The sequence below is a fragment of the Schistocerca gregaria genome, chromosome 2 (assembly GCF_023897955.1).
Source record: "Schistocerca gregaria isolate iqSchGreg1 chromosome 2, iqSchGreg1.2, whole genome shotgun sequence".
NCBI lineage: Eukaryota > Metazoa > Arthropoda > Insecta > Orthoptera > Acrididae > Schistocerca > Schistocerca gregaria.
Window position 1 is genome coordinate 603,891,947 of NC_064921.1, and position 121,807 is coordinate 604,013,753.

General features: G+C 39.4%; 2 protein-coding genes across 4 annotated transcripts; both read left to right on the forward strand.

Annotated features, from left to right (window-relative positions):
- Positions 1–3,284: 3,284 nt before the first annotated feature.
- Positions 3,285–61,318, forward strand: LOC126334549 (probable enoyl-CoA hydratase, mitochondrial). Of its 2 annotated transcripts, none has more exons than XM_049996921.1 (8): positions 3,285–3,583; positions 6,068–6,268; positions 23,056–23,180; positions 25,953–26,157; positions 40,216–40,335; positions 54,513–54,580; positions 55,741–55,819; positions 61,174–61,318. In XM_049996921.1, exons 1-7 carry the CDS (start codon positions 3,568–3,570, stop codon positions 55,804–55,806), a joined length of 801 nt encoding a protein of 266 aa, XP_049852878.1. In that variant the 5' UTR covers positions 3,285–3,567; the 3' UTR covers positions 55,807–55,819; positions 61,174–61,318. The 2 variants fall into 2 exon arrangements, with proteins under 2 accessions (XP_049852878.1, XP_049852876.1); XM_049996919.1 differs by having other exon boundaries at positions 3,303–4,000.
- Positions 61,319–75,691: 14,373 nt separating this feature from the next.
- Positions 75,692–118,538, forward strand: LOC126336251 (enoyl-CoA hydratase, mitochondrial-like). 2 transcript variants are annotated; one of them, XM_049999746.1, is made up of 8 exons: positions 75,692–75,874; positions 87,138–87,338; positions 89,099–89,223; positions 91,824–92,028; positions 97,971–98,090; positions 98,385–98,452; positions 110,165–110,264; positions 118,156–118,538. In XM_049999746.1, exons 1-7 carry the CDS (start codon positions 75,781–75,783, stop codon positions 110,228–110,230), a joined length of 879 nt encoding a protein of 292 aa, XP_049855703.1. In that variant the 5' UTR covers positions 75,692–75,780; the 3' UTR covers positions 110,231–110,264; positions 118,156–118,538. The 2 variants fall into 2 exon arrangements, with proteins under 2 accessions (XP_049855703.1, XP_049855702.1); XM_049999745.1 differs by lacking the exon at positions 75,692–75,874 and adding an exon at positions 76,567–76,612.
- The last annotated feature ends 3,269 nt before the right edge of the window (positions 118,539–121,807 follow it).

Here is a 121,807-nt window from a genome sequence, read left to right on the forward strand (position 1 = left end):
GCAATATTATATTACTTATTTTGGGTAAATAAAAATTACACACTGAAGAGCCAGAAAAACTGGCACACCTGCCTAATATTGTGGAGGGCCCCTGTGAGCATGCAGGAGTGCTGCAACACGAAATAGCATGGACTAGACTAATGTCTAAAGTAATGCTGGAGGGAATTGATTAGTTGGATCCTCCAGGGCTGTCCATCAATCTGTAAGCAGACAAGGGAATGGAGATCTCTTCTGAACAGGATGTTGCTAGGCATCCCAGATACGCTCAATCATTTTCATGTCTGGGTAATTTGGTGGGCAGCGGAAGTGTTTAAACTCAGAAGAGTATTCCTGGAGCCACTCTGTAGCAATTCTTGACCTGTGGAGTGTTGCATTGTTTTGGTGGAAGTGCCCAAGTCTGTTGGAATGCACAATGGACACAAAAAGATACAGGTGGTCAGAAAGGATGATTACATACATGTCACTTGTCGGAGTCGTATCTAGACTTATAATGGGTCCCATATCACTCCAATTGTACACTCCCTACACCATTACAGAACCTCCACCAGCTTGAACAATCCCCTGCTGACATGCAGCGGCCATGGATTCATGAGGTTGTCTCCATACCCATACACTTCCATCCGCTCATTACAATTTGAAATGAGACTCAGTCGACCAGGCAATTTGTTTCCCGTCATCAACAGTCCAATGTCGGCGTTGGCAGGCCCAGGTTAGGCATAATTGATGATGTTTTGTTGAATGGTCTGCATGCTGACATCTGTTGATTGCCCAACATTGAAATCTGCAGCAATTTGTGGAAGGGCTGCACTTCTGTCGCACAGAATAATTCCCTTCAGTCGTCGTTGGTCCTATTTTTGCAGGACCTTTTTTTTTTGGCTGCAGTGATGGCAGAGATTTGGTGTCTTACCTGATTCCTGATATTCATGGTACACTCATGAAATGGTCATATGGGAAAATCACCACTTCATCCTTACCTCGGAGATGCTGTGTTCTATCGCTCATGTGCCAACTATAACAGCATGTTCAAATTCACTTACATCTTGATAACCTGCTATTGTAGCAGCAGAAACTGATCTAAGAACTGCGCCACACACGTGTCATCTTATATAAGGGTTTCTGGCTGCAGCACCATATCCTGCCTATTTACATATCTCTCTATTTGAACATGCTTACCGATACCAGTTTCTTTGGCACTTCAGTGCATATACAGCCTCTGGTTATCTAGTTATGAGTTCCCCCATTTTTACTATTCTTTCTGCAGAAGATATGTTTTACACTGTAATTTATTAGCTTTATGTGGCTTTTGGCATTTCATTGTAATCTGTTACCTTCAGCTTACTGTACTTTGTAAGTTATAGATGTGAGTCCTGCCTTACCCCACATATCATAGGCTTTTGATAACCTGTAGGTGTTGAGGCAAAGTTTTCAAGAACCAGTTATATATTCAGTCATATAAAATAATAAATGAAGCGCCTTCAAACTACAAGATGATTTGTATTTTGCTAAATTCCAGTGCATAATGTTTAACCAGACACCTAGTGACTTGCCATTAATCAAGAACTTAGCACAAGTTGAAACTTCCTGGCAGATTAAAACTATGTGCCCGACTGAGACTCGAACTCGGGACCTTTGCCTTTCGCGGGCAAGTGCTCTACCATCTGAGCTACCGAAGCACGACTCACGCCCGGTACTCACAGCTTTACTTCTGCCAGTACCTCGTCTCCTACCTTCCAAACTTTACAGAAGCTCTTGTGGGAACCCTGCAGAACTAGCACTCCTGAAAGAAAGGATATTGCGCAGCCTGGGGGATGTTTCCAGAATGAGATTTTCACTCTGTAGAGGAGAGTGCGCTGATATGAAACTTCCTGGCAGATTAAAACTGTGTGCCCGACCGAGACTCGAACTTGGGACCTTTGCCTTTCGCGGGCAAGTGCTCTACCATCTGAGCTACCGAAGCATGACTCAGCGCACACTCCACTGCAGAGTGAAAATCTTATTCTTAGCACAAGTTGTTAGAACTCCCTGATTTTTACGCAAGTTGATAACAGACCTAATACTACCACAAATGAAACATTTTTGACGCGTAATACATGAGCCACAATATACACCTAAATGGACGTCATTTGTCTGCTTCTAGTTATAAAGTCATTGTTGCTATCAGTTTCAGCATAACATTTTCAAGTGTTATTTTGCTAGCTTGTTCGCTTGAAAATGACTTCTTGTGGGCTATGAAATCGGCATCTAGCCTGGATTTCTGTTTTTCTCATTCATATTACAGCACCATCAAAAACAGCATTGTGTTCAGTGTTCATGGGAAATGCGTTTGACAATGTCAAATGGTGCAAAGTGTTTGAAATTATGTGAAAAAGGGGGGTAAGCTGTAGGGAAAGATGAGAAATGTACAGTATTTACAAGAACCAAGAGGGAATAATTATTATTATCGTTAATTCCCCATTAAGGAGACCATTAAAACACAATCAATATTCACAATGACAATATGGTACAGAGGGAATAATAAAAGTAGAAAACCAAAAATGAAGTGCTTGGATTAAAAAAGCTGTAGTCTTTCGTCCCTGCTGTTCAATATATATGTTGAAGAAGTAGTGACAGAAATAAAAGTAAGATCTAAGGCTGGGATTAAACTTCAGACTGAAAGGTTATCAACCCTAAGCTTCGCTGGTGACATTGCTGTAGTCAGTGAAAGCGAGGAAGAATTACAGGATCTGATGTGTGGAATAAACTTTTAATGAGTACAGAATATGGATTGAGTGTAAATTGAAGAAAGATGAGAGTAATGAGAAGTGGCAGAAATGAAAACTGCGAGGAACTTAACATTAGGAAGTGGAAGAAATTAAGGAATTCTGCGATCTAGGGGGAGCAATGAGGACATCAAACCAAACTAGCACAGGCAAAATGGGCATTCCTGGCGAAGAGAAGTCAACAAGTTTCAAACATAGGACTTAGTCTGAAGAAGAAATTTCTGAAAATGTACGATTAGAACACGGCCTGTGGGAAAACCGGAACAAATGTGGTGTACTACAGAAAACTGCCAAAAATGTGTGGACTGCTATGGTATGGAATGAGGAGGTTCTCCGCAGAATCGGCGAGGAAAGGATAATATGGAAAACGCTGAAAAGAAGAAGGAACAATATGGTAGGTCATCTGTTGAAACATCACGCAATAACTACCAAGGTACTAGAGGTAAAAACGGTAGAGGAAAACAGAAACTGGAATACATTCAACAATTACTTTGGGACTTAGGTTGCAAGTGTTACTCTGCGATTATGAGGTTAGTACAGAAAGCAATTCATGGCGGGCCGCTCCAAACCGATCAGAAGACTGATGTCTCAAAAAAAGTGTTAAGAGTATACTCTTCTGGACACTTAGTGAATGACTGACGAGAACAAATGTGGCATGGCTCAACTGAAACAATCAGAAAGAAAATGGCCTCGCGAAATTCTGCCGTGTTAATTCACTTTCGTTAATCCATACATTACTGTATCCACAACATTTATACAACTGAAGTAATGATAAGAGTATTTTTGTTATATCCTTTTAAGAGATGGAATGCAAGTGTTAAAAGGTATATCGCAAAGGTCAATTGTGAACATCTGCCATGTAAAGTAGTTGTAAACAGAAGTGTTAACATATTACCAGTAAACAGGCAAGACGAAAATATATTTGGTATGTTTTTAATCTGCAATGGCATGATATTTCACATGATTGAAATGTCCTGCGCGATGGACTTTCTTCTGTTTATCTTTACAAGTGGGTTGGTAATGGCCTTGGACTTCGAGCAAGCGGCATATCGACGTGGTGCATTAAACAAATAGCCGGCTGTGCCGTAGTACCACTTGGTCAGAAGCGATCTCGCCGAATAAATATTTGTGCTGGTCTGGATCAAAAATGGCACTAACTTTCAACATTACTCGTGTATTAACCGGGCGAGTGTCTGGTATCTCCAGGTGGTCGTACGTTGCTTCGAAAAAATATGCAACAAGTATGTACTGTAGTGTTTCACATGACGATTCAGCCGCCTTAGCTTAAAGCCTTGTGGCATTTAGTAAATAATGTTATTCGACTGGCCGGTGTTGTGTTGTTTGATGTTATGGCAGAAATACTGTCATTTCAATGTTGCTGCCTATTCGGAATATGCTATTTTAGACACCTGTTAATTTCCCACGGATCGTGTGTAGGATGTAAGAACGTAGTGACGTGGAACGAAACTTGCACGATTTAACCCCTAACAGTGCTATACATACCTAGTCTGAATGGATTTTTCTATATTAATCGATTCGCGATTCAGGTAAAATCTTTATAGAGATGGCAATTATGCTGCAGAAAGCAATATTAATATTACTGTGCTGTGTGCGTAGTTCCTCGTAATATAAGTCTATTAAACCCAAAAATAATTGTACACAACTATTCCATATGTATGGAGCATGTTATTTATGAAAAACGTACATAATGCATATTTCTCTGAAACAATCTCCCACCCAAAGATGTGGAATGTTAGTAATAAAATATATCTAACATTGTTAAAGTTGTAAAGTTCTTGGTCTAGAAATTTCGCTATAGTTTTCTTGCAGTTCAGCTACATTGATCTCTAGTGAGAGTGACTAATTTCAGATCGGAAGTTACTGCTCATTAAAACCATGTGTAGAATAATTTTATTTGAACTTTGAATACTCTATTCTTCACTTGAGGTTACAAGATTTCATTTTTGTTGTTATAATCATCTTGAGATATAGGCTCATTTGTATGTGTTTCCTAACAAGTAAATTTGTTTTTTGAGGGGGGGGGGGGGGGGGGGGTCCGCTCTGTGCAAAACATAATTTTATGGGTAATAGGAGCGAAGATAAAATTTTGTTTTTGCTGAAGTCAGAACACCTGCAAACAACAAATCTTTGTGTGTGTGTGTGTGTGTGTGTGTGTGTGTGTGTGTGTGTGTGTGTGGGTGGAGGGGGAGGGGGTCGGCGGCGGTGGCTTTTATTTTCGTAGTCAGATTGTAAATACAATTAGTCTTAGTTTTTGTAACTGTTAAAAGTTGAACTTGATAGACTGTGCTTATTTCCTTCTTGCTTTGGAGAAAAAGGAACCAAAATTAAATTAGTCATGTGAACATAAAAGGATAGTGCATGATGATGAGGAAGCTTGTTTTGATACCACCAGGGTTAAGAAGCAAGTGGACAAAACTTGATAAGAGTGTCTATTAGTGTGGTAAGACTGAAGTTGTGTGCAAAATAAGTGCGTACACTTGACTTGGGATGGGAACATTGTTTGTGTGGTAACTGAATTTAGATTCCCTGAAAACACTAAAGAAAAATTTAAACCAGTTCTTTTTGGTTGAAAGTTACACATATTGGACCCCCAGTGCATTTTTAAATATGTCACAGACGTAAACATTGGTTTCTTTGCCATCCAGTTTACCACAACCAGATTTTCTTTCATATTCATTGACTTCACCAACTCAGAACTAAATAGCACCATCCAGCCTAACCTAGAATATGGGCTGTAGCCTACTACAGATTAGTCTCACTACAACCAAGGTACCAAAAGGGGGAAGGGGCCCAACACATCTTTAGTCCACTTTTGTAATTAAGAATGTGTCCACAGTTGCTGAATTATTCTCTTGTTGAGTGTTGAAGCAGAATCTAAATGTTTTAAAATAGTTATCTTTACGTCTTGGTTATTAGTGGCTTGCTCAGTGTATGCCACCAGTGAAGAAGCAAGCTGTAAAGATACAGTGAACTGAAATTCTTCAGTTTTGGCTATTAAAGATCTTTTTTAGTAGTGTAATAAAACAATGTATTAACCACTATTGAGAAATAAAGCTGATAGACATTAATCTCAAGGGAGTGCTCAAAAATTACTGTGTGCCCTGGCCCCAGTCTTGCATTATTATTACATAATGTGCTTTAAAATTAACTTTTCTATTATTAATGTTGGTATTCTGAATTTAGGTGCTTCGAAGTTTTTATTTTTATAATGAGAAGTGTGTACATGGTTTTTTCCATAAGTATGTTGTGATTTCCATGCTCTGTATATTATTCATATATCATTCCAGGTGGTGCATACACACACATTCTAACTGAGACAGCTGGAGAGAAAAAAAATGTTGGTATCATAAAATTAAACCGACCCAAAGCTTTGAATGCCCTGTGCAATGATTTGATGCATGAAGTTGGAAGTGCTCTTGATGCATTTGAGAAAGATGACAATATTGGTGCTGTTATCATTACTGGAAGTGAGAAAGCATTTGCAGCAGGTAAGTTGGTATGCAAAGAGTGTAATCCAGGTAGATTAGCAAATAAATTTAATAGATTTTATTTTCATTGCAATATGGCTTCCGCTGGAACTACCTACTCAGCTGCACTCAATTGTAAGAGTATACTCAAAAAAGTCAGATTATAAAAGTGTGTGTGGAGGGGGTCATTAGAAAAAGCTGTTATTGGTGGTTTTAGTCTCCTAAACACCTGCCTAGCTGATCCATATAATCAAATCACATCTACATGCTTTCCAGAACATTGTAGTAATGTCTCCACCCTCCTGTATAGAATTTCACTGCCCAGAAATTAAACCAGTCGACAACAGTTCAAAAGTTCCCAACAGAAATGCTGAAGTGTCCTTGGTACAGACAGCAGTGGGTGAATGTGCATTTTCATGGAGGACTATCCCAGATGATAGTTACTCGTACCACTGGTTTTTCGTGACGCGTTTCAGTTCCAAAGTTCAGGTCAGTGGCAATTGTTGACACTTGTTCCATGCAATCCAAAACAATTTCATCAATGAGAGCAATAGTCTTTATTTTTTGAATAAGGGAGATCCTTCTAATTTTATTTAAGTGAAGAATGGCACCACTGAATCAACTGTTGGTTTGATTCTGCCGTGGCATAGTATATCTGCATCTGTGACAACATGGGAAAATTATTCATCTCCACTCTTGTCAGTAGTGGCCTAAAAACACTTGCCTACTTAACATTTTGTGCATTTAGTGTTGTTCAGTTACCGTCTTTACTAACTGACCTTACACAATTGGAAATATCTGAGCTTTTCCAAGACAGCTGTGTAAGGAACGGTGTATCTGACATGAAAAAATTCATTAGTTGGAACAACTATTGTTGCTTTATTTGCAGTGTATGCTACACCTGTTGGACAAATTGATAAGTCTGGATACTGAGTGCCACTTGGCTGTTAATTGTGTATGTTTCTTCAGCTTTTAGTGTCTAGACACCGTTCATCTAACCATTCCTTTGCTCATTTCTGTAGATCCATGAACCAGGTGTAACATATAATGAATTTGATCAGCTGTAAATCCTTGTGCACGTAAAAATTGAATTACAGCACACTTTGCAAATAACAGGAACAATAATTTTATAAGCCATTGTTGTTCTCACCTGTAACCAAGATTGCCAAATCAAAAATAATGACTTGTGATTTCATAGACAATCCGTTGACGGTTCTGTCTTAGTGAAATTTGTGAAACTTTGTTCTGAGCAGCTGATGATGTTAAGCCTATTCAAAAGGACATTAATTATCAAACATACTTCACATGATGATATTTGTGCAGTGTCAAATGCAATGTGAGGTCTTTCTTTTGGTATTTTGGACTGAGTGATGTGCTCTCAGGCATCTACTCATGATGCTTACTGCTACCACTTAGGACAAAGTGATTAGGTTTAAATGCATCAGTTTGATAATTTCCTTAGTTGGTTAATAGCCACTTCAGCTGTTAATATGGCCTTCATTGAAGAACATGACCATTCACATTGAGGCCAGTTTCAAGTGGGTCTGAAATTGCTATTGTAATACAATGGATGTATGAAGGTTTTACACAGTAGGACACAAAAACTAAGTTCATGTATTTACAATATTAGTGGCGAAATAATATATAGAATCTTATTTTATGGTCTGATGAAGCCATGGTAAATGATCAAGAAAGTAAAGTCTGTCGCTTTAAGTGATAAACTTCATATCAGGAAAAGTGTGTATGTGAATGATTATAAAACTGATAGATTAAAAAAAAATTGGCATGCTTGAGGAGGAGTAGGAGTTGTATTTTAAGGTGTTCAGAATTTTAAATACTTGCTTTGCCAGCGGAAAAACTGCAAGTATAATATATTTATGACTCATTTTTTGTTGAAATTTCATGTCTCCAAGTCATTTTTTGAGGTATGGAGACCAAACATATATACAGGGTCTCTCAGCTAACTCTGCCACCTTAAATATCTCTGGAACAACAATAGTTATTCCAAAGGCTGGTTTTCACCAGCATGAACATACGCCAGGGACTTTGGAAACCAAATACTATGCGAAATTTTTAAACGTAAACCAATACTATTTTCCATAAAAACTTGTATTTTTAAATGGCACCCCCTATTATTTTGTATGCAATTAATAGCATGAAAAATCACAAAAATAATGGTGTTGATTGCATCACAATACGTCAATTACATCCCGAGAAGTTACAAAGCGAAGGTGACGCTTGAAATAAATGAAGCGCACAGCTTACACACATCCTGAGACTCAAGCGTGCACCTTATACTGCCTCTGTCAGGGGCTCACACGATGGGAAGGTATGCGCAATCCACAGAAATAAACAAGTAACTTGTCCAATGCAAAGTTATGTTTTTCAGATTGTAAATGTATGTTTATTGTAGCGAAATGACAACTAGAGCTACAATTAGAGATAACGCACTTGAATTCACTTTGCTATACACATTTACTAGTGCCCTGTTGCCCACAGAAACTGTTTTGTTCTGCATTACATCCAGCATAGAAAATACACCCACATCTTGACCAATGAAACTGTGTCATGTCAACATATGTTCGAAGTGCCCTCCATTTGCATCAATACACGATTGCAGACGGGTAACAAGAGTTTTGCACAGATTGTAGAGTTTCTACAGATATTGCCGCACAAGCTGCATTAATATAATGTTGCATGTTCTCTACTGTCATTGAGAGTTCTTGATGCACTCTGTCACTCACTGCATCCTAGAGGAAGAAGTCTAATGGCATCAAGTCAGGGGATTGTGCTGGCCATTGCACAGTACTTCCCCGTCCCAACTACCTATTTGGAAATGTCACACCTAGAATATATCTGAGGCAACATTTGCATTGTGTGTGGGACATTCATCATGTTGGAACTACATTGATAGATGAGTTTCCAACCCTAGATCCCCCATGAGGAGTGCTATTGTGTGTTGAAGAAATAATGCATATCACTGTTCATTTAATGTTCCACGGTAAAAATATGGATGTACAGTACAGTTAGCAATGATACCGCACCAAACATTGACACTCCACTGTCGTTGATGAGCAACTTTGCGAATCCAGTGGGAATTTTGTGTGGGCCAGTAGTACATGGTCCGCAGATCACATTACCATGATATTTATAAATGAGGCCTCGTCCGTAAACATTGTATTGCTTAGGAATACTGGATTACCTTGCAACTGCTGAAATGCAAAGTGACGTAATGCAATCTGGGATTCAAAGTCATTCCTGTTCAGTTCTTGGTGCAGTGAGACATATAACTGATGAAACCAATGCCAGTGCTAGATTCTGCACACACTACTGTGGCTTATTCCTACACCTCATGCAATTTCTTGTACACCCACCTGAGGATTGTGTGCTACGGGAGGCAGAACAGCAATTTAGTTTCCATTGCCAGTCGCTGGCATTGTACATAGACATATTGTGGAAGCCCAGCTTCCTGTTTCTGTGAGTGTCTTGCAGATATTGCCAATGGTTCGACGTGAAGGACACGGCCGATCTGGGTAGTATTCAGCATACAGTGTCACAGATGTGGTTGCATTTCTGTGACATTCACCGTAAATTCAAAAATTGTCTAGTTGTTCTTCATTACTGAAGGCCGGCATATCGACTGTATGATGGCAAATGAAACAAGCCACAAGAAAACAGATTTTAATGTGGCAATGTATGCGAATTACATTACAATATGAGAGCAGTTCAGGAGACCAGATTAGGAGATACTTGTAACACTGAAGGTAGTGTGTGCTGTGGTGATATTGGTATGTTTACGGCAGGATACAGGTGCCAGTGCAGTACTACATGCCATGCATTATGTCAGAAACTGTGACTCCATTGCTATCCTTTACAAGCCACATATTTCAGAACTGATGTTCGGAAAGGTGAAACCAAGTGTGTTACCACTAATTGTACCTCTAGTTGTACCTCTAGTTGTCATTTCGCAACGATAAACATTATAAGCAGGACATGCATCATTCTGATACCACATTATTTGACACATTATAAGAGATGGACCAGTTCAAATAAGGTACAGCTCAAGAAGGGCCTAAGCTATCCCCCTTTAGGAGTGCCATCAATGAAATGGGCCAGTGATGTGTTGTCATACAATACCACACAATACATTAATGCACTGACGTAGTACGTCAATGACATCACTATTACTGGCAGCATGAGATGCGCACTTGATTCTCAGGATGTGCACTTCATTTATTTAAAGTGTCAACATTGCTTCGCAATTTCTTGGGATGTAGTTGACGTATTGTGAGGCAACCAATGCCATTATTCTTGAGATTTTTCATGCTATTGATTGCATACGAAATAAGGGGTGTCCATTTAAAATGCACTAGTTTGTGTTAAAACCGTGTTTGTTTGTTTTAAAATTTTGCATAGTATTTGGTTTCCTAAGCCCCTGATGTATGTTCATGCTGGTGAAAATCATTTTCGGAATATCTGTTGTTGTTCAAGAGATACTTGAGGTGGCAGAGTTAAGTGAGACACCCTGTATACAAAGTTCAGTAAGATTTTAAAATAGTTGCATAAGGGATATGATTTTTATATCTACTCTACTTTTACTTTTTTAACCATCTGTTACTGCTTCACTGTAGGTGTAGACTGTGATATTCTACTGTACTGATACTGTATATCTGCATACTTTTTTTTTCTCTCCATTCTATTATGTGAAATGTTTGAGTATCCATTGTATCACACATTTGCAATGATAGTTTCAGATCCACATGAAAATAGTCTCTGGGTGAGAAGATTGAAACCATTTGTGGACTTAAGTAAAGACAATATTAGCGACTGGAGTGGCTATTAATTAACTCGGTACATGCTCTCTAAACAAGGGGAAGCAAATGGTTCCCAAATTCCTCAACTTAACAACCAGTGCTGGAACTGTGAAGGTTTTGCCTGATGATCTTCAGCACATCACCAATTTTGATGCAATTAAAATGTCTTTTCTGAAACATTGAGTTTTTATGGCCAATATGTTTGTATTCATGATACCTCCAATGCGAGATGACAATTATCAAAAAGGAAAAAAAAAAAAAAAAACACATTAGACATCTGATAACCACATGAATACCATCTCTTTGTTATTACTGACAAATTAAGTGGAAGAGTTTGTTTTGTATTATTAAAATCCTCACCTTCTTGTAACAAGTTACTCTATTTGTCGTGACATCTTCATCGATTTGTTTTACTAACCAGTAGGATAGTTTGCAGTAATCAGCAATACACAGATTTTTTTTTTTTTTTTATTGAAACTGAAAGTTTATGATAATACTTACAATGTGTTCCATCCACTCACTCTATCATTCTTTGGGATATATGGTGCAGTGCTGCCCGGGAATCGTATTAGGAAATGTTTTCTTAGTTTACTTTGCCACCAGTACAGCTTGTTTTTTGCAGTTGTTTGTAGCTGCAACAGGTTGCTGAATGCTTATCAAATCCTGTGATTGTATTGTGATTGAGGCAAGAGAGATTAGCTCCAATTCATAGCTAAGAGATGTCATACACTTATTGATTACTTAATATCATGCTGACAGTTTAAATAACTTATGGGCTTGCAGATGGGGCAAATGTCCTTAATAACCATCAATGTTTCAGCAGGCAAAGACCATGTCTTTTTTTTTATTTTCTCCACATATGATAGTTTTTATATTGTTTTTGCTTCATTTTTTATTGAAATTTGTTACCTCAAATTCATTTGAGATATGGAGACCAAACAATGCCATAAGGCAAAATTTAGAGAATGGAATGAGTAGCTATCTGTTGTGATCACAACTTCTGTATCTCAACATTCAATATATGGGAAGGTAAGGTCATGTTGTGATAACCCTCCCCTCTCTTGTTTTGTACCTAGAAATGTTGGTCATTTCTACTTTAACTCTTTGCATCAATCAACTAGCATTGTGTGATAAGAGTGTCACTGTTTTATCATATCCCAAATAATGTAATGATGATACTGAGTTCAAAAAAGTTGCCATCACTATTCCCCCTACAAAATGTAAAACTTGGTTGTGGCTGTTTTGCCTTATCAGCCGATTATTTTGTCCCCAGAGCATGATAGTGAATCAATGTTCTGTCTACAGTCACTTGGCAGCTGTAAATATTCTTGATTATTTTTGTTTTTATTAGTAAAGTATTAGAAATTTGAAATTTCAAGTATTTTGATCAGTGTTAAACATGATGCATTTTGAGCTCTTCAGAAAATGTGCCCATTCATACAAGAGTACTGGTTTTGTGTGTGTGTGTGTGTGTGTGTGTGTGTGTGTGTGTGTGTGTGTTATATGATCTTAATACAATGGCTTATCACTGTACCACGAATTTGATCAATCATTTTTTCTAAACTAATGTAGGGTCAGTTGAACCCTTTGATACCACTCTGCCAACACACTACTAAATTGTAACCTTTCAACCAAACTGAGACTTCAGGCTATACTACAGATCAGCCTATCGCCACAGTATGTATAAAAACAAAGAAAAGAAAGTGCTGGCAGGTCGATACACACACACACACACACACACACACACACACACACACACACACACACACACACACACGCGCAGACATTTGTGAAGGCAAATAGTTTGGGCAGAGATGTCAGTCGAGGCAGAAGTACAGAGGCAAAGATATTGTTGAGATACAGGTGAGGTTTGAGCGGTGGCAATTTGAAATTAGCGGAGGTTGAGGCCTGGCGGATAATGAGAAGAGAGGATATATTGAAGGGCAAGTTCCCATCTCCGGAGTTCTGACAGGTTGGTGTTAGTGGGAAGTATCCAGATAACCCGGACAGTGTAACACTGTGCCAAGATGTGCTGGCCGTGCACTGCACCAAGGCATATTTAGCCACAGGGTGATCCTCATTACCAACAAAGACGGTCTGCCTGTGTCCATTCATGCGAATAGACAGTTTGTTGCTGGTCATTCCCACATAGAAAGCTTCACAGTGTAGGCAGGTCAGTTGGTAAATCACGTGGGTGCTTTCACACGTGGCTCGGGTTACAGGACTGGAGTAGGTGGTGGTGGTGAGAGGGTGCATGGGACAGGTTTTACACCGGGGGCTGTTAAAAGGGTAGGAGCCAGAGGGTAGGGAAGGTGGTTTGGGGATTTCATAGGGATGAACCAAGAGGTTACGAAGGTTATGTGGACATAGGAAAGACACTTTTGGTGGAGTGGGGAGGATTTCATGAAGGATGGATTTCATTTCGGGGGCAGGATTTTAGGAAGTCGTATCCCTGCTGGAGGGCCACATTCAGTCTGATCCAGTCCCGGAAAATATCCTGTCACAAGTGGGGCACTTTTTGGGTTCTTCTGTGGGAGGTTCTGGGTTTGAGGGGATGAGGAAGTCGCTCTGGTTATTTGCTTCTGTACCAGGTCGGTAGGGTAGTTGTGGGATGCGAAAGCTGTTTTCAGGTTGTTGGTGTAATGGTTCAGGGATTCCGGACTGGAGCAGATTCGCTTGCCACGAAGGCCTAGGCTGTAGGGAAGAGACCGTTCGATATGGAATGGGTGGCAGCTGTCATAATGGAGGTACTGTTGCTTGTTGGTGGGTTTGATGTGGACAGACGTGTGAAGCTGGCCATTGGGCAGATGGAGGTAAACGTCAAGGAAAGTGGCATGGGGTTTGGAGTAGGACCAGGAGTTGAGGTTGGAGGGGAAATTCTGGAGTTCTTCTTCACTGATAATCCAGATCATAAAGATATCATCAATAAATCTGTACCAAATTTTGGGTTGGCAGGCCTGCGTAACCAAGTAGGCTTCCTCTAGGTGACCCATGAATAGGTTGGCGTACGAGGGGGGCATCCTGATACCCATGGCTGTTCCCTTTAATTGTTGGTATGTCTGGCCTTCGAAAGTGAAGTTGTGGGTCAGGATGAAGCTGGCTAAGGTGATGAGGAAAGAGGTTTTAGGTAGGGTGGCAGGTGATCGGCGTGAAAGGAAGTGCTCCATCGCAGCGAGGCCCTGGAGATGCGGAGCAAAGATTCCAAGACTTACCAAGCAGGAAAGCGCCGGTAGACAGGCACAATAAAATAACACACACACACAAATTTTCTAGCTTTCGCAACCAACGGTTGCTTCTTCAGGAAAGAGGGAAGGAGAGGGAAAGACGAAAGGATGTGGGTTTTAAGGGAGGGGGTAAGGAGTCATTCCAATCCCGGGAGTGGAAAGACTTACCGTGTGTGTGTGTGTGTGTGTGTGTGTGTGTGTGTGTGTGTGTGTGTGTGTGTGTGCGCGCGGCGGCCCCGTTGGTGCGCCGCCAACATTGCGCAACATCACGCTACTACAGCGCTCAATGTTTTCGAATCATAGGCGGCCGCATTCCAAAAAAAAAATCTCTCAACCTAACCTCAAGTGGGCTACGCTACAGATCAATTGGTCTTGTAGATCAATTTATTTATGAAAATACAAAGTACAGTCAAGTAAGTCTTGCAATGTATGCAAGGTCATGACGTCAGCGCTGTGCATATAAGCGAGCGAACGGCGCTAAGCCTCTCATTCGCGCTGCTGCTGCACAGGCAACTGCATTGAACGCCGCCAACATGCCACGAAGGAGATATATTCGTCGTAAGCGGTCGACAGTGTATAAAAAGATTGAAAACATTGAGTTCGCTACAACATCTGGTGATAAGAAGAACCGCATACCAGTAAAATCTGTTGCCGCAACTGCTCTTGTTGATGGACCTTGTGTATTTGTTGGATGTAGACTTAATTTTAGCGTTGATATTAATGACACTTTCGATCATGGTAATGGTTGGCTTACAGTAGCTATTGTACGAGGTGGGTCTGGTACGCCATCTGTACCAGGACTAGAAAGTTTTGTGGACAGAGACATAATTGCCTATTGTACTTATCATATGGCTGAACTTGCTAATAAAGACTTCGGTAAATCCACATATATGTCGCCCTGTGCACTTCTGTTGTATACTCGTAATAAGAGGAAAGTGTCTGTAAATGAATCAGTGTTTATTTGGGTTAAGGGCAAAGGTGTATGTGAGTATGTTAAATTTGTTGGTGACTGTACTTAGTATTTTCATATCGAAATTGATTTACAAGACCAATTGATCTGTAGCGTAGCCCACTTGAGGTTAGGTTGAGAGGTTTTTTTTTCTCGCGCGCGCCCGAGTGTACACCTGTACGTTTTTCCCCCTACGGTAAGTCTTTCCGCTCCCGGGATTGGAATGACTCCTTACCCTCTCCCTTAAAACCCACATCCTTTCGTCTTTCCCTCTCCTTCCCTCTTTCCTGAAGAAGCAACCGTTGGTTGCGAAAGCTAGAAATTTTGTGTGTATGTGTGTGTGTGTTGTTTTATTGTGCCTGTCTACCGGCGCTTTCCCGCTTGGTAAGTCTTGGAATCTTTGTTTTTAATTTTCCCATGTGGAAGTTTCTTTCTATTTTATTTACATCATTAATTTGAACCCAACAATTACATTTGTTATTGTCTGTTGCATTTCGAAATCTTTTCTATCATCTTTCTTTCTCTTTTTCTTTGTACAAGTAGTTTCACTTTTTTCCATTTTTCCGTAATCTACCATACATTTTATCCTGCCTAATTATGCTCAATAATACGTAATTTACTTCCAAACCATAACCTAAAAACTTTAAAGCTTTCAACATTACCACTGCTATAAAATCCACTGTTCCAAGTTTACAAACATTTCGTGTAAACTCGTGAATACTATTTCACAGCTTCAGTTCCTTTCACCCATTAAACAACCATCTCAGCTATTTCCAACAACTTTCGTTTTATTTCCATTCCTGTTTTTCCCACATAACCAATCATTTTTTAGCAGCTTCCCACAGGTTTAAACGTTATTATTTCTTTGTCAAACAATTGTTATCCCCATTTTCATAATCTGCCAGTACATAACCAGTCCTTTGAATACATTTACACACAGTTTTTTTGAAATTTTCCTGAATTTCCCCACCCTTTAATGTGTTTTGGAGACAACACAACTACCTAACCTTTGCACCCATTGTTGTTCACCAACCTAAGTTCAGCACAGGATCAACATAGCTCATCTCAAACCAACACTTTTTCGACTTTTTTTCACACCTTCATCTCTCCCTATATATACATCTATTTATTTTCACTTTAACCTCATGTTACCCTTTCCACCTACTAATACCATGTCAACCTCACAACATCCCTACAACGACCCCATTAAATTTTATTTACATTCCCTCCGCAAACATGCCTTCATTCTAGCCAGATTACGCTCCCATATTTTATTTACTCAGGCTTGTATGACATTTGGCATTACTCCCAAAGGCCTCACACTTAAAGTTCCCATCTCTGGCTGCAATCCTTCTTTCCATCAGTCCTTATACCAGTTCCAAACAGCACAATCCATAGCCCTCACCCGCCTAATCCTTCACCTATACATCGACTCGGCCAATGAACACACCCGTCAACTCCTATCCCAAATCAAAGTCCTCAATCTTTCCTCTCCCACATCCATACCGGCTGTACATAGCATCCTCCTACAGGCCAACCGCAAAATAGAACAACATGCCACCCTCCACCTCAAAAAACTATCCAATCTCCTGGTTTCCCACCTCCGGAAAGGCAACTCACTCACCCTCCACAACCTTTCCAACAAACCTCAACCTCCTCTCATTGCACACAGACCCAGTCCCTCCCATCTACTCAATCTCCCACTTCCAGCTCCACTCCCCCCAACACCTCAAAATTCTAGTCAACACAATCTGGAACCACAACACCCCAATTCAGTAGTTAACCTTTCCTCCAAACCCCTCTCCCAATCCGAAACCTCTGTCCTATCCAAAGGCCTCACCTTCAGCCCCACTCCCAGGTTCAACCAAACTGCCCTTGTCAAAGATTTACTGTCCCACACTCGTAGTCTCTGCTGGAAATATCACTTTGCCATGAAGAAAAATAATCCTGATCCCACTCCTAATGATCCAACTCCCCAAGACACTATCCAAATTGAACCCTGCCTGGAACAGTTCCGTCCTCCATCACAGCGGGACCCACCTCCTCTTCCTCAAAATCACCCTCTCCAAACCTTCCAGGAATTTCTCACTTCCACCCTTGCCTCTCTATCTTTCTTGGAAAAACCTTAATCCTACTCCCAACATCACCACAGCCGAAGCCCAGGCTATCCGTGATCTGAAAGCTGACCGATCCATCATCATTCTTCCGGCTGACAAGGGTTCCACAACGTGCTACTAGAACGTCGGGAGTATGTGGCTGAGGGACTGCGTCAGCTTTCAGACAACTCTACATACAAAGTTTGCCAAGGCAATTCCATTCCTGATATCCAGGTGGAGCTTCAAGGAATCCCCTACAAAACCTTTCACCTGACTCCATCAAACTCCTGATCCCACAGACACCTCGCACTCCTACCTTTTACCTACATCCTAAAATTCACAAATCCAAACATCCCGCCTGCCCCATTGTAGCTGGTTACCAAGCCCCCCACAGAACGTATCTCTGCCTACGTAGATCAACACCTTCAACCCATTACATGCAGTCTCCCATCCTTCATCAAAGACACCAACCACTTTCTCGAACACCTGGAATCCTTACCCAGTCTGTTACCCCTGGAAACCATCCTTGCAACCATTGATGCCACTTCCCTATACATAAATATCCCACAGGTCCAGGGCCTCGCTGCAATGGAGCACTTCCTTTCACGCCGATCACCTGCCACCCTACCTAAAACCTCTTTCCCCATCACGTTAGCCAGCTTCATCCTGACCCACAACTTCTTCACTTTTGAAGGCCAGACACACCAACAATTAAAGGGAACAGCCATGGTACCAGGATGGCCCCCTCATATGCCAACCTAAAGTTAGGTACAGATTTATTGATGACATCTTCATGATCTGGACTCACAGTGAAGAACAACTCCAGAATTTCCTCTCCAACCTCAACTCCTTTGGTTCCATCAGATTCACCTGGTCCTACTCCAAATCCCATGCCACTATCCTTGACGTTGACCTCCATCTGTCCAATGGCCAGCTTCACACATCCGTCAATACAAACACACCAACAAGCAACAGCACCTCCATTATGACAGCTGCCACCCATTCCATATCAAACGGTCCCTTTCCTACAGCCTAGGCCTTCGTGGCAAACGAATCTGCTCCAGTCCTGAATCCCTGAACCATTACACCAAAAACCTGAAAACAGCTTTCGCATCCCGCAACTACCCTCCCGACCTGGTACAGAAGCAAATAACCAGAGCCACTTCCTCATCCCCTCAAACCCAGAACCTCTCACAGAAGAACCCCAAAAGTGCCCCACTTGTGACAGGATACTTCCCGGGACTGGATCAGACTCTGAATGTGGCTCTCCAGCAGGGATACGACTTCCTAAAATCCTGCCCCGAAATGAGATCCATCCTTCATGAAATCCTCCCCACTCCACCAAGAGTGTCTTTCCTATGTCCACCTAACCTTCGTAACCTCTTGGTTCATCCCTATGAAATCCCCAAACCACCTTCCCTACCCTCTGGCTCCTACCCTTGTAACCGCCCCCGGTGTAAAACCTGTCCTATGCACCCTCCCACCACCACCTACTCCAGTCCTGTAACCAGGAAGTTGTACACAATCAAAGGCAGAGCCACATGTGAAAGCACCCACGTGATTTACCAACTGACCTGCCTGCACTGTGACGCTTTCTATGTGGGAATGACCAGCAACAAACTGTCCATTCGCATGAATGGACACAGGCAGACAGTGTTTGTTGGTAATGAGGATCACCCTGTGGCTAAACATGCCTTGATGCACGGCCAGCACATCTTGGCACAGTGTTACACCGTCCGAGTTATCTGGATACTTCCCACTAACACCAACCTGTCAGAACTCCGGAGATGGGAACTTGCCCTTCAGTATATCCTCTCTTCTCGATATCCGCCAGGCCTCAACCTCTAATTTCAAGTTGCCGCCACTCATACGTCACCCGTCTTTCAACTACTTCTTTGCCTCTGTACTTCTGCCTCGACTGACATCTCTGCCTGAAGTCTTTGCCTTTACAAATGTCTGCTTGTGTGTGTGTTTGTGTGGGGGGGGGGGGGGGCGGCACAAGTGTACACCTGTCCTTTTTCCCCCTAGGGTAAGTCTTCTGCTCCCGGGATTGGAATGACTCCTTACCCTCTCCCTTAAAACCCACATCCTTTCGTCTTTCCGTCTCTTTCCTGAAGAAGCAATCGTTGGTTGCGAAAGCTAGAAATTTTGTGTGTGTGTGTGTGTGTGTGTGTGTGTGTGTGTGTGTGTGTGTGTGTGTGTGTGTGATTTTATTGTGCCTGTCTACTGGCGCTTTCTTGCTTGGTAAGTCTTGGAATCTTTGTTTTTAATATGCTACGGCCAAACTTTCAGGAAACATTCCTCACACACAAATAAAGAAAATATGTGGACATGTGTCTGGAAATGCTTAATTTCCATGTTAGAGCTCATTTTAGTTTAGTCACCTATGCTTCCACTTACGCTCAGTGGAGCGTGTTATCATGATTTCATACGGGATACTCTACCTGTGCTGCTAGAACATGTGCCTTTACAAGTATGACGCAACATGTGGTTCATGCACGATGGAGCTGCTGCACATTTCAGTCGAAGTGTTCGTGCCCTTCTCAACAACAGATTCGGTGATCGATCGATTGGTAGAGGCGGACCAATTCCATGGCCTCCACGCTCTCCTAACCTCAACCCTCTTGACTTTCATTTATAGGGGCATTTGAAAGCTCTTGACTACGCAACCCCAGTACCAAATGTAGAGACTCTTCGTGCTTATATTGTGGACGGCTGTGGTACAATAAGCCATACTCCAGGGCTGTATCAGCGCATCAGGGATTCCATGCGATGGAGGGTGGATGCATGTATCCTCGCTAACGGAGGACATTTTGAACATTTCTTGTAACAAAGTGTTTGATGTCACGATGGTACCTTCTGTTGCTGTGTGTTTCCATTCCATGATTAATGTGATTTGAAGAGAAGTAATAAAATGAGCTCTAACATGGAAAGTAATTGTTTCCGGACACATGTCCACATAACATATTTTCTTTCTTTGTGTATGAGGAATGTTTCCTGAAAGTTTGGCCGTACCTTTTTGTAACACCCTGTATGTTACATGGAAGTGACTTGGTAGACGGTAGATTTCAGATTGACTATACAATGTTAAGGCAGCAATTTCAGAAACATGTTTTAAATTGCAAGACATTTCCCAGATGTGAACTCGGACCACAATTTATTGGCTATGAACTGTGAATTAAAACTAAAGAAGTTCCAAAAAGATAGGAAATCTAGGAGATTGGACCTGGATAAGTTGGGAAAAAAAGCAAAGGTTGTCAAGAGTTTGAGGGAACATTAGGCAACAGTTGACCACAACAAGAAAAAGAAGTGGAAGATGAACAGATAGCTTTAATAGATTAAACAGTGAATGCAGCAGAGGACCAAATAGGTAAAAAGATAAGGCCTTGAAGAAATCCTTGGATAACACAGGAGATATTGAAATTAATTGATTAAACAAGACTATATAAAAATGCAACAAATGAAGCTAGTGAAAGGGAATACAAATGTCCCAAAATGAGATTGAGGGGAAGAGGAAAATGACTTGGCAGAAATGACTTTAGCTCAAATGTAAGAACTTAGAAACATATCCTAGAGGAAAGATAGATACTGGCTACAGGAAAATTAGAGGCCTTTAGAGAAAAGAGAAGCAGTGGCCTGAATATCTAGAGCTCAGTTGAAAACCAGTCATAAGCAAAGAACAAGAAGCTGAAAGGTGGAAGGAGTATATATAGGGCTTGTAAAAGGTAGATGAACTTTCAGGCAATATTACAGAAATGGAAGAGGACGTAATCAAGATGACATCAGAGAGAGACATGGTACTTTGAGAAGAATTTGACAGAACACTGAAAGACCTATGTCAAAACGAGGCCCCAGGAGTAGATGACATTTTATCAGACCTTCTGATAGCTTTGGGAGAGTCTGCAATGACAATAACTCTTCCATATGGTGTGCAAGATGAATGAGACAGTTGAGACACCCTCAGACTTCAAGAAGAGTATAATCATTCCAATTCCAAAGAAAGGTGGTGGTGACAGATGTGAATATTACCAAACTGTCAGTATAATGAGTCATAGTTGCAAAATACTAACACCAATTGCTTAGAGGAATAGAACAAACTGGTAGAAGTTGTCAGGGAAGATCAGTTTGGATTCTGGAGAAATGTAGGAACACACAAGGCAGTACTGATTTTACAACATATCTTAGAGGATAAGTTAAGCAAAGGTAACCTAAATTTATAACATTAATTTAAAGAAAGCATTTAATAACTTTGACTAGAATACTCTCTTTGAAATTCTGAGGGTAGCTGGGGTAAAATGCAGTGAACAAAAGGCTATTCTAGACTTGTATAGGAACCAGATGGCAGTTACAAGAATCGAGGGGTATGAAAAGGAAGCCGTGATAGGGAGGGGTAGGGAGGGGAATGCGACAGGGTTGTAGCGTATCCCTGATTTATTCAGTCTGTATATTAAGCAGGCATTAAAAGAAACCAAAGAAAAATTCGGAAAAGGAATTAAGATTCAGGGAGAAGAAATAAAAACTGATATTTGTCGATGATGTTGTAATTCTGTCACAGACAGCAAAGGACTGTGAAGAGCAGATGAATGGAATGGACAGTGTCTTGGAAAGAGACTACAAGATGAAAATCAAAAAAAGCAAAACAAGGATAATGGAATGTAGTCAAATTAAATCAGGCGAAGCTGAGGGAATTAAATTAGGAAGCGAGACATATAAAGTTGTAGAGGAGTTTTGTCATTCTGGCAGTGAAATAGTGGACTATGCCGAAGTAGAGGATATAAAATGTAGACTGGCATTGGCAAGAAAAGCATTTCTAAAGAAGAGAAATTTGTTAACATTGAACATAGATCTAAGTGTGAGGAAATATTTTCTGAAAGTATTTGTACGTGTAGCTATGTACGGAAGTGAAACATGGATGATGAAACAGTTTAAATCAGAAGGAAAAAAAAGCTTTTGAAATGTGGTGCTACAGAAGAATACTGAAAATTAGACGTGTCAATCCCGTGACTATTGAAGAGAGTACTGAATATAATTGGGGTGAAAAGAAATTTGTGGCACTACCTGAGTAGAAGAAGGGATCAATTGTTGGGACACTTTCTGATATTTGAAGGGATCACCAACTTAGTGTTGGCGAGAGGTGTGGGGGTAAAAAGTGTGTTGCTCAGAGGTGAAGGGGTTTGTGCAGGACAGAGGTGCATGTAGAACAGCATCAAACCAGTCCTCAGACTGTGAGGAGCACAACACATGTGGTTGCATATGAAGTCACACAGCACAAAAGCCGGTGACCGCCATTGTAGGTTCAAATGACCCTTGTCCACCATGCATCCAGAACATGTCAATCTACTCGTAGTCAAAAAAGATATTCTGGTGCAAAGTACTCCTTGAACTTTAGTCAACTCAGTTTGAATTTGGGGTGGAGCTCACTTTCTCAAATAACAATGTTTCAGCACTGGAAGCTGCTCATCTATCATTCTTATAAAAAATGTGAAACCTACAATTTAACAAATAAGTGTACATTGCATTTGTTATGAAGTTCAAGAAAAAAACATTCACCCTTACTAACAGACATGTTGCTTAGCAAAAATCCAACTGTTCTGTAGAAATTTACCAGGTTTATCAACCCATCCTTACACATTTGTGCTGTGTGATTGTTAATCATCAGATGATTTAATATTGTTTGAATCATAAGACATTGTAAATTTTTCTGATTTATCTTTGTATTGTATAGGTGCTGATATTAAGGAAATGAAGGATTACACATATTCAGATACAGTGAAGGGCAACTTCTTGGGTCACTGGACTAGGGTGTCTCACTGTAAAAAACCTGTGATTGCCGCAGTGCATGGATATGCAGTAAGTTTATCTTCTTTTTGTTTATTTGTTTATGCTGCAATTCTGTTTCCCTTTCTGCATGATTCACTAGCTGAATATTGTTCATGCCACCTAATGTCTAATGGCTCACTAATCATGTGCATACTAACAGAAATTGTAAATTAAAGGAAGAAAATTTTAATAATTGGAGAACTGTTTTATTGTAAAGATATGATAATCTTAATGTGTTGTTTGAAAAAAGATAAATTCTAACCTGAGGTAAGACACAAGCATACAAATATGAAGAGGTAATTTTTCCTTGCGAGTGTAAGTTGACTTGAGTAGCCCATTAAAATGTGATACAGGCTTACGTAACATGGTTCATGTGCCACGTCATGGTACTGCTTCTGAAGCAAAGTAGAAGCTGTTAAAGCTGAAAGTGGTCGTATATGCTTGCTTATGTTGCATATGTTGTAGTATTTATCCCATAAGATTTATTTTATTCATACCAAGGGCAATGAGAATTTGTTGAAAAGAACTGTCTTATAACATTTGAGTGTAATCACATGTCTACCACCAAGAAAAAGGTGATGACCTTTCAGTAAATGGAGACATGTAACTTGTCAAATAGTATCTACGTAAGAATAGACTACCACTTAACAGTTCACAGATACATGCACAAGGACTGTTAGAAATGCTAGCTTGTTAATAACCATTAGCTACTAGCAGACTTTTTAAAATATTGTGTTACTATATAGATAATGTGTGTTTTCTGCAATCGATGCTCTTTAGACTTTGTGACTGGATGCACTACATGCATGTAACATTGTTCATGAAATTGAGAATCCCTTCATGTAACATGAAATGAGAAAAAATTCTATCTATTTGGATTCTGTAATAGTTTACTTTACCATTGTGCAACAGTTGTACAACCTAAAGCAAATCTTAACAGCGAAGGACCATCAAAGCACAAACATCCCCTGGAAATGTAACAGGCAAATGGAAGGTTGATGGTTGTAGCAGGGCACAAGTGTCAGGATACTTTCATTGCTGAATACGCTGCACAATACAGTGTGCTTCACTTCAGTGACTGCTTTACAACCTGCACTATTTGGATCCTTCCTACTTACACTGTTTTTGAATTGCGCGGGTGGGAACTCGCACTACCACACATTCCACGTTTATGTAACCCCACTGGCCCAATCTTCACTATTATCTACCTTCAGCTTCCTGACCCCTTCCCTATTCCCATTCCAGCATTACACAGCCTTCTATTCTGCTAATACAACCAATAGTATTCTTCGCCATCTGTATTTCTCTCCCTTTTTCACTACTTTACCCCCCTCCCCCTCCCCAACTGCACTTAGCAGTCCTATCTGTCCCTGCCCACTGTCGTAAGCATCCAACACGTCCCTCACCAATACCCTACTATCCTCCTTCCCCACCCAGCTCCCCATCCTTGTCACCGCCCATGCCAAGCAGCTGTTTCCATTGGGGGGCAATTGCTGTCTGCAGTCCAGGCTACAGCAGCTAGAGACAGTAATTGATTTTTGTGTGTGTGTGTGTGTGTGTGTGTGTGTGTGTGTGTGTGTGTGTGTGTTCTACTTCTGAAGCAGGCATTTTGGCGAAAAGCATAAATGTATAGAAGTCTTTTTGTGGTACCTGTTTGTGATTTGATGTCATTCCCACATGGTGAGTAGCAATCTTATCCCTTCATAGTATTTTTCAGTTTTTGGTAGATATTGTTGTGGAGGGCAGCCCTACAATGCCAAAAAGTTGCCATGGTCATTAGTTATTTGCCCACTGTCTCCAATATAGGGTACTTAATGTATGAGGATAAGTTTACATTTTTCTTGTTCTGTTGGTGTATGCTACCATGGAAGAAAAAAATGTGGTACCTTTCTGCATTATTTGAAGTTACATGACTGAGAAGAAGAAAAAATAGTGTTTGTTCATGGGTTATAATTACTGGCACTGTTACAGAAAAGGGAAAGAGCAAGAAAAGTGCAGAAAATGGTGGTAGTAAAGCATCAACAAAAACAGTGTGCATGAGAAAATAACATATATGTATTCATTCTTTTATCTTTTTTAACTCCGTATTTAGTATGAATTATTGGCTGTTAGAGATGGAAAAAGCTTATTACAACCTAACCACTGAAAAGTTCTGCATTTTAGTGAGATTCAGTGGCAAAGATAGATGTGCTGCAGGGGAATACTGTAAATACTAGTAGATCCCTTTTAGATTACAAATAGGTTGTGTTGTCTGATTTTCTTTTTTTTTTTTGCTACATTAATATTATGGTATACATAAGTCTTTCTCTTTATAAATAGTCATAGTACATTTTTTACACCTTTTGTATAGTGACATGCAGCTCACAACACACTAAACTAGCTTATTAGCCCAGGCCCTAATAATTTGTTGGAATGAAATCGCTAAATATCATTATAAGAGCTGGTGCAATCTTCGGCTTTGTAAATAAAAAGCATTCTGTGTTTCAACTGGGAAAGAGAGTAGCATATTGCATCAGAAGTGCCAAGGTTATAGCAGACATGATTGCTGACTGGTTAAATTTAAGATCCACTTGTGCTCCACAATAGTTGAACTTTTTAAATGTTAGTGTAAACATCATAAAAGTTCTGTTATCACAATTTTTCTTTTATTCAGAAATTTCATTTTAATATTTGAGATTCAATTTTCCTTAAAATTATTAGGGTATTTATGGCGAGAATTCTCTGGCAAGTAAATTAGACTTAATTACATGTACCAATCAAGTAAATTGAATTTTACAATTGAAAGATACTTTTATATTTTAGTTGGGAGGTGGCTGTGAACTTGCCATGATGTGTGACATCATATATGCTGGTGAGAAAGCAAAATTTGGGCAGCCTGAAATAGCTATTGGAACTATTCCTGGTGCTGGTGGTACTCAAAGACTTCCACGAATGGTTGGAAAATCGAAGGCAATGGAAATATGTCTTACCGGGAACCAAGTCACTGCCCAAGAGGCTGAAAAAATGGGTCAGTATATAATTTTAAAGTAGTGGAATAGACAGAAACATGGCTGAAGTACATTGTCCCGAATGAATGAGTTTAGTAGATTGGCGAATTGGAAAGAGATCATATTCCAGAAAGTAAATTTTTCAGGGGACAAAACAGTTTTAAGCATAATGTCGTAGTTGCCATATAGCAATTGGCCCCGTGGTGAAACAGTACATAAGATTACAACATACTGTATTTACCGAAGTGTAAAATAACCTGGAATATAAGACAACTGCAACTCCCCTCCCCCGTTAAGCAAAAACACCTTGAGAAAAATTTTTGTTTAACATATTCTAACTAATCAAAATTATAAATCGTTTTATTGATATAAAGTACCTGCCCAAAACATAAACATTATACCTATTCTAAACTGAGGCCATTTATTGATAGGATACATTTTGATAATATGAGTGAAATAAAATAAACAAAAAGAAATGGTTTATAGTAATTTTTATCATCATTACCTTTTTTTTCTTTACTAAACCTGTTATTTGGGGGTATCACTATTTGTAATCACAGACATAATTGTAGCAGCACAGTTGTAAGAAATATGTTCATTGTCACAAATATTTGGCTCTTCTTTCAGAATATGTTGTGAATTCTGAGGTTGTGGTTGCAGCGGAACATGAGATCAGTTTTTTATAATCAGCCTGGTGCTGTTTCTTTGGCTTCATAGAACCAGCAGCCGACATGCCCTGTTTTGTTCCCACTGTAGCTTACAGTGTGAGCAACATTGACACAGGAAACACATTAAGTACATAATTGCCCCCTGTCTGGACTTCTACCATCTCCTGCAGAAATGTATACTGTTGTTATGTATTTGTACGATTTTAAAAGTTGATTCTAACATGGTAGATATTCATAAAAATCCAAATTACATGGTGTAGATTCTCTTGGTTGACAGCACAACAAAATTCACTGCCCATTCCACTCCCTGCACCTACCGCCCTTCCGTAGTGCTGTGCTTGAGCAATTGTGAAACACAGACTGCAATATCTTCTATAGTGCAGGTCATATGTAACAGCAGCAACTAATACATTAAAAAATATCACAATGATGATTCCGTGCAATTCTCAAACTTTTGCTTGTCCCGTGATCTACTGACGTCTGTTAGTACTATGCCACAACCTGTCTTGCTACTATAATTTGTTCTTGTGACAGCAGTTACAGTCAGTTTTATGTGTTTTATTTCATTTGGATTAATTTTCTTTCTGCTTCATCTGAATGTCACCATCTCACTCTAAAGCTGATCAAAAGGTGGTAATGTTTTTACCCAGTATTCTAATATACAAACAGTGACCGAATTTTTCATTTGCAACCCAACTGGTAAATCATTACAGTTTCCCATAATCAAATAAAATACTGAATTGCATTCAGAATGAAGTGCTGGTTTTTGGAGGACAATGTTTTTTACTTTCAGTGTTATCTTTACTTGAAAGCACCAGACATATTTTTATTGCAAACCTGTTCACATAAAGCAAGAGTTAAGATGCTATAATTTAATGCTGTTCATGTTCAACAAAATATTCAAATTTTAAGCAAAGCAATAGACTGTAGTGATGGTTAGTTCATAATTTCTTGTATAACCCTTGCGCTAGCACCTTGAGAGTCAAATGTCATGGGGCCGTTTGAACATGGTAGATACTGTATTGAGTGAGTGCTACAGTGTATCAGGAAATCTAGAGTATGTTAAAGTGCGAGTATAATTTGCCTGATTTAGAGTTCTTCAAAATAAATCTGCATGTAACCTCAATAGCCAAAGCTTCATCTTTAAGCATAAAATAACCCATATATCAATCTATTAAACTACATAAAAATATAATAGAGGGAATAGGTGTGTCTATCGACCTGCCAGTGCTTTTGTTTGGTAAGTCACATCATCTTTGTTTTTAGATAAACTACATAAAAATGTTGACCTTGGCAACAGTAGTTTAATCTGCAAATATAAAAGAACCCTGTATTTTTTGGCTGAGGCTTTTTCAACTGTAGTCAGTAATGGAGTTTGAATGCAATGGAGATAACCGCTTTTCGAACCTGGTGATGTTGGAGACAGCTATTGTTCTGTTGCAGTGGTAGAATTGTGTTACACACATTCATATTATTCATATCCATTATTGACATAAAGAGTATGTTAGCGTACAGGTTAATTCATAATGTACCCAGAATACAGCCACAAGCAAAATATAGCAAAGCAGACTATGGGGCATATGCTTCATCCTTATGTTGTCCACCATTCACTGGCCACTGGAAGATACTGTTAAGTGGTTCCTGCTCATTAGTTATGTATTGTAGAATTTTCTATCATCTAGTTTCTTTTTTCCATTGGAACAGGTCCACTATATGCTTGTGTGTACGGAACAGCCCCTTCTGTGACTCAGTATCCTTCTAATGAGCACTTATGTCAAAGGTACATGACCTCCTGTTATACCAAATGATGCATACAGATATAGACGTCAGTTATTCCCCAGTGAACATAATTTGGAAGAAAAGAAAAGGAAAAAAGTGGATGTGATTACTTTTCCAACTCGCTGTTAAATCAACAATACAAGATTTTTGAAAGAAGCCAATTCCAAAATTTGATCATAGGTTACACAGAAGTACAATATAATTTTTTTTTTATTTTCTGCATGTTGCAGAATTATTTTATTTGTATTTTTCATTCTATTTATTTATTTTTACTCTCACCAATTGTGTTTGGATATGGTTTGTGATTTTAGACACTCGTTTTCTTCTGTTCTGGCATTCTGCAACTTTTAATTTTTAAGTATTTCATTCCCTTGGGTTTGACTTGGAATTCCTTTTCTGAATTTTACAGAAGTGCGGATCGTGCAAGGAAGCTCACCCAGCATGGCATATATTCTTCATTTTGCGTTTTTCTCTCTTTGCACCCAAAATCTGGTGCTGTAGCCATTCTGTTGTGTGTGTGGGAAGGAGGAGGGGGGGGGGGGGGGGGAAATCTTAAAGTACCTGCTGTGCGGTACCTCATAACCAAGCTGGGATCACACTCTTGGTGGCTGAGCTGGCAATTCTCCATGCAAGCCAAGGAGTATGTGGCCATTATGGCTGGGGCAGGGGACTCAGGGCATGGGTGGTACCATAGTAGAAGATTTGCACATGAGATGTATTAAACTAACTCCTGCTGGTGGCTGCAAGGCCCCAGCAGTCTCTTCAGGTGGGAAAGATTATGATGATACAGAGATGCGACCCACGATGTCACCTCCCCTGGCTGCACTGTGGGAAGCAGGAGGGACAAACCAGATGTCTGGGAGCTAAAAGCTTGACCCAATATGTGGTATGTACTCAAACTGGTGAGGATACTTATACAGCAACAAAACCATTATTTATTGTCCAATACATTGAAGACAAATTTTGGGGAGTGGAGTCTCTCGGGAAAATGTGAAATGAGTTGTTGTTAATTAAAACTTCCTCTGGTGCCCAATCTAAGCTCTTCTGCAATTGTCTAGGTGACACAGAGCTTGTAACATGGTCCAAGGAATCATGTCCCACAGAGATTGTATGCTCCAAGGAGATGAGGAGCTCCAAACTAATCTCCAGCAGCAAGCCGTGCATTTTATCAGTTGTGAAGATAAAAGGTCTGATACAGGTCCCTATATCTTAGCCTTCAAAGGAAATGACCTCTCAGAGAAAGTCAAGGTCATGCTGCACAGGTTTGATAACCATTTGTTCCACTGCCTATTTGGTGCTTCACATGTTTATTCTCTGGGCATATGTCATCCTGCTGCATGATGGACCCAAAATCCAGCAACTGTGGATGAGCATTACTTAAAAGATAGCTTTTGTGAACATGCTTGTGTGTCAGCTATGCAGAACATCTGACACACACCTCTACCTTCCCTAAACCAAATCTCTCTCCCATGGTATATTCTTTGGAGCCTTTCCACATTTTCCCCCCATGCCCAGCTGGAGAAGCTTTCTCCTCCTTTGGTGTCTACTGGTGACAAAGCTCCCTCTCAGCATCCATCTCCTGTGAAACCTCCAGATTGGAGATCTGACACCGAACTTCAGCTGAATGACCCACGGCCTGTGTGTCCCACGGCTGTCTGCTCTTTAATCTGTCCTCACGCACAATGCGGATAGCTCCTTGAACAAACATTGCTCAACAAAGGTTACAAAGGAGGAAGAGGAGGAGGAAGACAAGAAGAATAATGCTCCTCTTGTGTGCTGCTTAAGTGTCAGATCCCCCCTCCCCTGCAGTCAGATTATGAACTAATGTTTGTTGATGTGGTTTCATTCCCATACATAATAAACAATGATTCTGTGGCATGACCTGTCCTTCAGGCCCCTTTGCCTAACCTGGCACAAGTCACGTGATCATTCAACGGAATTGTAAGGTGTGTACTGTCACCTGCTGGAACTACATTTCATTTCTTCTTCTTCTGCACTTTGCATTGCTTTCCAAAAAACACACTTCACTGATGACTATTCTCCAGTGCTTCATGGTTATTGAGCACTTTGTCAGAACCTTGATGGTACCTATAGGGCATATGAAGGGGTCTGATCTTGAATTCGTACTTGCCATCAGTGAATGAATGGATTCCCCTTTGTACCTCATTGGAACCAGTAGTGATGTAGGTGCAAACAACTTCAGCAACCACCCTTAATGTTGAGTTGACCAAATTAATCAAACAACACTTCTCTACAATGGTCACTAAACAACCACCTCTGTGACAGCGACCACTTTCCAGCGATCTTATGTTTTCCTTGTCATTGTCAGACTGACTGACTACTTCACAGAGCCAACTGGCCTTTGTATGCCTCCCTTGTTACATTCACCACCTCTGTCGAATTGTATTGATCGGTTGTGCAAAAACATCTTGGACACAGTAACTCACATTGCTGAACTGTTGTTCTCCTTTCTGCAGGCTTCCCTCCAACCATTGGCCAGCGCCATGGTGGACCAACGACATTGCAGTAGCTATTCAGCACTGCCAAAGAGCCTTGCAACAATACAAATGACATCCTTCATATACCGACCTTATCACGCTTAACTGACTACATTCTAAGGACCTCTGTCTAATCAAATGCAATGTGAAAGAATGATAGGAGTTCTATGTCTCATTCCTAGGACGTATACATCTTCATCTCAGGTGTGCGCCAAACTCTGTAATGTAGTGGGCCTCCAGTAGTCAACAACTATGCCAGGTCATGTCCTACAAGGTGGTCTTTGTACCAATTTATTGGTTCTTGCAAAACATCTCATGACCCACTTTGCGTCAGCACTGCTGTTCTCTTCCTATCTGGCTACCTTTCTTCTACAGAAGCAACAAGTTGAAGACGTCCCCTTATGTTTCACTCCCCACCAAGATGAATCTTATAATGAAACCTTCACTGACTAGGAACTACCTCAGGCTCTTGCCTCATTCCATGACACTGCCCCAGGCCCTGATTCAATTCACAATCAGATGATCCGGCACCAGAATGTTCCACGAAGGCAGCATCTCCATAGGATATTCACATGTATTTGGCTCAAAGTTGCCTTCTCCTCACAGTGTTTAGATAGCATATGTTTTCCAATCCTTAAGTGAGGTAAGAACCCAATGTCTCTTGACAGTTGCCAGCTGATTAGCCTGGCCTACATACTCTGTAAGCTGCTTGAAAGAATGGTTGCTTGTTGAATATGTTGGGTTCTCAAATCTTAGGGCCTTTTGTCCCTCTTATCAGTGTGGTTTCTAGGATGGACAAGCCACAACAAACCATCTGCTTAGGTTGAAAGCAGCATATGACCTTTTTCTTTTATGCCAACATAGTATTGCAATGTTTTTGACCTGCATAAGGCACATGACACAGCTTGGTATTTTCACATTTTACTTACCCTCCATGACTGGGGCTTTCAGGGTCCCCTGCAGTTTTTAATTAGTCAGTTTTTCTCCCACCAGTTGTTATTGATTAGAGTTGGCACTTGACTTTGCTACCCATGAGTCCAAGGGAATGGCATCCCATATGGTTCTGTATGTCACTCTCTCATCATAATCCATGGCCTAGTGACCTGTGGTGGGTAGCTGGCCACCCTTGCATTATATGTTGACAATTTTTGCATTTGGTACTGCTCCCTCTTGGGAGCCTCGGCTGAATGCCTGCTCCAAGTTGTCATTGTGCGGGCCTCTGTATAGCTCTTTCCTCTAGTTTTCTGTTCTCTACTACAAAAACGTAGGTCATGCGTTGTTTCCCTTGTACCACAGTCTGTCCTGACACACAGCTCTACTTAGATACTCAGCACCTGAACATTATAGCACAGTCCCATTTCTTGGGCCTCCTTTTTATTAAAAAGCTGACTTGGCTGCCGTGTATTTGTCACTTGAAGGCTAGCTACATTCAGAAGCAAAACACTCTCTGCTGCTTTGACCACACATCATGGGGTGTGGATCATGCTACTCTTATCACTATTTACTGGGTCCTTGTTTTATCCAGACTGGATTATGGTTGCCAGGTTTATGACTTTGTGGTCCCATCAGCTTTGAAACTGTTACTCAGTCCACCATCTGACAAGTGTCTGTCCGCTAGTGTCTTTTGGATTAGTCCTACATACAGTCTTCTTGCCAAAGCAGGGGATCTTCCCTTTCAGATTCAACACTACCAGCTCTTGGTCTCCTATGCAATAATTCCCTGATGATTACATGTGTTCCATTCTCTTTGCACGTGAAGGAGGTCGTTGTCTGTTGGTTTGGAATACCAGTTAGAAAACTCCATACTTCCTTCTACCAAGAGCTCCAGCTCTTCTTCCTGGGCTCTGCTTCACATATTCTCTAAAGCATTGCCTCTTGTATGGTGCCCAGGCCATGGATTAGGAACGATCTCCTCCAAGGGGCTAAAGTCTATCCAGTCCATCTTCTTTCGCTGTCTGTCACATACAGTTCCAGATAGCTACCATTTTTACACAATGGTTCTAAAACTGGATCAGACAGGATATGCTTATATATCTCATGTTGGTATGGAATGCCATTCACTGGCAGTAACTAGTAGTATGCTTACAGCAGAGCCTACAGTCATTAGCTTAGCCCACCATTTTAATAATCGGGCCTCCATTGAGCATGTTTTAATAAATACAGACTCAGTGACCAGCATTGAAACTATTTACTGGTGCTATTCTTGCCACCTTTTGATCTCTGATTCATGATCTTCTTACTGATGTTCATCATGCTGCTTGCACAGTTCTCTCTCTGTGGGTCCCCTACTCGTGCGTATCCCGGGGAGAGAATTGGCCAAACATCGGGCTAGAGGAGAACTTACTCGCTCCCTGTTTACATTGCTGATCCCAGATGCGGATTTGCAGGTGCGGATGGGCTCTGTTCCCTTGGAAATGGAACGATATCTGGTGGGCTATTACCCCATCTAATAAACTCGGCACAATCAAGGAGGCTGCAGCAGCATGGTGCTTCTTCCTCTGCTTCTCCCAGAAGGAATCCAAAGTCCTATGTCATTTCCACATTGCTCATACCAGGTTAACCCACAGCTTTATTGTGGCTGTGGAGCCTTTACAGGCCGTAGCTTGTATCTTTGTGGAATGCCCCCTCCTTTTGACTCTCCATGCTAAATATGGACTTCTTGACTCATTGGCCCTAACATTGCCAAATGATTCACATATGGCTGACATGGTTCAGTTTTCTCAGTGAAAGTGGTTCTTATTTTCTGTTCTAAAGTTTTAATCTATCTCTGGAGCAGAGGCAGGGTGATTGAGGATGAGGAATCTCTCACTGTGTTAGGTCTCAGGGGTTCTCCAACCCTTTTCTGTGGCCAGGCTACTCTTTCATCCCTCTTTTACTCTATTTTAATAACTTTTAAGTTTTATTTGCCTCCTTTCTGCAGCACCTTATTTTCTATTCCAGGTGTCGCATTCTGTTGAATAGTGGGCACTCTTGGCTGTGATGGATCACGGGTGGTACAGATGTTTCCTGTAGCATACAGAGCCCCAGGGATGCCCACTTAATGATTTCTATATTTCCTTCATCTTGCTTTTATTATTGACAGTACCAAAGATGTCCATTAAATTTTTAGCCTTCTCACTTTTACTGTTAAGTCTCCTAACTGGATCAGTGAACATTCTTGGTGGATGTCTCTACTTTTGGACACACCTCTCTTGGATCTACAGACTGATGACTTGTTGTTTGGTCCCTTACCCTTTGACCCCCCCCCCCCCCCCCCACCTCCACCCCACCATAAAAAAAGAATCAACCAACCAGTATGCCTATGTTCAAACTTCATGGTTTTCTTCTTGTAGGTAACGTGTTTTTCCATATGATAAATAGATTGAGGAGGAAGATGGTATGTGGACACTACAAAAAAATATCCCTTGTGTTTGAAACATAGCACTGACCATGCAGATTTAGGTTTTTCATGATTTCCCGAAACAGCTTATAATAAATGGTAGGATGGTGTCTTCAAAAGGGAAATGGCTTATTTTCTTCCTCTCAGTTGAGCTTGTGCTTCATCTCAAATGACATCATCATTAGGACATTAATCTTGCTTTCGTCATTCTATCTGGTATCACTCCTCCAGTAAATAAATCCTTTTTTTTCCCTAAGCTGCAACATAGTTGCATTTTACTTTAGATCAGTGGCTTGGTAAACTGGCTATGTTTCCTAAATTTGTATTATTTGTTTATCTGATAACTATTGTATAGTTAGTTTTATAAATGAATTTTTAGTTTACAGGAAAACTTTGTCTAAAGATTCGTAGTGCCATATGACCTAAAAATTTTGACCCCCATAGTAAATGTTTTCCAAAACATTGACCAATAGTGATTTAAAGTAAGTTTTCTGTATAATAAAAATGTGTTTGGGCATATTAAATATGCTGGTAGCAGGTAAAGGGGAAAGGGAAGAAGAGAGAAGTAGAGAATGGGAAAGGACTACGGAAATAGAAGGAATAGAAGGAATTTGTAATTCTGAAGTGTGAGCAGGGAAGGGGATAGGCAGGTGGAGTTTAGAACTGGGGAGGTTGAGGCCAGCAAGGTTATGGGAACAAAGGATATGTTGCAGGGAGTGTTCCAAACTGCACAGTTCAGAAAAGCTGGTGTTGCTGCAAAAAACACAGGCTCCAACTTTGCCTCACAGCCCACTACTGTGTGGTTCTTCACACCAGCACCAGCTTTACCGAATTTTGCATATGGAAACTTCCATTGCAACATATCCTTTCTTCTCCTAACCCTTGTGGGCTCATTCACTGCTAACCAGTGTACCGCCCCTGCTTATACCTTTCCCTGCTCCTACTCCAGTACTACACATACCTTCTATTCAGCCAATACATCTATACAGTACCTTCCAATTCTGTACATTCCTCCTTTCCCCCTCCTCCCAAGCACAGTGTCCTGATTGTGTCCTTAGCAGCCATATCTTGTCCCCACCAAAGCTCTGCACGCACCCACATGCAGCACTAGCATCTTCCCGCACCCCTAACAAACTACCCCCATCCCAATTTCCTGTCTCATATCTATTCTTACCCCCAACTACCCACCAAAGCAAAGATTGCTGTTTACCCCAAACACAGTTGCGATCGGGCCCTAGTGCCGAGGTATAATAGTGTTCATGTATGTTTGAGTTGTGCTTGGTTGGTTGTGTGGGGTTTCCTACGTCTGATGGAGGATGTGGCCCAACAGCTCATTATGTAGCACTCTTTTTTTTAAATTGTGCCTGTGTGAGACTCAAGGTCTCGTCTATGTGACGAGCAGCAATCTACCATTTCCAATTCGTTGTTACTTCACCCTGGATTTTCCACTGTTTGAAACAGTGGTACGAGGCAGTAGAGTTGAATGTGGATGTTGTTAGAGCTGTACAGCCCAGTCAACAAAGGAAAATTAGGGGAAAAAATTTGTGTAGTTAGAAATTATTGTACAGTGGTAGGGGAAGTGTAATTAACAGCACACACAAATCCTAAGGGTGCAGGATTTCTAGGTCACTACTTGGTTTCTCTTGGCTGTCTCGAGAACTGTGGCTTCTAGTGAAAATATTTCCCATTTCAAAATATAAACTAGATAAAATTACCTATTAAAAGAGGTTCTAATCCTTTTTTCTGTAGAGCTAGTTGTTTCAATATTGCATGGGATCGGGAAGTCGTAGATTGCTAAATATATTGTTGCAGTGGTATAAAATTAATGTATTTCCTTTAATAATGTGGGTTAAGAATAAAATGTTCATACCACATGTACGTGCAGTAGAACTGTATTGAGTGATAAAATGTGTTCTGGGGATGTAACAGAGTGTTGGGTATGGGAGTGTGGAGGGAAGCATCTTTAGGAAGGTAGTTCACGAGATTGTTACCATGGAGTTGCCTCCTGCCAAGGTCTGCAAAATTAAGATCAAGCAGGTGATTTCCCATTCTCTCTACTGTACAACAACACAAAAGCAACTACAGGATGTTTCACAAAATTAAACTGTCCCTTATGCAGCTCACCTTATGTATCACTGGTGATGCAGTCTGCAGACATGCAGTGCATTAACACAGTATGTAATGATACATAAGGCAAGCTGCAGAAGGGTTGTATAACTTCATGAAACACATTGTAGTTGATTTCGGTGGCATAGTGGTGTAGAGAGTGAGGAATAGCCTGGCCGCTCTTTGTTTTGCAGACTTATGGAAGAGAAAATGCATGACCACAACCCAGCAGTGTATCTACCCTCAATCTTATTACCTGCAATCTCACCTTTCCACTCTTTTATACCCCAAGAACACAATGTATTTCTTAATATGGTTTGATTGCACTTTGATGTGGTACACACTTTTAACATTTGCTATTAATAAACAACATTTAACAATAAATGTTAGTTTATACGCCAACTAGCTCTGCAGATGATGAAGAAATTGAAGAAATGTATGATGAGGTAAAAGAAATTATTCAGGTAGTGAAGGGCGACGAAAATTTAATAGTTATGGGTGACTGGAATTCGACAAGTAGGAAAAGGGAGAGAGGGAAACATAGTAGGTGAATATGGATTGGGGCTAAGAAATGAAAGAGGAAGCCGTCTGGTAGATTTTTGCACAGAGCATAACTTAATCACAGCTAACACTTCGTTCAAGAATCATAAAAGAAGGTTGTATACATGGAAGAATTCTGGAGATACTAAAATGTATCAGATAGATTATATAATTGTAAGACATTTCCAGGGGCAGATGTGGACTCTGACCACAAGCCATTAGTTATGAACTGTAGATTAAAACTGCAAAAAAGATGGGAATTTAAGAAGATGGGACCTTGATAAACTGACTAACCCAGAGGTTGTACAGAGTTTCAGGGAGAGGATAAGGGAACAATTGATAGGAATGGGGGAAAGAAATACAGTAGAAAAAGAGTGGGTAGGTCTGAGGGATGAAGTTGTGAAGGCAGCAGAGGATCAAATAGGTAAAAAGATGAGGGCTAGTAGAAATCCTTGGGTAACAGAAGAAATATTGAATTTAATTGATGAAATGAGAAAATATGACAATGCAGTAAATGAAGCAGGCAAAAAGGAATACAAACGTCTGAAAAATGAGATTGACGGGAAGTGCAAAATGGCTAAGCAGGCATTGCTAGAGGACAAATGCAAGGATGTAGAGGCTCATCTCACTAGGGGTAAGATAGATACTGCTTACAGGAAATGTTGGAACACGTGAGGCAATATTGACCTTACGACTTATCTTAGAAGAAAGATTAAGAAAAGGCAAACCTACGTTTCTAGCATTTGTAGACTTAGAGAAAGCTTTTGACAATGTTGACTGGAATACTCTCTTTCAAATTCTAAAGGTGCCAGGGGTAAAATACAGGGAGCGAAAGCTATTTACAATTTGTACAGAAACTAGTTGGCAATTATGAGTTGAGGGACATGAAAGAGAAGCAGTGGTTGGGAAGGGAGTGAGACAGGGTTGTAGCCTCTCCCTGATGTTATTCAATCTGTATATTAAGCAAGTAGTAAAGGAAACAAAAGAAAAATTTGGAGTAGGTATTAAAATCCAGGGAGAAGAAATAAAAACTTTGAGGTTCGCCGATGACATTGTAATTCTGTCAGAGACAGCAAAGGACTTGGAAGAGCAGTTGAACGGAATGGACAGTGTCTTGAAATGACGATATAAGATGAGCATCAACAAAAGCTAAACGAGGATAATGGAATGTTGTCAAAGTAAATCGGGTGATGCTGAGGGAATTAGATTAGGAAATGAGACACTTAAAGTAGTAAGAGTTTTGCTATTTGGGGAGCAAAATAACTGATGATGGTTGAAGTAGACAGGATATAAAATGTAGACTGGCAATGGCAAGGAAAGCGTTTCTGAAGAAGAGAAATTTGTTGACATAGAGTATAGATTTAAGTGTTAGGAGGACATTTCTGATAGTATTTGTATGGAGTGTAGCCATGTATGGAAGTGAAACATGGATGATAAATAGTTTGGACAAGAAGAGAATAGAAGCTTTCGAAATGTGGTGCTACAGAAGAATGCTGAAGATTAGATGGGTAGATCACATAACTAATGAGGAGGTATTGAATAGGACTGGGGAGAAAAGGAGTTTGTGGCACAACTTGACTAGAAGAAGGGATCGGTTGGTAGGACATGTCTTGAGGCATCAAGGGATCACAAATTTAGCATTGGAGGGCAGCGTGGAGGGTAAAAATCGTAGAGGGAGACAAAGAGATAAATACGCTAAGCGGATTCAGAAGGATGTAGGTTGCAGTAGGTACTGGGAGAGGAAGGAGCTTGCACAGGATAGATTAGCATGGAGAACTCCATCAAACCAGTCTCAGGACCAACTCTTCTTATGTGGAAACAATTATTCTTTGAGAAAAAATGAATAGAACCTTTTTTGTACGCATTGTAAAGTTAACTTTTTTACTGAGAGACTTTTTTTCTAGAGGCTACAGTTTTTGGCATATACAAGAAAACTGTAAAAATGCGACCTGTTCATGCCCATCTAACACCATGCTCAAGCTCCACCAGTTTGGATATTTGAGTGTGTGCTGAAAAGTAATGCCACTAAATTTATGTTAAAACTCGTAAACCTTTTTACATAAAACAAATGTTAACTTTCTACACTTTTTATTCTTCATGTCTACATATATATTTCTCATGATATTTACCTGGTAACAAAAACATTTCTGCCAATGAGAGATACTGTCACTGTAGAATGTTTGACTTTGTTGATGCAGCCGAAACTTCACCTCTGCTTGCACCACTTCATCAATATCAAGGTGAGGCCCTTGAAAGTGTTGGAAAAATCAGATGTGACCAAGTTGTGATTGTATGGAGGTTGATAGATTACAGTGAACCACAGGCGTCAGATTGTTGCAGACGTTGCAGCACTAGTGTGTGTCGTCTGGTATTGACATGCAGAAGGAGAGTATGCTCCATGTGTGGCTGAACTGTTCCAATTCGAAACATGACCACTGCGAATATTTATTGGCTGGAGCATGACCTATTGTTAAGTGAAGGCAAACTATGCCATATTGCAGAAGAATATTCTTAATATTTTTATTGTTTAACCGTCTGTAGGTTATAAATGATCAAAAATAATAATCACTCGAGCGTGACTGTGTAAATCAGCAAAATTGCAACTGTTATTAGACACTAAATCTGTACACTGTACTAACAATAAACTGTCATTACACTTATTAATTATGCTTACATATCTCAGTTCAGCAGGAAATCTGCTGTCTGGAAAGTACTACTACTTCCTCAGTTATATTGCCTCGAGATCTGCTGTGTGCAAGGTGGAGTAGTGGTTAGCATCACTGGCTTTATTTATTTATTTATTTAAAAATAGCAGCGCACTCAAACCATGAGGAAGTTCTGTTCTGGCTGTATGTTGGTACCCGTAATAAAAGTGCTTTTAGTTCCTAATGTTTTACTTTGTTGATGACACTGCTTTCAGATTGGACTTGATTGTGGTTGCAACATGGCCATGTGAAATGGCAGCTGCTTATCTTGTACTGCTAACTCATGACCAATTGCTACAACACGTTAATATTTGATTATGGACTGCCAATGACTGAATTCTTCATGATGTCATTCAGTCTATATGTGGTTCACAAATTGACTTTCAAAACCTTTCTATTTTAGGGTTGGTCAGTAAAGTGTTTCCTACTGATCAGTTGCTACCTGAAGCCATCAAGTTAGCAGAGAAAATATCATCTCACTCACCATTGATAGTGGCTCTGTGCAAAGAGGCTGTCAACAGAGGTACAGTAAATAAATAGTTCTTTGAGTTCTACTAGTTATCTGTTAACATTTAGTGGAAAATCACAGCAAGAGTTGTTACTTTTGTACAGCAATGGTGCAGATGCAATGCAACATTTGATTTTTCAGGACTATGTTGAGAAATACAGAAGTAGAATTATTGCCCGAAATATTATGCAGGAGTATTGCTCACTTAGACCAAGGAGAGACAAAAACATTCAGCAAATAAAATGTACTCTTAACTATAGATACCCTCCATGAACCATGGACCTTGCAGAGTTTGGGTAGCTTGCATGCCTCAATGCTACTGGTAGCCATACCATAGGTTCCAACAATAATGGAGGTGTATCTGTGGAAAGGCTAGAAAACCAGCGGTTTCTGAAGAGGGATGACATTATTTTCAGTCATTACCATGGCAACAGTCTGGATGGTTGGTTGATCTAGTTTTGTAACTCACAGCCAACATGACCTTTGTATGTTGGTGTTGTGAACAGCAAACGAAAGGGAAACTACTACCATATTTACCGAGCGAGGTGGCGCAGTGGTTAGCACACTGGACTCGCATTCGGGAGGACGACGGTTCAATCCCGTCTCCGGCCATCCAGATTTAGGTTTTCCGTGATTTCCCTAAATCATTTCAGGCAAATGCCGGGATGGTTCCTTTGAAAGGGCACGGCCGATTTCCTTCCCCTCCTTCCCTAACCCGAGCTTGCGCTCCGTCTGTAATGACCTCGTTGTCGACGGGACGTTAAACAACACTAACCTAACCTAACCTAACTACCATATTTTTCCTGAGGGCATGCTGCTGGACTGTATGGCTTAATGATGGTGGCATCCTCTTTGGTAAAACTGATGTTCTACAGATAGTAGCATAGAACAATATATGCCATAATAGTGTTGGTAGGTTAGAAATTAGAAAGGGAAACACACAGGTTGAAGATAGATTTAGTGGTAAACAGTGAAATATGCTTGCAGGAGGAACAGGATTACAGGTCATGTGAGTATGGAGTTAAAAACATAAAATCAAATGAGGGTAATGCAGGAGTACCAGTAATAATAAACAAACAAGAAAAATTGGAATGTGGGTAAGTTATGGGCAAAATAGTGAACACATTCTCATAGTAAAGGTTGACACAGAGCCATCACCCACCTTATTTGGTTAAGTTTATACGCCTAAATGATAGACCCAAACAATTTATGATGAAATGAAAGAAATTATTCTGACAGTTTAGGGAAATGGAAGTTTTTAATTGCAGCCTTAAAATAGGCAGTAGGAAAAGGGAGATAAGAAAAAAATAGTAGAACATGGACTATGGAAAAGGAATGAATAGGGAAGTTGCCTAGTATCACCAGTTATATTTCTTTACTATATGCTTAGACATATGTTGTACCATATTATATGCCCTTGGCATCTAGTGGCAGTTTGCTGCACCAGCTGTAGTTTGTTGCCAAATATAGCTTTTAATTGCCATGAAATATTTTTTTCCCACCTTTCAGGGGCCATGGGAAGTATAAATACCAACAAATAACTTTCATTTAAGACCAGTTGGAAGATGCTTGCCACCAAAGTAATTTTTCTTTGAGATGTAGGAAGATACTTATCAATTTTTTATATTTCTTTTTGTGGATTGTGGGAAGCATACTTAGCACTGACTTAATTGCTTTACTATACTCGTAGAAATATGTCTTACCACCTCTGTATGTGCCTGTCATATTGTGTTAGTATGCTGTACCAGTAGTATTAAAATTGTTACAACAACCAGTTTTTATTTGTCATGAGATTGCTACTGTTGTCATCTGTGAAATTGGAAAACATTGCTTGATTTATAGTGACTTGATGTACATCAGTACACTGGCAGAATGACCAGATATTTCCAGATTGTCAAATCCTGTGTACAGGGAGCCAGCTTCTATGGATGTTAAGCATCACCAAGGGAATTGCAAAGCTTTTGTAATGCCAATCCCTAAAAGCTCACAAAAGGACAGTGGGCAAAATGTCTACCACCATAGTTTTGGCTCTAAATTGCAAACATAAAATTATCAAAAATCGGAATACAGGCAGTAGAGGAAGAAGTTCTTGGATAAAGCAGGAGAATTGAATTTAATGGAAGCAGAAGTACAAAAATGCTTCAATGAAGTAGACAAAAGCAAATACAAATGTCTAAAAAATGAGTCTAGCCCAGGCAGGCAGAGACAGCAGTGTGTGTGTGTGTGTGTGTGTGTGTGTGTGTGTGTGTGTGTGTATCAGAAACTTTGATTGGCATAAATTAATTTATCTGATTTAATCAGGGAGAAAAAAAAACACTTGGCTTTGCCCCATTTCCCACAAAGAAACTGATATCTCGCTTATCCATTGTAGCAAAGGCGGCTAGTACCCTTGAGTAATAGTAGAAGACCTTTTGTTAGACACAATCTCTCTAGGACTTTACAACACAAATATTTTGTGCCTTTTGGCATCTAGTGCTTTGCATTGGAAAATTGAATGTAGTGCAGTTTCATCCACCCTACCACATAGTTTGCATTTGGGGGGTTTCTTTCTCTCTACCCATCATGCACAGTCATTACCTGAAGTTTCCAAGGGCAGTTATCGGTCCTACTAAGAGTTTAATCTGCCTCCTGTTCAAGCCCAGGATTGCTGAGCTTCTCTTAAAACATGATTTTGTCATTATTGTTTTTGGATTTTAGTCCAACATTCTTTGTGCTGCCTCATAGTGGAGCTTCATAGTTTAGATTTTACCGTTACCTTAATGTTGATTGAGACAGGTGCCAGTACAATAAATGAAGTCATTTGCTCTTCACTGGTCAGCCTATCAGCTTCTTCATTACCACTTACTCCTGAGTGATCAGGGTCCCACTCCATGTCTACTCTGTTGCTTTCTCCTAGCCTCAAGAGAGTTTCATGGCATTCTGCAATGATCTTTGATCTCATTCAGACGCTGATAGATTTCAGAGCTGTTAAGCTGTCTGAATGAATGTAGGTGCTATACACCTTATAATGCCTAAGCAGATTATCCTCTGTTCCCAATGTGATAGTGAATATCTCTTTAGTCAGTTCTCCATGCCTTCAGATTGAAAACAAACTTCAACATCCTCCAAGCAGTAGGTACGACTCCTGCTGCTGGCCTGTCTCTAAACAAGCAACATAGGAGTATGATCAATCTCTGTACTGCTTGTTAAGGTAGAGATGGCAGAATTTCATCTGGATCTTGTGATTTGAAACATTCGCACCACTGACTGGATTTTCTTGAAGTCAAAACATTATTTGGGTGATTAACAGTTCTCTTGTTGGTTATTTGTGAACTAATAAATCAGTGCAACAATCTTGGTCTGTATCACCCGCAATAGTGCATTGAGGGAAGTGAGTCTTGAAGAGCACATTCAGTGTCTCATATGCTGTGCTTGTACGTGTTTGGCATGGGCTTCCTGATATTTTACCCATTGTCCTTTCCTTCTTGCAAAGTTGAACACAATTCTTACCTGCTTCCTTGGCAATTTAAATTATTGTTCCATCAAGGTGCATTCCTGTTTGTGCACTTCTTGGTAACTGGACAGTTTTCCTAAGTCCAAGATCAAGATGACAGACATCACTTCATCTGCCACTTCCTCTTAATCTACTGGCTTTGCTATTGATAGCTCCAGGCTAACATGAGTTTAGGTCTTTCCTATATCAGGGTGTATACAAACCGGGACAACCGGGAAAAAACCTGGGAATTTTTTGGAATTCCATGAATATTTCATTGTTTTAGCTTTCAGTTAAATTTTTGCAATTTTGACTGGTAAGAATTGATTCTCTAGCAAAGAATGCTACTGTATCCTGCTACTGGAGAATGATACTGCAGAAATAAAATATAAACTAGAGAGAGAAAAAAATAAAACTTCAGTGGCAAAGGAAATGCGCCATTTACAACAACAAAATGCTGTGCACGCACAAGCGTCTGCAAACAGTAGTAGTATGTCAAAGACCTTAGGACAAAGACTTTGTAATGCTTCATAACGATAAACTGTTCTCTGTGAGTGTGACATCACAACTGTTTACATTAGGTTCTGTTTGACCAGTTGCCAGCAGGCACATTCTCATGCGCAGTTGACTCGCATATGAGCAGTACCTTCTCCCGAATGAGATTTTCACTCTGCAGCGGAGTGTGCGCTGATATGAAACTTCCTGGCAGATTAAAACTGTGTGCCCGACCGAGACTCGAACTCGGGACCTTTGCCTTTCGCGGGCAAGAGCTCTACCAACTGAGCTACCGAAGCACGACTCACGCCCGGTACTCACAGCTTTACTTCTGCCAGTACCTCGTCTCCTACCTTCCAAACTTTTCGCAGGAGAGCTTCTGTAAAGGCAAAGGTCCCACGTTCGAGTCTCGGTCGGGCACACAGTTTTAATCTGCCAGGAAGTTTCATATCAGCGCACACTCCTCTACAGAGTGAAAATCTCATTCTGGAAACATCCCCCAGGCTGTGGCTAAGCCATGTCTGCACAATATCCTTTCTTTCAGGAGTGCTAGTTCTGCAGGGTTCCCACAAGAGCTTCTGTAAAGTTTGGAAGGTAGGAGACGAGGTACTGGCGGAATTAAAGCTGTGAGTACCGGGCGTGAGTCGTGCTTCGGTAGCTCGGATGGTAGAGCACTTGCCCGCGAAAGGCAAAGGTCCCGAGTTCGAGTCTCGGTCGGGCACACAGTTTTAATCTGCCAGGAAGTTTCAGTACCTTCTCCCGTTTCCCGCAACTTGAAGTGTGGCTGTTAAGTTATATCAGGAGTAAGCAGCAAGCTGCCAGATGCTAATGAGAATTTTTTTTCTCGCACACCCTAGGTGTCAGATTTGTGCATGTGCAGAGTTCTCTGAGTTGTAGTGGGGATTGGGTTAGTCTCCACTTGACCCCTGTTTGCGTTTGGTGATTTCGCTGTTTCTTCATCGTTTACAGCTCTCACGTCAAATGATAACAAAATTGATTTCTGCGGCCGGGACCTATCAATTGAATTTTAATACATTCTCATAGTTACGGAGGCCAAAAATATTATTAGTTTCAGTTTTCTGATTTTATTTCATTTCCAAATTAGTAGCAGTCAAGCATTAACCACCTTGCAGAACAATGAAGTTATTTTTATCATTCTCCTAAAGAAATTTGGCTTTATTAACCTTTTTGCTGGGGCAATCAAATTATTTGAAACGAAGTGTTTCTTTCCACAGTATTGGCAACGTCTGCTGAATTTAAAGTGCATATTTTCATCTTCTGCTGTGTATGGCATTATGCCTTAATAAAGAACCGAATATGAGGTAATACAGTACTGGTACTCCAAGAAAATTTACATCCCAAAAAAACAAACTGAAAAGCTTAATATTAGATGGGACCTACTTCATTGTGAATTTGGAAAAAACTAATGTGCACTTAAAGCCTAATTATGCATTTTAGTGTGGTTTACGAAATCCCGATGCTTTCTGAGTATCCTCTGATGTCCTGTTCCTTGTATGGCGTAATGCAAGCTCTCTTAGTGCTTTATACATGCGGGCATCTGACACCACTGCAGCTGCGCACATGCAATAATGCCTGTTTTCTGGCACTCCCTGGCAACTGCTCAATCGAATCTATTTCTAACAGTCTCGGGATAGTATTGTGAACGGTGGTTCGAAAAGCGTTACTTCCAAAGTAAATGTCTTTTTAAGCAAAATGAATTACGTTAAGTGTGAAAAAGTGGGATGAATTTCTTGAGTAACAGTGTTTAAAACTGAACACTTTGAGGACCAGCCACTTACAAGGATTTTGAGCCTAGAAGACCAGACATTTGTCATTATTTTAAATTTACTGGAACGTTTGTGTGATGTATCTTAAAGGGGGTATAACACATGCAAAATAGACCAATATTGTATGTGAAAGCTTAGCTTTTCTTGTAGCAATATTGTGTACATTAATGTAAACCATTGACTTATCCTCTTTGTGTGTTCGCACTACGTAACAGTGATCTTGCTATTGGCCGACTATAACACGTGCTCTACGCTCTGAATATCTGCCGCTGTTGTCGGATTGTGAGATCACGTGGCATGGGATATGACTGGTTTACAAAAGGACATCACAATCTCAATTTCATCGCTCCAGAAAACTAATGTGCTGTGTTTGGTGCAATTCGTAATACGAAAATATGCAGCGTATATGTTGCTGCACATCAAAGGTATTTCCAAAACTCCGCCCCCCCCCCCCCCCCCCCCCCCCCCGGGAAGTTCTAAGCCAGTGTATAAAATGTTAACCATTCAAAGGAGAGAGAAATTTTACAGTTCCAAAGGAAAAATCTACAGAAAACCTACTGTCACTTGGCACGGAAAAAGTGTATTTTCGCCCGGGAAAAGTATATTTTTTAAATAGGATACCCAGGAAAAATCCAGAATTTTTTTCTTGTTCATGTATACACCCTGTATATGAGTGTGTCTGTTGATAAGGATGGCTCCATCGCAACACGCCGTTGTTTGACTTTACTACCCATTAAGATGGACCCTAAAGTTATGTGAGTTCTTTTGTTTTTCTGCTCCTGAAGGTGGGTTTCTTACCAATATTCAGCATCTCTAAATTGTTCTCCAGTATGTATTCAAGTGGGTTCTCACCTCTGCTGCTGGTGTCGTTGCTTCCCACCACCAGGTTGTGGTCATAGTCATCATAGCCATCCAGCAGTTTTTTATTCAGCTGCAAGCAACTGTATACCACTCTTCACTTTCTGGGAAGGAAGCACACTGTCCTTGTAAGAAAGGTAAGGCGAGGGCAATACAAATTCTTTTTTGCTCACACTTTTCATCTTGATGGTCACTAAGACTGTGTAATGTAAGTTCACCATTGGCATGAATGAAATTCCGTTTTTAGCATAAATGCGTGTATTGTGTGCTTTTTAGATTTCTAGCATAAATCAGTTAATCTCCAGTTCCTCCAAGGCCTGATACATTCCCTTTATATAAACAGGGTTCTTAGACATGGACCATATCCACCTCCTGTCTTTCCAGGAGGCAACTCAAGGCTGCAATACTGAGTTGCAGGTTTATCTGCAATACTTTGTTGCCAGCTTTTCACAGCTGTTGTTCATATCCTTAATCCTGCTAATAGTACCCTGTGAGAACCCTAAGTATAATTTTAGGTCCTGCTCTTGCATTTCCTTCAGAGATTTTTCACCAACTTCCACCACAAGGATTTGGCTGTCATATCCAACCTTCTGGTAAATTATCCTCTAGTCATCTGTTGAAACTTTCTGGTTTTGCACCTACACTTACTCAGTCTGCGGGAACATCCTTAAGTAGTTAGATTGATAATTTAGCTGTCTTGAAGAGCTCTTGTGCTGTCTTCATGAGCCGCTTCATCTCCTCCCACAGAGGTATTTTGGGTATGGTTTCCTTCAGCCAGTCTACTGTTTGTATCCCCTCACATACAAAGATTAGAGGACATTTCTCCAAATAAACCATCCTGAAATTGAGGCCCTTACTTGTCTCTTCTCCAGTTGTTTCTGAGAGAGCCTTTTGAACTATCTTCCGGCTTTGAGGTGATGTTAACAAGAGGAAATTCTTGTTTGATTACTGCCACCCAAAAGCAGACACAGTGGTTCTACCTGTATAGCTTTGTTTCCCTGTTTCCTACCTCAGCTTTCTCTGGGATTAGTTATCCTGGTAGCTGGGAGTAAAGGCTCTTCTACTGTTCTCTTATTTTGTGTCTTGGAAGTGAGAGGGGTCTGTTGATCCCCTTTGGTCAGATGTAGTCTTTTCTTTGGAAGCCATTCTTTACCTTCATTTTCTGTGTGTTTTTTATTAGAAGTTTCCTCCTCTGTGCCCTAGATAAGACTTTGATCTCAATCTTGTCCAACTTCTCTCAGCAACATTTTCCACTTCTTGGACTGTTTCATCTCCATTCCAGTGGGGGAAACAGTTTCCATTGGTTCAGCACCTCATGTTTTGGTATCTGATGTTTCATCAAATCCCTCATGCTTTAAATTAGTTTCTGTGTTCTGCATTTTGTCCTATGAGAATTGGGGATATATAAGGTTGATGCCACCAAAGCCCCATGCCACTGCAAGTCTTATGACTCAGGGAGGTTGTCCGGTATCCCTGTGGCTTCATTCACAACACATCTCCCCTAGTGCCATTCAGCCCCTTGGAATGGATCGTATCACACCTTGGACGGGGTGAGTGCTCTCGTTTTGCCCTACTTGTGTCTACTGACACAGAGGACAGACTGCAAGTAACTGTGCATAATGGGAGCAGTCTGGCTGATGGGGCTGAGACTGAGACGGGGGGGAATGGGTAGGAGTTGGGGATTGTAAAATCTTGCTTGTGGGAGCATGCAGGAACATGATAGGGACAGGGTAGTGCAGTTAAGAAGTTACAGGAGGGGGAGGGGGAGCAGAAAAGGAGAAGAGGGGACAGAGAAGTAGAGGGGGTGGGGAGATAGGGAGGAGTGTGTGTGTGTGTGTGTGTGTGTGTGTGTGTGTGTGTGTGTGTGTGTGTGTGTGTGTGTGTGTTGCGGGGTGCATTTATTAAATAGAAGCCTGAGATATATAGTCGTCAGATGTATTTTCTGTGATGTTTCAGTAGGTACTTGAGATTTCATTTTTGCATAGTGTACATGGATTCAGTCGAAAAAAAAATATTGCTCATCATGTTTTTCATGCAACGCTCAGTGTTGACAGAAAGCATAGGTTCGTTCCCCATTATGTGCCCGTTTATTAGTGGTCCCAGATTAGTCTACCGCAATATTAATTTTATCAGTACGTATTAATAACAACACTAAAACATGAAGAATATACAGTAACTCGGTAGCCCTAGATGCTGGGCAGTAGCAGTCAGTGCAAGCCAGGCATGTGCTGTCACTGCTGGTTATTCTTGGATTTATGTCCCTGTTAATATATGTCAATAAGACAAATATTGCACTAATCTGGGATTGTTGTGTTGAATGCAGACATTAAATTGTGCTTTAAACATAATTTTGTTTTAAACTGAAGCTTTCCATTGACACTGGGGTCACATGAAAGATGTGATGAGCCCTATGTGTTCGCACTGCCTCCAGCTACACAATGCAAAAACTAAGTTGTAAATACCTGCTGAAACACCACCTCGTGTGTTTCTGCAGTTGGCCAGGGATGCACCTCTGTCAGGAGCTCATACAATGGACGAGATTGCATAATCTATAAAGGTCAGTGAACATCACTTTCAACACAGTTAGGTTTTTTAAATGGCACATGTAATGTTCCTTCTACGGAGACGAAAACTAGAGGTACAATTTAGTGATAAAACTTGGTTCTAGTGTGCTAAACACAATTATTAGTAGACTATAGCCCACAAACTTGAGTTTGTGCAAGACATTCTGCATGGAAAATGCACTCGCAAATAACCAGTAACATCACATCTGATTAACCTATGTCACCCCCATAGGTGTTAAAAGTGCCCACAATTTTCATAAGGACATTACCGTGTTGCACACATAGTAGTGTTTCCACAGATATTGCCACAGCAGTAATATGTTGTTACTTGTCCTTAGTGTTGTTTGTGGTTCATGGCGCACACACATACACACACTTTCACTCTCACCCCCAAGAAAGAAGTCTGGTGGTATCATGTCAGGGGACTGGGCTGGACAACTCATGGGACCTCCCCGTACTAACCACCTATTTGGAAACATTACATGCACACCGTTCCTGGAAACAAGTAAGTAGCGTGTGGTGCATGTCACTCTGGAACCACATTGATGTGTTTCCAATCCACTCTATGAGAAGGGGTAATGTGTCTTGCAGAAATGATGCATATCACTGTCCTGTTAATGCTCCCTGATAAAAATAGGGACCTACAATAGGGGTACCAGTGATGTTGTACCAAATGTTGCTACCCCACTGTCACTAATGAGCACCACTCCATGTAATAGATTCAAAATTTGTTTCTGTGTACCCTCCCTCAATAGTCCCATTGATTAGTACCAACTATTATTCTTGCTGAGTTCAGGTCCATTACATTTCGTTAGGGCCTTACATCCTGTTAGGGCTAGCAACATGAATGGCAAATAATTTTCAAACTCTCTTATTTTTTGTAGAATGAAGGCTTTCACGACTAGGTGACATGGCTGTTGATATACTTTTCGGGATGTGAGGGCATGGTCCAAGGACTTTTCTGCTCCTTACGTTTCGTCCAGGACTGCGCTGGACTTCCTCAGAGGCGCTGCTCCGCTGAGTCTTGCCGACAGACTGGTCGGGTGTCTGAGAGAGACTTATATATTGTGAGAAAGGGAGCATGGTTCAGGTGACACGTGACGAGCAGTGATAATCCATAGCAAAGATAAGGTTGACTATTGATTACCACCTTGTCAAAGATAAAAATTGTTAGCAATTTTGTATAGCCACTGTCCATATATCGCTAAGTTTCATAGCCTCCTCTTTCCTATTAAAATTATCGTGATGTTTATAAATTTCAATAGCTTCTCTATATAGCCGTGGATAGTAATTTAATGTTGTAGATAAAACTTCGGTATCAGAAAACTTCACTTGGTGGTAGCCTGGTTGAAGAGCATATTCCGCTACAGCTGATTTTTCTATTTTTCCAAGTCGACAAAGACTTGTATGCTCTTTCATTCGCTTATTTACGCTTCTTTTGGTAGTACCAATATAAACTTTACTACCTTCATATGACAGAGATTGTTTTTTTGGCCTTGTCGTGCCCCATCTACTGAGGAAGCTATTCTGTAGGTCATACGCCAAGAACCCCAACAAAATAACCATAGTGTAGCAACAGAGCTGTATGACTCGCATCGCATGGTCATTGATGTGTGCACAGACATGGGCTGCACCCCCCAATCATAATTCTTTAACACAACAACTGGATCCTGTAGACTGCCATCTCTGGTTGCAATTCTGTGAATGGTTCCAACAACAGGAACCCACCGAAAACTTCATATAAATTGTGATATGGTCAAATGAAGCACTATTCATTCGTGAGGGTGTCTTCAGTATGCTCAATGTACACCATTGGTGTGACATCAACCCGCGTGTTACCCATGACCATGGATATCAAGTTAATTTTGGCGTCAGTACCTGGGCCAGAATATTGGGAGGTGGTAGTTTTGGTCCCTGCTTGTTGCCTGACTGGGCAACTGCACAAAGGTATTCTTCTCTGCACAAAGGTATTCTTCTCAAGCTATTTGCCTGACACTTTGAAAGATGTTCCACTTCAGGTTTGGCAGAGATAATGGTTCCAACATCATGGTGCATCTCTAAAATTTGGAATTTGTGCGCGTTGGTATTTAGACAGAACATTTCCAGGGAAATGGCATGAATGATGAGGTCCAGTTGATGGCCTCTGCGTTCACCTGATCTAAATCCCATGGATTTCTTCCTGTGGGTATACTTTAAGGAGCATGTGTATTTTACTCCACCACCGTGTGGAAGAATTAATAGTGCATGTTCATGCTGCTCTTGTATCTGTGGATGCAGCAATGTTGCAAAAGGTACGGAGCTGTATGACCCAGTTGGTCACACAGTGTTTAGTCATGCAGCGTGTCGCACTATTTCGGACCTGCAGGAGGTCACTTTGAACATCTGCTCAAAGGACAATGTATTCTTTTGTAAAGTCATGAAGTAATTAATATTGACATTATTATTGTCACTGGTTGCTAATGCGTTACATCTGAGCAGATGTACCAAAAAGTGGAGGCCCACTGGTGCCGACCAGCTGCTGCGTTATCCTCAGCCCTCCAACATCATCGGATGTGAATACGGAGGGACTTGTGGTCAGCACACAACTCTTGGCCATTGTCAGTTTTCATGACCGGTGCCACTACGTCTCAGTGAAATAGCTCCTCAGTTGGTCTCACAATGGCCAAGTGCACCCCACTTGCCCACACCACTAGACAGACCTGGGCGGTGGCCCATCCAAGTGCTAGTCAAACCTGACAGTTAACTTCAGTGATATGACGGGAACTGGTGTTACCACTGCAGCAAGGCCATTGGCTGAGCGGATGTACTGTATCTAGTATAAGTGACTAGATGTTGATTTATTTAACTGTGCAGTCATCATTAGCATTTTGAAATAGATATTGTTTTTGTAGTTACTCTGTCCTATGACAGTTCATTTGTTTCAACTGTCTATTTCTGACTTGTCTGACCATGGTTTTCTTATGTTCACCGTTACAAAAGACTGTTCTATGTAAATGTTGGATAAGTGTGGCTTAAGAATTGGTGTATAATGAAATTAGCAAATAAAAACAAATACACCTCAACCCAGAATCAAGCTCTCGACTTCCTGCATGCTAACCCAAAATGCTATCCACTGCACTAACTGCACAGTGCACAGATGTAGTTACCATTCATGTGATTACAGTGTTGTCAGATTTCCAATCTTTAACAGGCATTTACTACCAGAAATATGCACTGGACAAAATTTTGTGACACAAAGTTTTGTATTGCTGGTATGTGAGGAATTGCGCTCCAAAGTCAGTGTGTGTGAATTTTTCTTTGCCGTGTGTGTGCGTGTGCGTGGTTTATTTCCTGTTTCACTGCTAATTTGCTTCTTTAACACAACACCATAATGTTAGTTTCTTTTCAAATTAACATGCATTATAGGTTTATATACAAATGTTTATCTATTGAATACAGTCATTGAAGTTGTCTCAGTAGTGTCTCTGGCTTCATTGACCACCTCCTGTCACTTCTAACTATATTATACGTTGAGCAGTACCTCTCTGCATCCACAATATTGACAGATGCCAAAAAAGTTTTAGCTGGGTCTTGTGCTATGTGTTTACATAGCTTTTGTAAATTTTTCATAGCAGCAGGTGCTTTCTGTGCCTCATGTTGGAATGTGTCAAAACAAGTTATAGTACCTGTTGAAAAACAACCTTCAGAATTCCTTTTTAATTGTAATTTGATACTCTGAAGCCCCTCTCCCCCTCCCCCCTCCAACAAATGTACAAATAGGTAAATCATTCCTTCTAGTGTTGTAATGAAACTGACAATGCTAGCACATGTCACTTACAAATTTTACACTGTACGAAGTCTAAATCTGATGCAGCTTCATTTTTTAAAATGATCAAAAATTAGCCTAAAACAGCAGTTAGGTTTTCCAATGATCTGAAAAATTTAATGATTACCGCTTTTAATGTGTTTTTCCAAATGGTCCTCCTGCAATTTGAGTTTCACTTTACATAATTAACACACAAAATAATTTTTGTTGGAACAGAAAAGCCTTCTTCATTCAGATAGCCATCGCAAATTGAATTTATGCCTACCTGTTTTTTAGCATACTACAACCACTTAACAATGTTCACGAATTAACAAAACATTACACTGTTACAGTTAATTAAGAGTGTGTTACCATATCCATCTGAAAATTTTCACAAAGGAATAGATAGAAGAAAAGGGAAAAGCGAGAAAAAATTGTAGTGTTGCTCATATTTTAGAAACTCTTATTCCATAATTACAAAAAGGAAAGAGTAATGAATATAGCAGCAGATAGAGGAAAACAGCCTTTCCAGACCTGTAGCAACAGATGTATGTTTGCTACTTTCTTAACAAACATTTCTGTGTTTAATGCTGAAATATACCAATTTCGCATATTATTGCACTTTGAAATTGACCAAAAACATGACACACCATATCCAGGTAGTGTTGGAGTAATCATTTTTTACACTTGCATTTATATCTTGTGCAAATTTCACATAGCTCTAGTTACTACATTATACGTAATTTCCTCCAACATCATTATATTATGACATAATGTTAGCTGATTGCAAGTTGAATAATTGTGATAGGAGAATGCAGATACAGTTTTGATAGTCATTTTCTTCCTGTCTTAATGATTATCACTGAGTAACTCTTTGAAACCAGCTGATTTTTATATATGTTCAAAGCAGTTTTGTGTAGATGACTGTTTTATGACAAAGATGACGAGATCAATAAAAGTAGCCAATTAGAGAAACTTAGTTGATTACATTTGTCTGGACTAATTAATTTTATGATACCAGTAATGCTGGCATTGTAAAAGTCATCGCTACCTTTCATCATTGTACTATCTGTTTTGAGCTATTACTTCAAACATCATCTCTTATTTGTCAGTTTGATAGTGTGTGTGTGTGTGTGTGTGTGTGTGTGTGTGTGTGTGTTGGTCATGTATTATGCATCATGTAATTCACAAAGGAGTCTATTAGTGTTTAATAAGTTTCCTTTTCCTTCTAGCTTACGAAACTACCCTCCAGGAAGGGCTTCATTTTGAGAAAAGGACATTCCATGCAACATTTGCAACTGTAAGTATCAAATATGTTTAACAGAAACTATACTCTGCATGTTCTATCATGCTGCAGCTTACAGAACAGCTTCTAAGTAGAAACTAATGTTCTGAGCTAAAGGTCAGCTCTCGAGAATGAAAGATGTCGCGAACTTCTGTAGTGTCCTTTGAAAGAATAGTAGTCAAAATGATAAACTACGGAAGTAAGTTGTAATAGGAAAACGGAAATAAAAAAGTTAAAGGACTTTATTTTTAGATATAACATTACAGAAAGTGAAGGTAAGGAAAATAGGAGCCACAAGGTAAAAGATTATACAATTTTGTGTCACTCATAACCTTAAAAGGTACAGTTGTGGCTGTCAAGAGTGCTACAGCACATTTCACAAATGCATTGCTAGTTTGAAATGAAGTTACATGGGAAAGATAAAGTGCACATTGTCAATAGAGTTAATTGTTTGAGGACTGGTGTGGAAGATTGTGTTCTTAATCAGTCCCCATGAAATCGCATGGAGGTGGATGGAGGATAATTAGTTGGCTCAAGGTCAGCATAAGTCAATTTCAGTTTTTGAGAATATTGTAAAACAACTTGACTGTTAAACCATTAATCAACAACCACGCAATACTTGCAAAGTGAGTGTGATTGGCTTCATTCATTTTTAACTGATACTCATGTATTTTAGCTTTTAGCTAAAACAATCTTAATGGAAATTATTTAACTCAGATGGGCAAAGGACGCATCTCTAATGACTCAAGTAGAGATATTCTAAAAATGTTCCTTTTGCTGCTCCTGAAGTTAACCAGAAATATTAAACATCAAAGCCCTGTGACTGTTAATATCTGTTTTACATTTTTGGTAAGTTAAGAAATTCCTGACAGCATTCTACTTATGGACACCCTTTCTGTAATATATGTTGAAACTATAATTGAGACATACAGTAGGAACCAGATACTACACGAGGTTTGTATGGAAGAATATGAACGTAATTAGCTACACACTTAAAAGGAGCAGGCCAAAATAGATTTGCATTGTTCACAATTATATACTGAGACTTGTTAAATTCACTATATTACACTTTGGTTTTGTGTGGATCTTTCAGAGATAAGAGTAAATGTTGTTCTGCAACAGCACAAAAGATTGCTGAATTCATAAATAAATAACTTGTTTTTCTTTCATTGCAGGCTGACCGTAAAGAAGGAATGACAGCTTTTGTTGAAAAGCGCCCTCCAAAGTTCACAAATAACTAAGCTGATATAAAAGGTGTGTAAATTAAGATTTCTTTTCATATCTATATTGTAGTATAGGTGGAACACAGTGGAAAACTGTTGGTGTCGTCCGTTAACAAACACACGCCAAATTATACAGACTGCAGTTTATTCATAATATTCTTGCCTAGAATTAAGTGGATATACTGACCACTAAATTAATGTGGTTGATCTTGATCACCTGAAAGCATGAGAAACCATAAGTAGGTACACAGATAGTCTGAACATCATTTCAAAGTCTTTACAGAAGGTACAACTCTCCAAACCTTGTCCACAAACAGATTTCCAATACCCCCCTCCCCAGAGGGCCCACAGCTCTTTCGTGGTACATGTGGTGCATGCATAGGGCCCAAGCTATTGCAGCCTCTCTTCTCTTCCAGGCTGCATTCCCTTCACCATATCCACTCCTTTTCATTCTAGATCCAACTCCCTCCTGTCCCCCCACTCCCCTTTCTCGACCTGGCTATTCCCTTAGTTCTGCTATTTCTTTACTGTCTTGTCACACTCTTCCACTCTCCCACCCCCCTTTTTCTCACTTCTTGGGGCTGTTGTACTACTATCCTCCAATGGAACTGTAATAGTTACTATTGTCACCTATTGTCTCCTGTTTTTCTCTACTCTGTAGCTTCTGTCGTATTGCAGAAATTTCATTTTCAGGATACTCATTCACCATCTCTTCATGGCTTCCTAGCCTTCAGACAAAACTGGGTCGTCTTCAAACCATACAGGAAGCAGTGGCTGGATCAGTTTAGACTCTGTGGTAATGATATAGAATCTTTACCTTCCCCCACACTGGCTTCCAGTCCTTCTTTACCGCTTTTGACAGATCCCTTCCCCCTTTCCATGTCCTTGTAGATTTTAACACCCATAATGCTCTATGGGGTAGTAATGCGACCACTGACTGGGGCGGGATTGTTGTGGACCTGCTGTCAAGGCTTCATCTCTGCCTCCTCAACCTGTAGCTCCCACATCCTTTAGTGCAGTGCGCGGTACTTTCTCAGCCATCTGAAGCCCTGGATTTCTCCCCTCCATTCAATGGGGAGTTCATGAAGATTTGTGTGTTGTCTTACCTTTTCTTCAGCGTCACTCACCTGAATGTCCTTCCAGGTAGGTCTTTACTAATGCAGTTTGGGATGCCTTTTCCTTGACTGCCATCCCAACTGCTTCACCACACAGCAACGTTAAGTCCGTACAATGATTGATCAGTGCCATCCTGTTGGCATCTGTCTGAGCGAGTCCCTCTTCCTCAGATTCTCCTCGATGGAAGACTGTCCCTTGGTCAAACCCCGAAATTGCTGTGGCTATTAAAGACATTCATCATGCTCTCCAGCACCCATCTCTCGACCACCTCCTGACCTGTAAACAGCTTTGTGTCCAGGCCCGTTATCTTGTTACATGCCAGAAACAGATTTGTCGGGAACAATGTCACTGCCATAGTAATATACGCCATCTTTGCAGGTGTGGGCAAAGGTCAGGTGCATTTTTGGCTACCATCATCGTGCAGGCATCCTGGGAATTTCCCTGAATGGTGTTATCCTCACCAGCCCAGACTCTGTGACTGAGCATTTTGCTTGGCATTTCGTCAAAGACTCGGCATTGGTCCACATCCACCGGCATTCTGTCTCCTCAGACACCGTCAGAAAAGACTTCCTGTATGTTACGTTCCCTGTCACCTGGTGGCTTATAACACCCTGTTTAGTGAGTGGGAATTCACCAACACCTTTGCTTCCTGCCCCGACATGGCTCATGGACTGGACTAGGTGCACAACCAAATGCTTCAGTACTTATTAGTGGCTAACAAACCTCATAAACTTGCCCTTATGAACCATCTCTGAAGCAAGGTTAATTCCCTTCCCAGTGGTGAGAAAGTGTCATTATTCCTGTTTTGCAGTCGGGTAAACTGTCTCTTCAGATGGAGTGCTATCATCTGATCAGTTTAAAACCAGTGGCCTCTGCAAGTTACTAGACTGTATGGCAAGTCGAAGGCTGTACTGGATCCTTGAATGCCAGGACCTGTTGGCTCAGACCGAGGGTGGTTTTTGCAGAGGCCACTCTACTGCAGGTAATTTGGACCACCTGGAGTCCGCTATACTGACAGGTTTTGTCCAGCATCAACACCTTGTAGCAGTCTCCTTTGATTTGCATAAAGCCTATGATTCTACATGGCACCACCACACCCTTGCATGAGTGGGACATCCATGGCCCACTCCAGATTTTTATCCAGCACTTTCTTTCTTGTCACACTTTGCAGCTATAGCCTCCCATAGCACTTCTCCTTTGCCGGAAAATGGGGCTCTGCGCATTTTTGTTTTGAATGTCCTGTTCTTTTTAGTGGCTGTCAGTGGTCTGGTGGCACCTGTGGGACCAATGGTATCCTCCTCTTTGTATGCTGATGATTTTTTGCATTTCTTGTTGTTCGTCTGCAATGGGCATTGCTAAACGCAGACCGCAGGGGGTAGTACACCAAACGCAACCATAGGCTGTCACTCATGGCTTCAATGTTTGGCTGCTAAGACATGTTACGCATTTCTGTCATCACTGTACACTGCATCTGCTCCTTCCCCATCTTCAACTAAATAAAACATGTTGGTCATACTTCAGTGCTCTTCGCTTTCTCAGCATTACCAACTGGGATGCAAACTACTCTACTCTGTTACAGCTCTGCAAACCAATGGTCCAGTTCCATCTTGATTATGGGAGTCTCGCATATGGTTCAGCATCACCTTCGACGTTACAGATGCTGAAGGCAATACACCGTTGTGGGGTATGACTGGCACCTTTCAGACTTTCCCTGTGATCAGCCTCCTAGTGGAGGCAGATGTTTTGCTACAGAGGGTTCCGTGCCAACAACAGTTCATCTTTTATACATTACATAATGCATCCACTGCTCCCTAGAGCTCCCTAACTACTGTTCCCTTTTTCCAGATACAGAGATCTGCCTTCAGCAATGGTAGCCCAGCTCTGGAGTTAGTTTCCATCCACAGCTGGACCCTTTTTCCAAAATTTCAGCTTTCTGCTGTACCACATCTTCTCTGGGCCTGCTCACATACACCTCCTTGGTGTACCCTTCGTCCACAGCTCTGTCTTGACCTATAACAAGGTTGAAAGACTCAGTTTCACCTGAGGCCCTCCACTGCCAATTCACCTCTAATCCTATATGTATGGCTTGATGGTTGCTGGTCGCACTGGCTTTGCATATGTTCATGCAGTATGTAATGAATTCTGCTCCTTGCCGGATGGCTGCAATGGTTTCACTGTGAAGTTGGTAACCATATCTCAAATTCTTCAGCGTATCTTTCCTTGCTCTGATGAGTCCTTTCTAACCTGTAGCGACTCATTGAACAGTTTACAAGCTCTTGACCAATATCACCCTTCCCGCCCCTTGATTCTGACTATCCAGGATTGCCTTTTTGCTCTCAAACAACATCAACACTGGATGGTCTTTGTCTGGACTGTTGGTCATGTTGGGATCCTGAGGATGAACTCGCTGATAGGCTGGCAAAATTGGATACTGGCAAGTTGCCTTTTGAGATTGGTGTTTTGCCACTGGTATTCAATTGATATTATGCTGTCAAGTTCTAAGTATGTGGAATACAGAATGGCATACTCTGTTGTCACTGAACAAACTATAGGTCATAAAGGGGGCCATGAATTTGTGGAGGTCTTCCATGCAGGTATCTAACAAGGATCTGCCCCATGGTCATTGTGCTGCTTGTTTGTTCCATATTTTGGTGGAATGTCCTAACATACTGGCCCTACAGTGGACTCTTCCTCTTTGTGACACTCTACCCCTGGTGTTAGATGATGCCTCAGTGACTACTGACCTGGTTATACAGTTTATTTGTGAAGGGGATTTTTATCTGTCTGTCTAAGGGAGGGCGCCTCTGCCTTGTCTGCCCATTTAGACATTGGCAGGCTGCCCTGTTGTCTCCTCTGCCCAGACTAGGCAGTGGCTGTCTGGGCTTTGGAGGCTTGCCCCAGCCCTCATCCTGCCTGTTCTTTTACTTATCTGACTTGGTGTTACGCCTCTGTTTTCCTGCCCTTCTCTCACCCTGTCCATGTTGTCGCTGTATCCATGTCACTTGTTTTTACTGTGTATCGTTGGGTGGGGCACCTCTGGTAAGTGGCGGGGTTGTGTCCCCCATTGCATTGTCTGCTTTTGAGGGCCTCCAGCTGCCCTCTGGATGGGGCACCTCACCCACCTTTCTTCCTTTCCCCCTTTTCTTCTTTCTTGTTGTTTTCTTTAGGCAATGTTCACCTTCAGCAGACCCTGGCATGTTCTTTCCTTTGGCTTTGCACACTACGACCTTCTTTGATGTACAGTTTCAATGACTTGCCTGTTCCAGGTAGGAGGGACTGAAACCCTCATAGTTCAGTTCCTTTAAACCTTAAGCCAACCAACCAACCAGATCTCTGATACCATATCCTTTCAAAGTTGTATCATGAGCACCACACTTACTAACCAGTTGCCAAGAGTTGTCTGTTGCATTACCCAGTGGCACTCTGGTTTAAATAACTGAACCTCATCCATTGCCAGAGTGAATTCTCTCTCTCATTGTGCACCGAAATGTGGAATACCTTCCTCAGAGGTCATCCCACCTCTCACAAAGTGGTATTGTATCACGTAGCCAATCAGCAAAATTGTTTTGTCTCTCATGTTGCCTCTGGGTCATGTCTGTTTGAAAGGCCTGGGTCCAAACCCTGTTTCATGCCCACAGTTCCCACATGTTGTTTAGATCATATCACTGGTAGATCATATCCAATCAGAAGAAAAGATACCAATGAAAACAGACAAATAACATAATACCTGCCACATGTGCATCCATATTAGTGTTCATTGTTAAACAGCTGTCCAACTGAGATTGTCCACCCAGTGCAACAAAATTGTTCAAAGCACAGTGTGGTTGACATAGATGACCTATGGCCTCTGTAACCTCTCTGCAACACTAGGTATCCTTCAGTCCTCCCTTGTTCACTTATCTCCACACCAACCTCAGGCCCTGTTTCCACCTATCAACAATCTCCTTGACAGACTGTTTCATCCTGCCCTACTTCCTACCGCCTCCTATCTCCTTTTGTTTCAGTTTATAGTCATATGCATCTATAGATTTTCATGTATACTATTCTCTGTGGTCTTACACTATTATATACTTCTCCTTTAATTGCCACCATCTGCCTGCACAAGGACAGCCTTCCTGTGGTGTGCCTTATTTCTATTCCTCCCTCATTTTCCCTTCGTGTTCTAGCCCTTGCCCTCTGTTACGTTACTGCGCTCTTGTTCATTTCACTACTCCACCACATTTTTATGTGCTTCATTTAATTAAAATAACCTTTTTTGTATTGTTTCAGAGCTTTTTGATGTCACCTGACTGCTGAAGACTGTTGAGAATGGTTATGAGGATCTTTATGCAAGAAATATATTTTTTATACTTTTGTAAATGATTAATCAACTGTCAGTTACGAAATAAAATCCTTTCAACATTGTCTTTTATAATTCAAATACGTACCTTCAGTCGTGAATTTAATTCATTTTTCTTATGTTATACCAATTCCTTAATTTTGAATGAATTTGGAATATGCTTTTTAACATTGAAGAACATGGTTCACAGAAAATAGAGTATACAACTGATATCTTTCTCCACAATTATAGAAATTTTACCTTTTAATTGTTGAATTTAATTTATTGTTCTCTTTAAAACTCTTTGAATAGTGTACAGATTTTTGTGATTTATGGAGTAATTTTGTAACATAATTTTAGAAACTGAAACGCAAGACTTCAGAAAAATAATAATCAGAGGTATGGGTCGATACACATTCTGATGACACATTCAGCATTTGACTAAAAAATTTGCTCTAATGAACTGTAACAAATTGACTGCTGTGAACACTCGAGTTAAAGAATATGTAGGTGTGGCCAATGTTCCACATGACAAAATGTTGTGGATTACAGTGCACATTTTGTCTTCAGAAGACCAGCACTATGTTCTGTAAGGCCTATACTGCCCTTACATACAATTACAAATGTTAGCAGCTATCAATCAATTATAAATAGGCAGCCTATCAGATGATGTAATATGACAGTTAAAAAATGCCTGGTGTCAGCATGTCTGGCCAGTACTTAAATTCACGAGGTGAATTCCCAGTTCTGCCAGTACCCACAGAACAGTGCAAAAAACTATTCTAGGTTTCGAAAATATTAGTTTCTTTCTCAGAGAAAAGAGGGACACATTGGTTAAGGATATACATTATGAGAGGGGCTCACCTGTTTGAGGATGAAGGGACACACATCTGAAGGCAACTATTGGTCAGTCTTTCTGTTTCCTTGTAATTTTATTGTTTTGTCTAATGAGTTTTGCTTCTGATGCAACTAACATTATGATTCAAGAGATATTTCTGAAAATCCAAGTGTGTTCCAAGCAATGGTGTCAGAATCATGAAATACCTCTCTTCAGTTAATCTCTCTAATATTTTTAGTACAGCCAATATTAGCTAGTTAGTTCGTCTAAGCACTTCTGTTGTAATGATTGACAAAGAAAATGTACAACAATTAAAAAATTTTCCTACAGGAATTAGTTGAACATGTACCACTGTAGTTCAGTGTCACAGTCTTTAGTTACTTGCACGTGGAAATAGACAGTGAACATAGAGCTTAAATATCACTTGCAGTTGTGAAGTCTGATATATAATGTCCTTTTCTGGGCCTTTGTAGAATGAGCAAGTGTGTCATGCTGTCATGCGGTTTTTTAATTTTGAACTAAATCTAGTTCACAAAAAACTTGATGCATTACTGACTTGATATTAGTCCTATAAAGTGCCACAGAATTGTAGCTGAGTAAAATTTTGAAGTCTTGAATTGGTAACTGAAGACGCTAGCAAAGCAGATCAATACAAAACTACTGCCTGGAATGTAAGCATGTAATATGATACTGCTTATAATACAGCCACAAGACAACGTTAATTGCTACACACTGTAAAAGCTTTGTGTCCAGAGTACCAACACAGCAGAATATCATAGACACAGGAGGATGCTGTTTCGTGTTGATCGTGCAGAGTGGAGTAATGAAGAATAACTCGAACATAGGAATAATTGTACAGTATATTACTGCAAAATACGCCTGCCATTACTTTGGAAAGCTGAAGTTCAGACACCTTTCAGCTGCAGCTAGATTGACCAGAGAAGCTGACCAGTCAAGAAAAACTGCCCAGGTGATGTCATAGCTGCCTCAGAGTGCCAAAGCACCTGGGACCACTGTGTACAAAAATTACTCCTGTTCCAGTGAAAGTATGCTAGTCTGCAGGTGAAGAACCCAGAGTAGGGACCTGTTCAGTTTGGCTTCTAGTAAGTACGCATTCGTCCGTCCTGGAAGTTAGACCTATGTTGGTCTAACTCTTGCTTGTCTAACCATCTACCATCTTTGATGGAACAATGTGTCCCATTGAGGGACATAGCTGCCATGAACTGCAGTTAGGGGCTGTAGGTGCTGTATTCCTGTGGAGTTTCCAGTGATCTAGCCAGTGGGCAGTGGGTTCCATGGTGCAGATCATTGTCCATGGGGGCATACCATTGCCTGCTTCTCTCTCTCTCTCTCTCTCTCTCTCTCTCTCTCTCTCTCTCTCTCTCTCTCTCTCTCTGTTCTTCAGACTTCGATGTTGCAGGCCTTTCTCCTATTGGAAGGCCACAGCATAACTCAGTGCGATGTCCTGCACTTACAGTAGAGTTGGTAGGTTCCAGCTGCGGCACCGTCCATGGTGTGATCAAGTGCGCCTTGCTTACCCTCTTTCTGTAGCTGCCAGCAACTGTAGGGAGCAGAGACGACAACACCAATAAAGCCTGACCAATGACCCCGTGATACTGCTGGACACTGACTCTGCAACTCCCTCTGCTGCCATGGCCGATGCAGCATCGACCAAGGCATCGACACATTTCGGCATGGCTTGTGCCATCTCCACCCTGAGCATAACACGATCAAGACAGTTGTGTGTATTTTAATAGTAAATGCTAGTTTTGCCAATGATGTTTCATTGGCACAAGTAGCTGCCTTTAACTCGTGCCCAGAGTGGTGGTCCCTCAAGATCCTGAGCTCAACGACCTATCACCACCACCCAGCATAGTCTCTGGTATCACAAGAATTACAGCCGGTGTCAGCAGTATGAGGTTGCAAGTGACTGTTGTTTGTGTTGGCCTTTTTTTTAATTTGTCCTTGGAGGGGAGTCATGAGTGTCTTACAAAATTGATAGTATCATTTATTAAGCCATAGGAGCCTGCGGACCTGTCTCAATTTAGAGACAAGTATAGAGTAGTTTACTCGCAGTGGTTGAGGTGTGCATATTGTAACTTGGCTGGAGACAAGTTGCCGTGTGTGTGTGCGGCGAGCATGTAATTTTTGCTGTATTGTTGGATGGAAGTTACATATCTGTGACACTCTTTTTCCTGTGTTTCACAATAACACAAAACAAGCTGCCGTTCTTTGAAATTTTTTGATGTCTTCTGTCAATCCTATCTGAAGCGGATCCCACACCATGCAAAAATACTCCAGAAGAGGATGGACAAATGTAGATAAACTATAGAGTGTAGAGGGTGCGAAATACAGCACACACAGCCGCCACCTCTGGCAGCAGTGATGACTTGATTTGGCTGGGCATTGAGTTGAACCGAACTTGGGTGACAGGTGTGGTTATGTCATTCTACGCTGCTTGAACATTACCTCAGAATCCATCAACTGCAAGGTTGATGACTGAACATGTCAGTCTATTGGCAACCTATGACAAGATGTCTTCAGTGGGTGAAATATCTGGAGAACATGGCTACAGGAACAACAGTCGAAAACCGCCTGTCTTGAGGTAGGTTAGCACAGTGTGGACAACATGCAGTCTAGTGTTCTCATTGAAAGATAACATCACGGAGACCTCAAAGATAGGACACAGCCACTGCCTTTAACATACAAGATATTTAATAACTGTCATTCAAACTACTTGCTTAGCAAACCACATGTGATTGTGATGTGTAGCAAATGGCATCCCATACCATCGTACAAGATGCCATGCCCATATGATTCACTCGCTCATGACATCCTGAAACTTTGGCTGTCTGTGTACCTCTCTCTGGTGTCCCTTCGCTGAAATTCACAACAGTGACCAGTTTGTTGAGAGTCAGTGGTGCTCCAGGCCTGATCACTCAGTGAGCTGATGTAGTGATTGGCATACTGAACATGGATTTGGGAGGACAACAGTTCCAATCCCCTTCTGGCCATCCAGATTTCTGTATTCCGTGATTACCCTAAATCGCTTAAGGCTAGTGCCAGGAGGAATACTTGGTGGTTGATTTCCATCCACGTCATTTCCTAATTGGAGCTTATGACCTCATTGTCAATGGGATATTATAATCTAATCTTCCTTCCTTCCTTCCTTCCTTCCTTCCTTCCTCCAGACATCGTTGCACTGTCCTTGTGGGTACTTTTGTTGCTATATACAAGCTCACTTCCTGACTCAAGGTGTGTGACGTGACTGTATGAACCAGCACAGCACTATGAACAATGACTGTCATCCTGAGAGCTAGCCACATGGGACCATTGAAATCCTGCATGACATCGCGTATGGTATAGCCACATCAGTTTTATGTTCGCATGACAGTCATGAGATATTGACCAACATGAGCGGTCATATCACAGAACGATAATCTAGTCTTGATAGGCCACGAACCTGCCACTGTTCAGTACTGAACCATGTTGGTAGACTTTTCTTCTTCTCCAAGGCATCGCCTGGTCTTCTCACAGATGCCCAACATTCACATCGGGGTCCTGACTGAAAACCCATTGTGTAATTGTTTCCTTATACACAGAATGAAAACATTACTTCCACTTAGTTTGTGGTTGCACTGAAATGCTAATCACTTAGACCAATCAGCCAGAACATTGTGACCACCGACCTATTATTGATATAAACCAATCCAGGCAATAACAGCGCCACCTGACGAGGAATGACTGCTAGTCACACACGTGCACGGTACAGGTAGTACCAGTAGCATGCTGTCTTTGTGTAGAATCAGGAAGGTGCACAATCTGAGTTTGGCTGGGTGAATTGTGATGGCCCAGAGGCTCAGCATGAGCATTTTGGAAACTGCTCCATATTTGCACGCTCAGGAGGTGATGTCGGTGACATTGGTGGGGTGGCAGCTGCCCAGCACGAAGGGGTTCTCACACTGGCTGCGGAGTACTCAGCCTCACTCTGAATTCTATGATGACCTTTGATGACCCAACCACTGTACTTTGTGCTGGCAGTCGTGTGGTCTGTTGATCTCTCTGCCACTGAGCATTGAACAGGAACATCCCAAGACGCACTGTTGCAGCGAGCAGCATGAAGTCCATCAGGTGAAGAGCATCATCTTGAGTACATCTTCGGCTAGTTCATAGACTGTGCTGGAGCATCTAGGACATAGATTACTGCAGTATCGTAATCATGGAATTGAGTGCTATTGCTGTGAATGCTATCGATCCCAATGACCAACTTACGACAAGAGTTGGAGAGCTGGATTGTTTAAAGGGAGCTAGTGTGAGGCTATGACACAGAGCTTGGTTTGTTATGACCAAATGTGCCCTCTTTATACTGCTACATCTCTTTAGCAGGTTGACCTCAGCCAATAAAAATATTTAAAATTTCACCATTCCTTCCTGCCAAGGTATCCAAGGCTGTTACGAAATACAAAGTATATTGTATTTCAAGACATGTCATAATATTTTCTAGGTAATCCTATGGAGGAAAAAAAATTGATGAAGACTGCCTTAGTGCAGTTGAAAACATGGTCAATTTGACAATTTTGTGCAACTGAGTTGGCTATACATACATCCTGTAATTGTTTAAGGAACCATCTTATGTTGTGTAGGAACTTAAGACAATTCCTGTAACAGTTATTGGGAAGTCCTGTTTGACAGATTCTTGGCAACAAATTAGATCACACTTTAATCACCGTATTATAGTAGACCTGCTATTGAAAAATCTCTGAATTTTAATATATCGACTTTGATGAACGTATTTGAGAGAATATATTGAGGGATGTATTTTGTCCAAATGAAATACTGCTCTCAAATCACACTTCGGGACAGATATTACCCACTGTATTTATGTTGGATTTCTCATGCAATTAATCTCTTGTTTTCTGTCCTCTTCATTTTTCAAGTCTGGGAAAAAGCATTGAACCCACCTGTTTGAAGTGACAAATTACAGTGAGCAGTCTTTCTCAGTTCCTTTACTTGGTTGTGTTTTCATTCTAATTTTTCTTCATTCCTCAGCGATAATTTAAAACCAGATGGTCCAGTTGCTGATATGCAATACACAGTATTTAAATCTGGCATTTTAGTTACTCTCCTCCTAACCCACCCCCCTTTCAACTCAATTGTAGCTTCTTCATGATAACTGCACTGTGATGAGTTTCTAGAAGGATATTCAGTTTAGAAGTGGGTAAGTATGTAGGAAATAAAAATATTTTTAATATAGGCCTATTATGGTGTATGTTGATTCAGTGAATAGCAGATTCTCCTTTTGAATCTCAGAAGTAACAAATATAAGCAATAAAATCTAACAAAAACTATGAGATCAATATTAACTATTAGGTCTAGCTTTTACATGTAATGCACACCCCCATTCTTCACACCATATTACATGCCTTGCCATTTTTCTCTCGAATTAGGCTTCTTTTTCAGCAGATGGAACTGAGCGAGATAATTGCACAAGCTATGGCAATTTTTGAAAAGGTAAAGAGAAACCCCCCCAAGTGAACACCAACTTCGGTTGGTATATGAATTTGAAATATACACTGACATTAAAAGAAATCGCAACACCAAGAAGGAGTTGTGTGACACAAATGAAAGATGGTAGATGTGTTTCTACATCTGAAAGATTTTTTGATCAGTTTTCACGCCATTCATATAAGAGTGGCGGTGGTAGTGCCAATATGAGGATGTGAATCAGGTTTGATTTAAATACACACTGTAATGGACATGATCATTAGTTTTGAGACTGGACATGATGAGTTGATGTTAGTCAAGAATGCCTCTAAGGCTGAGGTTGCGTAATAGGGCTAGGACAAGCTGGATGTTCAGTCTTGGCAGACATATAGCCACTGTACATGATTGCTGGCAGCGGTTGTCATGGGAATGTATGCTGGCAAGAATACCGGGCTCCAGGAAGCTCCATAACTGTACTGAGATGGAAGACAGTCGTGTTCAGTTTATGGCTGTGGCTCATTGTACTGCATCTGCAGCGGCAATTTGAACACCAGTTGGAACCACAGTGACACAATGAACTGTTACAAATCGATTACTTAAAGGACAGATCCGAGCCAGGTGCTCTATAGCTTGCATTCCACTGACATCAGACCACCGACATTTGTGGCTTAAGTGATGTCAAGTGAGCTTTCATGAGAGGGCAAACTGTAGGTCTGTTGTGTTTTCTGATGAAAGCTGGTTCTACCTCAGTGCCAATGATGGCTGTGTGTCAGTTAGAGATAAGCCAGATTAGGGCAGGCAACCATTCCATCTGTCTGCTACACACACTGGACCTACACCTGGAGCTACGAACTGGGTTGTGATTTTGTATGACAGCAGGGGCAGTTTCGGGTGATACCACACACCTTGTGTGCAAATTTGGGAGTCAATCTGATTCGACATGTTGTGCTGCCATTCATGAATAGCATTCTGGGAAAGGGGGGGGGGGGGGGGGGTGTTTACAACAGGATAATGCTCGCCCACATATGACTATCGTAATCCAACATGCTCTACAGAGTGTCAACATGTTGTCTTGGTCTGCTCAGTCACAAGATCCGTCTCCAGTCAAGCACATATGAGATATCATCTGATAACAGTTCCAGCATCATTCACAACCAGCATTAATCATCCCTGTATTGACTGACCAAGTGCAACAGGCATGAAACTCCATACCACAAACTGTCATCTGGCAGCTGTACAACACAATGCATGCATGCTTACATTTAACATTCTGGTGTTTGCACCATTTATTAATGTAACAGTATTTCACATTTGTAATAGCTTAAATCACACTTACATTAACACATGATCTTGCAGTGTTAATCACTTAAACATGTTACCCAAACAAAAGCATTTCTGAAATTTCATTACTCTACATTAATAATTATTTCGTGTTGAGGTTTTTTTTTGTGTCAATGTATTTTGCGTGCAGGAGGCTTCATTGTGTTTGAATAATAGCGCATCTCTTGGACAAACTAAGCCCAGATTTAAAAAACCTGTGTCTGGAGGGAGACTGCTTACTTTGCTTACTTATTAGTCTATGTAAAGTTCTGAAAGTTGCCAACTGAGCAAGTTTCCAGAAAGCATCTCATACCAACTCACGATGTCAGCACGTAAAGGAAATACTCGGCTACAAAATACCTGACAACTAAAGTATACTAAGAAAACTGTGTAAGAAATTTGTCGTAACAAAGTGTAATTCATAAAAGATTTGTGGAATTATTGTGCCTAGTCAGATCTAACCATAACTCTACACATAATATATGTGGAATTGAAGCAAAGGGAACTAATAGCTGCAAATTCTTAGGTCTATACTAATATGAAAACTTGCAGTGGTCAAATCATATTAACTCTATGTATGTGGGAAGATTAGTGGTAGATTATACCTGATCAGTCACCTAGCAAAAATTTGTACAAATCCTATCATAAAAACTCTGCTATGGAAAAATACATCCTTTACTAAATTATGGAACTGAACTATGGGACTGTGCTGGAGATACTTTAATCGATTAATGTTGTTGCAGAAGAAGGCAATTAGAATAATGCATTGTTTAGGTCATCATGATTTTTTGTAGAAAGGTTTTTGCACAACATAAGTACTTTACAGTATATTCCTTGTATTTATATAAGGTAATTTTATTTTTTGGTACGTTGTCTAGAAAATAATTGACACACATGACCACAATACTAAAAATAAAAATAACTACTTTAGGCAAAGAGAAAATAACAACCCATAGCTCATACATCAGTGGTAAAATCAAAAGACCTACATGCGCACAATCGAAATATCTTCAAAAGCAAACTTAAATTGTTCCTGACAAAGAAATGTTTATCTGACTTTCTGGACTTTCAAATGAAAACATGTGATCTTACAGTTTTTATTGGAAATTAGACATATTTGTATACCTACTTATCGGGCGTTACAGTCTCTTTTGTGTACTTTGATTGCACTTTTGTTAATTTGTATCAACTACCTGTTTTGTTTGCATTTTTAAAGAAATTCTCAAAATGATGTAAAACAGCACTGACGTTTGCAAAAGTCACTATCTTTGTTGACTCTATGCAGAGAAAGCAATAAATAAATAATTCATAGGTCTTTGGTAATAACGCTCTTTCTGATTCTGAGATTATACACAATTAGTGCTGTGCATGTTTTCCTCTCTTTCACTTCCTCCTACATTTGTATACGTACTGCAATCAATATCCTCTATACCAGTGATCGTCTTTTGCCGAAAGGCCAATGCTGACGTGTGGTGGTAATCGGGCCGCGTATATACCGGTCTTTATTATTATTAATTGGTGAACTACATAAATTGATATGCTACGTGAACCCAATAGCTTAGTGAGGGCATCTCAAGTTGGTCGTAACACTTTGCGTCGACTGTTCTGTTTCAGATTGCTGCCGCCCTCAGCAAACCCAAAGTTGGGTAATTGCCTGACGAAGTGTTCTTGTGTCGTCTGTCGTGAGGGGAGGGGGGGTGGGGGGGCGGGGGGTAATTGCACGATGAATTGGGTAATAACAGTACTGGCACTTACATTTAAACGCATTCAGTAATTTGAGACACGATCGCAAATATTTGCACTATGCGGGCACTATATCGTCGCAGTTTTAGGTGGGGAGCGTTTTGAGCTATGTTTGGGTAAGATACCGGTAGAGGTCGGGCCTGAACTACGATTCCCAACAACAGCAAACAATTATGCCGTAGCCACTACCAAGTGCTTTGTGTGCTCCAATTTCCTTTGCCTTTTTCTAATTTTGAAATGAGAGAAGAGACTAATCCTGGTGCATAAAGGGATTCGACTGAGACTCTCGCCACAAGAAAAAGAATCAGCGATCCCACCGGCGGTTATGCGAGTTCTGCTTTCGTTAAAGCCTAGAACAAGGACGTAGTATGGCACCCCTTCGAGAGAGAGGCGGGGCGTATTCCCCCGCACCAATCCTCTCTCCTTGGACAAGATGATTTCTCGTTTGTTTAAGGACGCGGCCGCCTTCCACAGTGTATAGTCCACAAAATGTTTTCAGGTCATTTCGCTTCTACTCATTGCGCTTTATTACAATAGCCTTAATTTATTTTCATATTCCTTGCTACAAGCAAGTAAGCACTTCAAAATGATCGTATCTGTAGCGTGCAATCACGAATACATGTCCTTAACGTGTCTAAATTTATACCATAGCAGCTGATCTCTACGAATCGCGCACACCCGTGAGTTGTCAGTACTAGAAGACAAATAATAAAACATTCCCCCTCTCTCATCCTCTGACCGAGCGAGGTGGCGTCGTGGTTAATACACCGGACTCGCATTGATTGATTGGTTGGTTGGTTTGGGGAAGGGTCAAACAGCGAGACCATCGGATTAGGGGAGTATGGGAAAGAAAGTCGGCCGTGCTCTTTCAAATGGACAGACGTGGGTTTGAACCGTCGTCCTCCCGAATGCGAGTCCAGTGTGGTAAGCATTGCGCCACCTCGCTCTGTGGGACTCACATTCGGGAGGACGACGGTTCAAACCCGCGTCTCTCCATCCTGAAATAGGTTTTCCGTGATTTCCCCAAATCGCTTCAGGCAAATGACAGGTTGGTTCCTTTGAAAGGGCGTGGCCGATTTCCTTCCCCATACTTCCCTAATCCGATGATCTCGCTGTTTGGTCTCCTCCCCCAAATCAACCAACCAATTTGGCAGTGGCATCACTACTTTCTGCCCCTGAGGTAAGCGGACAACTTTCCTTAGCTCAGAGCCAAATTCACCAACATCAATTAAAACTGAGCACATCTTAAAGTATTACTGTCTCTTCAAGTATTTTTGTTTCTTATTGAGCAGATATAGCTGTTAGTTTCTGCATGTAAATTGATATAAAATACGGTTGAGAATCGCAGGCCGCACGAATACTTTATTTGGCCCACAAGCGGCCCGCAGTTTGATGACTTAAATGTTCTTACATTTCTCTGCTCGCGCAATTTCGAATTTTCCCTGCGGTATCTGGCACCCCTTTCACGTCTAATTAACTATTCCTTAACACCTTAAGTCATACTAGTAACTCTACACCTGACACTGTAAAGAATCGAATACCTGTGTATAAAACAGTTTCAAACTTCCGATTACTTTGCAAATGAATTAATGTTTAAATATTTGACATCAAACACGTAAGCTAGGAAAAGTTTAGAAAAGGTCTGAAATTACGTGTAAACTTTGTTAGAAGTTGCTAAGTGCTGTCCTTATCAAACACTGTATGAGTGTGTAGTCTGGGTAATTTTGCGCTCTGATTTAAGCAAAATCTAGTTTTTCACGCATTTAAATATTTATAACGTAAGTATCTCCTTAACTAGGTGTCATACAATGATATAATTTTGCGCGTACATTTAGTGGTTTATGTTGACATTGGCTGCAAAAAGTGTTGCGAAGAGTTACTAGTAAAGAAACAATAAATTAAAATGTCATGCCTGATTCTGAAGTTTTACTACGTGAACGGTTAAAATGTAGTAAGCGTTTTTCTTTTATCATTTTGTGGGAGATGTCAACGAGAAAATTTCATAAAGATAATAGACTTGAAATTATGTGTCAAGTTTGTTGGAAGTCGCTAAGTGCTCTCATCATCAAGTATTGTACAAATACAGTCTGAGTATTTGTACGTGGTGAACTACGCAGCCTCAACACAAATGCATAGTTTTGAATGGTAATACTTGTCTTAATGTGTTCAACCTTTAACATAAGATTATATCTCTGAATGAGTAGATTATAACAAAATTTTAAATTTTTGAATTCGGTCAATAATTATATGAAATGTCGAAAATCAAAGTTTTGTTGCCCTGGCAGCCATCATATAAGCAACCTGCAACTGTTACCGCGCTAGCCATGTAGTAATATACAGGGTGTGACAATGAATAGTAGGATATATAAAGGACAGAACTTCCAAACAAATTTATTGAAACACACACTAAAAATCAAGAAAAATATATGCCATTACATATCTTATACGGCCTTTACTTGGTTTTGAATATAACACCATACACATGGTCACTCTGACGCTCTGAGTGATCCTCCAGGTGGCGAACGGTAACTTCTCTCACCCAATTCAATATTTTCAATGGGATCTTCTTCGAGAGCTGTACATATCCTTTCATCGAGTCCAGGCATGGTATGAAGATGTGTAGCTTACAATGGACTCCTCAAGCATCCCCATAAGAAAAAGTCAGGGGTTGTCAACCGTGCCGGCCAATGAACGTCTTTCCAGTCGACCAGGAAAATGATGCCTGATGCCGCAAGACATTCCTGGATTGCTGGGCCGTATGGGCTGTTGCAACCACATGTCGTCGTTCAATCTTGGAAGGAGGAAATTTTGTAACATTTTAACACAGCAATCGTTACTGCGCGGTCATGACGATCCTCAATCAAAAGGAAAAGGGGGTGGGGGGAAGGGAGGGTTGACCAATGATGCCAAATAAAGCCACACCGCACCACGCAGTCACACATTCACAGTGCAAGGATGTCTTACGCAGCCGACGAGGGTTATGTTATTCGCACCACCGCCAAGACAAAAACGGGCCTCATCCAACATCAGTAGGCTGTTTCGCATCTTCGCGTCGGCTGCTAAAAGTTTCAGGGACGTACGACATGTAATTGGAAATTTGGATTATCAGGGATGATGCCCTGCAGGGAGCGGTCTGACATTGTTAAAGCCAAGGCATATCTGGCAGCAGAACGGTGAAGACTTCCGATTAGTGCTGGCAGACTCATTATTTTTCAAAGACGCCTCGAAAGCGAATGCTCGAAGAACTCCAGAAGGCCATAACTACAAATGCCGTCCTTTCTCAATCATCAATGCCGCGGGAGCATACTATTTCGCGCATGCGCAGCAACGACGCCGTCCTACGTGACCCAGATCCTACTACTGATTCTGCTGGACCCTGTACATGTCATTATGCTGTCTCTTCTTCTGTTTAAGGCACTGCAGTGATTTATTTTCTCATCTAATGCTTCTGGTACCTCTTCATTATACACTTTACATGTGTTCTTCCTTTTTAAAATCGTCCTGTAACATACGGAGATTTGAGAGATCAAATGAAGAGTATGCAGTGTGTTTGCTTATGTATGTGTGTAGGGGTGGAGATATTGGCATGATGTAGGGACAGACGGAGGACGCAGTCAAACCAGGCAAAATAAATAAATAAAAATAAAATAAAACTGTGGCACATTTTTTTTTAAAAATGTCACATGAACCCGAAGTCAGCACTTCCTGTAACTCCATAGATGAGCAGGCTGCTCTATAGTATAGTATACCATTTTATTTTAATGCTTCTCTTTCATCTTTTTATGAACGCAGGAGTAGTAAGATATATTACAAATCAAGTGATAATGATACTGTGGGTACTTATTTCCTGACGACTTTATGAATACATGTTCGCAATAGTGAATTGCGAAAATCAAACTTTTTTAAAAATATACGGTATATCTTAGCAATTTTTGAACTAAAATGTCACTACTTTAAACGTAAACACAAAGTGAGTACAAAGTGCTGTATTTAAAATTTCGGGATCAATAACAATTGGACAGACTGTAGCACACCACAATGTACGCCATTAAAAATTCATTTACTGTGTAAGAGCACTTGTTTAGAAAATACACTTTAAGAGATGTGGTAGAGTGATTAATATTTTGTATTGCTTTAATATGGCTAGGTGATTTATTTTAAGCTTTATCCCTGCTGCAGTGGTCTTTCTATGTTACTCTTGTGCCTGAATGTTCTGTATGCTGTTGCAACCTCTGTCTATTTTTGTGGAAGCATCCTGATTTTTACCAACAAGCTAATCTCTGTTCCCTGGTATGTTCTTCACAAATGATGTGGTCTTTCGAGCCGACTCTAGTGAGTCTAGCTGACATTGGGGATCACAGTTCGGAATAATAATACGTTGTCTCACGCCACATTATTTTTCAACTTGTGGTCCTTTCATAGTCACAGTGAGCGGTTTGCGGACTACAATACTTGCAAGTCTGTACACCCCTGTTGTATAACTTTCAAATAGCGTCTCTCATCCGTGTAAGTCAGCTGATTAAGTTCCTGGTTGTCATTCAGTAAAAAGAGTGTCCGTTTTTTTGCTTTTCCTTTTTCTCCTCGGCGTACAGTCGGCAACAAGATCATTACTCATAGATAATAAGTGCTTGGAAAAAAATGTAAATAGCAACAAACCTTATCTTATGTTAATGTTCAGAAGAACGCATTATGTCTCGCGAATTGTAACGTTTCCTGTTTTTGTACATATGCAGTGCATCATTCGATGTTCAATAAAGTATTATTATTATTTATTGTTTATTATTATTATGTGGACCGGGCACCACAGTATATTACCATTTGCTAAACCACGCCCTTGCCTTTTATCTGTAATCTTTTTCCGCTCGTAATTAACTTATTCTAATAAGTTATTTCTAACTTGCATGTGATTCACGGTACCGTCGTTTTCACCAATGATATTCACGGAAATTAGCAGACGTAGGCCTACTTCTAGTCGGGGGAGCGTTAAGACCAGATTTTGACCTCCTTTCACAGCCATGACTGGATCTTCTGCAAAACGTGCGAGAATATGGACTTTGTCCGAAGAACGTGCGGAGCAACCTGTTAGTGATAACGCTACTAGGTATCTTTACGGAGTGAAGGCAGCGGAACACAGATTTCACTTTGCAGTGGTCACAAGCGGACTTAGCCGAAAATGGTCCTCGCACTTAAAATATCTCGGCTTTTGTTCCAGGCAGGACATGTCAGCAGCAGAGGATCCTTACTGACGGCGCAGAAATGTATGAGCAGTAAGTATCAGACATGTGTGCCCAAGCAACACTGTTTTGTCATCGTCTTGCGCAATCACACGTAGGCCCGTCTGCTGTTACAGGCGATTACGTTGCGGAGTGCTCTTAAAGCAAGCGTCGCTAGGAAGTTGCGTAACCAATCAGAGAAAAACTCGCTATGTCAGCCTACACGTGATAAGAATAGGGGCCTACTCACTTATGTAACTTCATTATATGTATTTCCAATTATTTGAAGCAGAAAATGTTACAGAAGCGATTCTACAGAGACACGTGCGGTAGAACAGTCAGATGTGACTGTTAAACAAATTTTCAAAATGTGCTTTCTAATTTACAATATATGTACCATTATCATCAATTTGACGAGTACATGGTCTAGAAACATTAACATATGAATTTAAAACTGTTTCTATTCTCTAGCTATATTCCCGTGCATTTTGGTGACATCCCTATCTCTGAATGAAAGAAATCCAATATTTTAAAGAAACCAAAGCATTGCTGTTATTCTTCAATATTTATCCACGATTTTTTTTTTTTTAATTTTCAGAACAATCGCACTTCTTTAATCTCAGATCTGTATAATTTGTATAATATAAACGCTAATGTTAAAAAATCTCTCTCTCGATAAGTTTGCGTTTATGTGGGTTTGGGGAAAAGAAAAAACTATTTTTTTACGGCGGTCATTACGATGTACCGGTACCTTGATTAAGATGACGAAAATAAGTGTTGCATTTCTAGCAGGTAAGGCTTCTTGCACGTTTGGCAGAATTAGTTGTTCATATTATAGAGTTAGCTGTTCATATTCCGTTGGTTTAGCAGTTCTTTTCATCTAGCAAATGCCGCATGGACAGTTCCGCAAATCAACTGTAAACTTATTCCGCCCCGCCGTAGTCATAAATATAAACGTACGTTTTCTGTCGATGGAAGAGAGACTGTGTATTCATGTCTGGCTGAAGTTCCATAAACACGTTTGATTAACAATCATTCGACACACTATTGCATATTTCTTCGCACTGTCATTACTCTGCTTTTATGAAATAATTGTAATTGTCACCGATTCAGCGTAATATATAAAACATTTAAAGCAGGAGTGCAAAATCTTTTAGTGCACTTGGACCACATTGGAAGAAGGCGAGTCTATAATAAACACTAATAAACGTTGACCAACAAAGTACGGAATGGACCAATGAGAGAATAGCTTCGTGGGACAGGAGGAAAATTTTGTTTATCGTGACTTTACATAAATGGAATTCTATGATTTTTTAAAATTTGTTTTACGGATCGTGTGATAGATGCTCCTTTCTTCGGGCTCAATGACGCTTGATATCGGCCGCTATGCAGCTTATGGGTTAGACACCTCTGATTTAAACCCAGCAGTTCAGTTGTTTCATTGTTGATAACGTTGCTTGTATTATCTAACACGCTTTGCGTTTTGCGACAAATTGCCTTACAAAATTCCCATAGTTACTGAATAAAATGTTGAGTGAGACATTTAACCTGAGACGTCAAAATACCTCCAGAGCTCACGACACAGACTGAATTCAGATGAATGATGAGGCTAACAAATTGGTAGATAAAGTTCCTACTCAGTATCCAAACTTATCAATTTGTACAACACGTGAGGAAAAAAAAGGGCACATCTATTTTAACTTCGTTTCTACGTTCTATGAGGAATTTATTAGCTCTCCTACCATACTATCAAGATAAATATTCTCTTGCAGACAATTGGCTACCTGCAGCACTGTGGCTACGTCTTGTGGATTATCCATTCTCACTATTTGAGAAAATTCTGAAGAAACCCTTTTAGGAACACATCCAGAACACTATCCTCAGCCTCTCTCAATAAACTACATCAGCCTCTGGTTCGTCAGTCAACTCATAAGTTTTGGCATTTGTCTTGTGTATCCTGTCCAAAAATGCTTTGATAGTCTCATTTGGCAATTCTCTCAAATTACTTAACTTTTCCTGAAGGAAACAAGCACTATTTTGTTTTCTGAAGCAATGCTTTAAGCCATTTAGTAACTCTGTAAATGTTGGCACTTTTCTCAAAACCTCATGGTATGTGATGTAGGGCCTACATCTTAACCTCACCCGACAAGTGCAATTTGGCCATCTGCAGTGATGTTTGTTCGGATCAGTTGCACAAGCTGGCTGCAGATAACATGTTCTGGATAAAAATAATGACATCCTCTGATGTTTTTCCAGAAGAAGGGAAATAAGACTAGCTTCTACAGGATACGTTGATGGGGAAGGTACTGCCAGTATTGATTTAACTTCACTAGGACCTGATTGTATAGAATCTTCCATTTGATTACATAGCTGTTGCGCTGTTTGCTCATTCTCTCCTTTTAATGATTTAACCTGTTCTGCCAGAGCTGGTACCATGTCTGCTGTAGTAGGTGCTTCCATTTGTGCCATATCTGTGCATTTTCCTTTTCTATCCCAGTAAGCCTTATACACAACAAACAATATACACTATAATGAATATCAAAATTTACTTATTCATTTCATCACCACCAAATGACACTTAATAAAGCTCTCTTTTGCATGGCCATACTGTTAGTGGACTGTATTACAGGAATATGCCTATCTCAAGGTGCTCTGTATCTAGACAAATTACAAATTTTGCAATCTACCTGTAAAAAATACACTTTACTATAATTCCTCTTAAACTGAGATATTAGGTTCTGCAACCAGTAACTCTGAACTCACTGTGTCTTATTCTGGACATGATCATCTCCACAACATACTTGTGTGAGAAACAAAGCTTTTCGGTGACTCGCTCCACAATTGTTGTAACTGCTGGTGCGGCTCCGTACAAAATGCATTGCAGGGCCTTCTGATGTAGATACTGAAAGTGTCAGAAGCATGGGCACTTCTGACACCACTTTTGCAAGAGGTAACTATTGGGAGGGCATAATCCTCGGAAGGATGGTAGTGACCTGTGGTCTTTCGTAGGTGCAGTGAAAGAAGGTTCAGAATGTTGTTTATTTCGATAAAAATACAGGTAGAATCTTGACTCATGGTTAGCATCACCTGTCAATGCCAGCAGAGGAATTGTTCCATAAGTGGCCTTCAGCCCACTCAAGACAGCTGACACCACACAAATTTCATTCCAAGCAGCTGCTCCACCGGTGGTATGTTGCTTGCGGTGACCCTGGCACCAGCTGTACCTTGACGCCGTGGCAGAGAGTGGCAGTGGCACATGTATTGAACTTACACATGGTGACTTGGGACATGCTCTGTACCCTCCCACTCACCACCCTTTTTTGTAATCTATCATACTGTGATGAGGGTTGCCGTGTAGCCATGGAGATCAACGATATTGGCGTGCCATCCACACAGACTCTATCCAGTTCATCAGAATGTCAGGAATACTTGTGTCCTGATCCTGGTGGGCACAAAAAACCTCTAGGTCCTCCCATTTGTGACAGAGGCAGACTGTGGTGTTGAACTGTGCGACTGATGATTATGGTGAGGTATCCATTTCTCCCATTAGCAGTTGTTGTCTGTAGCATGCTGAAATCTGCAACAGACTTGTGCCAAACATCACTTCATTGCAGTCATGGAATTGAGTGCAGATGTCATGTATGCCTTTGATACGTCTGACCAATTGCCTTATGAGCTAAACTGCAGGGGTATTCATGGAGCCAATTAGTGGCTGATATTTTTTACCAACAACATTTGTCTTGACTGTGTAGGGCTTGCTATTATGAAGGTGTCAGTAGTTTTACTTCTTTCATGCTCACCTTAGCCTTTCTTTTATCACATAATGAAGGTAACCCTGTTTCACTGCTCTGACCCACAATATTCTGCTGAAGTCTGCTACCTAGTTCACCAGAAATGCCAATGTTGTGTTTTGCCCTGACCTAGTCTTGGTGGTGAAACATTTTCATCATGACTGCCTCGTGTCAACATTGCCATAATGTAGTGAGATAGCATCACTCTTGGACTTCGAAAATTTTATCTGTTTTACTGACCTACAAGGCTGGCATGCAGCATTCCAATTCAAAGCAGTAGTTCAGCACCTGCACTTATGAAGGCTCCATCATTGTGGTTCATGAGTCCAAAGGCTACTTGTTAATCCATGATGGCTTCATGAAATCAGTCATTCTTACTCAGTCATCAATACATGCTTGTCAACATGTCGAGAAAAGTTACCTGACAGGTAGTCTTTGTTTTTCAAAGACAGACCTTACAGAAGTAAATTTTCCAATTACTATTGACAAATCCCAAAAATCAGTCGTGATGAAGACCCCATTTAGATCATACCAACATTATAGACTCTCATTTAAACTGGCTTGTGAGGAAATTGTTTTTCAGTCATCTCTGCTATAGCTTCTATATGCCTTTCCCATTGTATGAGGTTCCTCTTGATAAAATGCCCACAGTTGGTACATTATGTCTTTCTTTATTAAGTGTTAATGGAATTTCAACATAAATGTCAGTCTTATGCACCATCAATTTGTGTTGTAGGACAATATAAATTCACTTTTTAATTGATGGGAACCATGGTATATGATATCATACTTTGCAAATCCAAGGGAAATTACAACTGAAACCATGCATGTAAACAACTGTGATTGATCTGATTATGTCTATTATGATGGTGGTTTCAGTAGTTACTTCCTCTGGGTTTTTAAAATAGGGCTGAGGTGGTGGGTGGAGGGGGACATATACAATCATTTAAATCATCTGTAACATGAATTTATGTGATACAGTGGCACAAATTGACAGTACTTGCAACAGACAGGCCTATGTTGCAAGCCTGTATAAGTGTCAGCTCATTCAATCAGAAACTGAGTATATGTGAAATTTACTCAGTGAGAAGAAGGCATGACCAGCAGCTTCTTACCTGAAAGCCATCCAGTATCTCCTGATAGTTTGCAACATCATTAGATTACAATCTGTGCTCAGAAAGATGTATTGTTACCTGAAAACGCTCCTGGATGACATCACAAACACAGAGCTTCTCAATGAGTTCTGTAAAGTCAGTGCATCATTTGTTTGTACTGTATAGTGTGAAAAGTACTTGAGTCAGCTGAAACATTGCCTCAAAGACTTCACACAGGGTTCCCCAAACAGATGTATCAGCATATGGCCACTGTGCAGTGACATTGCATTATGCAGCACATGGATCAAAACAAAGCTCATATCTGAAGGTCAAAATAATAGTTCCTAAGCAGAGTAAGAATCATCATAACAACTTATTTGTACTGTCCATAATTTTCCAGACTACCTCTAAGTGTTTTCCTTACATCTTGTTACAGAGCACTAATACATTTTGTTTACTTTTATAGATGTCTACATAAACAGTGACAACAGTGTCAGGTGTTGGCACTAAGTTACTGTAATGTTCCATAATGGGTTTTGACTCCACATCCCATGTTGATGCCTAATCTCACCTTCCAATGAGATTTATGACAATTTTCACTCCTCATTAAACCTCTGTTGTGAATCAGAGAATCAGCCTCCTGCAACTCTCGTTAACATTCCATTAAATGACTAAAACCTGACAGACAAAACAGCATGAGACTACAGCCTATAGTCTATTTATAACTTTATGAGAGGTGACTGACCTTACAAGCTCTACCCATGGCATCCAAGCCCCAAGAACTTCTTCTCCTTCTGTCATCTTTCAAAGATTTATCAAGGCAAGCTCATCAAGCAAAAGTGATCAGGTCATCATTCCCATAATTTACTGGTCTGGGCTTTTACTAATCTCCTAAGGGGTGATAGAGAAAGTCACAGATCAAAAGACTTGTAAATAATTAATAAAAACCCGCTACATCTGCTTTTTAGAAATTTATGAAGGTCACATGACCAGTTTCAGCTTTTATATTAGGCCATTATCAAGTCCAACTGAAACTGTTTGGGATACACATGATAATGTGTCATATGAACTTGATAAAGCTCTAAAAAAAGCATCTCGAATGGATTTTCATTAATTGAACAACAGTTGTGGAACAAGCATCATCTTGACACGGAGAAACTAATAACTTGCTAATAACTGCAAATAAATAAGTCCATTTAGCAGTAATGAATAAGACCATTGTAAGAACAGTCACTTGTCAAATGTCCAACACATCGTACTCAAAACCCACACACACATTGGGTAAAAGATTCTGACTGATGGCCAGATTTACAGGTTTGTGCATTCACATACTTTTATTGATTTGAGGACATTAATTTTGTTCCATCCATTGTCAAATGGCACAGCCTGATTTTCAAGATGCAGATGTGCGAAGTATTTATAATATGTCAGACTAGTGTACAATACTGTCCCTTAGATTAATGAACAACCGGATACATAGGTCACAGGAATGGCAATATTTCAAATTACTGATAACTATTTATCATTCATAATTTCAATGTTTTGTCAGCTTACAAATGTTATTATGCTTAAAAGGTATACTGCTGGATGCAATTAATATTATTATTTTACACAAAGTTACTGTTTGGAGCAATTGAGAACACAACAACGTAACCTATAACGTGCTTAGAAAAATGTATGAAGCATTTATCAAATATCTCAGTGTAATAACCTGCTCAGCATTTGTCTGAGATTTAGTGATAATATTAGTACCTTACCAAAACTAATAATGCAATTAAAATCTAAATTAAAATTAATTTGGCCTGACTGTTTACAAAATCAATTTCAGTAATTTTCATATTTGAAATGTATTTTTACCAAATTTCCAATAATGTAAAAACTATTATTTAATTTTTTAAAACCTAACTCTGTATTAAGACTTGTGAATATTTATAACATGTAATTAAAAGTTGAATTATGGATTTGTTATCATAATACTATGAAATTTGTAATTTTTGTATGTTATTTATAGTTCGTTGGCAATTACTAAAAATTCTGAGTGTGAGTAGCACCAGTTGCTGTAACTCCATGTAACTCTATATTAGTCATTATCAGTTGTACTGATCTCTTTTCATAAACTGCATTTAATAAACATAAGAATGTGCAAAATTTTTTCTGTTTACTACAATACACACAAAGTACCTAGATAAATATTGCAGTTACACCTCCCACAGAAAAATATTAATCAGTTAAAAAATTATCTTAATTGTACTTTACAATATGATGTCTTTGTCTCTTGATGTGCACTAGCAATTTCTAGCAATTAAATCACCTGTTGTTTTCAAAATTCGGTTTATGTTAAAGATTATCATTAAGAGTTTTCAAAAATTATTGAATGCTAGCATTACCCACTCCAGGAGATGAAACAGGATTCTGAACTCTTGAGACTGGCTCACATAACCTACATTGATGTACACTGAGTCCTCTACATTGACAGCCAATATCTGCATTCTTGACGGTTGCAACCATTATGCTCACAGGGCGCAATGACTGCCGATGTTACCATCAGATCATATGGATGGCTGACACTGTGCTAAAGCTACAAGATGCAATATAAGTGCTCATCGTCAAGGAACTGTGTGAGCCAGATGTCACACTGTTCTTTCTGTATTCAGGATTGGCCGCCCAGAATGTAAGTAGCCAGGTCACCACAAACAAACTTCAGCTGAAGAGCCCAAGACAAAAGCCAACAGGCATTACACTGAGGTGACAAAAGTCATGGTATAGTGAAATGCATATATACAGATGGTGGTAGTATTGCGCACACCAAGTATAAAAGGACAGTGCACTGGTGGACCTTTTGTACTCAGGTGATTCATGTGAAAAGGTTCTGGGCATGATTAAGGACACACAATGGGAATTAACAGACTTAAGTCATGGAATGGTAGTTGGAACTAGATGCATATGACATTCCATTTTGGAAATTGTTGGGGAATTCAATATTCCAAGATCCACAGTGTCAAGAGTGTTCTGAGAATACCAAGTTTCAGGAATTACCTATCACCACAAACAATGCAGCAGTTGATGGCCTTCACTTAATGACCAACAGCAGCAACATTTGCATAGAGTTGTCAGCGCTAACAGTCAAGCAACACTGCCTGAAATAACCAGAGAAATCAATGTGGGACATACGATGAACATACCTGTTAGGACAGTGTGGCAAAATTTGGCATTAATAGCCTATGGCAGCAGATGATTGACATGGGTGCATTTGTTAACAGTACATCATCACCTGCAGCACCTCTTCTGAGCTCATGACCATATTGACTGGACCCTAGATGACTGAAAAATGGTGGCCTGGTCACATGAGTCCTGATTTTAGTTGATTAGAGCTGATGGTAAGGTTCAAATGCGGCACAAGGCACTGTGAAAGCTGGTGTTGGCTTCACAATGATGTGGGCTGTGTTTACATGGAACAGACTTAGTCCTCTGGTGCAACTGAACTAATCACTGACCAGAAATGGTTATGTTTGGCTACTTGTAGACCATTTGCATTTAAAGACGTCATGTTCCCAAGTAAGGATGTCACAAATCTGCAATTGGTTTGAAGAACATTCTAGATGATTTGACAGAATGATTTTTTCAACCAGATCACATGAAATGAATCCCATTAAACATCTATCAGGCAAATTCAATAGGAAATTCCAGGATGTAATGTAATGATATTATTAGGAGAGATGCTGAGTCGCAGATAGGAACAATAAAAAGAATCTCACAATTGAAGCTTTCAGCCATTAACACACACACACACACACACACACACACACACACACACACACACACACACACACACAAATACAGTCTCAGGCAACTGAAACCACTGTGGTTTCAGTGGGGTGTGAGTTGCATTTGCATGAGAGAGAGTGTATGTTTGTGTGTGTGTGTGTGTGTGTGTGTGTGTGTGTGTGTGTGTCTATTGTTGATGAAGGCCTTAATGGCCAAAAGCATTGTTGTGCTTATCTGCAACTCAGCATCTCCGCTATATGGTGAGTAGCAACTTTCCTTCTTATAATATTGGTACACTCGGTAGGTCAATTCATGCGCAAAATCCTGCACTGGCAACTCTCTTTGTAATTATGGATGGCTATAGAGGCAGTATGTTTCAACATTTCTGATGGAGCTACTAATGACTAGCTGAGTACAAGCCACATCAAGTTGCTGCATTACGACAAAAGTGGCCTGACGCAATATTAAGAGGGATCCCATGACTTTTGTTACCTCAATTCATGTCACTAGAACATGCATCTGGAAATGAAATGAACAGATCATATCCCACAATGGATTCGTTATAGCCACCAGACCGAGCGAGGGGGCACAGTGGCTAGCACACTGGACTCGCATTCAGGAGGATGACGGCTCAATCTCGCGTCCAGCCATCCTGATTTAGGTTTTCCGTGATTTCCCTAAATCGCTTGAGGCAAATGCCAGGATGGTTCCTTCAAAAGGGCATGGACGACTTCCTTTCCGTCCTTCCCCTATCTGATGAGACCAGTGACCTCGCTGTCGGGTCTCCTTCCCCAAACAACCCAACCCAACGCATAGCTACCTGCTGATGATATCACATCATCTCTACCGCTCACAGATGAGCCACAATGATCCAGCGTCATGAGCTTAACACGAGCAGTAGCACACCCTGAGCGATTGGGAGATGAATTGTAAATACACATTAAAATAACCATATACACACATAAAAAAAGTTTTACATCATCTCAGTTCCGAGATTTCCAGAACCTGTACTGAAAATTGGAATAGTGATCAACATTAACATAATATCTACCCTTTTTATTGCTCATGAAAACCACACATTGCATGTTGTACCACCATACAGCAAGATCTTCAGAGATGGTGGCCCAGATTGCTGTACACACTGCTATCTCTAATACCCATTAGCACGTCCTCTTGCATTGATGCATTCCTATATTCATTGTCGCATACTATACACAAGTTCAGCAAGGCAGTGTTGGTCCAGATTGTCCACTCCTCAGTGGTGTTTCAGTATAGATCCCTCAGAGTGCTCGGTGGGTCTTGTCATCCATAAACCGCTTTTCAATCTATTCCATGCATTTTCAATATCGTTTGTGTCTGGAGAACAGGCTGGCCGCTCAAGTCAAGCGATGTCATTATACTGAAGGAAGTCATTCACAAGATGTGCATGATGGGGGTGCGAATTGTCATCCATGAAGATGAATGCCTCGCCAATATGTTGCCAATACGGTTGCACTATCAGTCAGAGGATGGCATTCATGTATCATACATCCGGTAGGGCACCTTCCATGACCATCAGTGGCGTACATCAGCCCCACATAATGCCACCACAAAACAGCAGGCAACCTCCATCTTGCTGCACTTGGTGGACAGTGTGTCTATGGTGTTCAGCCTGAGCAGGTTGCCTCCAAATACGTCTCCAACAATTGTCTGGCTGAAGGCATATGCGACACTCACCGTTGAAGAGAATTTGATGCCAATCCTGAGCGGACCATTTGGCACGTTGTTGGGCCCATCTGTACTGCACTGCATGGTGTCATGGTTGCAAAGATGGACCTCACCATGGACATTGGGAGTGAAGCTGCACATCATGCAGCCTATTACATGCAGTTTGAGTCATAACATGACATCGTGTGGCTGCATGAAAAGCATTATTCAACATGATGGTGTTGCTGTCAGAGTTCTTTTGAGTCATAATCTGTAGGTGGCAGTCATCCACTGCACTAATAGCCCTTGCGTGGCCTGAGCGAGGCATGCCATTGACAGTTCTCGTCTCTCTGTATCTCCTCCATGTCCGAACACCATTGCTTTGGTTCACTCCAAGATGCAAGATACCTGAACACTTCCCTTGGTGAGAGCCCTTCCTGCACAAAGTAACAATGCAGATGCAATTGAACCACGGTACTGACCGTCTCGACATGGTTGAATTAGAGACAACACAACCTGTGTACCTCCTTCCTGGTGGAATGATGAACTGATTGCCTGTCAGCCCCCCTCCATCTAATAGGTTCATGCATGGTTGTTTACATCATTGGGTGGGTTTAGTGATAGCTCTGAACAGTCAAAGGGACTGTGTCTTTGATACAATATCCACAGTCAATGTCTATCTTCAGGAGTTCAGGGAACCGGTGTGGTGCAAAATTTTTTTTATGTGTGTATATGTTACATACTAAAGTAGCTTCTCTCTCTCTCTCTCTCTCTCTCTCTCTCTCTCTCTCTCTCTCTCTCATATTTACATGTGAAGAAAATTATTTCATAGCTCCTTTGGCTACCATAGAATTTTGAAAATGTTATGTACATTTCATAGAATATGTTCTTTTCTGTTGTATTAAACAAGAGATTACATCAGCTTGAAATATGCAAATGAAATCAAATGTGGAACATTTACATTCTTCTCATTTGTTTCAGGTGCATCATACCAGTACATATTAACTGACACTTTAGGTGAAAAGAAAAATGTTGGTCTAGTCCAGCTGAATAGGCCAAAAGCACTGAATGCTTTATGTACTGATTTAATACTGGAAATGGATAAAGCTATTGCTGAATTTGAGAAGGACGATAAAATTGGGGCTATTATCATCACAGGGAATGAAAAAGCATTTGCTGCTGGTTAGTAACTGTGAAGCAATTTGAAGCACAATAGCTATCTCTGTTGTTAATGAATATAAATGAAATACAAATAATTTATTCTTATTTACAATGAACAAGGTTTGCTTCATTAATGCTAATCACAAAAAGTAATTTGCCTATTTCATATCAAAAACAGCAAAATGGAAAATATGATGCTACTTTTTATTCATCCTTAAATTTAGGGTACTCCTCTAACAAATATCTACTGTGCTGTAAGAGGTTAGTGAACTGATTACATAATATCAGTTTAGAATCTTGTATAAATTTACCAATTATAAATGTACCAAATTGGCTTCTAGGCAAAAAAATCTTACATGACAATAGAAACAGATTCCCTAAAAATACTTATGTCATAGTAAGAGACTAGTCTATTCTCACTGCAGTTTTAGCTGCCAGAGACTGGCCACATTTGTGTGAGTTGCGTTTGCATGAGTGTGTGTGTTTGTTGTCTATTTTCAACAAAGGCCATGTTGGGCGAAAGCTCATTTTCAGACTGTCTGTTTGTTGTGCCTGTGTGCAACTTGGCATTTTCACTGTATGGTGAGTAGCAACTATTCTTTTCATAATATTGTTACATGCCATTCTGGTTTACGATTTCGATAATTTTTATATTTTCCTTTGTTGTTTGATTTTGGTACATATTAATATATGTTTTCATAATTTTGCCTTTTTTGGTTAAAATACTGATGTTTTTTGCTCACCTTTGACTCCCTTCCATTGTTTAATAGTAAAGACAATTGTTCATTATATAATGAGCAGCTGATGAAGATGTAAAAAGGAAGTGAAATAATGTAGTTCTTTTGAATTTGTGTTCCTCAGAGGGCATACATATCCACACATCTCCCATTCTCTTACTTGTCACCCACTCCCTCTCCCATTCTCACTCACATATGTGCACATTATTATTAGCTATAATTAATTCCCTATTACTACTAAAGAGCATGAGCTGATCTGACACATTTAAGAAAGAGGGAAAATAGTTTTCCTTCTTCATTCATTTACATGTCATGTTTCATAAATCCCAAATGAAGGGGAGCCTCCAGGGATGAGGAACAACTAAAATTATGCATTAAAAGACAGAGGCAGCGATCATAGACAATTTCTCTAAATCATAGTAAAAACACATTATGACTAGTGCTATTGTGCCCATACTCTTACATCTTTGCCTAAGACCAATGAAAAATGTTACTATAGTATTTTCTGCTTTTATTGCCCTAAACCAGACATGTGAAGACTACATCTAATATTCATTTGGCCCTCACATAGTCTCTTCTTTCACATCTTCTTTCTGAAAAGTAGCTGATACTACTTATTGTAGTATACAGAAGCACAGATAACTGACAGATGCCTAAAACTCCATTTCAAAGATCAAATATATGTTAACAATACCGGTACCAGAAAAGGAAAGTTGCTGCTCACCATATAGCAGAAATGCTACCATATAGCGGAAATACTACCGTATAGCAGAAATGCTGAGTCGCAATAGGCACAACAAAAAGATTCACACAATTACAGCTTTGACCATTAAGGCCATTGTCAGCAATAGACACACACACACACACACACACACACACAAATGCAACTTGCACACCTGTCTGCAGTCTCAGAGAACTGAAACCACACCACCTTCCTGGATTTTCTATTGTCTGAAATAAATGTTAAGGTAAATAAATGTTATTTTATGTTTTTAGAATTATTTCTATTTCTCAACTAAAGATTTTATGTGAACTTTCAAACAGGTGCTGACATAAAAGAAATGCTGGACCAAACATATTCGGTTGTCATGCGGGGAAGCTTATTTGGGGAGTGGAAAAGAATTTCACACTGCACCAAACCTGTGATAGCTGCAGTAAATGGATATGCAGTAAGTTTTTTCTGATTCATTGTTTGTAAGTCCATGTTTGTCTTTATAGTAGCTGTATACTAACCATCATAGCCCCCATTTTTAATTTTAGATGATAATGTCATACTTAGGAAAGTCTACTTCTTTTAAAGCAGTTTCTGCTTCACACCTTAACACATATATCTAATTTGTAAGGAATATATTGTCATGTTGTTGGTATAAGTGATGTTTACACTTGATTCTGATCCTGAAAGATGAGCAGAAATTACTATGTTATAACTCAAACGTTTTTCATAATTTTGGTTCTGTTCTTGTTCTGCCTTAAAATGCTGGAAACAATTGACACCTTAATTTAGTTTTAATCCAGATTTGGATATGGAATGAATAGTTCCCAGCAGCTCAACAGTGACAGATGAAACAGAGAACAATAAGTAAATAAGTACCTTCCTATGATGGTGAGGTGAAAATTATGACAATCACTCAAGTCTGGAAATATAGTTAAAAAATGCATTTTTACTGGGTAAATTCACTCCTCCACCATCTTTCCATTGACTAGATTCACTCCTAAAGTATAATTCTTGAAGATCTGTAAAACATTTATCTACAGCTGCCATAAATTCTTTACTGGGTTCAAAATGTTTTCCACAAATTTCTTTTGATGTGGGAGAAGAGAGAAGTCAACAGGTGCCAAATCTATAGACTAGGGTAAATGCTCTAATAATATTTACTTCAAATGATTCAGTTTCCCACAGCCAAAGAATCTATGTTAGCACCACTATCCTAATAAATGAAGGTTTTCTCCTATTTTGCAGTGTAGGTCTCTTCTTAGACATTTTCATTCAATTAAGCCATTAAACATATGAATTATTCATTAACTACTGTTTTATGCTTTTCAAGCTGATCAGTGACAAGAATCCCCTCTGCATCCTAAAAAATACTGATCACATACTTTTTGGCAAATGAAATTGACTTTATTTTTAACGCAGGATCACTGGCTTCCACCTGCTGCTTTGCCTGCCATATCATTTTGGGCATGATGGAGTGGGACTACACCACATCCACGATCACAAAATAGTTCAGAAACTCTGTTGGATTCTGTTTAAAATGATCCAAACTTTGCTCCAAAGTTTTTCACATTTGACTTTGGTCAGCATTCAACAAATGTCAAACTGTGCATCTGTTTAGTCAATCCTTTTTGTAAAATGTATTACATGTACTGCCTTTCTTCTGACATCTCTATGAAATCAGCTATTTTATACAGCTTCTATTGCCAATAGTCCAATTTGAATTTTTGTCTGTGCTGGCAATTTTTTGGATGGCCTTTTATTAGATCATATTCAAGAAAAATATGACCACATTCAAGAAAAATATGACCACATTTGAGCGCCTCTCATTTCTTTTTTTAATGAATTAGCTTTGGTAATAAATTTTACAAAACACAGGATTTTATAGTAGCAGAGAGTTGAAGTTTACCCAGAAAAAATAAAATATCATTGTTATCATTGTCATCTTTGTGCTAGTATAAGAACTCCACTTTGTTATCCAACATGATATCCTATGGCTCAGTTCACACAATGAAATCAGATATTTACTGCAGTTTATCTGTAAATAACCAGGAGATTGGATTCTCAACATTGAATAAGTAATTTTAGCTTAGTAATCATTGATATGACTTAGGTTACTATTACAAGCAATTGCATATGACATAATACATAAATGGCATGGTAGATTTCTTATGAGGCAATATAAGGATGAGACCATTCAAATTTTGCATGAATAAAATTAAATATAGTAAACATTATTAATGTATATACGCAAACTAAAGCGAAGGTGAATATTTTTATCAAGGCTGGAATATGAACCCAGGTCTCCTGTTCGCTAGGCAGATGTGCTTATCACTATGCCACCCTGGCACAATGGCTTTGCACTACTGCATGGACTAACCGAGCACACTTACCTCCTCAATCAAAATTCCCATTCTTGCTGCAGCCCTCTTAGTACTCCTCCTAAACATGAACAGCATTGCAGAGGCTCTCCAAATGTATTGGAATAGCACCTCAGCATTGAACAAAATGGTGCAGCCTGCTTGAAACCATGGTATATGTGCTTTAATCAAGGGTGTCATTGTGGTTAGCAAATCTGCCTAGTGAGCAGGAGTTCAAATCTCAGCCTTGGTAGAAGTTTTCATATGTAGCTTAAGTCTGTATACATCATAGATGTCTGAGACTTGAAAACATCTCCAGAACCATAGAGTTTCATTTAATTATTAGTGTACTCGGTGTTGGGTGATAAAGGGAGTAGACCTGGTTATCAGTCATATTGAATTTATCAGGGCTGCAGGAAGAAATTACTGAAGAGATCAGTTTATATCACTTTTTTATGCTCTCCAATATGTTATTAAAATTTCACCCTCAGTATTGTATTTTCACTGATGGGTTTCATCAAAAGTGCACAAAAAACTCAATGGACATCTTATCAAGAATGTCATACTATATCTTTTACAAACTGATAAACATCTTATATCCTTCTGTTTAGATTACAATGATTGCAAATGTTTCTTTAACAACTGTAGTTATAGGACATACACAGAAAAAAATAAGCAGACTGAAATAATATTTCAGCTTGGTGGAGGATGTGAAATGGCAATGATGTGTGACATTATTTATGCTGGTGATAAAGCTCGTTTTGGACAACCAGAAATTATAATTGGTACAATACCTGGAGCTGGTGGTACTCAGAGATTAACAAGAGCTGTTGGTAAATCAAAAGCTATGGAAATATGCTTAACTGGAACTCCAGTTTCTGCAGAAGAAGCAGAGAAAATGGGTAAATTTCATACCAAAAATTTGTTATTTGAAACTAATGGATGTAGAATTAATGTAGCAAAACTAAATAGTGCTCTTGCATTTGTTTCTTAGTATTGCTGTTTCATCAGCATTGTTATGTAACAACAGGAATATAGCTAAGAGTTTCTATGTTTTACATTGCTGCACTGTTTCATCAGCCAACAACAATAAACTGATATACATGAGCATAAAAATTTAAATAATCAAGTTTCCCACATGCTATTAAATGATATGGTATATCCTGAGTTGTGTCCAAAAATTATTTCCCATTTACAGTCATTTCTGTCCACTCCATTCTGGAAAATAGTGCTGCCATTCCTGTTTGAAAATATCTAGCACCAGTAGGTTCACTTGCATTTGGGTTGTACCTTATTATACTGATAATATGACAGAAACTAAAATCACAAGAAGGTGCCATCCTTTTGTCTTTACCCTCTCTTATCCATTCATTAAAGATCATCTACGCTCTAAGAAAAAAAGAAAAGAAAAAGATCCACTATGAAGGAATTATCTGAATGGATCAGAAATAAGTAGATGTGATGTACATGTACAGAAAAATATATGATTATAATTTCAGAAACAATGTATGATTAATTCAAGAGGTGTAGAGGTTCACAAATTGAGCAAGTCAATAACATGTTGGTACATCTGAGGCCCCTACGCAAGCACTTATTCAGCTTGTCATTGATTGATAAAGTTGTTGGATGTCTTGGAATGTTGTGCCAAATTCTGTCCAGTTGGCATGTTAGATCATCGAAATCCAGAGATAGTTGGAGGATACTGCCCATCATGCTCCAAAAGTTCTCAATTGAGCAGAGATATGGCAAACTTGCTGACCCAGGTAGGATTTTGAAAGCATAAAGACAACCAGTAGAAGCTCTCGCTGTGTGGGAGCAACCATTATCTTGCTGAAATGTAATCCCAGCATGGTTTGCAATGAAGGGCAACAAAACAGGGCATAGAATATCATTGATGTACTGCCATGCTTAAGAGTATTATGGATGGCAACCAATCGGGTCTTGCTATGAGGTCATCACTCCTAGCTGATGGGCAATGTGGTGGTTGACATTCACACTGGTATTCTACTGCTGTGGAGCATCTTCAGATACATCTTCAGCCTTGAATCTCATTGACAGGAGTGAAATTGTCTCCAGTGATGAGTCCCGCTTCGAACTCAGCCCTGATGACCAGAGAAGACATGTCTGGATACCTCCTGGACCTGATAGGATACCAACACAACGGTTGCCCACCATATGGCCTGAAAACCACGAGTGATGGTTTTAGGTGCCATTTCATTTCATAGCAAGATCCCTCTGGTTGTCATCTGCAGAACCCAAAAAGCACAGTGGTATGTCAACAATATTCAACATTCCATTTTATTGTCTTCGAGGCAAACTATCCTGGGTTTACATTTCAGCAAGATAATATGCATCTGCATATTGCAAGAGTTTCTACTTCTTGTTTTCATGCTTCCAAACCCTACCTTGGCCAGTGAGGTCACCAGACCTCTCCGCAGTTGAGAATGCTTGGAGCATTATGGGCAGTGCCCTCCAACCACTCAGAATTTTGATGATCTAACACACCAAATGGACAGAATTAGGTGCCATATCCCTCAGGAGAGCACCCAGCAACTCTATAGATCAATTCTGCATAAAGGCCATAGGTGGATCAATACGTCATTGAGTTGCTCAATTTGTGAAGCTCTTTTTCTTGATTAAATCATCCATTTTTTCTGATACCGTAATCATTTATTTGTCTGTGCATGTGAATCACATCTGCTGATTTTCATGCCATTTGGATTATTCCTTCATGGTGAATCTCTTTTTTTTTCTTTTTTATCTTATATCTAGAGAGTAGACAAATATAAAATTTTAAAAAATGGACTGAACCTCCATCTCTCAATGTTAAACGTAAAGAAATAAAGCAAGGAAGGAAATGTGGTAAAAGTAGAGAAAGATGTACAGTAGGTGAAAGGATGTCAAAGGGTTCAGAGGCAATAATGGTGCCCATAAGTGCATTGTTATTTTTCAGTTTTTGCTAAACTATTTATTGCCATTTGGAGGACATTAAAGCAAGCCAAAAAAAATTAATTGATATAGATCTGAGTTACGGCATGAATCAACTTATACAATTTTGGTCTTACCAAAAAGCAGAAGTTTTTCGTCGTTGGTAGATACAGACAAAAAGAAACAGTACTTGCTAGGCTAGGAATGCAGGAGGGAAGGGTGGCAGGTAGACAGGCTAGGAATGTGATGATAATATCAAAGACAGTTGGGAGCAGCACACTTTGAAGATGACAGGAATTGGGAAAGGGTTACAAGAGCTGAGGAATTCTTGAAAAAAAATTGTTTAAATTAGGTGAGTAGTCACAAAGGTAACTACAAAATAATATACTGTGGTGATTATATTGATTATAGTAATGTATCCAAACTGAAATAGGATATTTGCTCCCTACTCATATCTTACAATTTGCACAATATACCCAATGACTATACTAGAATTACTATGGCCAGTGGTATTGTTATAAATTGTATTATCACCAACAATCAGGAGGTAACTTTATAGCAACAGCAACTAAAATTATCTGTCTGATCAGGAAGAATAAGTAATCCCTGTAGAACAAAATGTGAAGCCTAGGAAACCCCATATTAAAAACTGTTCCCATCAAAAGTAGATGTAAAGATGAAATAACTGGATTGCATAGGGTATCATTATTACTAGAGAAAGGTTTAAAGTGACACACAGCATCAGTAAATATAAAACCAATTGCATACATTTTTATGGCACTATAAGAAAAAAAAACTACACCATAATCCTGAAATATATGAAAATTGCTATTGGGTAGGTAATTATCATCTCAGACAAGAAGCCAAAAACAATGTGAATGACCATAAGTTCAGAAACAGCCCCAAGGAGATCAGCTGGAGCAATTCTTTGCAGAGAAATCCAGAAACTACAGCCAAAGCCAAAGTATTTAATGGTTAGTTTGTAAATGCAAGCAAATATTTAACAAAGTATATCTCAAATTTCAAGAACAAATGATATAAATGTTTCATGTACACTAAGAAATCCATATATCTGTTTTTAACAAGTGAGGAAGAAGTAATCAGAATTGTAGATTAATTAGAAAACATCAAGACTCAGGACATCTACCATATCTCAAATACCACTGTCATCTAAATTTATTGTTAAACCATTGATCAACAGAATTAATGAACTCACACAGATGGACTGTATCCTGAGAGTTAAAAAATTGCTAAGTTCCCACCATTACACAAAAAAGTCAATTCTATACAACCTGAAAACTACTGACCTGTTAGTATTATGCTACTAATGTCAAAAATCTTCAAACATATTCTGTATTATGGATCAAGAAACTTCTTTACATCACCAATTATCTTATTCAGAAGCCAACAGAGATTCCAGACAGGTTAATCCATTGCTTCAGCGACACAATAACTTGTTGGCTGTGTACTACAGGGACATGGAAGAATCAACAGTTGATGTATTCAGTGACCTATCAAAAGTTTTTGATTTAGATTACCACAAAATTTTTCTAGAAAGGCTAAAATTCTATGGGGTGAGAGGCAATACTACTCAGACGTGGGGAAGATCATTAACAGTAGGCTTCAAGGAAATGTTCTAGAGATTTTTTAGTATACTGTATATTAATGACTTACCTCATGATATCCAACAGGAATATAGCCTATTTGCAGAGGACACCAACACTTTAACTAAGGGATCAATCTAGAAGGAGCCACAATGAAGCTGAAAGACTTTTACGTAGACTAAATAAATAGTTTAGAAATAATAAACTGACAGATAAAAAATTATGGACTTCATAAACAAAATGATAAAAGTCAATGACAACAAATCTGAACAAGTACCATAGAAAAATTTGTAGGTTTCTGACTTTATAATAAATTAACATGGACAGAGCACTTCAATATCAGAAATAGTAAATAAATTCAGTCTACTATATGTTAAAGGAGTTAGCCAAAATGGTTACTATTTAAGTCCTCAAAATATTTTACTTTTGACTCTTTGATCCATTATGTAATATGGAATATAACAGTGGGGGCACTCAGTAAATATAAAGAAGGTACTTACCATACAGAAAAGGTCTATTGGCATAATGACCAATGAGAAATGTCAGATGAAATGCAGACCAAAATTCAAACTGCTAAATATTTTACCAGTAACAAACATTATAAAATACTAGCATACACCAAGAAAAACATTAGTCATTTTAAGAAAAATGAGGAACTGCACCAACATGAAACAAGAAACTGGTGGAAACTAAAAACAACTCAGCATAGGACAAGTTGTTATGAGGAACGTGTAACATATATGGGGATGGGCCTATTCATTTGTCTTTCAAACAATATCAGCCAAATAATGAGCATTAAAGTACTCAAGCACACAGTCAGAGAAATATTTCATAAAGATTCATTTTATTCCGTACATGAATTTTCTGATCATTGGAAGGTAAATCCAAAAAGAAGATAGACACAAAGCAAGAAAATGAAAGTAACTGTCATTTAGCTTTGATATGTAATATATACCTATGTAAATTTACATGCAAAGGAATTAGTCATCAACGTTAAAGAAGAACTTAATACACTGCAAAAAGCACATTTTTATTATCTTGTAATATGTTCTATATGTGAACTAAATTGTAAAGCACACTATATAAATGTCATAGCAGAATCAAAATGTCAAGGCCCATATGTAATGATACAACATGTACCAATTGTAATGCATCAAATGTATGATTAAAAAATATAAGATTAAGTAAATTTTATACAAAAAGCTTACAGCTTACTGAAAATTACTATGTTGTACAGCTTATTTTACCAACTAGTATAATAATTAAGCTTGCATGATGTTTTAATACCTTACTTGGTATTCCACTGCAATTCAGAATTCATGTGTCTTAAATATAAGATCCTTAATAGTTTCATCCACAGTTATATGCCTGAAATTTGTGATTCAGCTGATTATTTCTTTGTTCATTAAAGAAATTCTGCAGCTTATGTTGTGGTAGGTGTCCACTGGCTTTATTGGTCTTGTCCTTCTCACCGCATGAATTAAATAACTGCATGAGTTGTGCTGATTTTGACAGAGAATAGCTGTTCCATTCCTTCATATTTTTCCTATGTCTTGCATTTTGACAATGTAAAGGATAGAGTGAAAATTGTTCCTATGTTTTTCATATGAATAATTACTGTTAAGCTTGTGTTTATGTTTAACAATATTAGGAAAGATGACACATTCAGTTGCAGACAGGCACAACGAAAAGGCCATTACCCATTATAAGTTTCAGCAAAGCCTTCTTGAGCATAGAAAACAAACACACATTCACACAAGCAAGCACCCCTCACGCACAGATGAACACAAACACAAGCACCTCTCACCGGTATTTCCCATCAGAGTGCTAGTGGTAGTGGTCATGCGTGTGAGGTGTGGTTGTCTGTGTGGATGTGGATGTGTTTTCTCTGCTAAAGAAGGCTTTTGCCAAAAGTTATAATGTGTAACAGTCTTTTTGTTGTGCCTGTCTGCAACTCAGTAGGTCACAGAGTGCTAGTGGTAGTGATCGTGTGTGTGAGGTGTGGTTGCCTGTGTGGATGTGGATGTGTTTTCTCTGCTAATGAAGGCTTTTGCCAAAAATTATAATGTGTAACAGTCTTTTTGTTGTGCCTGTCTGCAACTCAGTAGGTCATCTTTAAAGTGAGTAACAATCTATCCTTTTCCTAATATTGTTGGCATTCCAACCTAGAGTTTCCATTATTTGTCTATTCAATAGTTTTGTGAATTTATTATCCTAAGCAAGATATACACAGCTGCTCTTTTACAGACAACATAATTTGTATCATAAATACTGAATCAGGGACACAATACACAATGTGAGACTTTTTACAGGACTTGTGAGCAAAGTGTTCCCTGCCAGTCAGCTTATGAGTGAAGCCGTCAAATTAGCTGAGAAGATCTCTTCACATTCACCTTTGATTGTGTCTCTGTGCAAAGAAGCAGTAAACACTGGTAAGTACACACTTCTGGGAAGTGTGATAATAACGTACTAAAATGAAATGGACCATTATTAAAATAGTATTTGATGATGAGAAATGAAATATGAAGATCTTATAAAACCAGAATACAGAAATGTTTCCTATTATTTAGGCACAGTTGTAATCATATTGAAATAGTAACTGATGAAAATCATTATTTATCAATTATCTTTACATACATTCTCACTTAAACAGAAACTGGATAGAGTTTAAAAATAATTTTAAGGGAGACATGTAACAAGTAAACAAAAATGTTGATATTTTTCAGCTCTTGAAACAACTCTTCAGGAAGGCCTTCACTTTGAAAAGAGGACATTCCATGCAACGTTTGCAACAGTAAGTTCAGTTAATTAAGGAGGATATTATGGTCATCTGCTTTTAGGAAACTTGAGAAACTTGCTCTTTATTAAGTAAGACAAATTTACACACAACAAATTATATCAATCATTAGCACTATAAATTGCCACATACTTTGGTCCTGACTACAACTATTCTTTGAATGATCTAGCAGTTGGGATGAGGTGAAAGAAACTTTATGAAAGTTTGAGTTGCACTCACATATAATTTCAGTATATGAATTAGTATAGCTCTCTCTGTAGAGAACCTTTCATGAATATCAAGTCTGGAAGATGTGAGCAGGCTATTTCATGTTCTGTGACAGGGAATTTAGTTTTCAGACCATGTGGAGGATAATAGTGGTTAACAAGTCAGTCCTCATGTACTTTTGTTTCGTGAAAGCATTTAGTAGTATGGCCCTTGCCCCTATTTAACAGATGCCATGGATAGTTCTGATTCTCAGTAGACCATAATTTCAGTTGTGTAACTTAGAGCCACCTACAGTGTTCTTGTTTGGTCATTGTTGTGGTTTATTTCTAGTATTAGGCTCTGGCTGCATTCATTGGTACAATATTTCTGGTTATTGTATAGTTTTGCCTAGTAGTAAATGGACAGGGAATGTGCATATTTTGTGCAAAAACAAGATGAATTCACTCCTGTTCATCATCAGTCAGCATAGTCCACACTCAACAATTTTTGGATTGCTGCAGTGGGCTGCAACAGCTGAACATCTCTAGTGCCTCTGGACTTCCCTGGAAACCCTGAGGCAATAGCATCTGTTGATGCACTACATCGGATCACTTTGACCTCATAATTGAGGGAGGCAATGTAGGAACTTTCCAAATGACTGTCACCTCAGCAACAAGTATTAGTTGCTGCACAGTTTTGGTAGCACCTCTGAGGCGGCATCGTACCCAGAACCAGTTGCAGTCCTGTAAATTGGTGCCAAATTGAAGACTTAAACCAGAGGCTCAGAAAACTCTGCACTGCACTTATACTAGGTACGACAATAAAGTAATGAGACTGATATGAAAAAATAGTTGCTTACCTTTTTAGTCAAGTTTAGTGTTGTCTCCTTCAAAGTAGTTCCATTCTGATTGCTCACACTTTTTCCAGTGCTTCTGCCATTGATTGTAACATTTCTGGAACTCATCTTCTGTAATATCTTCCAAGACTCTCATCACAGCTTTTTGGACATCTTGTGTCGTTTGAAAATTGTGTCTCTTGACCTCTGTCTCTTGGAAATAGAAAAAAGTTGTACGGAGCAATATCTGGTGAATAAGGTGCCTGTGGTAGTACTGAAATTTGTTTTGAGGTTAAAAATTGCTGTACTGACAGAGCAGTATGGGATGGCGCATTATCTTGATGCAGAATCCAACTATCAGCAATGTTGGCACAGACATGAAGAATTCTTTTACAAAGTCTTTCTAAAATTTCTTTGTAGTAATATTGGTTAACTGTTTGTCCAGGAGACACCCGCTCTTTATGAACAATTCCCTTGCACTCAAAGAAGCACACAAGCATGCATTTCACTTTTGACTTTGACATGCGAACTTTTTTTGGTCTGGGTGATCCCTTTGAGCACCATTGTGAACTTTGGCATTTTGTTCCTCGATCACACTGAAAAAAACAACTTTCATCACCAGTGATAACATGGCTCAACAATTTTGGATTGATTTCCACTTGCTAACAATTCGGCTGCCACATTTTTCAGTGTTTCTTGTTGTTGTGGTGTGAGATTTTTGGGGACCATTTTTGCACAAATCTTTCTCATACCAAGATCTTCAGTTATTATTAGATGAACTGTTTCTTAACTGATGTTCAATTTTTCTGCAATCATTTTCATGGATAATCTTCGATCAGATCGTGTGAGTTCATGCACCGTGGCCAAGCTGACATCTGTCTGTGAGGTTGATGGCCGTCCACTGCGGTCTTCATCTTCAACATTCGTTCTGCCTTCACTTAACATTTGATGCCAATGAAAAACTTGAGCTCTTGACATAACCTCCTCTCCAAAAGCCGTCTGAAGCTTACCATAAGATTTCGTCACATTTTCACCCAGTTTAATGCAAAAGGTAATGGCATACCATTGTGTAGTATTATGCGGTCCCATTTCCATGACGAGACACACAAACACATGTAAACTTATTGCAGCACAACTCACAAATGAGCAGTTGCATCGATGTGCCGCTTGGATTAGAAGCAGCTTATAGACAAAGGTCAAAGATATTGTGCCTACATAAACCTGCAGGGTTGCCACATATTGCAAAGAAAATCAGTCTCATTACTTTATTGGAGTGCACCATTCAGTAGCTTGGGAGCATATAATAGAAAAGAAATGGCTATTCATATATCAGAATATGCTATCTGATCAGAAGTATCTAGACATCCTTATTTAATGGATTGAATTGACCTCTAGATAACATGAGAGGTGTTTCACCACTATAAAAATAGGCAGCGAGCATTGTGTTGTCTTTAGAGATGCAGTAACAGCTGAATGAGTCAGAGAGGAGAGCTAAGTGACTTTGAATGTGGACTAAACAATGGAAGTCATCTGAGTAACAAATCCATAAGGGACATTTTAACAATTTAAAGTTGTCCAAGTTGACTGTGACTGTGAAATGAAACATGAAGGAACAACCAAAGCTAAACCAAGACAAAGCAGACATCATGTACTGAAGAACAAGGACCATTGAGTATTGTGGAAGGTGTTGCAACAAAACATGTGAAATCAGTGAAAGGAATCACTTGTGAGTTTCATAGTGCTAGCAGCAGTCCAACTAACACAGTGACCATACATAGAGACTTAAAAAGTATTAGGTACAATGATTAGGTAGGCCCTCATAAGCTACACATTTCTGTAAGTGCTAAGCAGCACTTGAAATGGTGTAAAGAATGACATCACTGGGCAATGGATGACAGAAAATAAGTGATTTGAAGCAATTAATCATGCTATACCCTTGAGAAATTTGATGAAAGCGTTTGAGTTTGATGAATGCCTCAAGATTATTACCTGCTATCATGTGTAGTGCCAACAGTGAAGTACGAGGAGGTGGTGTTACACTACAGGGACGTTTTTCATCTACGTCTACACCTATTCTTCACAAACCACTGTGAGGTGCATAGCAGAGAGTATGTCCTATTATACTAGTTATTAGGGTTTCCTCCTTTTCCAGTCCCATATGGACCATGGGAAGAATGATTGTTTGAATGCCTCTGTGCATCCAATAATTACTCTACTCTCATCCTCAAGATCCCTATGTAAGTGATATGTGTGGGGTTGTAGCATATTCCTAGAGTCATTATTTAAAGCCAGTTCTTGAAACTTTTTCATGGTTAAGATGTGGTCCCTTTATCACACTTCAGAAAATACTAAATGGAAAAACATAAGAAAACATTTTACAGCATTGAGTACTGTATTCAATATAGAAACAGTATGGAGACAATGACTGCATAAACATGACAATACAGCCTGATATAAAGCAGTATATGTGAAGTAATGATGTGTGAAAAATAACATTCTTGAAATGGAGTAATCTGCCAAGGTTCCGACCTTGACCAAATGAAATGAAACACCTTTGGAGTTGAGTTAAAATGCTTACCATACTACAGATCCCAGCATCCACTAACACTACCTTATCTGGTTTTGGCTCTTGACTAAAAACGGGCTGCTATTCCTCCACAGACACTCAGACACCTCATTGTAAGTTCTGGTACGAAGCAGGCGAGATTAAAGGTAGGGTATTTGACACATTAAATCCAAAAAATAATTTAACCCCCTTTATTAAAACATTAATTAAAGTACACTTGACCAAAAATGATACAGATGGAAAATTTAAAACTAGCTAATATGAAAAGCAAGTCAGCATAATGCAGCCACATCACTGCTACCATGCGCCCCCAAACTGTATCAAAGGTATCACAGTAATAAAATAAAAAAAGTAATTCAGTTACAAGATAATCAAGTTATAGAAAAATCTCACAAGTAATGGTTAATTGTTTAATGGCCAGTGGCTCATTTCAGAACTGGAAGAAAGAACTTTCAGGACAAATAGGCATCTTTAGAACAAATCTTAAATTTACTTATGTAATGTAAACCTAAACAGAACTGAGTTTTAAATGTGATGCAGGTAACTTCAAATAGTGAGTGCCATAGCCACGTAACAATAATGGCCTAACAGCAGCTAATATAAGAAAGTAAACAATCAGTCAAAAATTTATATCTATTTACACTATTTAATGGGAACAATTCAGAATTTTAATTTTTGGAGGCACCAACTAAATGAGCATCATAACATTGGTTACTTCAAGCAGAGAGATATTAGTGGTAATTTTCAGTCATGCAACCCCTTATTCACAGTAACGGCCAACTGCCAGCTCTAAGTTTGAAAAAAAACGTAAGTGACCCAACATCATAAGCAACAACAGAATCAGTTACAGCCACAAGGTAATAAATTACTGCTAATGACACAGTAAGTAAGGTTTCAGTTGATAACAACACCAACAGAAGATTAAGAAAGTCCTTAATCTTTTAAATTAAAGGGGTACAATAGCAAGTGAACAAGTTAGGTGAAGGAAATGTTGCGTCAATATAAGCAGTTAATGGAATTGACAGCAAACACATTTAATAATAATATTAGTACAGTGCCTGCATATGAAAACACAGCCGCTGGAGATAAAAAGGTTTAGTCACATAAATAAGCTAGTAATTTATTTCAAAACCTACCTAAGGACCACCCTAAACGTACATGATTAACTAATAGTAAATGCTACAGAAACATTCACCTTTTGAGCTATCAGTAGCCACAACAGATAAACAGCTGCAAATGTACAACCAGCCAAACTACTCATTCAAGGTCTCCACAGAAAATGCAGTCTAAGTATAAATTGTGCCAGTTAAGGTTCTGGAGTTTCAGAAATTAATGCCATAACTGCGTGAAACTCATGAAATGAATTACACATATGAAAGAAACAATGCAAAACTACTCGAAATTGACTGTCAAAATTGATGTAATCACCATACACATATGCACACACTCTAACCACTCACTACAATTATGAGCCTATTATGAAAGCAAAATCGTATTGCAACAACTTTAAGGGCTATGCATCCTCTGTATTCAATATACACAATAATGTACCTGGTGAACACAATGGTTAATCATTAAAGAGTGACTAAAACTCCATGTCTGTCATTCACCAGTAAGTACAGTCATGAATGAATCCCTGGCACATTCAGTCAGCAGATCTTAATTCAAATTTGAGAGCTACAGAACACAGTTTAGTTCCCAGTCTCAGTTGCCACCTCAGTACTGCTCAGCCACACATACAGACATCCACTGTCACAGTCTTGCACTAATAGTCACATGACAAGTCAGCTGTTTACACTCACAGCATACCTCTAATCCAACTCCAATTGCCCTTATTTGTACTGCACAGCCAAACTTGAAATTTCTGCCAACTGTGCTGGCCTTTCACAGCTGTCAATTCACCATGTATATTCCAGCCTGCTCCTAAACTAATACTAACCTCCGAAGATATCGATATATCCCAGCAGAGTTCAAGCTAGAAGAAGGGCAAGAGGGGGGAGGGGGTGGGGGTTACACTCCATATTATCCATATTAAAGTCCACTAGCAGGTGCCCAGACACTTTTGATGAAATTGGGTATGTGTATCAAACACATGGATTTTATGTAGGTTAAGGGAATATCTAAGAGACTAGATGACAAATTACAAGATGTAAGTAGGTAAATAAGTAAATTAGCAGAAACCATTTGTACTAGACTAAAAGTTGGCCAAGTTGGAAGTGAATAGTAGCAAAATCTTAAATTCAGACTGGAATATATTTAGGAAGGTTAGTTAGATACAATGGCTATGATGTATTTATTGCTGTAAAGGACACAGTAACATCAAGTTAGGTTATTGCAGACTCTGTATTTGAAATAGTCAGACTCACGGCAGAAATTAAAGGTGGATCAAACATTGTAATTGAACACTTATATGGACAACACACTTCAAAAGAAGCTGGAGTTGCAGAATGTTCCAGAAAAAACAAAGAGAATATAGCGGATAAATTTTCGACTTGTTGTTGTTGTTGTGGTCTTCAGCCCTGAGACTGGTTTGATGCAGCTCTCCATGCTACTCTATCCTGTGCAAGCCTCTTCATCTCCCAGTACCCACTGCAACCTACATCCTTCTGAATCTGCTTAGTGTAGTCATCTCTTGGTCTCCCTCTACGATTTTTACCCTCCACGCTGCCCTCCAATACTAAATTGGTGATCCCTTGATGCCTCAGAACATGTCCTACCAACCGATCCCTTCTTCTAGTCAACTTGTGACACAAACTTCTCTTCTCCCCAATCCTATTCAATACTTCCTCATTAGTTATGTGATCTACCCATCTAATCTTCAGCATTATTCTGTAGCACCACATTTCAAAAGCTTCTATTCTCTTCTTGTCCAAATTATTTATCGTCCATGTTTCATTTCCATACATGGCCACACTCCATACAAATACTTTCAGAAATGTCTTCCTGACACTTATATCTATACTCAATGTTAACAAATTTCTCTTCTTCAGAAACACTTTCCTTGCCATTGCCAGTCTACATTTTATATCCTCTCTACTTCGACCATCATGAGTTATTTTGCTCCCCAAATAGCAAAAGTCCTTTACTACTTTAAGTGTCTCATTTCCAAATCTAATACCCTCAACATCACCCGACTTAATTCGACTACATTCCATAATCCTCGTTTTGCTTTTGTTGATGTTCATCTTATATCCTCCTTTCAAGACACTATCCATTCCGTTCAACTGCTCTTCCAAGTCCTTTGCTGTTTCTGACAGAATTACAATGTCATTGGCAAACCTCAAAGTTTTTATTTCTTCTCCATGGATTTTAATACCTACTCCAAACTTTTCTTTCGTTTCCTTCACTGCTTGCTCAATATACAGATTGAATAACATTGGGGAGAGGCTACAACCCTGTCTCACTCCCTTCTCAACAACTGCTTCCCTTTCATGTCCCTCGACTCTTATAACTGCCATCTGGTTTCTGTACAAATTGTAAATAGCCTTTTGCTCCCTGTATTTTACCCCTGCCACCTTCAGAATTTGAAAGAGAGTATTCCAGTCAACATTGTCAAAAGCTTTCTCTAAGTCTACAAATACTAGAAACGTTCGTTTGCCCTTCCTTAATCTACCTTCTAAGATAAGTTGTAGGGTCAATATTGCCTCACGTGTTCCAACATTTCTACGGAATCCAAACTGATCTTCCCCGAGGTCGGATTCCACTAGTTTTTCCATTTATCTGTAAAGAATTGGTGTTAGTATTTTGCAGCTGTGGCTTATTAAAGTGGTAGTTTGGTAATTTTCACATCTGTCAACACCTGCTTTCTTTGGGATTGGAATTATTATATTCTTCTTGAAGTCTGAGGGTATTTCACCTGTCTCATACATCTTGCTCACCAGATGGTTGAGTTTTGTCAGGACTGGCTCTCCCAAGCCCGTCAGTAGTTCCAATGGAATGTTGTCTACTCCGGGGGCCTTGTTTCGACTCAGGTCTTTCAGTGCTCTGTCAAACTCTTCACGCAGTTTTGTATCTCCCATTTCATCTTCATCTACATCCTCTTCCATTTCCATAATATTGTCCTCAAGTACATCACCCTTGTATAGACCATCTATATTCTCCTTCCACCTTTCTGCTTTCCCTTCTTTGCTTAGAACTGGGTTTCCATCTGAGCTCTTGATGTTCATACAAGTGGTTCTCTTATCTCCAAAGGTCTCTTTAATTTTCCTGTAGGCAGTATCTATCTTACCCCTAGTGAGATAAGCCTCTACATCCTTACACTTGTCCTCTAGCCATCCCTGCTTAGCCATTTTGCACTTCCTGTCGATCTCATTTTTGAGACGTCTGTATTCCTTTTTGCTGCTTCATTTATGCCTTTTTATATTTTCTCCTTTCATCAATTAAATTCAATATTTCTTCTGTTACCCAAGGATTTCTACTAGCCCTTGTCTTTTTACCTACTTGATCCTCTGCTGCCATCACTACTTCATCCCTCAAAGCTACCCATTCTTCTTCTACTGTATTTCTTTCCCCCATTCCTGTCAATTGCTCCCTTATGCTCTCCCTGAAACTCTGTACAACCTCTGGTTCTTACAGTTTATTCAGGTCCCATCTCCTTAAATTTCCATCTTTTTGCAGTTTCTTCAGTTTTAATCTACAGGTCATAACCAATAGATTGCGGTCAGAGTCCACATCTGCCCCTGGAAAAGTCTTACAATTTAAAACCTGGTTCCTAAATCTCTGTCTTACCATTATATAATCTATCTGAAACCTGTCAGTATCTCCAGGTTTCTTCCATGTATACAGCCTTCTTTTATGATTCTTGAACCAAGTGTTAGCTATGATTAAGTTGTGCTCTGTGCAAAATTCTACCAGGCGGCTTCCTCTTTCATTTATTTGCCCCAGTTCATATTCACCTACTATGTTTCCTTCTCTCCCTTTTCCTACTACCAAATTCCAGTCACCCATGACTATTAAAAATTCGTCTCCCTTCACTATCTGAATAATTTCTTTGATTTGATCATACATTTCATCAATTTCTTCGTCATCTGCAGAGCTAGTTGGCATATAAACTTGTACTACTGTAGTAGGTGTGGGCTTCGTATCTATCTTGGTCACAATAATGCGTTCACTATGCTGTTTGTAGTAGCTTACCCACATTCATATTTTCCTATTCATTATCAAACCTACTCCTGCATTACCCCTATTTGATTTTGTGTTTACAACCCTGTAGTCACCTGACCAGAAGTCTTGTTCCTCCTGCCACCGAACTTCACTAATTCCCACTATATCTAACTTTAACCTATCCATTTTCCTTTTTAAATTTTCTAACCTACCTGCCCGATTAAGGGATCTGATATTCCATGCTCCGATCCGTAGAATGCCAGTTTTCTTTCTCCTGATAACGACATCCTCTTGAGTAGTCCCTGCCCGGAGATCCGAATGGGGGACTATTTTACCTCCGGAATATTTTACCCAAGAGGACGCCATCATCATTTAATCATACAGTAAAGCTGCATGTCCTCGGGAAAAATTACGGCTGTAGTTTCCCCTTGCTTTCAGCCGTTCGCAGTACCAGCACAGCAAGGCCGTTTTGGTTAATGTTGCAAGGCCAGATCAGTCAATCATCCAGACTGTTGCCCCTGCAACTACTGAAAAGGCTGCTGCCCCTCTTCAGGAACCACACGTTTGTCTGGCCTCTCAACAGATACCCCTCCGTTGTGGTTGAACCTACGGTACGGCTGTCTGTATCGCTGAGGCACGCAAGCCTCCCCACCAACGGCAAGGTCCATGGTTCATGGGGTGATTTTCGACTTATGCTGTTGTAATAAGGGGAGAAGTCTGTTTGTCGACTATGAAATGAGAGAATATTTTATTTTTTTTTATTTTTTTAAATATCAGGGGATTTCCAGTTTCATGCATTATGGCTGCCAACAACCTTTATAGACTGTACCACCAGAACATAAAATTCTATTATGAACTCTAGTCAGAGATGCATAGCCTACATGGAAATTATTTTTACTTCAAATATTGTGGCACTGAATGTTTGAAATTATTGTCTGCTGGTAGCATATGCTGTATCTACATTATAAATCTAATGTCTCTGTATTTGATTGGTCACTAGTAAATTCATTGTATGCTGTGGAAGTAGTTACTGCAGCTCTTGGCCTTCTAGTATTACTGACTTGTCTGTATCATGAATCACTATTGTAGTGCAGCCTTCCAAGAGCTGTTCAACACAATGTTCATTTACCTAGTCTACAAAAGAGAAATACTGATTTGTGCAAAACACACAGAAGGACAATGTATACAACCTAAATTTTTGAATGAAGAACTGAGAACTCTGGCTCACACTACAGTATCTCCCTTCCAAGTAAGGAGACAATGAAATTCAAAAGAAATGAGCTTCATAAAAATGAAAGTCACTGTCCTGTACTTAGTTCATCATGACTTTTATAAAAATCTGAAAGAAGTTGTTGGAAAGCATCTGCTCATGGATATGGAATTGATTTGCTTGAATGCACCAGAGTTTAAATTGCAAATATTGGTGAAAAAGCATTGGACATTTGATGAAGCCAAAATTAGGAAGTAGTCCACAACTTTTGCACAATTGCCATGTCTTCCAGTGAATGCGAAAGAGATTTATTTCAAATGAATCTTTTAATTACTTCATCTAGGTCATTCATGCTTGTATGGACAACTTTCACACTTCATCAGGATGGCAGAGCCTCTTCTCACTCAGTTTAAACAAAACAAATATGTAGAGTCATGGCTTCTCCAAGCTCAATCTAATATTGAACTAAAATGAATCAATAAATAAACACCAGCAGTAAAAAGAGCAGAGGAATGAACTAAATGCAATCAACAGTAGAAGCAAGAAGTGGTCTGGAAACAGTAAGTGTACACCAGAGGTCATGCTAAAATTGTGGAAGTTGCTAGAATGACATATTGCTTGTGGGTATCACCACAATTTTCACACAAAAAAATAAATAAATAAATAAAAAGTAAATAAATATTTTTAAAAAAAAAGCACTGGTTATAGCTAGTTTGATGCAACAGAAATTACCAAAATCATTGATGAAATGTTACTGATTCAAACTTGCGTGTAAAGCAGTAAATCAGACACAAAAGATAATAAAAACTTTTTAATGCTAAATGAGCATAGTGGATTAGTTTGTGAAAACCCGAGACCAATAGACAAGGAAGAAAAATATTAAAATTATTCTGCAAAGTGCAGCAAAATCATTCTAAGGCATGGGTGTCTGCAATAACAAATAAACAGTTAAGAAACTGATATTCCTTTAATACAGAGAAATACATTGTGAATTCAGATATGAATCTATTTTCAAGGGTGCACTGTCACTCAGAGATTACTGTACACCTAACATAAAGTAAACAACAATTGTGGTACCAGAATTTGATTGGAATCTCTTTTCACAATGGTAACAGTCTTCAACACAATGAAATAAAAAACTGTTATGATATGTAGGCACATTTCATCTACATACGTCTTCTAACATTCTTAACATGGAGCCAGAGGCTGCAATTATCAATCTGGGAGAAAAATTTACACTAATGGCTTCTCCTTATTTATACATAGCTACCAAGATCAAAGCTAACCACTAGTAAAAAGTCTATAGGAATATTCCAAATACTAGTGGAAAAGACATGCCCACACCTATTTTCTGTCTGCTTATTTTGAACTTTTAAAACTGCAGTTGTAGTTAGTAAGAGGTGACTTTACTTCATTTGTTATGGATTGATAATTTTGCAGCCATTAGGTGTGCACCACTGAGGAGAAAAAGAGCAACAAACGATACTTTCCTTCTAATGAACAATTTATTTTTCATAAGTAGTATTGTCTTCAATGTTTTCTCTCAGTTTTATTATGAGTTGGCTGTAAAGACGGCTTCATAAATTTCAAATTTTCTTGTGTACTCATGGTTCAGGACAAGTAACTGTTCAAATTATTTTCTGTCTTCATGCAATTACATATTTTATTTCAGCATTAAGTAATTAAACTTAAATCTGTTGTTATGACTCATTGAAATGTAATTAGTATTGATTTTGAACTTTAAATAATAGATCACAGATCACTTATTATATTTGAATACCAAATACAGATGCATATTCTTTGTTGTAGAATGACCGCAAGGAAGGAATGACAGCTTTTGTTGAGAAACGAGCACCAAATTTCAAAAACAGCTAATGTGTTCGAAAAACATGTATGCAACACAGATAAGGTAAGTGTGTGTTATATTGATAGATAAAAAGTAAATAAATATCAAATGCATTTGTGGCAAAGATCATTGCCATATCTATTGAGAAAAAATATTAAAATATGCAGCAAATCATCTGATTCTTCTTGTGATGGCATGAAAAGGTTTGTGGTTTATGTTATCATCTACTGTTTTCATAATATTTATTATTCACAAAATAATATAAACCACCATCAATGCTGAATAATGGTTCAAATCTTGCAACTGTCTTAGATCCAAAATTGGTTGTTTCATAATGTGAAAACATAATCCTATTTAAAGTATTTTAAATAAGTGTTTCAAATATATCTTGTTTGTCTAACTGTGGCCATTGTTAGAAGTCTAACAAAGCCTTTTTAAAATTATTTTTTCATTATAAAAATTTCTTTTCATTTGGGTAACCTATGTTGGAGCATAGCAAAGGGCTAAAATATTTCACACTTTTAAAAGTGGCATTATATATTGATTTACGTGCTTCACAAAACTAAAATGAATGTAATAGAATCGTGTTGCAGAAATATCCCAAATGGACATGTAAATTTAATTAATAACACTGAATAGGGGAGAGGGGCAGATCATGAGCATTCATACTTACAGTCTGCTTTATTATATAATAATAATAATAATAATAATAATAATAATAATAATAATAATAATAATGGTTTATTTGTCCATAATAACTTGTACAGTCATGGACATAGTCAGTCAGTACAATAATAATAGTTTAGTAGTAGAAATACAGCACATACAACATTAAAAATCCTTGATGGAGTACAAACATTTAGCAATGAACAGCTGCTTTAGTTTTATTTTAAATATGTTTCCTTTTAACCTTTTTATGGTATTTGACAGTCTGTTGTAAAAAAATCTTCCAGCAGAAAAGGGATCATGATTGGTTGCTTTTTTATTTCTGAATTTTATGTGGTAATCCTGTTTCTTCCTTGTATTATAACTATGGATATCACTGTTTATTATACTGTGCTCCATATTTTCTTTTACAAACAGTATAGTCCTTACAACATATAATGAATACACTGTTAGAATATTATGCTTAATGAAGTATTCTCTACAGGACTGACGTTTACTAATATTCGCTTTTATCCTCATTGCTCTCTTCTGGGTTCTAAAAGCCCTGTCCATGTATACTGTTGGTGCCCCGCCCCAAATCTCAATACCGTATTGTATGTGGGAGTGTATAATACCAAAATAGATTTGTCTTAAGACTGGTGACACTATTAAGCTAGAAAGGTGTTTTAGCAGGTAGGTATTACACGAGATTTTTTTACACATATAGCTGATGGGTTCCTTCCATGTAAGATGTTCAGCAACAATAAAGCCCAGGAATTTATGTTTATCAATTGTTTCAATTGATAACTCTGGCTCAGTAGCCACTTGTCTTGATTTGTAATTTAGCATAAACTCCATTAGAATTGTCTTTTCCTTAGTTAATGCCAATTTATTTTTAGTCATATATTCTTTGATGAGGCTAGTGCTCTTCATATTATTTTGCACTGTTAGCTGTTTTGTAGGGCTCTAGCTTATGAAGGAGGTGTCGTCGGCATAATTCACAAAGTCTGCATTTTTTGGAATTATTATATCATTGATGTACACAATGAACAGAGTCCCTGAGGGACTCCACAGTTAAGAATTTTATAAGATGATTTTACTGTTTGTATAAGTCCCTTGGTTGTATGATACAACTTAACACATTGTCTCCTGTCAGCAAGGTATGATCTTAACAAATCTAATGCCACTCCTCTGACCCCATAAGTTTCTAACTTATGTAGAAGAATGGAGTGATTTACAGTATCAAAAGCCTTAGACAGGTCTAGAAAGGTGCCAATAACTTTGTTTCCATCATCAAGTTTATTGAATACTGCTTGAAATGTGGCTATGGCTGTTATTGTAGACTTGCCCTTCCTGAAATTGTGTTGAGAACTTTTTAATATATTGTACTTAGAGAAGAATGATTCAATTTGATCAAGAAATAGCCTTTCCAACAACTTACTAAATTCTGATGTCAATGAAATAGGCCTATAATTTTGTACATCAGTGGTTTTTCCCTTTTTATGCACTGGTCTTATTTCAGTGACTTTTTAACAAGTCAGGAAATGACCCCTGTCTGAAAGAGCTTTTTATTAAATGTTGCAATGGCTTTATTAACTCATTACTGCATTCTTTCAGAAATTTGGCTGAGATGTCATCTGAGCCACTGGATGTACTTGCTTTTAAGTTGGAAATGGTTCTCAGGATTTCATGTTCTGTAACACACCTCAGGAAGAACAAATTACTGACATTACTGGGATTTAGCACCTGCAGTGGGTTGATCACATCCTCCTTACTCATCCTACTAAATTGATCTATGAATCTCTCGCATACTTCTTTTGGGTCACTAACCAATATTTCATTGCCCCTTATTTTTATGTTGTTACACAATGCCTTGTCATTCCCCCCACTTTCCTTCTTTACTATATTCCACGCTATTTTGCTAACATTACAGGACTGACTCATCTGTTCAGCATACTTCTGTGCCTTTAATGTCTTAAGTGCTTCCCTATAAGTTTTTCTACAGGCTTTGTATTTAGACTGAAAGTACTGCAGTTTGGTGTCTTTAAAAAGAATGTATAGATCATTCATGTCATTCTTTAATTTCATCACATTAGGGGAGAGTTCAAGTTTCCTGGAACTGTCAGTTTTCTTTAGTATTTTGGCCCTTGGGCATACTTTATTTAGACAATGGGTTAATGTTGTATAAAATATTTTCCAATTTCCATTAATGTCTTCTGTTGCATATAGGCCTACCTGATACCAGTTTATGTATGCCAGTTTTTCCTTTAATGTATGATAGTCAAGCTTTCTTTTATAAGTAAATTGTTCCTTATGAGATACTATTTCTTTGTCAGTGTGAAGATCTAGGACTAATGCACTATGATCTGAAATGTGGTTCTCAACAGTTCCAACTACAAGGTCCTCCTTACTTAAATTTGTAATAACATGGTCAATACATGTCTGAGAGTCACCTGTAATTCTTGTTGGTTTTGAATTCATGTGGTTGTAATTATAGGACTGTAATATATCAATATATCTAAGGTAACTTACACTATTGGTTAAGGAGTCAATGTTCACATCCCCTACTATTATAGTCGGGTTTTTTATGAGGTGAGAGTTTATCAATAAGTTCCTCTAAATGGCAAAAGAATTCTTCCATGTTACTGTTAGGGGATCTGTACAGGCTAGCTACTATTAAACTGCTATATCTGAGCTTTATTCTTGTGGCAGCATTTCAAAGACCATCTCACATGCAAGTTTATCTATCCAATCAATTTTTTCACACTGGACATTATTTTTGACATAAATACCAGCACCACCACCTTTATGTTGTTCCCTTCAATAGACACTGACAATTTTATAATTATTTATTTTTCCTTTTAGGTTGGCATCTTCTGTAACGTTTTTTGTTTGTACATAGTTGTATGGATTGGTCTTTTCCTCCACAGCTTTATTCAAAAATGTGTTCAATGTATATGTTGCACACATCTCTTCCTACCCACTCTCTGTATCCTCCTTTTCTTGCCCTTCCCCCCACCCCTGGTCTCTCTGACCACTTCATCCTTCCTTCTCTGTCTGTTCATCTATCCCTCCCCACTCTCTCTGTCTCTCTGTCTCCCCCCTCTCTTTGTTCATCTCTTCCTCCCCCTCTCTACGACCACACTTTCCTTCCCTTCCACATATCAACACATTTGTCCCCCTCTCTCTGTCCATGTCATCCTTCTCCACACTCTCTCTGTCTATCTCCCTTCTACCTCTCTTTCTCTGTACATCTTCTCTTCCCCTCTCTCTGTCCTTCCCCTCCTCCCCCTCTCTCTTTTCATCACTTATTTCCCTTTTCTTGAAGTCCGTCTCCTCCTCCCTTCCTCTGTTCACCTTACTTTTACTATCAATGCGTATCCTTGCCCCTCTCTCATGGCTCACAATCAGAACTGTCCACCTGCAAGAAATGTTGATATTACCTACACAACATGTTCCTCTCTCTGACCATCCTCTCCTACCCTCTCTATCTGACTGTCTCCTCCTTCCCCACTCTCTTTGACTATTCTCTTTGCTTTTCATATCCCACACATGTAGGCTGCCCTGCAAAGCAAGTCAACATGGCAGGTAGATACTATTCCCACATAGCACACCTGTTGTACAGAGTAGCGTACATAGTAGGGGCTGATCTGTTCATGTACCAATGTGTGTGTGTGTGTGTGTGTGTGTGTGTGTGTGTGTGTGTGTGTGTGTATAGCAAATTTTGTTAGTATTAATCAAGGGGTTTTGGAGGAGATGCTGGTTATACATACATAGTCCATCATATACCAATCTTGTAAAACACACTACTTTGGAAACCAAACTGTGGTATTTTGTGGAGATTGTATTTTTCAGGATAATTCTCTAGTCTGGCAGTCATGATTAATTTTTTATTTTTGGAAAGATGACAGCAAAGATGCTAGCCTTTAAGTTCATGTTTTCTTCATTCCCTTTCTTTGGTATAGGTATAGGTATAATACCCTCAAAAATTATCTGAGCTGAAAGGCACATATTGTTTGTTAGTTTAGTCTGGATGTATATATCCTGTGCAGTCTTCAAATTCACAATCTCGCTCTTCATCTATGTCTACATATATTTTATTTTTATTTTCATTTGATTTTCTTGATTTCATGCCAGGTGATAAATAAAACAAGTCATTGTATTGCTGCCTATATGATATGTGATTGGAAAGTTTTAAGAATGGGCTTGTAATCATACAATGGTGGTGCTTACATGCTACTGTGATGCATCTCATTCAAAATAGTCCCATTCAGACTGAACACACTGACTCCAAAGGTGTTTCCACTTTTGGAAACATCCCTGGAATTTTTTTCCTGAAGTGTGTTGTTAAGGACACTCTCTGTATTTGCCTGGATGTCTTCATTCAAGTAAAATCACTTCCATTTCAGGGAAAATTTCAGTTTAGGAAAAAGGTAGAAGTCTGCAGGGGCCAGACCAGAGGAATATGGTGGTTGTGGAAGCACAGAAATTTTGAATTTGGTCAAAACCTCTATGATGGAGAAGGCACAGTGAGCTGGATCATTATCATAGTGTAGCACCCAACTCTTGTCTTTCCACAATGCAGGCCTTTTCTGCCACACTTTCTTGTGCAAACGCTAAAGGACACGCTTTTAGTATTCCTGGTTAATTGGCTGTCCTCCAGGGGTAAATTCATGACCCACAATACTGGTAGAATGAAAAAAAATCACCAACATTGTCTTCACCTTTGACTGTCTTTGCTGTGCTTTTTTTTGGTCATGGTGAGCCTGGAGTCTTCCACTGCAAAGACTGCACTTTAGTTTCAGAATCATATCTATATACCCATGATTTGTCACCTGTAATAACTCTATTTAACAAATCTGTGTCATTTATAAAAAAAATGGTTCAAATGGCTCTAAGCATCTTAACATCTGAGGTCATCAGTCCACTAGATTAGAACTACTTAAACCTAACTAACCTAAGGACATCACACACATCCATGCCCAAGGCAGGATTCGAACCTGCGGTCATAGCGGCAACGTCGTTCTGGACTGAAGCGCCTAGAACCGCTCAGCCACAGTGGCTGGCTGTGTCATTTATAGTACGATTAATCAGTTCTTGGCACACTTCAAGTCAGTATTGTCTCTGGTCACTTGACAGCACTTTTAGAATGAATTTTGTGGACACTCGATGCATGTTCAGATTTTCAGTTAAAATTGACTGAACTGCATAGAAACTTAAATTAAGTTCGTCAGTCGTCTCCCTAACTCTAAGTCTACGATGAAAGTGCACCAATTTGCAAACTTTCACATCATTTTCATTCATTTTTGAGGTGGAAGGACAGCCGGTCCATGTTTCATCTTCAAATGATTCGCGACCATTTTTAAATCTGTTGAACCAGACAAAAACATTTGACTGGCTCTCCAAAAGCCGTTTTTAATAGTTCATAAGTATCAAAAGCTGATTTTCTGGTTTTAAAACAAAATTTCACACAAACTCATTGCTCCATTTTTATATCCATTTTCACGCAGACAGAATCCGGCAACAAGCCCTAACAGACCCGCACTCAACCAGCTGCCACAGTAAACTGAATAAAGGAAATGCAGTTTCCTGTCAGAAATCGTTCAAGGACAAGGCAATGACTCACTCTCCACCCTCCGTGTACCTGCCTGCCAAATCAGTAAGCAGTTGTTGATCAATTTTTAAGACTTTCCTATCATATCTTGTACATGAGTAGCATCTGATGTCTGCAGGACCAGTCTGGACTTTCTTAAGCATTATCAAACTTGCAATGAGAACTGAATTATTGTAGTTTTATCCACACTTTTGATGAGCTTTCCATGTTTATACCTCTCTGCATTTTTTTCTGTTACTCATATGAGTTATTTTATCTGCATAACACTTTGAGGCACTTGTAAATTTATCAGCTCTCCTACCATACTATCAAGATAAATATTACAGTATGGAAAACAGGATGTTTCATTGATGTTTTCATTTTGCATTACACCCTATTTAGTTTCAGGAATGTGTGAAATTGTTATGACAGTAAAATTCTGGCAACCTTTTCTCTCATTTTCCTGTGCTGAAGGTGTCTGTATCTATGTGTGAAACACCACTACATAATAAAGAGAGACTGGTACTGAGTCTTGCTTCATTACCTAACATCATATCAAAATGAATCATTTTTATTAAGAATGCATAGATATTTTAATAGAGCCCCCACTAAAACCACACGGTATTATGAACAATTTCAAGAGTTTAAATTTCTGTATGCACGCTTAACATAACATTGAGTCATTTGCATATGCAAACCACACACCTGCATATACTACAATGTATGATAATGTTTGTGGTTTGTGTTGAGATATTCTTCAGTAGTCTAGTCACTGAACTAAGAAAAGACAGTAATCAACGCATTAAGACATGAGTATTGCTACTTATCCATTGCCAATCATCCATGATCTGTGTAAATTGGGAGTTGCAGTACTTTTAACGAAAGCTATCAACTTGCAGTGCAGTGATGCAGAGGTACCATTACTGGCCAGTAGAAGCTGGTTTGGATTTGTATCGCTAACTTTTAGAGGCTGTCCATAAAAGTTTCTGTTAAGTTTCAATACACAATATCTATGGTTCTCAAAGGCTTATTTCCACTAACTGCATTTCCTAAGACATTAAATAAAACTGTTTGTAGAATGATTGTTTTAACATGTACTCTGACACATTTGAAATGAAGTGAGATTAAAAATTCTGAGGCTGGTGTCATCTCAGTGATGCAACACGTATTATGCATGATGTTATGAAATACTTTGATGCACTGTTTGATAATTGCTTTGCTAGTTATAATATTCTTGTTATAGTGCCAACTTTATACAGCACATCAGCACCAACAGACATCCTCTTATTTCACACATAGAGCATAATTTACAGACTCTAATTGATAATCATGTGCACTTGATTACTAGCAGAGCATGTATGGAAAGCTTTTATGACAATCTCTTTAGATACTAGAGCGTTTTTCACAGCCCATGATACTTCACCATACAATAACATATCAGTCGTGGAACAGTGTATTATCGAAACTTTGCGTTTATTGCCTGTGAACTGTTTCATTTAGCAAGAGTGTAAACCCCCTCAACACCCTTTTTAAAGAGCTCTGATATCACTATGAGTCTCAAAAACAGAAGAGGGTTTTTGTTAAAATAATTAGACATGCCTATTACATTTATAGAACATAATGAATTGTTTTCTCTCACAGCTTTAAATCTGCAGTCTTAGTAGCATGTAATATGTATTTCTGCAGAATATAACTCTTACTGTTTTCTTTTTGCAGTGTCCTGATGGCGGGAAACATGACTGCAGAGTTTCTTCATTCGTCAGCCATTAAGAACAGTTCAGTGGGCATATCACTCATGTTTTCTTACACCAGTCATGCATTGCCTTCAATGAGAAGCATACTGAGTCCATTTTCTGTCCTTTAACAACAATAACAACAAAAATTATTCATAATATTCTAAAAAGTAAAAGATGAGGTTTTGAAAAGATAAATTCCTCATCTACTGACATTCAACTTCATCATATAATGGTAATGAGAGGTGCTCTGTCAAACTGGCTGATCATAACAATAAAAAATATTTTTCAAGTGCAGACACAGAGAAGATGGTGCTGTATGTTCCCTAATTATAGGAATCTAACAAAGAGGAAGCATGCACTTAATTGTGTGTATTCATTGATTCATTGTTCTTCATTGTGGCAGCAGCTAACACAACAAGAAAATTAGCAGGTACCATAAGAACACTAGCATTGCACTGCTGTGATCAGCAGATGGAGCAGATGGTCTGCTGTTACAGGGGCAGTATAAGGCATCAGATCTCAAGCTTGACACTCCCATTATACAATGGGACAAAAACGAAGAATAGGATAGGTACCCAAATGCTTTGAATAACTCTTTTCAGGCTTCCAGAAATGCAAAAACCATTTGCAACTTGCTGCTCATGGGTAATATGAGAAACTTTATCCACCTTGTCTGATCAGCGAGCTATATTTATAAAAAAACTGAAAATACTAACAATGGAAAGAGTAAAGGTAACAATCCACTGAATACCTGACCTATGAAGTGAAAAACAGACAGACAAATAAGATTTTAAACACTGATGAGTTTTCTGACAATGTTCTTTTTCAGCAAAATTGGTTAACAAATACAAACATTCATATACACATGAAACTGCATTATCCTAGCTTAGATGTTTGACGCTCTCCCAATACAATTACTGTTTGAAAGGCTCTTAGGAGTATTGTTGGACCAGTTTGTCTAAGGTGCACAATATCTCCATCATGCAGCTGTGGCAGCTAGCTGTTGTTGTTCACCAATTTTATACACTGGTCCATTAGAAAAACACAGATGCCTATAGGTGGGGCAGTGTTGGAGAAGTGAGCCACAGACACTGCACACACAACACAGGCACATTTGGGTGCAAGCTGCCGACATCAGTGAATGTACATGGGTAAGGTGTTGGTGCCAGCTTAGCTCTCCTGGCTTTGATTCCTCATCAGTATTTTCTCACTGTATTCCATTGTCTGTAGCCAACCATGAATTAGTTTCACCAAAACCAGTGTGTGAAGGAGGGTGAGAGAATCCTGATCTCTCCATAATTCATGCTTTGTTCTTTATCAACACAGTGCTCAGCAGTTCTAGATTATTCTGGCTGACCTAGTCTTGTGTGGTCTACCTTCATAGCCGAGTGGTCAGTGTAGATAGCTGCCAAGCGGAGGACCTAGATTCAATCTCTGGTACTGTCAGGATTTTTGCTTGATGAGGGGACTGGTATGGAGTGCATTCAGACTCATGATGCCATTTAAGGAGTTACTTGAATGGGAAGTAGTGGCTTATAGGTCTGGAAAGTCAGAACTGCCAGGAACGTGGTATGCTGACCGTATGCGCCTCCAAACTGCATCACTTGTGGCCAAATGGCAGCAGCCAATCAACATCTCTTGAGCCTTAAGGTCCCAAACAAGGAGTATGTGTGTGTGTGTGTGTGTATGAGTGTGTGTGTGTGTGTGTGTGTGTGTGTGTGTGTGTGTGTGTGTGTGTGTGTGTGTGGAAAGCCTTCCAGTCTTGAAGGGCAGCCTGCCAAAATAAGGCAGGGAAACCATCCTAGTGGAGTTCTCCATTTTTTCTGGGTGCTCTGGAGATCTAATGCATGCTGGTCAGAATGCGCTGTGAATCTGCCTACTGGCGTGTCTGTTCTAAACAAACATACAGTGAAGGTGGCTGAACTTTACTGGCAGTCTCTCCAAATCAAGTCCTATGAATGAGTGTTCATAATGCACAGTAGCATTATAACTCATATGCATAGGTTGGTACTTGTTGTTTTACAAAACACTATGACCCAGGAGCCGCCTTATTTCCTATGAACCATGACATGCAGAGATGGGAGATCACCATTTTCCTCCTTTTCCATGTTGAAACAAATGCTCGGCTGGAGGGCATTGGGATGTTCTAAAAATGAAGGATTCATTGATGTCCTATGTGACCACACCACAAAGGTATTGTGTATATATGTCCAAAAACATTTAGGTTTGAAAACTGCTGATTGAAGTGCTTTGTCCTTGAGGTCTTGCAAAATAAGGTAAGCTACTGAGGGTTTTCCTCAACATGTTGGTCACTGAACGAAAAGTAAAGAAGATGATTGAAAAGTTCTAGGGTCTCCTCTTCCATCTTAGTCCCTATAAGTTGCAGTGAATTGTCCTTTTTTATTTCCAGCAATTTAAGTAGATCGTGTTGTTCATTACTGAGTTCATATTTCCAGAATGTAGTATGCATTTAAATTGGTTGATTCAGAAACTTTGCCCGAATAGACTGTTTACATACAGTTGCGTATAGGGCAAATTTTTGTAAATGTGTTTTCTTATTTATTGGAAATTTTACTTATTCTTAGTAAAGTATTATTTTTTAAATGTATGATAAATGCCTGATTCACAATGATATAGTTTGGGGATCTGATGTGAAAGATGCAGCAGATTTTTCCATTGGGATGACTAGAAGTGTGGGAACTGGGAAAGTAAATGAGGCCCGTTAGTGGTTTTGTAGGATATGTAGTACAGATAGGAAGATAGTGGAACAGGAGAGGAAAATTGCCGCCCTTATGGTTGAATTATACAATGATAGGAAAGATCTAGACATGTTAAGAAGAGAGAAGGGTAAAAAGGGTAAAGAGAGGTGGAAAATGCCAACAGGTAACAGAAGGATCAGGCTTAGAACTTTATGTGTCAGCTTTATGGCCAATGTGAAAAATAAGTTTGAACTGTTGCTTCAGTTAGAAACTGATGTAGGTCCAGGCAGGGCAAAATAAACTGTCACTTGTAAACTGGAAAGTAAGAATGGAGAGGGAAGTCAGGAAATGGAGAGTAAGTTTTGTTGTTTGGTAGTTCTGATGCTAGAGGTGTGGGGCAACTTTAACAGAATGAACGAGGGTCAGAGTACTTTTTTTAAATCTAGTGCTGGCCTGGAGCCAGTGACAGAGGATTTAGGATAACCTTCTAAAGACTTCACCAAGGAAGACATTGTAATTGTAATTGGTGGGATGGGTATTATTATTGACAGAAATCCTGGGTACAATATAAAGTGTGACATGATAAAGATTGGTTCACCATTAAGACATATCAGTGTTGAGTTTGTATCTGTTTTGAGATGTCACAACCAACCTCATTTGAACTCTTCTATTGGGAGAGTTAATTTGGAGTTGGAAAGGCTGAACGTGTCAGGTGCAGGTTCACGTATTTGTGTGGTTCCAATTGATTCTGCCAGTAGGTGGGATCATATGAGTAGTTCGCATGGTCTTCATCTTCAACACTAAAGGGAAGGATAAACTGGCTGTGTCAATAGCAGAAAATATAAGGGGGGAGGGGTAAAGTACCAGTGGTTACAGGTGTCAGAGCAACAACTTCTTCGGGATAGAAAGGACAGAAAGAAATAAAGTTTTAAG

What these genes read in the sequence shown, in the direction of transcription:
- LOC126334549 (XM_049996919.1), top strand. Translation starts at nt 3,907, where the DNA reads ATGGCACTAACTTTCAACATTACTCGTGTATTAACCGGGCGAGTGTCT. An exon ending in TTCGAAAAAATATGCAACAA is followed by an intron (nt 4,001 to 6,067) that starts GTATGTACTGTA and finishes ATATCATTCCAG; the next exon opens with GTGGTGCATACACACACATT. An exon ending in TCCATGCAACATTTGCAACT is followed by an intron (nt 54,581 to 55,740) that starts GTAAGTATCAAA and finishes CTTTCATTGCAG; the next exon opens with GCTGACCGTAAAGAAGGAAT.
- LOC126336251 (XM_049999746.1), top strand. Translation starts at nt 75,781, where the DNA reads ATGGTCCTCGCACTTAAAATATCTCGGCTTTTGTTCCAGGCAGGACAT. An exon ending in GGCGCAGAAATGTATGAGCA is followed by an intron (nt 75,875 to 87,137) that starts GTAAGTATCAGA and finishes CATTTGTTTCAG; the next exon opens with GTGCATCATACCAGTACATA. An exon ending in TGAAAAAGCATTTGCTGCTG is followed by an intron (nt 87,339 to 89,098) that starts GTTAGTAACTGT and finishes ACTTTCAAACAG; the next exon opens with GTGCTGACATAAAAGAAATG.